General features: G+C 40.2%; 4 protein-coding genes across 4 annotated transcripts; 2 read left to right on the top strand and 2 right to left on the bottom strand.

Moving 5' to 3' along the window:
- The first annotated feature begins 2661 nt into the window (after window positions 1-2661).
- On the top strand, window positions 2662-70281 carry LOC133982085 (cGMP-inhibited 3',5'-cyclic phosphodiesterase 3A-like). The gene is made up of 14 exons (XM_062421000.1): window positions 2662-3585; window positions 38292-38342; window positions 47600-47860; window positions 50140-50297; window positions 57787-57860; window positions 58568-58719; window positions 58901-59038; window positions 59359-59470; window positions 60830-60943; window positions 61548-61747; window positions 62292-62495; window positions 64267-64428; window positions 69283-69544; window positions 69968-70281. Exons 1-14 carry the CDS (start codon window positions 2662-2664, stop codon window positions 70279-70281), a joined length of 3126 nt encoding a protein of 1041 aa, XP_062276984.1.
- A 15564-nt stretch (window positions 70282-85845) lies between these two features.
- Window positions 85846-99504, top strand: LOC133981578 (solute carrier organic anion transporter family member 1C1-like). Its single transcript, XM_062420345.1, has 14 exons — window positions 85846-85941; window positions 89720-89861; window positions 91021-91153; window positions 91367-91488; window positions 92380-92526; window positions 92919-93017; window positions 93508-93756; window positions 94461-94625; window positions 95259-95454; window positions 95717-95882; window positions 97260-97444; window positions 97745-97809; window positions 98145-98262; window positions 99279-99504. Exons 1-14 carry the CDS (start codon window positions 85846-85848, stop codon window positions 99502-99504), a joined length of 2109 nt encoding a protein of 702 aa, XP_062276329.1.
- A 673-nt stretch (window positions 99505-100177) lies between these two features.
- Window positions 100178-102876, bottom strand: LOC133982161 (B-cell receptor-associated protein 29-like). Its single transcript, XM_062421095.1, has 8 exons — window positions 102814-102876; window positions 102273-102379; window positions 101983-102083; window positions 101731-101878; window positions 101396-101531; window positions 100989-101085; window positions 100717-100817; window positions 100178-100583 (listed from the first exon to the last, which is right to left on the bottom strand). Exons 2-8 carry the CDS (start codon window positions 102362-102364, stop codon window positions 100548-100550), a joined length of 711 nt encoding a protein of 236 aa, XP_062277079.1. The 5' UTR covers window positions 102365-102379; window positions 102814-102876; the 3' UTR covers window positions 100178-100547.
- Window positions 102877-113867: 10991 nt separating this feature from the next.
- Window positions 113868-116439, bottom strand: LOC133982220 (G-protein coupled receptor 22-like). Its single transcript, XM_062421179.1, has 2 exons — window positions 116305-116439; window positions 113868-115311 (listed from the first exon to the last, which is right to left on the bottom strand). The coding sequence occupies exon 2, from the start codon at window positions 115305-115307 to the stop codon at window positions 113991-113993; it is 1317 nt and encodes a 438-aa protein (XP_062277163.1). The 5' UTR covers window positions 115308-115311; window positions 116305-116439; the 3' UTR covers window positions 113868-113990.
- Window positions 116440-121896: the final 5457 nt, after the last annotated feature.

Genomic DNA, 121896 nt, shown 5'->3' with positions numbered 1-121896 from the left:
AGCTATTTACATCCAGATTTGCCTAAGGTGTAAATCAAGTGTAAGGTTTACAGTATGTCATCAGTTCATTTTCATATTGGATATGAACAGAGCATAGGGGCTGCAGGGTGATTCAGTGGTAAACAACTCTGTACGAAACTGGACCTCAGATCTTCACACTTCCTCCGTATACATCAGATCTGTCAGCCGCAACCCCAGAGGCCAGCGTAGGTCTGAGTGAGGTCACATCAGATGACTGCCCCCCATGCAACATCCAAACCAGATGTCTGATGAATTGCTCCTCATAAAAGATTCCTCTTTTACAATGGACCGTGGCATTGCCAAATAGGGTAAGACGGTTACATGTGCATTCCCCAGTCGTTAAAATTCTTACGGGTAATTCAGAATGGCCTCTGGACATGTTTGTAGAGACAAGCAAAAGGAAATTTCGCAATGATCCCTGTTTTCTGGATAACTTCATCTTTTCTCTTTTGTCTTGCTCTTATCTTTAGTTTGCGAAGAGGTAATGTTTCTGTTTCTGTCTCTGTCATCATGAAATAAACCAGTCAGATGAAGCAGTATTGTTTCAACTCCCTCCCAAAAAATGTCAAAAAACAGGCTCTGATAAGCTGAAAAAACAGATGTTGTCGCAAAAATCTGCTCACACTTGGAGCCGGCAGCTGTCCTGTGTGATACACTGCATTGAAAGGGCGGTCTGGCACTCAGTGAATATGTGCTAAGAGGTGATGGACAGGACCTGGCCTCCTCCTGCTCCTATCGTTCCCTGTTAGCGCTTCATCTCCTCCCCTGCTCCCTGCTAATCACAACTGACAAGTGATACACAGGACTGTCGACACAGATGGGTAGAATAAGTCGTGCTGACCCATCTGGGTCTGGGAAAATGAGCACAGGTATAGAGAGGACTGAGGGTGAAAAAGCCAAAGACTTAACAGTCATGAGTTCTGCTAAATATGCTTCTTCTCCATTTTGACGGCTACAGTATTTTCCATAAATTAATAAAGAGCGTGGAGTTACAGAAACAAGAGCGTGGCATGACCGAGCGTTGTCTGTTAGAAAGCTCTGTCTTCATTTAGATGCTGCTGTGAGAGGACCAGATGTTGAAAAGCTTCAGGGTTAAATGTACAATATACAAGTGTGTGTGTGTGTGTGTGTGGGACAGAGAGAGAGAGAAAAAAGGAGAGATGTAAGGGACAGAAAGTCTGACTACACAGTATGTACGTCAGCTTCTCTGTATGTGCATCAGCAAACGTGAGTGAGACTACATGTGCTTGCTTGGCATTTGCATATGGTGCATATATTCACCTTATGTGAGAGGCTGCAATCCCCTGAGAGCGTTACATGGACATCTGAGGGAACACACGTGTGCCCCCTGAACTGTGAACACATGTACTGTACTTATGCACACAGAAGATCTGCGTGCTGAAACCTTGATGGAAACGGTCCACTGTGATGCAACACATCATCAGTGACACTTAAAGTGAGATGAATATTTCAATGACCTGGTGGAGTGGGGACATTTGGAGTCAAGCTGGAGGGCAACCACAGAACTATTCTGGGAATTTCTCAGCAAAACAGAGCTCCCATTCCTCACGTCAGCATCCACACACTTCTCCCCAATTAAAAATGAATTTATGTCAAGGCAGTTTAAAGCCCTCAGCTTGGCTTGGTAACCTTGCAAAAACATATTATACCAAAACCACAAATCAAAATGCACCCTCTGAGATCGAATATGGCCTGAAATGTTTGTTTCTCAAAACACCATCACATTTAGAGAGAAAGCCATTAAAATAGGTCAGCCCCATTTTATACAAAAACAGGTTTTTTGCCGTTTAAATTTAAAAACAAAAATTGAATATATCTTATTCCTTTTTCAGGGGAAAAAATCTAAACATAAGTTAGATCTTGTGAGGACAACGCCTGCTGGGTTGGCTGAGGAAGGATTTGGGGGTTTCTCTGCTGCTGCAGTATCTTGCTCCCAGTGTGGAGTCGGAACTCGGGGGTGTGAATGAACTGAGACTCACGGCTGGTTGGAGAGCTGGTGACAAACACTCCGGATTTGCCCCTCAAAACGCCGAGTTACACCCTTACGGACACTCACTCAATCAGCTTAAATTCCTGAGCAGCGTTTATCCTGGAAAGTATCGGGAGCCTCTACCATTTCAGGAAAGACCGGGAAGTGGCTAAACAATGAACACAGTGAGCGCGTTTTATCGCTGAATGTTCACAGGACGGGACTGATGTTATGCAGAGACTCCTGCTGCTGCTGCTGCACGGACCGGGCCGTGGAACCACAAAGCAAAGAGGATGACAGCAGAAGTCAAAGAGACGGCGCGCCACAAAGGAGGGCAAAGCAGGACGCGTGTGTGCAGAGAAGCAGTGCCCTAGATCTGTACAACATCTGAGTTACTTTGTCATTCAGGCTCCTCTCATGCTATTAGGGCAGTAGTTCCTTCACTCGCACCTGGGAAAACAAAGAGAATGCAGCCAGTGGCAGCACATCTCCATGCGTAAATGGAGACGTATCTGTGCGTATTCGCTGTACTTTTTCATTATGCGTACAGTAAATGATGTTTGTTTTGTCACTAACTTCTGTCCTGTCCCATGACCACACTGGTATAGATGCATTATAGACTTCCTCATACTTCATATCTGCCATGAGTGATGGCGATGCCTGCAGAATCTGACAGTACCAGTGCGCAGAGCAGCACTCATGAAAAAAGCCTCAGCGCACCGGATCGCAATGGTTATGTGAAAACATGTGTCATCCCACTGTGCCGTGACCGAGAGTACGAGTCGTGGGTGAGGCTGATGTTCACAAAAATATGGAGTTCCCAGAGACTCAGGAGTGCGGTGTGTGTGGGGTCGCTTTCGGTTTTTCTCGCTCTGTTGGTCAAATGTGCAGACTGGAAAGCTGAATCCAGCAGCAGCAGCAGCAGCTCTGACAACAGACTCTCACATTCATCGTCTCCCCTTCACTTCGTTTCAGGCTGCGCGGCGGAGCTGTTGCAAACTTGCTGGAATGTGGTTTCGCCATTGTTCACCCTTGTATGTGCCTTCTTTTGGGTTGGTGTGTACTTAATCCGCTGTGGGGTACTTATCCAGACCGCCCTCTCCCTCCTAACCTTGTGCCACCTGGGCGAGGCAGCGGCGTGGTCTCTCCTGGACGGGACAGATGAGCAGCTGTTTTCATTCAGTACAGCGGCCGTGGTCGTGCTCATCTGCGTGGCCACCGGCGCACTCATGGTAGCACGGCTGAATCAGGGCATATCTGTGATCGTTTTCATCAGCGTAGTCAGGACTATATCACTATTCTCGCTGCACAAAGTACGGGCTACTTGGAGACCGTACGTAGCGTACCTCGTTGGAGTGCTGGGCATCCTGCTGGCGAGGTATGCTGACAAGCTCCTTCCCAACCAAGGGAGACACAAGGAGGGCTGCACCCCCGTGACTGGAGCCAGGGAAGAGATCCCTGTATTTAAAAGGCGCAGGAGGTCCAGTTCTGCGATAGCCTCAGACATGGCACACAGTCAGTCCAACAGTAAGTCACATCGCCGGACCTCTCTGCCATGCATCCAGAGGGACCAGGTAAGACGTTTCTGTCCCATTCAAGTTTTCTATTTGTTGTTTTTCTCTTCCGCTGTCGAGTTTAGTGTTTGAGCCGCAGGGATGACAGGATGGAGCAGCTCAGTGGCAATACAAATAAGAACTATTGGCCTTTTATGACTGTGGTTAGAATTTTCAGGTATATTTTATTATTATTATGGCTGACATTAATATTAAAGGTTTTATAATTAAAATAGTCATGTATGTCATTTATAGTATAACACCCTCACAACAACAATGACAATGGCAATGACAACCATTTATTATTATTATTATTATTATTATTATTATTATTATTATTATTTATATCATCATCATTATTATTATTACGAATTATAACAATAATGACAATAATAATATGTTATATATATTTATGATATATAAAAATGGTTGTGTTTTACATTGCAGTTTGGATATTACAGTTGCTTAGATGTGCTTGATGTTCTGATCTTTGACCAGATCTTATTATTGCTCTAATCTGTTTTGGACTGATATCTTGTCATTGTAAAGAGAAGAGCTACTTGCAGATATTGGCAGGAAAACAGGCCATAGCAATTCACTTTAATTTTTCTAATTATAATGTCTCATTACAAACATATACTTTTTAGATAAAAATGACATTATTTTCTATTAAAACAGTCAATTAAATCTACATTTTCCATATTTTCCTCTGAAATGTTTCATCTTTTTGAGCAAGTTGATGCTTCTAATTTATGTACACAGGAATTGTTGGAAGTGTAGCTCTCTTCTCTTCATTGGAAAATAAAGTACCAAATTTGGTATTTTGTCGCTGAGGGGATACTACTTTTAGAAAACAGTGCTTTCAAGTGCTGATGAAAAAGTAAAGCCGAGGATACGATGTCAGTGATTCATTTCATCCCTAATTATTCATGTCAAACATTTTCCCAAGATCACCTCTGAGCCACTGCCACAAAACTGACAAATGCCTTTTTATCTTTGTGTCCTAGACATTTAAGCCACTTGCCCTTCACCACTTACTGGGGCTTTCTGTCTTTAAACCTCAGGAACGTAACAGCTTTTAAACCTCCTCTTGACACTGATACACATACATACCTGTGCAGACTCATATCAGCTCCTCAGTCCTCCTTATGGAAAATCAATGAGCATGCTGAGCATGTGAATGGGAAACAGATTTTTGGAGTGGTCAAAGCTCTCGTTGTGACCCAGGAGTGCGGTTAGGTTGGGAGATGAGAGGGTGCACTGTCAGCTCGGCCACTTGAAAGGTGCCCTCAGCTCTCAGGGCTAGTTAGCGTTGTAGTGTGCTTGTTTGTTTTTCTTTGTGGTCACACACACACACGCACACACACACACACACACACACACACACACACATAGATGCACACATACACATATACATAAATCAGATATGAAAGGACTTTTACAGATATTTTACAGATTTTACACTTTATTCTGATTGATGTTTGACGTGTCAGCCGCCTATTAGAGTGCCAATCATTGTTAATTTGAATATGCAGTAGTTGAACTGCTGTGGTAATGGAATGAGGACGTATCTTTGTTTTAGATTGACTGGTGAACTGAAAAATGGCTGCCCATATAATTTACATTTAATATTTACTGTGTGGCTATAAGCATGCATTTGTAGGCTAATTATTTTACACTCTGCTGTGTTTTAACTGGCAGCGCGGCAAATTTTTGAAAGAATACCTAAACAGTTCACTTTTATATTTATAAACATACACAGAGAAATTATGCATTTAGTGTATTGTACAATTTTTGCTTTTATTCATTTATAAAAAATAAAGTTAGAATTTCAACGCATACTCTATACACATGCATTCATACAAAATTAATTAATTTGCTGAAAGTTTTTTTTTTTTAAAGGAAATGCAAATATGATTTTTTTCCTACTTCATCCAAAGTTGTTTTTGTAACTGTGAGACTTACCGAGCTGTGATAAATTAACTTTTTTTCACTTGAAGCCATATTTGAAAGACATTAACTTTGTGCAAAACAAAAAAGGCAGGATACCATTGTGTTTGGATTCAGACTCTATTACTGTAAGGGGTTCAAGATGGAGGTACTTAGGGAACAATAAAAATAGTCCTAAAATCAAGACATTAGTCGTAAACAGGTCTCATTGATGCAACTATGGCAATGAACCCATTTTGGTCTACTTTAAAATTTTATTCTTGCAGCAATGTCCCAATAAAAGCTGAGCAGGATAAAACTGCCAGGTGAACAAAGTGGGCAATATCATGCAAAGATGCAAACATTTACAACATCCCTGACTCTCCTCTGCTCCGTCACCTCGGCCATGCTGGAGCCCTCTGCTGAGAGATGATCCATACTGCATGTTTTTGTTCTGAGACAGCATTGCTCACGCTGTCTTCATAGTGTGTTAAAGTGAAGTTAACAATACACCAGATTTTCTGTAACAAAACCTGAGTGATCCACCATTCCCTCTCATCTCTGGCGGTGGTGCTAAGCAGTTGACCAGTTGTGGCTTGCCTGTAATTGAGACACACATGGTGTACATATGCTGTCTTAACTGTGTCTTGTCTGTGTGGTCTGTAATGTGTAAACAAGCCCATGCTGACCCACACTAGTCATCACCTTGCTCACACAGGGATCTGGCCTCCCTAAGGGGGGTCAGACGCACGTTTGGGGGCTACAGTGCAACTGCCACATGGTGACGGGAAGAGGAGAGATGCCAGACGGCTAATTGACTCTGCCTGGAAGAGCAAAATATAGACTAACTGCACAGCCGCGACATGGCCATAACTTTCCAGGTAGAGTCTCTCAGTTAGATGACTTAAAGAGGCTGAATGAGGGTTTAACAGTTCTGCTCTTTTATTGTTTTCAATAGAGTTATGATGTTTAAAGGAGCAGAAATAGAGCCATGACAAGGAGTAGATCTGCACTTTATTGACCCGATGATGTTTGCATTAGTGCTATGTGTCTAAAGTGTTTGAAGAATAGTGTGGAGTTGGACGACACTTAACTCTGTTTTTCTCAGGAAGCTTCTCCCACAGACCTCAGAGTCTTATATAAAAGCCCTTCAGATTGATAGTCACTGTGTAAAAACAGTTTATTCAGAAAATAAATAGAGCAAAGAGGAATCCCTCTGTCTCTTCGTCCTCACAAGCCTTAAAGCTGCCATGTTGCCCTCCTCCGCTTTGCCAAATCCATGCTCCGAGGCCATTCTTCAATCTGCACAACTGTAGATTTAATAAACAGCCATTTTCCCTCCTTTTGATTACAAATTGGCTGCCAGCATCTATCAGCTCACTAAGTAGGTGCATTTCACAACGCTGGGGTCATCCTCCCCATCACGAGCGTAATAAAAGAAAGTCATTATCAGCTGATCTGATAGCGGTTAGCGGGTGCCTCTGCGGGATAGTTCTTCTTCTTGGGTTAATACAAAATGACAGGCCAGTCTTCTGTGTTTAAGCTGGGGATATTGAACGGGAGGAAGAGGTGTGGTGTGGATCGCTTTTCACAGCGTGTAAGGAAATTTGAGCTCAAGGTTCCCCTGCTGCAGACATCAGTGCTGTCATAGAACTTTCTCTCCTTGCGAGCAGAGGAAAGCAGTCTACCATGCTGCCAGTCTAGTACATCAAATGTTTGAGCACCCCCCCCCCCCCCCCCCAGCCTCCCACCCCTTCTTACTGTGCTCTGCTCTCTGTCCTCCCACTGACACCAACGCAAATATTATCCCAACCAGAAGAGGAAATTCTTTCTTAACTTGGATGATAAAGATATTCTTGAAATCTATGATAATGACTTCCTGTGGAATGGGATCCAAACACAATTACTGTTGCTGTTGTAAATGTTTCCTGTTACTCTATTTTTGCTGCACCGTCCATAATTGAATTGCGTTTTGGATGAGGGAGGTTGTTGATAGCCTGTAGGGCAGTGATTTACCACTGGGCCACTGCGCACTCTCATCCCAAACAGCTTGTTTGTATTCTAAACACATAGCCTCGTGGGATATGATGTTTTTTGTTTTCTTGTGTAACTTTTTTCTCTTTTTGACTGGACTAGCCTCTGGGTTAGAAACGGTCTCATTGAAAGCCTCCCCCTGCATTTGGAGAGGAAGCTGATATCAGCATGGGGTTGTGTGTCTTGTGATTGGGCAATCCACTTCACACTTTCAATCCCCATTCAGTCCCAGTGTATTAGCTGCGCTGTGCGTGTGTGAGGAGGCAAGGGGTGGAGGAATTGGGGTAGGAAAGAAAGTAGGTCATTCAAGGTTTTGTTTAGTAGCCAGGCAAAACAGCAGGCTTACTCCTACCCCCCTGAATGGTGGAAGAGTCTTGCATTTGACCGACGCAGAGTAGCAACTTTTAGCGTGCTTGTGCTTCAGATTTGTATGTGTTACCTCTGCCATGTTGGCTACCCAGCATGAAGCCACATTACACAGGGCTTTGGTCTGCAGCCATGTAAACAAAGGCTCCTTGCCCACATTTCTTTGTCTCACCAAACAGACAGGTTCTGGACAAAGTGCTGCAATGGCCAGCTCCCAGCTGTTTAAAGGATAATACTGGTTTATTACAACTTGGATCCTGTTTTTATAGTTTTGGCCATCATGTCTATCAGTTGTGATAACACTGTACTCAATAGAGAAATTGCCACGATCTGGAAACGTGCTGTACAACAAAGTCTGATGCAGCAAGAAGCAGGGCAGACAGATAATACGACAGGTTATAAACAACCGTTTAGCCAACTTATCTGAACCACTTTATGTGGAGGTAAAATGTCAGTGAGTTCAGCTGAAATCTAGGTAATAATCCCTCTTTGCACAATGAAACTACGGAAAGTATGCTAAGTCAAATATGAACCAACAAGTTGGTCTTATAAACTGTGGTGGAGGTGTACAAAGGACAGTTTGATAGTTCTCGGCTTCCAAAAACTGACTAACCTTGTCTGACATTTTGGTAAATTAACTTATTTATTTCTTGCGGAGAGTCAGATGAGAAGATTTGTAGCAATTTCTTGTCTGCTAAATAAGAAGTTAGAGTCAGCGCAGCATAAAGACTGGAATCAGGGGGAAAGAGCTTGCCTGGCTCTGTCCAAAAGTTTAAGAAAATCTTCCACTTGTTAAATAATGAGATATACCTTTGGACAGAGCCTGACTAGCTGTTTCTTCCTGCTGTAAGACCCAGTTTAGTAAACGGAATTGTCCTTTAAACTCTACATTACATGGCTGTCCCATATGTGTCCAATTCTTTCATTACCTTAATTTAGAGTAGCTCATATCCTGAATGTTGCCCCATGTCTCTGATCACCTAAGCCAACTAAACCAGAGGTCCAGGACTCAGTTGACCCGTCTTCCCTCTCGTCCCAACCCCTGGCACGACCACGATCTGGCTCCCTACTGATTACCATGGAAATTATGGAAGGACGTCTGTGTGTGCATGTAAGCGAGAGTGTGAGTGTGAGTGATGTGCGCGTGTGTGTGTGTGTGTGTGTGTGTGTGTGTGTGTGTGTGTGTGTGTGTGTGTGTGTGTGTGTGTGTGTGTGTGTGTGTGTGTGTGTGTGTGTGTGTATGTGTGTTGCCAGCAGCTTGATGGCTGCCAGCTGCTGCAGGCTGAGAGGTTGAATCGCTCAGAGAAACACGGAGGGCCTCAAACCACAGACACAACCCAACGCAGCTGGAACTGCTAGACAGGCACAGGCCTCCAGTCCTGACACACAGCACACTTATTAACACCTCAGGATCCTAATAAGTGCCTCACATTTGAATTCAATAGCCGAATTCTAAGAGAATTATGGATTTTTGTGCGTGTGTGTTGAGTGGTAGATTACATGCTGTACTTTCTCCTGCTGTCTGTTCAAGACTAAAGCAATTATGTCACTCAAGTTTTCTGTGTTACCATAAGAGACCGACTATTTCAGCGATGGAGGTGAACAGAATGTTCCTGGCACAAATGTGTGTATTCGTGCAGTACGGTTCTGTGTGTGTGTGTGTGTGTGTGTGTGTGTGTGATGCAAAAAGAGAAAGAGAGCGTATTTGCATGTTTTTGAAGAACCCGGTGCGCTTGCACTTATAGGTGTATGCATGAAAAGAGTTAGGTATTGTTTCAAGTTTTTTTCTGATATGATACCTGACACCTTACCGTTACCTCATGCTGATAATTCACTTTGAGAAATACAATATAAACATGTTTTTTACAGAAACTTCTCAAATCTTAGCTGTTTCCAGAAGACAAGCAGCCACAAAAACAGTGGCAGAGTTTTTTTTCTTACTGGGGCAAGTTGTGGGCTTAATCATTTATTAGAGAACTATGGAATTTGTTGTAAATACATGAATATACAAGGAGAAGTGCAGATGTGCGGCAGTAGTAAACCCTTTTATTAATTTTACTGTACGTTAAAAAAAAAGTTTAAAAAGGTTTTTGATTTTGATAAATTATTGATAACATTCAACACTCTGAGACAAGTGGTTGATAGGACACAAGTCAACTTTGAAAAAAACAAAAAACTGAAATTCAGAAATTGAAAAAAACAGGCAGAATAACTTCCACACATCCACATCTCACAATTCTGCAAACAAGCAACACAGAAAGGGACTGCAGTAAAATTGTGAAATGGTTGCAGGGGTTTCGTTTTCAAGGCTGGGCACTGGGGCCCTTCCTATGGCTGCCAGTCAGCTAACAGCTAACTAACAGCTCTGCCAGGAGTTAGCGGCACCAGATCAACTACTGTAGCCTGTCACAGGTGGTCTCCTCCTGCTTTTCTAACTATCTGTTATCTGTTTTATCTATCTGAAGTGTCTGATCTGATTCAACGCCATCTTTCTTGGTCAGAACCAAAAAGAACTGAGGTTTGATTCCCAGCTTTACTGTGTAAAACAAGTATTTGTGTGTGCAACGCTAAAGAAATGTTTTTGTCCCTTAAAGGACGGGCAGGTTAATAGGTGCCAGTATGCATCCGGTACGGCAGCACATCACTTTGGGGAACTGAATGCAACACGTTCGCCTTTCATCTCTATTTATCCTCCTGAAGGACCTTTTCAATCACACGAGGAGCCCACCTTTAAGACAGTGATCCCTTACATGAGGGGACATTCCTGCGCTTGCCCCGGTGCTAAATGAACTGGAATGTGCAGGTTGAGCAGGCCCTGAAGGACAGGCCTGTGGGCCCATTCACCCAACCCTCCCCTCCCTGGCCCTCCTCTCCCCACACACCCTGACCTGAGCCAACACCACCATCCTGGGCTGTCACCAGGTGTGCAGCTGGCCTCTGCCGAATGAATAGACACTCTCACATCGCCCTGGGAAGTGTGTGCTCGAGTGTGTATGTGTGCATGTTTATGAGAGGGAGGCAGAAGCAGAGAGGGGAGGTGGGTGTAGTGGTGTAGTCCTAGACGTAAATAGCTGCAGTCAGTCAGTAGAATGTGTAAAAAACAAATGGAAGAAACAACTGTTAATTTCCCCTCTCAAAATGTGCATGTGCATATTTGGGACAGCAGTGCCCCTAAAATTGATCTCATGGCCTTTGATTGGTGTGTGGGTTCAGAGAGGAAGTGCAGCTAATCCCTCAGGTCCAGTCTGGCCATTGTGTCTCCGCTGGAAACAGTGCAGGCCGCAGTCACTGCCGCTGCTGCTGCTGCTGCTGCTGCCATGATTCATTTAACAAGCAGGAACATTTTGAACCCCTCTGACTGTGGCTGTCCAATAAATCCAAACATGGTCAGCTATTAATTGATTATTTATTTCAGGAGTATGACAAGGAAGGTTGTTTTTACTGATGGATGATTGTATTTAGTTATCCATTGCCTACTTGTTTTTGTATGACTACAACTGGATAGCCTATTGCATGTTTTTTTCTATTCATATTGTTTATGCAAAATACATTTTCCCCCAAACATCACAGTCACAGGAATGTTGCTCATTATTTCCAAAGTACACACAGTTTTATTATTTCTTACACTATACTTTTAAGAGCAAATTGTCTTAGATATTTTAATATTTTGCCCCTTATGAGCTTCTCTAGATAAATTGAGTTATCATGGAGATGTAACTTGCTCAAGCTCCTACTTTGAAATGAAATCCTTTGTACCCAAGTATGACTTTCAGCTAGTAGGCTGCATGTCTGTCTAGCTCAGTGGCGTGGTGCGAGGAAATGTGTTATTGTAACCTCTGCCTGGTGAGCCCTCCCCGTCCGTCCAGCCCGCTGCCTCACTGGCTCGCCATGATCCTGTCTGTCCCTGCAGCCAACAAGGCTTCTGCTGTTCCCTGCTCAATGCTATGTTTTACTCTCTAAATATGTTAGAGAAAAAAAAAATCTGTCTGTACAGCTGTCTGTCAGTTGGGTTATTTCGCCCCATGCAGGGGCCGGAGTCTTAGGGTTTGGGTTGAGGGCTGTTTTCTCGTAGTCACTTTCAATTAGTCAGACATTAAAAGCACAATGTATAGCTGTAGTTCTGTGCTGAATTTGCATGACGTATGAAATGTCTATATGATTTAGACTTTTATGGACACGCCGTATACTTGCAAATACCGAAATAAATGCTGGTTATGATGCTCAGTTTAAAAGTGTGGAGCCGTTTGGTCACATTTCTGAATCCACTCTGCAAACAGAAACCCCTAACCGTGTGCTCAAGGAAATTTGTTATTTTTATTAATTAAAAATAGCAATATTTGTCGAGGGAAGTGACAAATAAAAAAGTATTCAGCTGATTTAAAAAAAAAAAAAGGTTTTAGAAACATTTTTACTCAGTGATTCTAGTGTTGCCTATTTGTCTGAACATCATTCCTTGTAAAGAAAAAAAAAGGCTAGTTTCTGAAGTGTGAGGAAGTTGGCACATTATTACTTATTAATGTAGGACACTAGAAGAAGTTTAGAGGAATTCTTTTTTACTTCAATGTGCTAAGTGCAATAAATATTTGATTTTGTTTTTAAAGAAAATGTCGTCTCAAGTTGACATTAACTTGTTAGGTACATTATCGGCCTCAAGTTATTCCCACATATGCAAGAGTTTAACTACACTGTATTATTCAGTTTGAAAGTGCAAGTCTCTAAGAATTGTTGAGACAAAGGGGCTGAGGCTTATCCGCAGTCGGCTCTCCCAAATCCCTGTTCAGGCTTTTCTCTTTTTGTCCGTGAGGATTATAATAAAGTGGTGACCCCCTCCAATGCTGCGTACTGCTTTAACCACCTGCAAACACACACACACACACATGCTCCAGCAGACAAGCTAGGCAATGTATCATTGATTTGTTTCTGCTATGCTCTGCCTGGAGACACTAAACGATGTCAGGGCTGACGTGTACTTTTGTTGGTGACATCCGTTTATACTCGGCCACAATCGATGGCTATGAAGAGCATGCTTTTCTGTGGGCGCATGTGTGTGTATGTGGTCAGACAAGTCCTGTGTCGTGGAGATATTGGGATGTTGGTTCCGAGCGCCCCTTCCTGCCCAAGATAGCCGAGCTCACCAGCTAAATGCTTTATGGAGCACGAGCCAACCCTGATCCACCGACACCAGTTCAGTTCACTTCTTTGCCTGGAAATACAAGAAGTGAGAAAAGAAGTGCCATGACAACATGTGAGCCTTGTTGATAAGACGCATGGCATTGTCTTAGAAAACTGCAAATGAGTCCCCACCCACAGCCCTCGCAAGCCACACAGATACCCTCATAACACATACCCTCATGCCCTGTGTGGTTCTGAAAAGTCTTCCCATGTTGTAAACAGAGGGTGAAAATTGAAAATGGGACTCACGACCATGTGATTGGGGTTGAATAGGCATGCAGGGCCTTTATTTTAATGGTTAGGTGCCCCGGGCTGCCTCAAGTTTCTCTCTCCATACTCTCTCTCTCTCCATAATGTTTTCCATTAGCTGCTGTTCCATTCATACTCTCGCTGATCCCTGCATCGTCTCCTCTGGGGCTGGACAGCTTAAATGAAATCTCCATACCTACTGTAGCAGACACCTTACCTCTCTTCTCTTCTCTTCTCTTCTCTTCTCTTCTCTTCTCTTCTCTTCTCTTCTCTTCTCTTCTCTTCTCTTCTCTTCTCTTCTCTTCTCTTCTCTTCTCTTCTCTTCTCTTCTCTTCTCTTCTCTTCTCTTCTCTTCTCTTCCCTCTTCTTTTCCCTCTTCTTTTCCCTTTGCCTTTTTTTTTGCTGTCTGATCTGTCCCCTCTTTTTTGTCAGTGGAAAGAGTTTAGAGTCAGGTCCTCAGGCTCAAGGCAGTTTAGCAGCCTCAGATCCTGGATTACAATGATGGCTCTGAGACCACATTGGAAATTCTGTCTTTTATTGAACAGTGCTACAACGTTGTATGTAATTCAGCACCTCTCTTTCATCTTTTCTTTTTTGGCTTTGTACTTGAGTCGGTGTTAGTGTGTGTGTTGACATTTTTTATCATGTTTTATCATGTTTTTTCCTCCGTGGATAATGAACCCTTCACCTTCTGTCTCGCTGTCATGGTCAGACTCACTTCAGTGTCAAGATTTAAGAATTGTGAGAGGTTTGGCAGGTGATTCATCAAGGCTTTGGAGAGAGCTTTTCCATTGTAAGGATGAGGAATGGCATGTGGTGGTTTTGGCAAAGCTCCACAAACTGGAGAGGCAGAAGGACTTTTGACGTCATCGGGAAACGTGACCCACTTCTCAAGAGGCGAGGAGCCTTGGGCTGGTTGAGCAGATGTTGCACAGATGAGCCTGCGCGTACGCACACACATACACAGAGACACACAGAACCACACACATGAGCACCTACCCTGTATGCAGACTTTCTACTCAGCCTTTTTCTTTCATTAAAATACCCACAGAAAAAAGAATCAACTGCACAGGAACTTGAGTGGGGTGGTGGAGCAGGAGGAGGAGGGAGGGGGGTTGTGGTTGTGCACAGGCGTGAACTGATGTGGTCGATCTTTTGCGCTTTCTGGCAGAAGAGGAAAAACACCACAATAGAGAGGGTGTTTGTGGGTCATTCGGGTCATATCTGGTGGGTTTTCTCTAAATTGGTCCTTGAGGGGAAGAATAAAGCCTGAAGCAGCTTCTAGGGTATGTCTTTACCCTAGAAGACATGGCTCCTGTTATGTAAGGTGGATGTTGAGAAGACAAAGTGATGTTAGGCCCAAGAGAACCACTCACTCAGTTCTCCATTGGATCCTTCTTGCTCATCAGCCAGAGGCAATGTCCTCCTCCGCCTCCTGTCTGCCATCACTCTGGCACTTTCAGATGTTACATAAAGCTTTTTCTTTCTGGTCTGTCAGTTAGTTAGAAGTGTAACAGTGCAATAGGCTCTCTTTATCTCTCTGCTATTTGCACCTTTTATTGAAAATGCAAAAGGTATAGAGCTTGGGTGGATCGTGCAGCTCTAGACTGACATGCATTCATACTGGGGCATTGCAAAGTGCAACGCAAAGCTTTCTGCCCCTTGTCTTCTTTTATTATGATTTTAAGAAATAGTTGAGAGGACCATCCTCTTTTTCTTCTCTATTTATCTGTTTGTTGTCAGGTTATTGTTTTTTCATGTGCCATCATGTTAATCTGAACTCAGTCCCCTGTGGGAGATGATAATATTTCATCTAATCTGATTTCACCCCCTAAACCTGATACACACATCAGGAGTTGTGGTGTAGTGGATCTGGTATATAATTTGTGGTAATGAGGAAAAAAAACCTCAAGCATTTTACAAATTTTAGTTGATTAAATCAAATCGTGGACACAGAACATTTGTTCACAGTGCTCGCAGCAATTCTTTGAGAACCAGAGAGGGTAGTGGGCAGAACGCTTCAGCCAGCGAACATCACAGGCTTGACTATGTAAACACCTCATCTCAGGGCATTTTTCCTGCTAACTTTCATTGTGATTATACGTGGACCTATTTTGATATATACTTTTGGATTTCATCTATGTTGCATATACATGTCTCTGTCCATAACGGGGTCAGAGAATTTCTCCATTTCAAAAATTTGCATCGCTTTGCTATCTGCCAAGCCGCAGCTGGCAGAGAGTTCTTATTTTCTGAGAAAAATCTGCAGAATATCCCAGATCTATGGAAAAGGGAAACATCAATGCTTATTGATCACAATCATAAGCTTGGCTATGTGCTATTGATACTGATATTATTGATATGTTGATATTGTTTAGTTTTAATCGTGCCCTGTTTTGGCAGCTGAGTCCCACTCTTTTGTTATTTTTTTCCCCGGGGAAGAATTAGAGGCTTTATCATTTCAGGCAGATGTTTTTTTCTGTGTGTTTAGAATGCAGGCAAAGTCCGGAAAACAAAATGGTGGCTCCTCCAGTGAGAAGCTACTCGCACTGTCTATGATGAGCTCATTATTTCTGAAATGTCAGTGGTAATGAAGATTGGTCACCTTCAAGAAGCAACTCAATTTACTGTGACTGAGGTCTTTACGTTTCTCGTCACGCCCAGTGTACTCTGTTGCTGAGGGACGGTGAGGTGAGAGCAGACCTGACAACATTATATGCTCATTCCTGCTTCGTTTCACGCGTGTCGATATTGTTGCTTGACAGGCAGGAATGCACGTGGATGTTAAAGGAACTACAAACAGGCAACATTCATGAAATGCTTGTAAATTCATACACATGCTCGCACGCACACACACACACACACACACACACACACACACACACACACCTGCGCAATGGAGGCTGGAGCTTGTGATGTTGCCACAGATGTAATAAGCACTCATTCATTTCCACGTTGGCAGAATGTTAAGACTGATTCAGGGGCCGGTGGATGAAAAGGTCAGTGGGCTTGTTTTGAGTGAGTGTAAGATTTCCATCATCACGCCGCACACTCTTCCAGGCCTGCTCCAAACTACACAAACAGTGTCTCTGAAGCCCCTGACAGCCTCAATTCTGCCATTAAGTCAATAATCTGCCCTCACTCTCCTCCTCCTCTCTCCATCCCTCACGACTGAGCTGCTGTTAGTTTACGTACTTCCCTTTTTACTTACCCTCAACAAAGCTTGTCCAAACAGCAGCATAACTTTCCCCCTATGTGTTTCCCTCTCTCCCACCGTGCCATTTTCCACCATTCTTCCACTTTTTCTCTCCCCTCCCCGCTTCTCACCCAGCACCTTTCATTGTTTCCAGACAGTGGTGAAACATATTGAGGGAAATGTGTGGAACGGTAGAGTCTGTTTGCACGGAGACAGACAGGGACATACACACATGAACACACATACACACACTCACGGGAGGATTTGTTCCAGGAAAGTGGCATCTGTGCAGCCCATTAGACGGGGATTCAATGGACCTGTGCGGGCCTTTTACATATGGTGGTCAGCTGCAGGAAAGGAACTGGAACCAGGGGTCACATTTGAGAGAAAACATTAGGGGAGATGATGCATGGTGGACACACACACACACACGCACGCACACACACACGCACACACACACACACACACACACACACACACACACACACACGCACACACACACACACACACACTCTTCAAAGTCCTGTAGTGCCCTTTCCCGCTGCCCTGGTAGCATCGCACCGGCCAACTAGTTCATATCCACAGGACCTGGCTGCTGGTTGGAGCAGCTGGCTAACCTGTGGCTGTAAATAAGCCCTCACTCTCACACATTTGGAGCCTCCACACATTCTTACACTCATTTCCTTGACATTTGTTCTTAGGAAGTCGTGCATTTAGGGAGGGATGCGTTAAGGGTGTGGCAGGGTGGACTCTGAGAAATCAACACAGTTTTATATTGCAGGAACAGTCCAACCTACTGCAATACTTGGTGAGATGAGTCTCCAGAGTGCAGGTCTACCCCCTTGACTTCAGTGAGAGAAGAGGATCAAGTGAGAAAGAAAGGAGAGAGGCGAGAGAGTGAAGGAGTGTTTTGCAAAGGTTTTTGGGAAGTAAAGATAGGAGGAGGCTGTCTGTTCGGGCCCTGCATCTGCAATTCATTAGAATATTTGTGTTTCTAGGTCTGAGTTGACTGGACCAAGTATGGACCCAGACCAGACCAGGCCAGGATACCTCCTACTGGGCCAACACTGTTCTGCCCTCATATCTTACTTTGAACTTTTTTTCACTATTTCAATGCCATTGCGCCAAAACGGCATTCCTATTACGTGTGTAATGGATAAAACACATGCAAAAACATTGTATTGTAATGTATGAATGGCTCATAAATTTTGGTTTTCACTTTTTCAAAGATATAAGAATTACTCAGGACTCCTTGTAATACTCATGAAAGAATAATCATATTTTCAATACAGCATTTATACCATTATGTTTGTGTAGTTTCATCTGTTCATTGCTTTTATTGTTAAAGGTATACTATGCAGGATTTGTTGGTTGGTGTTTGTAAACACCCACACACATGCACAGAGAGGGTGAGATAGAGAGAGAGCAGCTGTGGTAGATCAACAGATTAAATGAAGAGAGTGAAAAGGAACAAAGCCATGAATCAGATAAATAAAACGTTTTTTTTCTGATTGTGTCATAGCACTTACATTCTAAAGCACAAATAAACTCTCCCACATCCACATTGCTGGATTTGGTGTGAATGCAAGCTTCATCCTGTCCGCTGCCCTATCTGCTTTGCGTGTATGTAGCTTAGCTCGGCCCTCGGTCAAGCAGACACACAGACCTGCAACATCCATGACACAGAGCCAGAGATGAAGAGCGGAGCAGAAGAGAGAGAGACAGGGACGGTGATGTAGCCTGGTTGCTACGCTTCGAGTCCTGACTTCACACCTTGCACACTATTGGCTGGTGGCTACACACCCACTGCTCAAAGGACACCCATAAACATCCAGGACACTACAAAATAATAAGAAAATATAGGTAGAGGGCTGTGTCTGTAGATACATACACAGTCTCACATTTCTAGTAGGTCATAAGTGATAATTCAGATGGATCACTTTTGTATGAGATGAGTTTTTGGACAATCTTAAAGAAGTAATTGTCCAAAAACATTCAAAGGAGAAAGGCACTGACTGCGATTATAGTCACACATTTGACATAGAGTAACCCATATGATAGTCTGAAGTAACTTACATTACATCATTGCACTGTTGTGAAACTGGAGAAGATTGCCCATTTAACTTGATATGCTACCTTTTGTAAATGCAATTTAAAACAATATGATTACATGCAATGTGATTATAATTTTCAGAAGTTTGTCAGTAATGAATTACATCAGGAAAGTAACTCAATCATCCTACTTCAGATCATGTTCGGACAGCCTTCTATGCTTTTAAAAGTTGGTCATAGCCAGGTAATCTTATTGGAGTGAATTCTAATGAGAAAAAGGTTCCTTCTGGGTGGTATGTTGTTGGTCAGGGTGATATTACGAGAGGCCATCAGGGACCATCCCACTCATGTTGTTTGAAGATGTGTTGTGTCAGAGCACCTGGTCAGAGCTCCAGGCAGCGGATGTGACTGCACAGGAGGCTGCATGAATACGAGACTCATTAAGTTTACTGGCCTGCCAGGTTGACTGCAGCTTACTTTAGCGCATACACACACACAAGATGTACAAGCTCACACTGTGATGCATGTCTGTATACATGGTTTCTTGTTAATAGGTGCACAGATAAGACACGTTCACACACTTTGCAGGGACAGACAGAGGGAGGGAGAGCTATTGGGCTTGTAAGCCTATAATCAGATCAACTTAGATATGGTATCATTATAACCAAATTAGTGATGATGCATAGTATAGTATATCAGGTTTTGGCCAGAGCTCAGTCACATTTGTGGCAGAGAAGTGACATGGAGCACTTGTCCCAAATGCAATAACTGAACTTGCGTCATGCACATTAAGGACAGTCTAAAATGCAGATAGCAGAGTGCAAGAGCGAATGACGCCTGATGAAGCTCACACATGTAGCGTTTTGTAAGACCATAGAGAGAGATACATTTGAACATTCACTTCTGACTGGAGCTGCTGAAGTCACACAGCTGCAGTCACAGTGCGTATTTTGATCAGTGCTAATCTAGTCTCCAGTCTCACTCCTAGCACACACTTTTTCTAGAAATAGCAATCAAGATTGTTTTTTCAACAGGAGACATCAAAACACTTGCTTATAATTTCTAGTAAATACTTATTACTAATTTAAATCATCAGCAGTGTCACTCCCTATATTTTCAATTGGAAATTATGAATATCTAGCAAAATACTTAAAATACTTTTAAATGTACTCATGAAAATCAGGACTCTCACTCATGATGGTCATTAATTAAGGCTTCAATGCCAAAATACATTTTAAAATCAAATCTATATAATACCACTGATGCAGCCTGTAAGAGAAAAGAAAACACTCCTCAACCTTCAATTAGGCTTTTTTTCATATGTCTGAGATGAACAAACACGGATGTAATGAATGAATTCCACTCAGCTTACTTTGGTTTGAGGGTCCTGGTATTGTGCACACTGCCTCACTGCCATGCTGTCACGGCTTAGTGGGACACTGGCATAGAACGGAGCAACCGTTAATGTCATTGGCAACACCTCCGCTTTTTCCTACTGTGACAAGTCAAAATGCCTCCTTTTAAAAAGGCCTATTCTCCAGTAGTAACACCGCTCCCTCTCACGCACAAGGACTAAAAATACATAAATTAAACTACAGGTAGCTGAAGCCCAAAATGTTACTCCTTGTCTTACAAAGGTATTATGTGACTGTTTATCAAGATAATATATGTGTTTTATTTGTTTTCATTTTGACATTTTGTGTCAAAAAAATACAGAATTAATTGTTCGAGTGAAAACGCAGTCAGTGCTGTTGTTGAGTTGAAACTACTGGAGCCAGTCTCTGCTTTTGTTGGTTCTGGTGACTCTCGCCATCTGTCTGGACTCACCTAATGGTCTTTGTGGTGGGAATGCGCAAAGCCTCAATAATGGAGTCTGGATCACATGTTTGTCTCGGCATACTCTTCTCTGATAGGCCCGTGGTTCTTAATTACCAGAGTGACTGTTTATCCACACTGTTTGCCTGGATCCTTATCAGCCCTAACAGTGTTTTAACTCCCAGCGGAGAATGTGTGGGAGATGGTAAGAGGAAGTGTGCGTACGTGTGTGCATGTGTGTTGTGACGCACTATAGCGCAGGCCTACATGTCACCGTGCATGTTTGATGTACTTTGTCAGACATGGGTCGGAGTGTGTGGAATGCAGAACAGGCAGATTTTGCAAGTGATATCCTGGTGGTGGTTGTGCTGATGAGGCAGTGTGAGTGCTCCTCGTTGTTGGAACGGAGAGTCGTGCTTGTGCTCTGCCATCAGAGAGGGGACACTCGTGTTGAGGTTTTAGCGCTGAGTGTCAGGTTATTTCCTCATTCCTCAGCACTCAAGCAAATGTTCAATTTGCACGTTTTGCATTCCAAATCAGAAGCTCTTGTAAAATTGTGACGATTTTACAGAGTCTGGACTGTAAAAATGCTCATAAAGTGTATCATCGGTCTGCTATTTATTTAAGGCAGAGCTGAGTTGATACTTTGTGTGTATACATGATGTATGCATATGCTTTTGCTTGTGTGTGTGTGTGTGTGTGTGTGTGTGTGTGTGTGTGTGTGTGTGTGTGTGTGTGTGTGTGTGTGTGTGTGTGTGTGTGTGTGTGTGTGTGTGTGTGTGTGTGTGTGTGTGAGTAATGGTCCCTGTTTTATTGCCCCGCTCCTCAACAGAGTCTATGAGTAATCACATAATGCCTGCTCTGACGTCAGAGCTGTTTCCATGGTAACACAGTGCTCCCCACTCTGGGGAGGTGCGTTCATTTTTTTCCTTTCCCCCACATCTCTTCCTATGTGCGCTCAAAGCTCCGGCTTCAGATGGAGACATTACTCCTCAAGCTAAAATCACCTCCCCCTAATCTATAGTTTCACAATGTGCTTGTATGATTAGAGCCCCGGACTTTGCCCTCTTTTAGCTTCTGCTGCCTCTTTTTTTTTCATTTCATCACCATCTCTCTACGTCTTACTGTGAGCCTCTCCCCCCTCTTACTTCACTGTCCTCTTTTTTAGTCATCCTCTGTGTCTTGCCTCCCAGCCCTGTCTCTTTCATGATTAGCCCCCATTTTACTCTCTGTCCTCTCCCTTCCCCTCGCCTTTCTTCTCATCTCCAAACTCCGTAATGCCCGACAAACCACCTCTCCTATTTCCATGCCAGATGTATTCATTTTTCTCCCTGCCTTTCATGCGCTGTTGAATTCCACTGAACGGCCGACCCCTATTTTTTTTTCTACAGGCTCTTCCTCTTTACAGTTTTGCCTTTTCCTTTCTCTTTCCTCGCTCTGGTGAAAGGGCAGTCTCGGATGAAAAGGAAACATACTCCCTTGTGTATCCCTGCCTACGTGAGATTTATATAGCTCCAGCCATCCCCAGAGTGCCAGAAGACAATAAAGCAAGTTTACTTTCATAACTAATTTGAAAAGGGGAAATGTATCGTGAAGAATCATCCAACAAAGAAATCACCTGTCTAATTTTATGGCTGCTGGAGTGCATATGTACTGTATTAATTCATTCGTAATGAGGCTCACATTAAGCCTGATATGTTTGGTTGTATCACTCTAATAACCAGTGTATTTGTGTACACTAATTATTGAAAAGCCTTTTAAGCATGATAGCCAAAATCCATCAGTGTCCCGTAGAGTCTGACTTTTTCCAAGCCTGAAAACCATCAAAATGTCAATAATGAGGCCAGCCTCAAGCTCTAGCTAGCAGTGGCCGGACTGTCTGGCTAGCCAAACACTCACACAGTGAAGCAGTTAATGGGTCTGTGTTATGTCTGTTGTCATTGCTCAGAGAGGCCGGGGCTGAAAGCATTACACTGCCCATTTCCAACCCATTTCCTTCCTCAATTGAAAGTGGTGTATCACTGCTAGGATCAGGGGTATTACTGTGTCCCAAAAACACAGCACTGATCCACCGTCGCCTCTCTGTCATGTTGATGCTCCACTCTGTCACTCATCTAGTCAGGAGTGTGATTTGGTGGCTAACAATGAAGACTAACTGGTTGTCTGGGTGACGTGTTTCGGTCAGGAGCAGGGCAGCTGTAATAGACTCTGTGTCTCTCGCTTATCAACAGGGCTCAGCTCGCACAGGCGTCCGTCTTCATTTTCCAATCAATTAGACTTCAGTGGAAAACAGGCCATCTAACACAGGTGCATGTGTGTGTGTGTGTGTGTGTGTGTGTGTGTGTGTGTGTGTGTGTGTGTGTGTGTGTGTGTGTGTGTGTGTGTGTGTGTGTGTGTGTGTGTGTGTGTGTGTGTGTGTGTGTGTGTGTGTGATAGAGGAAAAAGAGGCAAACACAGAAAGCATGAGGGGCGTTCACGAGTGATGTTGTGTGTGACTGTGCAGTTTGCCAAACAGGCAGCCATACCAGATGATGGTCATAAAAAAGGGCTGTCTTACAGCTCAGCCCAGAGTCATGAGTGGGTTTCTGGCTTGCTTGGCCTTGTTTCAGTGGCCCGGGGACAGACAGAGCCTTACCCATTACTGCGTTCTTGCATGTGACTGGAGTTTTGACCCGAAACACCGGGGGCGTTATCGAACCATAACCCAACGAGCCATTGTTGCTTGAGGGGAGGCCCGTTCTGTCAGCACAGGTTCCCCAGTTGCCTGTAGCTTAGTGTGGCACTGCCAACTCAGCAAAGTGATCGAACCCAGTCAAGGACAGGGACAAGGTGAGGGTCAGACCCAGGCTAGATGGATTTGCATACTGCAAAGAGGATGTGCCATCTAAATACAACTTCATGCAAGAACAGAGCCAGACTAGCTATTTCCCCCTGTTTACAGTCTTTATGCTAAAATAAACTAACAGTCTCCTTGATGTAGCTTCATATTTAACAGACAAAAATGAGAGTGGTATGTGAGTGTATCCCAAAATAGCAAACTGTGCCTTTAAGTGAATCAGTCTCATGTTAATGTTACAGCCCATCAGATGTTAATCTAGCAGTTGGTATCACACTGTATAAAAGATTGGAATGAAATGTGACACATGGAAAATGCACTGGTCTACTAAAACAATCTCCCTACATCCTGACACTCTTTAGCTACTGGCTTCCAACTTTTGACAGTTCATTATTGATTCTGTGATTAATTCAGTGATGTTGTAATCACTGACAGTGAATGTTTTGGATGTGTATAGTAAAGTATGTGTATGGCTTCTTCTTCCACTCTTGTCTTCAGGAGTTTTACAGAAGGGCCTGTTCACACCTGACATTAAAATGCATCTCGGGTGACACAATCACAAGTGGACAGCTGTAAATACAGATGTGAATCAACACAAAACACATGGAGATCAGATCCGGAGTACACACGCAACACGCTGCCTGATTTCCATTTATGCCGAAGAGTTTTGATTTTGCCCATGCGCCGAGGTCTTTGCAAACTTCTTTTAATTTCCTGCAGACTAGGCACAGGCATTGCTGCCTCCCACCGGTTAAAAACAACAGTGCATTTGGTCTTTGAAAACAGGAATGATATATGTATTTATTTTCATATAAAGCAGGGAATTGAGATCCAATCACAAGTAGTCAATCGAGACTACATGTGGAGACACATTCTAAAGCCAGGTGTGAAGTGACGTACTTAGAGCTGTCCACTTGTGATTGGATCACCCAAGACGCATGTTACTGCCAGGTGTTAACATCACGGCCAGACCTGTAAGCTCTCTTTTCTCACCCGCCCCCCTCCTCTATCCCCGCAGGTTGTCTGAACCAGATCCATTTGGTTCAGGCTGGTACAGTAGTACTAATCAGATTATATGGGGAAAGCTAATTTGTTTTGGGGTCTGCTTTGCATTAGATTAATACCCACATGTAGATAATAAACATGCAGATTTTTCAGATGGGAAAAAAAAAAGACAATTTTCCCAAAATTTCCATGGTTTTTAACTCCGGGGTGGCCATTTTGTATTTACAAGTCTTACAGAGTGAACAGTACTGCCTTATCAACTGTGCAGTTGTGGCTGTTTATGGCTCAGTTTTATGATACCTCTCTTATAGTCTACCTCCTTAATTAATTGAACTACTTCCCATTATACTGGATTATCCCTTCCAATTGTTTGAGCCAGGATTGTGAAAACAATCTTCGCTGATGGTCATCATTTATCCAGAGTTGCAGCAGACGTTATTTGTTTCTGCTTTTACATGCTCTACGGAAAGTGCAATTACAGCAATTACAGATGAGAAGTCACACTAGCTTCAGGCTACAGACCCCCTATTTCAGACATATGCACATATACAGTACGTGGGATGAACTTCTCCTCGACACAAGCTTAAAACCAGGATTCATCTTCCTTGTCATTGTTTGATTAATTATTCTGCCATCATTACTGATTGGCCAATTAACAGAATAACAAATGGAGCATTGGACAGTGCAATGACTGAGTGAGGTTAAACACAGCCTCCATTCTGTTTTTATTACACTCTCCATCATGTTGTCTTCGCCTCTTCAGATGGTAGCAAGATGAGCCTGCTGTTCTGTGGTGTGTTTGGACCATGGCGTGGGGAGCAGAATGTAAAAGGCAAAGGTCTCAGCAAATTGTTTCCTCAGCTGTGCTGCAGAGCGGACTGTTTAGGACATGCTAAGAATTTAGAAGCCCTTTTAGAGTTGTGTTTTCTTAAACTTTGTCTGTTGTGAGAGTTTTTGTGGTTTTCAGCAACAGAATGCAGAAGTTTGAAGGCACCATTTTATCAAGAAGGAAAACTAGACAAGACATAAAAATATGCCTTTTTTTCCCCTAAACAAACACAAAGTGACATCACGCACACTTGTGTTCATGCTCATGATCATGTTCACAGACAGGACACATTGAAACAAATCACTTTCACAGCACCTGTGAACATAGGGTGCAATGTTAATACAATGTGCCAGAATATAAAGAGACTAAAGAAGTCTTTACATTCTGACCCTGTCTACTAGGAATTACAATTAAGTATTGAATTAAGTTGCAACAGTATGCATTTTAGAGGACATGTGATCTCGCTAAATTACACTTTGTCACCCTAATGATGAAATGTTAATTAAATCGCTAAATGATAAAATTTTCACTGACAACATATTTAATTTGTGTTCTGCCAAAATATCAGATCTTACTTTGCAGTGTCCACTCATGGCAAATACTGCATTAATAAACTTGTGTATGGTTATGTTTAAACACTTGCAGCATTCATTTAAAAATCACTGTCTTTGTTTAATAGGGAACAAGCCCACAGTGACTTCAAACACAAGACACATGTTTATTAATGTTTAATTGAAACCACATTCTTTCACTAACCTTAACCAATGTCCTTCTGTTGCCTGAAGCTAACCACACGCAAATCCCAGTCTGCAGTGAAGTCCTGCGCTTTGTATGCTCACCAGCCAACCCCCCCCCCCCCCCCCCCCCCCACGACTCCATTGCGGTACAGAAATGCAGAGCGTCATAACTCAAAAAATGTTCCCTGTCAACATAATCCAAGCAGCGATTACATTTCTCACCAGATCAAATTATCCACATCACTCATAGGCCTACATATATGCACTGAGCAATAAATATTTTTGGTTATAGCTCGTAAATATTGTAGTCTAACAGCAATTTTGGGCTGGTAACTGACCATCAACAAGAAATTATTTTCTGTAATGTTGTTGTCTGGTAGGTGGGGAGTTGGTCAGTTTTGGGACACATCATTCACTGTAAAGTTTGTATCCTATTTGCTGGACAATTCATCACAGTTGACCAGAATGAGATTATCAGTTTAAGTAAAAGTTAATATACTGCAGGTACTGTAGTAACAGCATGCTGTACTAGAAATGAGAGTGAGATAATTTAATTGCATACTTTACATTATCATACATGCATTATACTGTTAGATCCTTATTGCTCCTGTTGTCCTGTTATACAAGATAGAGAAATGCAGTAATTTAACAATAAGCTGCTGACTTAACAAGCAAAGGCACAAAGTAGTAGTTTAAAATGAAAGTATTCATGCATATTTATGTAGCGAGTTGTTTGTTCCCTGTATCCATCTCTTGACAGCAGTTTTGCGATTATTTATGGATTTCATGTTTTAAGTGGAACAGGAAGACTATTTCAGGCGATAGCTGTTCATAAGCGCAGATGGCAAACACAAAGTAGTGCTTATTTATTTTATTGGGAAAAGATAAATATAGCAAACACAGGGCCAGTGAATGATTGCTGGCTTGTATAATGTATGATCTCTGCTCCCACTGTTCCGCAGCATCTGAGACAGTATCAGTGAGAACTGAGCGTGATGAATGTGTGGAATGCAAGCTGACGTCACGGTACAAACCGTAGCTTGAGTCACATGGCTAGGTAAACACAAGTAGCCATTTGGCTTGGTGTGTGTGTGGGTGGCACCAGTGGCTCTGATCAAGAGGATCCAGGAGCAAAGTCTTCCTTCAAAAGAGTTTTGCTCCATGTTGTTGAGTGTGAAAAAAGAAACAAATGCTTTGTGTATTTTTATAAGGATTCCTTCCATGTTTAAACAGCAGACTAACAAAGATTTTAACAATGTTTCCTTGCTTGTGGTTGGCCTGATACTGCTCCAGATCCTGTGCACACATGCAGACCAGGTCATTATTACGCATCTGTACATGCAGGCGTGGAAACAGAGCCTTGTACAGTAGGGTATATACTGTATGTTTACTGCGCACTTTTACATGGATACACACATGGAAGTACAGTATAAACAAACAAAAGAACCAGTTCTTGATACATGCAGGCATTTACTGAAAAAAAACAAGCATTCATTTACACTCGCTCACGTGCTTACACCAGTGGTGGAATATAACTCAGTACATTTACTTGAGTACTTGCATTTTCACTTAATTTCAGAGACAAATATTGTACTTCTGCATGTGCAATTGTATTTGTATATTTATGTAACAGAGTAAGTAAGTACATAGTATAACTTAAAGTATGAAACCACAGAGAATCACCCAGCTCTGCATTTCCCTGCAGCTCTTTTGTTTTTCAGCTTGCTGTTTTGGGTTTATGTGCCACAGTGTAACACTATTGGTTCAGTCTCACTGTTGTAATTAACCCCATTTTGAGAAGCAGCTGTTTACAGTAAGAAAGCTCTACTACCCACTGCCCACTACCCACTTCACTACTTGAACCGAGCCAAACAGCAGACAGACACAGTTTGTGACTGTGATCTGTGGTCAACATAGTGAAGTATTTAGCAGCTAAAGAGCCACATATTTAATTCAGGAGGTAGTGGGAAGAAAAACAGAGCTAAAATTAGAAGGCATATTAGATTTACATTCATCAGGTGGACACAAACATGACTCCAAATGATGAATTCTAATAATAAGTTAATAACAGTTCACTGTTGTGTTTACAGCCTGTTGTACTCCCTCCAACTGGCAAAACAACCCCCTATAAAAGCTGGGTTTTTTAATGCAGAACTTTTACTTTGTGATATTGCTACTCAAGTAGGATCACAATACATCTTCTGCCACCGGCTTACACATATGTAAACACAAATACATCAACACACACGTTTACAGTTAGAAATAAAAGTGTCTCTGCAGTGGTCCAGTAGATGAGATACTGGGTGGTCCCGTCAGAGAGCTGTTGTCACTTTTCAGCAGCGCTCCACTAAAACCATAGATCATGATATACCTTTGCCAAAGGCGTAACTGCTGCGCGTGACATCATATTATTACTGCACAATCTTTGGTTATTATCACATCATATATCATTTAGGCAAGCGGGTCGGAGAGTTTCAAGATAATACGTTGTTTATTGCTTGCTAAGCCTCAGTGAGCCTCAGCAAAGGTGTTGTCCAAGAAGATGGCTTTCTGTCACTCGTGGAACCTGCAGGCTATTTTGCCAGAGGACAACCAGCATCTCCTTTATCTCATATGCCCCTGTTTGCTTGGTTTTAACCCAGGATTGTGAACCAACTATCAGTATGACGGCCAGTTCTTAATAGCTCTATACTCTGCCTCATAAAGAGAAGAGAAACCCACCAGAGTGTGTCAGGGAAGGCCGTCTCCTGTTCCCCTGTACCTTCATGGTCCCTACAGACCTTTGCATTCCTTCTACATGGGGGAAATAGAGCCCTATGGGAATTTCACTGACAAAGCAAGCATTTTACAAGCTAATGGTGGAAAACCTGCCCATGGGGCTGACGAGAGCCTCTTCTAGGGGAACAGGCTCGGTAATGTCAGTCCTTCCACCTGCAGAAAGAGGAAGCAGAGATTTATGCCCCCACACAGGTACACATGCTGTTTATTAGAGGCTGGCATTCACACACTTGGATGCACGTACACACACACACACACACACACACACACACACGCTTTTAGTACATCAGTCAGTGCATAGGTGCTGTTCTGAATGTACGTTTGTTTCTACATCAGTGATTTATAAAGGATGTAGGGATGTGATTTAAAGGCATATGCTTCAGCGGGCAGTCGCTGTCTGTTTGTTTACTGGAGTCCTGTGGGAATCTTGATGGGATTGTAAATGTTCTATGTGCAGCTGAAGTAGTGGGGAGATGTGTGTGTGTGTGTGTGGTCCTCTCTCTGATGAGCACAGACAAAACACAGAACACAGACCTTGCTGAGTCAGACCTGTGAATAAAAGATGAAATTATGTATGCACTGGAGGCAGCATGCATGCAAAAATTTCCATCCTGCTTTCATAACATTGCCTTCGACTAAACTCACATTCTCGTTGTGCATTCACTGAATTATCTTACAGCAAAGCTTACGTTTAGTACTCAAGCTAGAACAGCATAACATGCAAAATTTCTAATACTAATATTCAGCCAAAACCACAATTAACGCTCCAAAGTGCACTGCATTTGCTTCAGTTTTCTTGTCAAGGTCACGTCCAAATTGTTTTGTATTTCAAGTGTTCATTAACTTTGAAAACCCTTCTTGACGTAGATCGCCTCCTCCAAAAGAAATATTGCCTCCTGTCCCAGTCAGACTTATGGCTTCATAAAAAAATTTTACAATGGAATTGTAACACCCAGCCTTGTTGTCTGAGACTTGTACTGTGGACTATAATAGCCCAAATCTATCCATTTTTCATAGCTTAAATAAGACCTATGAGCAACAAAATAGAGAAAAATGTGGCATATCCTGTTTTGTCTGCCCACATTCTTAATCCTCCTGCCTTTTCATAATATAATTCATAAATGCCTACAGAAGGTCTTTAAGAAGACACATAAATCAATATTACCATTTCCATTTTATAATGAAAGCTCAGCTGGAAAATACCCAAGTGACTGAAGCAGGCTGAAGGGCAGAATCACTGAGTTGATGGATTATGGGGAAATGCACTCTTTATCTCAATGCTGTCCATCTTTTTTGATGAACATGAAATTAGGCCAGTAACACACACAAAAAACACACAAGAGAGAATTTGTTGTACTCTTGATGTTCCTGATTAGCCAGTCAATAAGCAGGTGCAGTCACCTTCGGGGTAATCTATCCACCACAGAATGAGTGACAGCGCAAGTTGTATTTCTTTGTATTTTAGGGGAAGAAAAATTGTTAGCTTAGATTTATTAAACAAATTGCAGTGTCATAACCAATTTATTCTGACATAACTCTTTGAAACATGTGTGCTATGGCCAGAGTGTCCCTCACTATTGTTGACACGCTGTACACTATTTGAATCAACTGTCAATTAAACCACACAAAGCCCACTGGCACCTTGCAGACTGTACAGAGCAGAGGCTTGTAAAACAAACAAACAAGTGAGTGCTGTGTTCCCTTCAGTAATCCTGACTGGACCATTATACACTAATGGCTTTGGCATGCTGTTTTGAGGTGGGCTGCCAGGTCTACCCAGCCAGATCCCCTCTTTTTCACCCAGCTGAATGTGCGGAGCTGGGAATCTAACTATTCGAGAAGGAGTCGGCCATAGCTCATAAGCAAGGAAAGACAGTGTGTGCACGAATTATATTACAAAAAAAAATCAATGACCATATTTGGAATCATGAAACCACATGGATAAGTTTTCAAAAATGTTTTATACTATCCAAATAGGCTTTCATATTCAGAGATTTTGGCTCCGTCAGTGACACATTTTATGTCGTTGTGTTTGACAGTTTTTGAGGTCAGAATATGCGGTACTCCCATTGAGGTTTTCTCTGGGCCATGGTATCCTTTTGGCCTGGGCTTTCACCCTTGGGAGAGTGACAGATCTATCTCTGGTAGAGACTCATACACTGGGATTCTTCTAGGATCAGTTTAAGTCTCTCTCAGGAAACGTAAAGACGATAAATCCCATTAGTCACACTTCAGAAATTAGAAGAGTCTGCGCAAGAAAGTGTGAGGAAGAGAGGAGGGGTAAACAGAAGCCAGAGTGCACATGCAGTGCTGCTCTGTGAAATATTTCATGGGATCATATTTGTGCATGTGAGCGTTATTAATGCTCGTGCAAGTGTAGTTTTATTCTTGTATGTGTGTGTGTTTTGCAGGCCGCTGTGTGCGCATGAGACGGAGAATGTGAGAGTGTGCTGATGCCAAACAGCTTTTAGATGTGCGTGCGGTAATCTTCGCATACACACAAGTGTGTTCCTCATTCACTGCACACGGCCCATCGGCTTTGGCAGCCCACCTCAATAGTTCCCTTCCCTCCAGCGATGACGCAAATGACCCACGATGACTGACCCCCACGGTAAAACCTGTAAAACATTAGCCAGCGTGAATAGGAATGGCTCTCCTCTCAGCAAGCAGGCAAGGAGGGATTTATAAGTGTCCTCCCAGTGGACGACTGCTGTGCTCGAGGTGGATGTAGCAGAGGAGGAGGTGGGGCGAGGTATTTGGAGTCACCTGGATGTTGAGCCAGACAGTTCGGGTCAGAAATTGGTGTCAGCCTGGACTCGAGCCTCTCCACATCTTTGCTGTATACACATGCCTATTCATTCTTAGGATTTTTATTTAACATCCATTTTCCTTTGCTTTGCCTTATTGCATTGTACCCGATTGAATTCAGGGCAATTTATGTAGAAATTTTCCATGGAAGTTGATAAAGTTTATTTGATGTCAATGTTAAAGAGTGACAACACACACACAGAGTGTAAGATTTACACTTCAGCTTGTCATTTGTGTCAGTGATGTTGAAAATGTACATACCCATCGTAAGCTGTTTCTGACATCCAAATGTTAAATTTAGAAATCTTTAAGGCTGACATTATAAAGAACGTAACATGAGCTAATCTAATGTACCTGAGCAGCCTGTATCTGTCAGTTCTACAAAGGGAGAAATAAAGAGCTATTATCAAAGCTTCCTACAAAACTAAAACAATGGAAATGTTTTTAATTTATGCTAAGAATTATACTGAATCATTTTTCTCCAGAATGTTTTTATTCCAGCTGGTTTATCCTTATTTTTACCATTATTTAAGAAGAGAATCCTGTAAATATACATTGTAATAATTCTTTGCAAAACTGTCATCAGACAAAGGGAAAGTTTGCCACAGAGCGTCCCTAGAGAAAACAGCTATATTATCCTAATCATGAGAACACCTCCACCTGCAGGTGGAAAGCAAGATTACACTGCATTTTCAAAGCTGTGATGAGCAATATAGAGTTTAGTGTGGTACCAACACCCATGAAAATGAGCACAAGGATCTTTGATTGGTGTCCTCGTGGCTAAGCCGCTGTCATTTCTGAAGCCTTCATATACTGAGACTTAGTAGAATCTGACCTACTTTCTTTCTGTCAGCTGAAGTGAAAGTGAGTACAGGGATGTCTGAGTCAAGCACTGCAGACGTCAGAATATCTTTGACAGAGAGCAGTGATAAAAGAACAAAGTTGGAATAAGTAAGAGAATATTCTGAGACCTTGAGGCAGTGGGTGTGAGTCTAAGTGCATGAGTGTGTCTGTGTGTGTGCATACACATAAGAAGGCATATGTGTGAATTCATGACTTTGCAGACCTTACTATAAGCAAGAGCATAGTGATTTTAATTGGACAGAGAGGTGGTGCATAAAACCCCAGGGTCAAGCTGATTGGAAATCCTGTAGACTGATCTCCTGGCTCTTCAACACCAACTTAATTAACCCAACCATACTGTAATATCAGCACTTTCTTTTTTTCTTCCTCCTTTCTCTAACCAGAAGATCTGTACTCTGCACTTCCCGTAACTGTATCTTCAACACAAACTGAATTTGGGTGCCAATAAATCCAGTGGACTAACACGCTAACACAGTTACTGAAGATCCAAGTAGACACGCATCAACTCCACTCATGTGAAGTCATGTAATGAGCGACAAAATAGGACACGGAAGGCAGAGAAAGAAAGATCCAATCGTGAATGAATGATTAAGAAACACTAGCAGTTATTTGGCGCTGAGATACATTAGGATGAGGAAGTTTCCGGCTCCCTTTCCAGATGAATTTGAAAAAACATTCTGGAGTAAGTTGATGACAGCAGGACGAGGCTTTACACTGATCAGTGTTCAAGTGGAGCTTCACCGTGGGTGCTGCTGGTGTGAAGCTCCTACCACTTCACACTCACAAGGAAGTGGTTCTCAACTGGTTATTGGCGTGAGCAAGTCAAACAACAAGCATATTCCAGTAGTTTGTTTGTGCTTTGACACCATGGTGTTTACCCAGCACCTCAGAGGCATGGCAGCTTGCTGCGGGCTGTGGCTCGGAGCCATGGTGGTGGACAGGGCATGGCTGCATACTGGCATCCGCACTGCTGCCCTCTTAACACTCTGGGTGAGAGGAAGGCTGGGAGTTGACTTGGCTGGCACTATTTTGAGTCATAAGTGTGCAGCTCATTTACAGAAGGCGGCAGGGATATTTTGGCTGGCATTTTCATATCGTCTACTTATGAGTCACCATCCCATTATGTACCTTCCTGTCTATGAATGTGTTTTAACAGAGCTAGAGTGTAAAAGACTGGACACAGAGAGGTCAACAGACACTAACTCAGGAACTTTGTTGGATAGGTTCTGATTGTTTCAGTCTATCTTAATACAGCAATCACATGCCACACATGTACACTGAAAGACATATTATCACTCCTCCTCTCTGTACTGGCCATGAAGCGATCCCTTTGGAGTGACTACACTGTAAGAAATGAGGAACAAAATCCACAGTCCTCAGTCTGTGAAAAAAGACATACTAAAGTTCAGCTGATGACTGCTGAAGACTTAGATTAGCTCCAGATGAACTGCCAGCATCACCAAATTAGCTCTCTTGCATCATGGCGTCAGATACCCTTAAAGGGTCTGTTGACCCAATTTGCTAAAACAAAGAAGAGTATAATCTCAATAGTGGTATCTAACCATGCAAAAATGTTGGTTTAAATTGTTTTGAGATATTCATCTTTGGCATTTCTGCCTCCACTCAAATACAATGGCGATTAATGGAGTTTTGTTTTTGGTGCTCACAGCACTGAAACGTCCACACTAACACCACTTTCCAGGAACACTGTCACAGTGACTGTGGAAAATCCACATACCTCACTGTAAACAGGCTTCTTAGGGATCTCTCTGGTCGCAAGCAGTTCAAATGAAAACTGTAAACTATTAGGTCTGCAGGACATCCACAGTAACCAGGACTTTGTTCCTAGAAAAGATACGTTGCTGACACATTGGGACACCACAAACCAAATTCCTTTCATATCCATTGTGTTGGGGGCACAGGCAGAAATCTCAGATCTGGAAATCTCAAAACCTCTGCAATGTTTGTTCTTTAACATAACCAAACCTTAAACATAACATTTTCACATAACAAAAGTGATTTCTCTTTTTCGGTACTAGTTTGCAAAAGTTTTGATGTCCTGACGATAAGGTTGTCAAATCAGAAAATGCTTATATGTGTTGTTCTGGAGGGCAGTTACAAACAACATATTTTGTTGTTTAATTTGGAGGATTTGATAACATGGTTGTAACTTCCAGCTTCTGTCTGTAAATTTGGCCGACTAAAAAAAACAAAAAAAACAGACAATTCCAGGATCAGTATAAGAGAAAGAAATTAACAGTGTTAATAACATCCAGTTTAATATTAGTTCAATTAAATGGTTCTTGAGTTACTTAACATTTGGGTAATAAATCCTATAAATTCATAAAGCCTCAACAGCAATAGATAGATGAGTTAGGGTTAGGATGCTGTGTTTCTTATTTAGTGGAACGATACCTTTACTTGACTGCTCTTTCTATTAACATGCAATGCAACTACACAGTTGTCACTTCTTTCTCTTGTTTGCTTCTTGAGAGTATTATTCTGGATTATGAAAGTACAATAAATCTCCAGAATGCATTCATAATGGAGCCACAGTCCCATAAAAATGCCTCAGACCTTGTTGAGTGTGTCATGTTACTCTGGTAGCTATTGCGCTGTGATTGAAAGACATACTTCCATTTTCAAAGACACAAAGCATTCTTTTCTTAAGAGGACTAGTTTCAGTCTCATATAAATCAAGAGTATTGCTATAAGTGATGGAAAGCCACTGCTAGACCTGGCTTTTTCTGTGTTATGGGGTGGCATAATGAATCTAGCAGAGGGTGAAACAAAGGGCATAACTTCTACAAAGTTGTTATTTTTCCCAGTAGGTGCACTGAAGCTTTAGGACAAAAACAAATCCATTTTGAAATGTTACTGCTTCAGCTGTGTTATGCTGCCTGGAGGGTATCCATGAAAAAACAGGAGATATCTAAGAAATCATTCATGTGTGGTTTTACCTCTTCAGACATAATATTGGCAGTGAGCCATCATATTTTTTAACTATAATCGTAGACCGTTCTCTCTACCATCCTCCTGAAGAAAACATGGCTAATAAAGCGAGAACAAGGCGTTTGTCATTATTGTTTGAAAAGGATTAACAGGCTTGACCAGAAGAGGTACAGCCTCTTCAGCATTGTCATATTTCTTTGTGTCTTCATCTATATGTAATTTTGGTCTCTGTGAGATTATTGTCAGCAATTTTATAAAAGTTTTGTCACTGTAAGTGTTGCTTTTTGTCTCTGACGCAATCATAATGGTTGTGTTAATTTCCTGTTTCTATTCCAACACCGATGGTTTGAATTTTAAAAGCAGTAAAACCAAACTTTGAAATTTGTTTACTGATTTTACATCTTTATTAAAAATTAACAAAATTGAACATAGTAGCATAATCGCTGCTCCAACTGTTTGCTGTTGTAAGCCTACATGTATTTGTTGATAAAAATTTTGAGCCAGTCTCAGAGGAAATGAACTCCGCTGTGGCCTGTAAAGTCACTCTGTGCAAGAGGCTATCTGCGCTGTTCAAATTTTATGCTCAGCTTTGATTTTGTGTGTGTTTTTTGTTTTGGCACATCAAAGGGGCGCTTGCAGACTTCTGTGTAGTCTGGGTCTGTCTCTCAGAGCACAGAGATGAAAGGTTGGGTTACATAAGACTGTAAAACCGAAAGGCTGTTTATGTATGTGTGTGTGTGTGTGTGTGTGTGTGTGTGTGTGTGTGTGTGTGTGTGTGTGTGTGTGTGTGTGTGTGTGTGTGTGTGTGTGTGTGTGTGTGTGTGTGTGTGCGCCTGGAGAGCTTCACTGATACTAGGACCTTCTAATGGAGCAGGACTCAGACACAACCATGGAGGAGCCCGCTGTCAGTTCTCATACTGTAAAAGCAGTAAAGAAGCTAATACTATCATTTACATCTCATATACAAGCATTTTACACAGCTGATTGCTTGTTGACTTCCAAGAGTTATCAAGTATGGTTATTTAAATGTTTGAGAAGGTATTGTGCACACTTGAAGGAGCTTAAAAGTGACTCACAGATATTAACGTGCTGACGATCAGAGAATCGTTGCTCTGTTTAGAAAATGGAGGATGAGAGAAAGAAGATATTTCTCGAGAAAGGGCAAACTGCTCATGGTGCATTTGTTTTTTTAAAACCTCAGCTGACTTAAATGTCAAACTGTGTAAAGCTGTTACACTTTATGAATGGGTGTGTGTTGATTTATGTGTGATTGTTATGTCGGTGACTATGTTTGCTTTCTGTCAGGGTTGCCACATTTTATGGGGAAGTACCCACTGCTGCCACAACTCTGACCAAAGGATGAGGTTTACAGTAGTTGTCCCACAAAGTAGCCAACAGACCAGGCTTTTCTATTCTGCCCAACTAAATATGTTAAGAGCGCAATTAAGTGATCGAAATGTAAATAAAGGAGACGCCACCGAAATTCAAAACAAAGGATTGAAACCTGCTACGACTCCCAACTTGATTTACAGGTCTTTAAAGGTCCCAACAACCTATTTTCTCTCTGAATGCACAACTTCCTCCAATAAGTTATGACATTTGTGGTTATTTTACATGACACACACACACACACACACACACACACACACACACACACACACACACACACACACACACACACACACACACACACACACACACACACACACACACACACACACACACACACACAGTCTGGATGAAGCAGATTGGCTGGGACTCTTCATAAATAATACTTTAGGATGTTATTCCCAAGGCTTGTTGCCAACTGGGTTTTAAATATTCAATGTCTAAGAGAAACATTTAAGATGGGAAGTTTTTAAATATGAGTAATAACACTGGACAGTAGATAAGATTTCTATTTGGTGCAGTTAAAGGTTTCTTTTCTGCAAACAGATAAGTAAAACAAGCTTATATTGTCCAGTATAGTATAGATAGATTATAATATAATAAACACATGTTGTCACCATTAAACAGTTTTTGTTGTAACTCATTTCTACTAAAGAAACAATCCCTACAAAAAGTGTTGACAGTAACTTCTCTGCAGCTTGGTTTCCATTAAGGTGCATTGCTGTTGATGTGTTTTTTTACATTTAATTCATTGCTGCAAGGAACACAAATAAAATCCCATTAACCTCCATTTAATTGGTGTGGAGGCTGACGTGTCAGATAATTTAGGTAAACCAACCCATTACAGTAAGACACATTCTTCAAACTTATATACAAATATACCCGTTATTTATTTGGTCCAAAAATGACAAATTAAAAAACTTGATGTAATGGCTAACAGGAACCATTACCCCAATATTGTGTTTGTTTAGAGCTCAGCAGCACAGTGGGAAAATACTGCACAAAACAACACTGCTGTCCAGACAGGCTCATAGCACTGGCGAATGAAACCCACTGTTTTCCTAATGTTTTCCCTCACAGCATGACACAACTCAATGACCTCCACTGACACAGTAAATTACACCTGAATTATCAATTTGGCTCTTATAGTGAGCCCCTTGCCTCGGTGTGTGCAGCAGCAATTTGTCACAGCAACATACTGGGTTTCTCAGGGCTTCTAAGTTCTGTGGCAGAAAGCCCTAACAGAGGCAGGGGGTTTAATGTTGATTTGGCACTCCTGCAACATGTTTGCCAAAAATCAGTGACAGAGCCGCAGTGATGCATTCGGTGACTCCCAAGAAAGTGGAAAACGGGTTTACGAGGCCTGTGGGAGGACACAGTGGCTGGTAATTAGACAGCGTAAAAATCCTCAGCCTACACCAGCCCCTTAGGCAGTGAATAGGAGCTAAAGTAAACCAAACCTGACTGTGCAATTGCATTAGATGTCTGCGCTTAATGGAAAGTGAAAAAAATAGACAAAACCCATTTTTGCATTTATGAGCGTTTCCATTCCCCCAAAACTTCCTCGACTCTTTGCATCACCACTCCTGCCCCTCCTCTTTTCCGCTACAGCACAGTATATCTCCATTATGGCTTTGCCTCTGTTATAGGATGCTAACTGAAACAGGATGTGCAGTGCTGTGGTTTGACCATGTTTCTGTTTCTGTTTTCTCACAGATGCTGTCCCGCTCGGATTGGGACCACAAGAGAGGCTCCCGGGGATCACAGGTTAGTATCGTCCACCGAAAAAGAGACACACTAGTAATAACAGCAATGATAAACAGCTGAAAGGAAAACACACTGGCTCCCTGTCACTCGCCTACACACACCTTATAAATGACGCAAATAGCACAAATCCTACCACTAACAGGCCTCTTCACCCGCTCATTTTAGCCGTGGTTAAACAGCATGTCCTGAGGTGTCACTTCCCACCAGAGTCCTTGTTGTACTCTGTTAGTCGAAAGGACACGGGTCTGTGATTTGGCTGTAAGGCGCTGCACAAGCCATTAAAGGCCAGGGAATTGAAACTGGAAGGATTCTGCACAGGAGACACAGCTTGTAGAGGGCACACACACACACACACACACACACACACACACACAGAGCCACATCTTTGAGATTACCTTTCCCAGAGAATGTGTGAGTGTGTGTGCTTGGGAATTGATGTAATGAGCTGCTACAGAGCCACAGGGCAGGACTCTGGAGTACATGAAGAACAAACAATGCCCTTGGTGCTGGCATGGCCATATACAGTATGTGTGCGTCCTGTCCTGCATGTGCTCCTATCAGGAGGATATCCTCCTGAAATGAATAGATGGTGCGTCAATGCTGACACTGTATGCTTAGATAGCATTAAATGCCACAAAGTTGTGGTTGCAGGGAAAATTAGGGGATTTCTCATGAATAGCGATCATAACTGTGCAGTTCTGGATATGGCTTGAAATCAAATTACACACTGTATACTTTCCTAGAGATGCTAAGATTCATATAGCAGTGTATCTGTTCCCAAAAATCAGCCTTACAGTATTATCCCACCGCCCTCAAAGCTCAGAAATGTTCAAATAGCATGTTACCCTTTTGAAATATTGTCCAAGGCTCGTATCAATTTGTTATGTGGGGTTAGTAGGCAAGCACATATTTTTTGATTGATGCATTCCCTTAAGCTGCCATTTAGACTCAGTGGTCATTTCAGTCTTTTTTTATTTGGATTGGTGCTATGTGTTCGTCAGTGGAATCCTGTAATAGTCCAGAGACTGACAAGACGTGTGAGAAGTCGAGGTTTATGTTGGCACCTCCCTCCATCTCGTGGCTATTTTCCCTCGGCTCTGGTGTCTTGGACCAGGTTGTCGGTCAGAGAGGCTGGTAGCGCTTCACTATGCCATGTCACCTCGTAGCGTGTGTAAATCACACACTCCCCTCTTTAACTGGTGACCAGAGCGCTTGATTGATTTCCACTGTGTCGTATTCGCCAACATGCACACATTAGCAGCCTCATTTTCCAAACCACATCTTTTTTTTCCCCGTCCAAAGCTTGTGGTGGATGTTTTAGCTTAGGAATTGACAGTGAAGTTATGTATGGAAAGAGCTATTTAAATATTTATATTCGACTTGAAAACACATTGGTTTTGGAACATTACCCGGGGAGATTATCAGAGAAAAGGGTGTTTGTAAGCCCAGATCTTGTGACTGTTATTCTAAATTACAGAATGGCTGGAAGAGTGGTCTGTGAGGCAGACAAGCCATGACATTGCAGTCATGTTGAAGATTTCTCAAAAATGTAAGCGCTGGAGATCAGCATTTCTAATACTGCTGGTTTGGGAGTTGAAAAAGTTCACTGCCCTTTTTCTGGTTGGTCCCGTCATAACAGTCTAGTGAAGTATATTTTCATTAAATTGAGTCCTGTGACAAGACTACATTTAAGGCCTGGGATGAAAACATTAAAGTATGGGCACTTTCTGACTGTCCTCCATTTGGGAAATAATTGGATCTTCTATAAATGATACAGAAGAATAAGCAATTATGAAGAGCCTACTTTTAATGATGTGCACAACTGAAACACTTTTGGTGAATAGAATGAGTTTTTGGTTAAATTTATAGTATGCCTACTTAGTTTGCAAGATTTTAAATAACCTGGGACTGTGCCCACTGTAGTGCTGATGATGGATATATGTTTAACCACTTGTATACATGTGGTAAATCATCGCTCACTCATCGCCTGCCATAAGCCATCTGTTCTACCTCATGCATCTCCTTTGTTTGCTCTACCCCTCATCCCAGCATTTCTTGCTTCTGCCTTCCGTATATGTGTGAGTGTCTCTCTACCACTTATTTTTTAATCATAGGTAGCGCTTTGCTGTAATCAAACACCCTGGACTTGATAGAAGGAAAACACTCTCATCTCCTTGGAGATGAGATAGCTGCAAGGGTCAATTAGCCTGACCTTTCCCAGTAAATCTTTAATGAGGCAGTTATTCTTTTTTGTTTTGTTTTGATCCCTCCCCCCCATCTCCCAGCGCACCCCCTTTTAATAAAATATGTAATAGCGTGTAATTGTATCCTGGCTGCAGCCGAGGACCTGGCTCAGCACAGCTTCGGTCTTAGCTGACGGAGGGGTTGTAAGGGGAGTTGGGTCGCGGTGGGGGTGAGGGTTGGTTGGGAATTCTGGAAGTGCAGCACTGGGCGTAGTTTTGGCTGTCAGAGTTGAGGCAGGGAGCGAGGAGTGTCTCAGTGGAGTTTTGTGTTACGGTTCTGCTGTGATTCGCACTGTATCACTGCTCTGTTATTCTAAGTGGAGAACATCACCATCTCCCAGGCTCCTCTTCAGCTAATCCATCTAGACAGATGTAATCACGGCCATTACACTAACTGCACTGCCACTGAAACAGAAAACTGCACGGTAATGATTTTTCAAACATGCTGAGAGTTCTGTGTATGAAATCAACCTAAGAAAAAGTAATGGACAGACTGAAGTATTTTTTAATATATTCCCTAGTTTCTTGCTCAGCACATTCCTACATTTATCAGAGTGTGAAGGTTTGTGTGTGGGGTTAATTGCAAAATAAGCATGCACTGTGCATATTTCTGTGCCTTATGACGAGAGCGAATTGCTTACATTATTGAAATGTGTTTACTAAGAGAATCAAATACCTTTCTCTCTCCAGTAGGCCCCTGAGGCATTTGTCCAGTCTCTGGATGCAGCTTTTAGCTCTCCTCTGGGGTACATTATATTCTCACCATTGCACAATTTTAAAAAGCCCACATATCACTGCCATTTTATCTGCAGCTTAGAGGATTGTCTGTTTAGATGAAGGAGCCGAAGAGCCATCTCAGATATATTGCAAATATGTGACCTCTCTGTCTGTGTATGCCATTAATAATCATCATAAGACAGAAAGATCAGTGTTTTGTTTGTTGCACCAAATACACTTTATCTGTCTTCTGCAGAGTTATTGGCAAAAACATGTGGACACAGCAGAAACATCAACAATTGTATCTCCATTGCTCCATCTTGTTGCAACAGTCTATAGTGTTGTTTGTTTCTGATGTTTCACATGAGAAACATACATTATGTGCACGTATATATCTTAAGCTCCTACAAGTTTAGATCATTGGGCCACATGTGTGCACACCAGCATTTAGAAAATAATTGTCAACATTATTTAGTTTATGTCTTTTTATATACTTTATATTATGCATGTGTGTGGTTTGAGATTATTTAAAAAGACTGTCAGAACACCTAAATCAAAGGTTTCTTGTCCAAACTTCACTGATCTGGCACAATTTCCAGCATGAAAAATGATTTGCAAATATTATTTGGTCCATGATTGGTGCACATTACAGCAACTACATCTACAGACACAACAGAGCAGGGCCTTGAGTACAGAGAGGCGAGTGCAGGCAAACAGCTTTTCACTCTACAGGAGTGATTGCTTTTTTTCTTTTTCTTTTTTTGACTGGTCCTCAGCTTACAGTAGTTTACATGAACTGTTGTGTGGGTGTTAATCTATGGCATGTCTATTGATGTACTGTTCCAAGCTGTGTTCACACAGGCAATTAAAGCCATTGATCACTGTTGTTATTCATAGTAAAATGTTATAACAGAATGTTCATGCACAGTTTAGTATATGACTTTTTATGAGTCATAAAAACTGTTTATAGATGCTTGTACTGTAGTTTTATCAAATGTACTGTAGCACGTCAGCAAAAGCTGGAGGCCTGTGACCAAACAGCACACAGATTTAGGTAATTTTGTGGGATTCGATTAAAATGGTCAGATTAAGAGTTTCAGTCATTGTGTCAGGGGTTGGCATCAGTCAAATCAATTCCTCGCCTGCCTTTTTAAAACAGTGCCCCTCCTACTAGTTTAATGCTAAAGATTGGCCTTCCACAAAAATACCAAATGGCTGCAAGCAGGAAAGGATCTGCATTTACCAAAAGAAATTACCTCTTGGCCGACACAAGGTCACCACAGTTATAAATAGGTACCTAAGTTTTAAAAATGGATATGTATTACTGTACTGTAAATGGCCTAAGTATTGCACACAGTATTTAACTTCCTTTAACTTGTAATCTGATCTCCTCTGAGAGCACCGGTCTGTTGGTTAAAGTGCATCATAGGTTGTTCTATGATTTATTTATTTGTCACCTCTATAGTGTTGTTGGGTAATGACAGTCGGTTGTACACACACACACACACACACACACACACACACACACACACACACACACACACACACACACCCATATATACGTACATATATATACATATACATATACATATGAACACACACATTTATTGTATTAATCTGACTAGATTATGGGTTCTTACTTTCCCAACATGCAAGCCTACTCTTACAAGCTGTCTCAATAAGCTGTATAAAATTTGATCCATTTTATTAAAAAGCAGAAAAATGATGACTCATTTTCAAACCAAGGAAGCTGTTGTTTCAATTATAAAACAGACAGCCTTTTACTTTTTGCTTTATAGTTTAAAGTAAAGTAAAGTAATTCTAATATCTCCTTCATACAACTCTCCAAGGTGTCCGATCCCTGACTCACTTTGAAGGGTGTATTTCTCAGAAAAATCTCTACAGAGAGGAGTGTGAGCCAGTGGCAGACAGTTGTTGACAGTTCCCAGATGTGAATGTGTGTTACAATGAATATCGGTGCAGTAGAAAGAACATGTATGCTTAGGGAATCATTTTTTTTTTTTTTTTAAAGGTAATTATGTTGAAATACATTGATTTTAATCACCATGTGTAATGGAATTTGTTGTATCCAAGGTAAGGACATCGTCCATGGTACTGTCAGAGAAATATTGAGAAGAATTTTGAAATGCTCCATGATAACATCTGTCCAAAAGCTCTTTTCTGTGATACTTGCAGTGCTTTTTCCCAGACAGGGGTCACTCCGTTAGGCGTGTATGAGATCTTTCATCCCAGAAAGTGAAGCCTGCTGCTACAACGGTGGCCATTGCTGATGAATGAAACCGATCATCTAACCTGACAGGAAATGCTTATATAACCTTATGATATTATGTAACATGCTGAGAATTTGATTTTTTGCAGGATGACCATCCATGATTCTTGAGTTTTAGGTTGCAAATTGTTGGAAGATTAGGAACATCAGGAGATCTCTTCCAGCCAAAACTCAGTTTTTAAGGGATATGTAAAAGTTTGAGCCAGCGATGGTTTGAACTTTACATTCTTTATCTTCCCTTGCAGTCAGATTAGTTTGAGAGCTCAAATCGCTAAATCCTTGTCTCACAAACATTCTGTAGATGGGTTCAGAGAGAGGATTTTTAAAGGTAGAAACTATATACTTTAACAGATTGTTTTTATTGCAGCAAGGTAATGGCTTGTATACTGCATGAGACAGGTTTTGCCATGTTTTAAGAGTAGTAAAAATTCAGTGGAAGCAAGATCCCCTCTCTGTCCCAAAGCTCAAAAACTCTAAAATACTGCCCATGCACCTGGAGCCTTTCACAACACTTTATTTTTCATGTCAGATTTTGGGCATTAAGTGGCTCCCGGAGCAAAATCAAACCCAAGCATTCATCATTCCCACCCCTTTTATGGCCACTCAGTTCCAGTTTTGGAGTAATTCAAGATTAGTGACGCAAAGCCCTTTTATAAAGTGTGTTTCTTTGTGTGGTATACTCATGATGAAACCTTGTGTATGTTTTTATGCGGCAGCGTCACTGTATATTTGTGCCTTTTATATATGCCAAGTTGCAGATGTATGTAAGTGTGTGTGTGTGTGTGTGTGTGTGTGTGTGTGTGTGTGTGTGTGTGTGTGTGTGTGTGTGTGTGTGTGTGTGTGTGTGTGTGTGCGTGTGCACATGTGTGTTCTGAGATGCCAAGACCCCCTAAGGGTCACTGTTGTCTTTGTCCAGCCAGATGTTCTCCAGCAGCCATATTCTCTTTTAACCCCCTGCTTTAGCAAACTCTTAAATCAGACTGTAAATTAGCTGAGAGACATGTGTTTACATCTTATCCTGACAGCATGCATTTGAGTCGAGCAAGGAAAGACATGAGGGAGAAGAAGAGGAGAAGATTAAGATGAGAGGGGGATGAGAGAGGCGCTATAGTCTTCTGCCCAAAAATGTTTCACCAGCCCTCCCACAGGACATCTTCTTATCTAAAAAAGAGATTAGTTTGCTGCCAAGACCTGTCACGTGTCAGATTTACCAATACATTTGTCATCATCATATGTGGTGGAATATCCTTACACCAGGTGAACACACACCTTTTGTATTTTTGCAGACCAATGGGAAAATTGAATAAATACAGTGGCCTATCTGATCTGTCTACGAAAATAAAATGCAAAACCTTCACTGTTCCCACAAGTGGAGACGAATGAAAGGTGTTCGCACATGTGTTGTTCAGGTCAACCTCTTGCCACCTAGCCAGTGTAAACAGAATAATTCTGGCTGCCTGGCAGCTGGTGTCAAAATGAATGGGACATTGGGGGAGTAAAATCTGATAACATTCTTTGGGGAAAAGGGGAACTCATGAACCTATTAGATAAATTTGCTGGCAGCCAGGACTGACCTGCGTTTAGTTGTGGTTGTTCAACGGCTCTCGGCACTGCAATTAAGACTGGGTTGTGAACTTTTCACTTTTCTCTGCGAAAACAAGGCCGGCTCACACTACGCTTGTACCTTCAAAGCTGCAGGGCAGACGGTCAGAAACAGATGAAGGCTGTTGGTCGTCTAAGGGGTCAGGAGTGAGGAAGTCAAAGTTCAGATTCTAGCTGAGACATTGCTAATGAGCCCATTCATTAAGCATCAAGTAATGCACAGCTGTGCCGAACATGTTCAGATGTTTAAAAGGCTGTAAGTATGTCACTCATGCTGCTGTGAAGTACCACTCCCTGCACCTCTCCATGTTTTTGCTTTCTCCGAGCTAAAAGGAACCATATAAGGCATAGAATAAAGCCTTTGATGCGTGAGTGTATGTATGTGTGCACGTGTGTGTGTGTCTGCATGTGTGTAAGTTGGTGTGGTACCTCAACAATAAAACATTGCACAAAGCTTGGCAGAATCTCAGTCCGACGCCATGATTGAATATGTCTCCCTATAATAGCAGTAGAAAAATCAATTGTCCATTGTTTTCTTTACTTTCATATTGTTGTGTTTGGGTATATGGGTATAACTTGTTTTATTTTGTGCCATGTTGGGTTTTCCCTGAAAAGTGACTTGGTTATGGCTGTATGTGCTGTTATTGTCCTCACACAGTATAATTCTATTCACATGGGACAAAGCTCCTGACGAATGTTAATTTTTGCAGCTGCACAGTTTGTTTCCCCACATTATTTTGGCATACAGACTGCAGTAGTTTTCAAATCACTCTTTGTTGTGTCAGCCATAGTTGTGCCTGCTCATGATATTTTATGATAGAAGAAACACTAGTGGTGTTGGAACTACTTATATCATCTATTTGTAAAGCGGGTATAATCAATATTTTTATAGTATAAATATATCAAATGACAATGTGTGAGAGGCATCGCTTGTAGTGATGAACCAATAGAGAATTGTCACCCAACTCAGCTTTACAGTAATTTTCAGTTCATTGTTTAAGTGTCCATTGTTAAGTGTTACTGTTTTGGTTCACTCTCACTGCTCACATAGCATTAACAAATTAAGATGTAAGCAGCATTTAAGAGTAAGTAAGTAATACTAAGCTGAAAAACAGTTTCACTGATTTTATGATGTGTGTTCAATCTTGAACCACACTCAGCATCTCAGATGGGTATTGTTAGGTGAATTCAGAAGCGTGCTCTGTTGTACGTGTAACCACACCCAGAAGTGATGTCACATTGTACTGTCGACACCCTGGAGTACACTCCTACATCAGTTCAGTATGGTGAGAAGTTAAACGACTTGAGATCCTAGAAAACAAGATTTTCAGCTATTGTGAAGTTGCACTTTACTGTTGAAGCTGATTGCATGTTATACATTTTTGGGTAGTTTGCATTTAAATCTGAAAATGTACAATCAACATACAATGTTTCGCTCTTAATCCCTTTTAGAATAAAAGTACACATTTTCCATTTTAAAATGGACAATTTGCTATTTCCTGGCTGCAAGTCCAGCTATAAAAAATGTTGTTTTTACAGTTTGATTTTTGTATGCATCGAACAAATGAGATATAGCATGTTAGTTAGTGAGCTTTAGAGGTGCTGGTAGGCAGTTTTTTTCCACTTTTGAACAATTGGACGTTTTTTATTTGTTTTCAGTCTTTATGCTAAGCTAAACTGACTACTGCTGCAGCTGGCTCCAGTTACATATTTGCCAAATGAATGTGAGAATGTAATCAATTTTCTTATCTACCCCTCTGCGTTAAAATAAATAAGTGTATATCCCAAAATGAAAAACTCTTGCTTGCATCACAAAGCTCATGAAACAATTGTAACAGTTGTTGTGGGGAATATGATTAAAGCATGATACGGCCTGATTACATATGATACACATGTTTAGTGTTGTGGCAGTGCTAGTTTGAAGTTTCATCATCTACAAAATGCAGCACATTGTATTGTTGGGTTGTTAACAGAAAGTCCTTTTTTTGACCAATTGTGGAACTTTTATAAATATTTATATAGTAGATACATTTACACACTCAGAATTAAGACACTCAAATAAAATGGCAGAGGCTAAATATAGTGGACAATACAGTGATTATAGAGAGTCACTTTCCAGCATTGAAAAAGACCAAGATATCTTTCTTCATTCAAGGACATAAACTATCACTGTGTATTCTGATTGCCAGTTCTGTAGGATAAGTGATGTCAATGTCACCGTTAACCACATTATGTCCTCACTAGGGAGCTGCTGACATAGTTTATGCACCTACTCTTCACACCTTCCACTAAGAAGCGGTACACAACTGCTTTCAGATCCAGCCCTTAATTAGCATCAACCCACAACAGCCACCACAGCAATGATGGTTATTTCTCCTCTCTCTGTTTCCCTGTCACCCCCACAGTCATCAGGCACCACTGTCATGGTAGACATAGCAGTGATGGGAGAAGCCCACGGACTAATCACAGACCTGCTGGCTGACCCTTCTCTGCCCCCCAACACCTGCACCTCACTGCGGGCCGTCAGCAACCTGCTAACCACCCAGCTTACCTTCCAGCCACTGCACCGGCCACGCCCTGCTCCCCTACTTAACCCCAGTGATGCCTACACCTGCTCCGACTCAGAGGACGGACCTGAGAAGGGAGAGAAGACATCTATCCACAAGGTAAGACAAAGTGTCCTGATTTACACTTCACTGGAAATATATACAGCACCAGGAAGTACAGTAGAGGTGAATGTGAGGATATTTCACTCACATGTCAAAATTTACAATTGTTCCTCACAAGTTGTCATGGTGCAGACACAAAACAATTTTTTGTGAAGTAGCTGAAATAATCCTTAGATGGAAATGTAGTCCACCTTATTAAGGCCAAATGATTTATATACCACACAGCGCTCCACACACATGTTAATCTTTTAGCCCATGTTTCGGCTAATGAGTGCTTCCTGCTCTCAGAGCTTTTAGCATCAAATGAAGGAGTGTATTTTCATAGAGTTGAGTGAAAAAATAGAGCGCGTCTACTGCTCGGAGCACTGTTCTCCCTTTCATAGCCACAGCTGTGTCAACATGACAGATGTGCAGAGCCAGACAGTGTGTGTATATGAGTTGAGTAGAAGAGGAGAGGCAACATGAAGGTGAATGCATCTCTCAAAAGGTTACAAAGAGGGACGAGTGTGTGCCCACATACCTGGACGACCACCACGATTCAATTATGGATCCAGTTATATATCTGAGTTATTTTTCTGAGGGAGATACCTGTCCTGGCTGTCTTGGAAGCTGGTGTGTGGTTGATGGCTGCCATTTTATCATGCCAATCACTAGACTGACAGGTGTATTTTTACATTGTCTGAACTTTGTAAAAGTAGCTAAGACAAACTGCACCTGTGGAGTGGCCAGTGAGGCTGCACTCATTAGGACTCTCCTCTCCAGAGACGCTGCGCCCGGCTGTAACTGCCTGGGAGGAGAATAGAAGGACGAGTAAAGGGGGTAAGTGGAGGGGTGGAAAACCCTGTGCTTGCTTTTCTGCCTCCTGGCTAAGAATTTGATGTCCATCGTGGTGCATACTGCTGCCTTTCAAGCACTTTTCCAAAACTATTTTATGTCCAACACAAGCCTGCAGCAGTGCATTAGTGGCACATTTACAAAACATAAAAAACATGAAAGTCAAAACACAAAATTGTATGTAAAATGTGGGGGGAAAAACATTACATTCATTACACATACACAGTAATAAAGTTTCAGAGAGTTATAGAATTGAGTCAACACTGACAGCAGTAGGGATCAGCTGTATTTTTTTTCCTTTTTTGTAAGGATGGCCTGGTTTTTACCATGCTGTTGCCGATAGTGATGAGTGTGTGTGTTTCTGTGTCGTGTGTTTCTCTTTTTTGGTGTGTCTGTGTATGTCTGCAGGGCTTTTAATAAAGAACAGAACTCTAGTGCTACACAATTATAGTGTAGCACAACCTCTCTACTTTCAGAGTTAAAATGCATGTTTCTACCCAACATTAGAATACATTGTAAAAATACATTTTGTTGAAAATAATGCCACATGGTATCTGAAGTGAGCTTTGGTGTGTTAAATGAATGCAGCACTAAAAATACACTAAAATTGAAATAGTATTTTGTTTATGTAATTTATTATTTATGTGTATAGTTAAAGTAAGTGAATGTAAGTCAGTGAAACAGTCCCTAACTTGACCTAAACCAGCATGTGTGAAAGTGTGCTTGCACTCAGTATATGACGCCTTGCTGTGAATGGGCTCATTCAGGATTCTGAGCTGATCTTTACTAGGTCACCCTGCAGAAGAGAGTGCCTGCCATGTTTAGCGCTACGCTACCAAGCTGCTGCATGGCACCGAACAGATGGAGGCATCACAAGGGCACAGACCAATGGGAATCCCAGAGAAAGAGCATAGAGAAGACAGATAAAGAAAAAGAGAGATAGAACGAGACAAAAGAGACTTACAGAGAGATAGAGGAGCAGAGAGGCAGAATCCCTAAGATGAAATGTGTCTGTGCAGTGCAATACTGACACTGTATCTATTAATAAATCATGAGGAGCATTATTGGCACAGCTGCCATGCCAATATCCTCCATTCAATGATGACCATCTCTTTGGATCCAGCAAAGAAAAGAATTGAAACGCTTCCAATCATGAATTAAAAATTCTAGGTTATACTGTATTGCCTGCATAATTTGTTTCATCTCGGGCAGATGCAGGAAAAACAAATGTCTCATCTAGATGATCCATTTGTCTGGAGACAAAGTGAACAAGCATTAACTTATCTTATCTTATAGGTGGGAGTACTTTTACACACGGTTACAGCCATGTTTTTCTGACTCCTGCAGTTAGTCATGGGTGAAGATCATATTCATTTATTTAAAAGACGTTTTTTTCCAGCAGTTTTAACTTTGCGTGTGTTCCTGTGATTGTATGCATGCAGCGTCTGAGGCGGAGTCTCCACCCTGGCCTTCTGAGGAGGATCTCTTCCACGTGGACCACCACCACATCCGCCACAGGCCTACCCACTATTGAGCCTGGGCCCGTCCAAAGGGGCCGCAGCGCCAGCATCAAACCGTACCATGAAACTCTCACATGCAGGTACCTGAGCCACAGCTGACTGACTGATGTCTCATTCTTATTTTATTCTTTCTCTCAGCGTACATTTCTCCTATCCTCAGAGGTTTTCTTTTACTGTTGCTAAGGCTGTAAATTTAGCTAATGCAGTCCCATTTTACATGTCATGTTTTGCTTGCTGTATTTTTTCTTCCCCCCAAAAGGAATTATATGAAAAAAGTTTACTATGTTTGAACCAAACCTCTAATACTCCCTTTTTTAAAATGTAATGTTTCATTACTAATTAGGTCCTACTGTGCAACATTGTGCTACAGGTAGATATGACTGTGGTGCTAATGCTTAAGGAGGACTCCAACAGTATAATGGAATGAATGAATGACACATAACTCTGAATATTATGGGGTTTATTCCCAGCAGTGTGGCTGTAGTTATACTGGAGGCATCAGCGTGAGTAACCAGTAATGGTGCAGCAGTTCAGAAAAGGGATGTGTGAGCAATGGGAGCCAGAATGGAAATATGCCCCACAGGCGAACGCTTTAACCTGAATAACTAAGACACACATCAACTCTCAGCACATTAGTGCTGAAGATAGCACAAGACTCAGTCTACACTGGAGTATTCAGAATTCAGTGGTTCAGCATGTGTAGGTGTTTTAAAAGGTTTTGTGCTTTTTTGGGGCGGACATTTTGTTGGATGGAGAGAGTTGCAGGTTCATGTGAGTGCTGATAAGTACCTGTGTGCATCCGTGGGTGTCTGTGTGCATTAAAGCACGTGTATGTGTGGTGGGGTTTGTGCTTGAATGAATTTTATTTTGCAGAAGCTCTTGAGAAATGTGACCTGATGGTTGCATTGTGTTGAGACAGAACTTATACAGATGGAGTAAATCAGTAGAAATGTCATGACACAATTATCCCATATTGTTGGTAATAAAACATGTTTCTACTGTTTCTATTTTGCTAGTAAATCACATTGATGCATTAAGTCTAGAATAAACATAAAATCTTAATTTATTAGAGTAGTTATGATTACTAAGTGAACTATTTCAGAGTAATTTACAGTGAACTATTTCAGCCTAATTTACAGTGATCAGTGCAGAGATTGCATTCCTCACAATTATTTTGTGATTACTGTGACGTTATGTTTGGATTATCTTAGAACAGCTCAGGGGAAATAACGTTTTTTATGAATTTCAAAGGGGTAGAAAATTGAGATTCAGTTTGAATGATTTCAGCTGTGTATGCGTGTGTGTGTACATGAATATGAGTGATTGTGCACGCAGTGTTTTTATATAGTTGGTACACAAGCAGTACTCGACAGCACATGCTCCCTGTCTTTTTAAATATTAACTATGCCCCAACAAGAAAGAGTCTCTGATTTGTCTCTCGTATTTGATCTACCATGTTCAGTTTCTCCCCTGTCGAGTTTGTGTCACGGGCACAAAAACCTTCTGATTGAGGCCAGCGTTTGTCTGTAAATACATAAATAAAATACTTCTGAGCAACTGTTAGCTGCAAAACATCAACACAAACGCCTGTGATGCGCCAAAAAGGGGCAGGGACAGTTAGTACACATGGTAGGTTTGTGTATATGTGTTTAGTTGTTGTTCAGAGTTGATTTTAAAATGTTACATAAGAGCATTTGTCATTCATTAATTATTCATGTGTAGAAGAACTTCAGAAAGCAATGTCTGACTCATAGTCACACTGAAGACAGTCTGCATGGACTCAAACAATACTGGTTTGAAATGATGAATACCTTTGTGTTGCTCAGTCTCATTTGTGTGCACGTGTATGACCATGCTCTAGGTTGAAAAAATAGATGGATCTTGTTTCTTCCCTTCTTTATTTAATACTGGCATTAAGACAAGACGCATTTTGTTAATTTCCTTGAACCTCGTAGAGACAGGGTAGATCTCATGAGCTTTAGTTTTCACTACGAGCTGAGAGTCTGCGTGTTGAATCAGCTTGTTCGCTTTTGTACCTGACCACTCAGTGAACTTTAAGATAAACTCTACAAAAATGATTGTTATGGGTTGTACATGTAAAATGAGGCATGGCTCTGCAACTACATGGCCTATTTTCGTGGATGGTTCTGGAAAATTTCACACTTCCAGAGCAGATGCCAAGCTTGTTTAGTATTGATGACTAAGTGGCAAGACTACTGTCTTACTGATCTGAGTACAGCTGGTATACACTTGTACAGCCTACTTGAAGTGCTGTCTCTTGAGTTAATTCATCCATGTTGCTGCCAGTGAAATAAGCCAGTCTGTCTTGAGTTGTGCATTGTAAAGTAATTTTTTTCCATGAAGCTATTAATTTATTATCGCTCTACTGTTAAAATAAGCTGTTACCATATGTGGCTCTTGTTTTCCAAGGTAATGGTTTAAGCCAAACTGCCTGAAGAAAGTACTGGTTGAGTATAAAACTAGCCATCCAGTCAATGCCTCCAGCTAGTGGTAGGTACACACACCTACAATATTTGCATGGTTTGAGGCCATTTCCTGATACCCAAGTGGTTTTAGATTCAAATATCAGGTGCAGTAATATTTCCATGTTGTACCTTGCTGAAAAATAGAAAGGCTTCTTTCTAAACATTTATTGAACAGGGCAGATCAGTCTGCTGCTGCATCCATCAGAATGGATCATGTGACATATGAGCATGTATAAATGTGAGCTGCTGTAAAAAATATATGAAAATATGTAGAAATTTAAACTTTACCCACAACTAATGTAACAGATAGTACTAGTATAGTGCTACTACACTAAAATGCCAAAGAACTGTAGAATAATTATTAAGTATAATATTTGCTTCCACCTTTGTCCAGTTTGTTTAAACCATAGACAAAAAAAAAAAGTAGTCAACCATTGGTTTGTGGCCTGCTGTTTTGAAGCCTTGTGTTAAGCGATTTGGCCATCGCCTTCTTGGATGAGAGGGTATAAGGGTTGAGCTAAATGCTATTTTGGTTAGCACAGTGCATTTACAGTGATGATGCTAATGCTATTGCTAATTTTCACTAGTGAAAAGCAAGCCTAAAACCATTCTAACAAAATAGATCAAATAATTTCTTTGTTCGTCTGTTTCTGCATATATCATCTGAGCTGAACATAATCATATGTACGGTTGTGTAGTCCACTGATGAATTTTTTTGCATAGCAGAATACAAAATTGTGTGTGTAAATTTTCCTACACAATTTGCACATATCACTGCACGTGCACTGAATACATTTATGTGCGCTAAGTAAGCACTTCACTTGCAGATTCTGAGGGTGCAGGTAAAATGGCTGGCCCACTAATGTAACAGCAGTCTTTAGGCAGCCTTCCAGTCACATGTACCAGCTTCTATGTCCAGTGTTTCCACAATCGTTTTTTTGGTTGTTTTTTTTGCTTGTTTCATGAGGAAAATACTACTAAAACAACTTTGTGTGACATCTGCACTCAAACTTTCAGCACCCATTCAGCTGTAGGGCAAATTCTGGGATAAAATTAGGTTTGTAAATATTTACTAAAATCTGTTTCTTCAGAGTTAAAGAAGAAGTAAAAGAAAAGATGATATAAAAATAATCTGCATCATACAATATGTGCAGTGTGTGTGTGTGTAGAAAACATGGCCATTACATTACGAATCTTCCAGTTTATAAAAAGTAACAGTGACATTATATACTGTAAAACTGATACAATAGTCAACAACTGGTGACTATATTTTGAAGTTTAACGTCTAAATTGTATTGTTTACTGCACTGAGTGAGCGGTGCTGAAATGATTTCCTGCACACTGTTATGTTTTTGTCTCAAGCGCTCCAAAGAACTGTGTGGGCTGCATCTGTCAGTGGCTTGTTTGGATCTGTTTGCACAATGACAGTGTGATACTTGAACAAGTTCTGTAAATGTAAGCACACTGAGCAGCTTCTGTACACAAAGGCCCCGTCGCCTGGTCTTAGAGCTCAGCCCAGCCCAGCAGCAGGCCCCAGCTATGGCCACTTATGGTGGTGTGAGTATAAACAAACACCTGGGCCTCTCCCCAGTCACCAGAACCCCACAATTAACACACACAGACACACACACTTAGACACACTGTCACAGCTGCTTCTTCTGGCAGAGGATACACAGACACAATTGGAGAGTACAGAGAGTCTCTGGTTTTAGTTTACTGCAGCTGACAGGGCTCTCTTCTGGGTAACACTTCATTTAAATTTTTTTTAGGCATCTGGCTTTAATCCAGATGCTTAAAATGAAAATGTGAGCTGGTAAGGCTTCAGTATAACTAAAATATACTTAAACAGAGTTCATGCCTACTGACAACGACTTGTAAAGATCTCTCAGCAGTAGGCAACCTGCCAGCATATCATCTCTCAAGTGGGCTTTAACACAAGTTTTTGGGGAGTAGAAGGGAGTGTTTTTGTAGTTTAGTTAATCTTTATTTGTCAGTGTTATCACAATTGAGAGCTGGCCAAGGGAGTAGTAACATATGAATTTATTTACAGATCAAACTAAACACCAATAACCATTGCTGATATGTAAGAGTCATCTCAGAAAAGTGAGAGCAAGAAATGTTTGGGGAAGAGGGAATAAGAGAGAGAACACATGGAGGGGAAAAAAACGAACACATGGCTTCAATTGCCTTCTCTTCGCTCCATCATCAAATCTGTACAATCTTAATTAGGACATTAGGCTTCTTTTTTTTTCTCCCCACCTTTTCCATCATGTCAGCTTTCAGTGACGTACAGTGTTAAGAAGGAATAACACCAACTTCAAAGCTACAATATCGGCTTTTTTATCAGACAGACATGGCAAAAAGGGGGCGATTGAATACCTTCCATTTCCCTCTGCCCCAGCCACTGTGCTGTTATCTTCTTCACGTCATCTGGCTCGAGAGTAGGTAGATTACTGGAAGCAGAAATAATGGCTGCTGTGTTTATCGTGGCTTGGACACTGTCCGCTTAGGCTCCAAACCAAAGGTAATCTGTCAACCTGCTGTGAGTGGTTGAGTATAAAATCTGGGAGTAAACTGCAGCGGAGAGGGGAGCGGGCAGAGGCCAGTCAGAGCTTATTGCATGCTTTGAAACATTAAGATAAGCAACGTGAGAGGAGGAGAGGCTGTTCTCAGAAAACGTAGACAATGTCCCAATTTATACAGTATTTCCTATTGCAGGATAATTAACCTAATTAAGGTTCATACTTAAGAATGCCAATGAGCTTTTGTTTGAGAATGTGTGAGAGCAGGAGTAATTTTCTACTCCAGTAACAGACTCACAATTGACTGTTGTTCAGCACTTTGGCTCTATCTAAGCATCTGAAAATTCAATGTAAAGCTCGAAACCAAATTTAACCTTTGACCTTTGCATTTTAGCTAGTTTGGTAGTATTTATGTCCATGCCAAACATTTGACCTACCAGTCATAGGAGTACAGGACAACATTACTATCAAACATCAAAAAAATCTTCCAGTAACGCATAAAAAAGACAGCTACATTATACTGCTTGTGTTTTTATTTATACATATGTATATATATATAGTTTTTTGTTTTTTTGTTTTTTCCAAATTACATACTGTATACTTACCAATGTGGAAAAATCTAATAAATTGTACGCTGAATTGTGGAAGAAAGAAGTGAAATGCTACAAGCCTGAAGTTTATTCTCAAAAAAAGGGGGAAAAATAGAGCATCTTTCATCTCTCGAGCTTTCTATAAGGAACTGGTCGAGTGAATTGCTCCACATTCCATATTTACAAAAATCAATTTCTTTTTTTTTATCTTGCTAAAAAGAAAATTGTGTATAGTTCCCAGTAAAAAGAACTATAAGAAACAAATGAAACCCACTTTCTATAACATCTCCAGACTGAAATAATGTCCAGTTTCAACATTGATCTTTACTTTTTCAGATAAATAAACAAAAGGAAAATGTGTGATTAGTCTTTGAAAAAAGCAAACAAAAACATACTGGAATGTGTATTTTGTCTTCGTACTGTAGGTTAAGCCCACTGAGACAGTTAAATGACTATAACTAGAGTTCAAACTATCGTAGCTACCGTTAAGAAGTTTTTGTGATAAAAGCAGAGTCACATGATACGTGACTGACAGAACCCTCAAGTGAAAATGGCCGGCCTTTTTATTTACATTCTGCACCGAGGGCTCAATGTCAGTAGCTGAGGTTATTCTGCTGCATTAGCAGAATAGGAAGAGTGGCTGCCAGTTCTTCAACTTTCATTAAAAGTAAACCTTTTAAGCCAAGCGCTGCTGCCTGCCCAGACCCCCCTGACAATAATGTACTAACTGTTCGCCCGCCAAACTATCAAACTATTTTATATTCCACACCTGCTAGGCATTACACACAGTGGTCCGACCTGGCCGTGCAAACACAACAGAACTCTCTTTGTTTGGGGCCTCAGGACCATTAGACTGGGTGGGTACAGCTCAAAAGTGTTCAAGAAACAATTTATCAGAAGGAGATAGACACACTACAGGCCTTTGTGCTCCCTGTGACACCATGCTCTAATGGCAGGCATTTCCTGCTCTGAGAAGGCAGGTTTTACAACATTTAGGGAGAGGTATTTTAATTGGAACCACCTACAGTCTGACAGTGGCCTCAGTGGAGAAACATGGAAAAGCTGTTGAGAGCAGATCGGGAGGCTCCCCATGGTGTCACACAGCTAACTAACCAGCAAAGGCCAGCTCAAGGCTCTTTGCGTAAAATATCATATTTGTTGTTTGATTTATAAGCCAGTCAGTAAATGTGAATATTTTCATCTGTCTTTGAGCGTGTGGCTAGAAGTATGCTGTTCCTGTGGCTGACACTGGTCTATCAGTTTCTAATGAGTTATTTATAACAGCGCCAATACCGGCAACTGTTTTGAATTTGTTGTTTTGCTTATTTTCATTGCATTGTGTTAATCTGTGCATCCATTAAGTTCAATAATGAGTGTGTTTTTGAAGCATCTGCACAACGTCTGTTTAATCTGGGGACAACACAGTAGGAATCCCATTAAGGTTTTTCTTTCTTGACAACTTCTGCTGACTGGTTAGACATCAAACACAGATGTAGTGAATGGCATTATTCCCAATTCTCTGGCTCAGCTACAGACAGAAAAGGCTTGCACATTTTGCTTTCTACAAGCAAAGACAAGTACTATTCTTTGTTTGCCCCCCGGTACATACTCTGTTGATTTCTTGATCTGGGCAATTTGTTCTGCTGACAAAAAACACCTATGTAGACTTCTCAACATTAGAAAACACACACTTTTATTAGAGGAATAATTAGATTTTAACATTAGCATAAGCAATACACGTTGGATGTAAATCTCTGAGCAGAGGATATCATTTACCCTGAGCACATGTTGTTTTTATGTTTTGACATTTCGCCATACAGCCTCTGGAGTTTGATCCTTTCCTTCCTTAAAAATCATTAAAAGTGATTGATTCTGACACATATATATGCAGCATTACAACAGGGAATGCCATATACTATTGAGTTAAATTAAACATATCCTATTTTTCCTCTCTGACTTTCTTGACTACAGTTGTGGGAGACCATACATCAGACTGAGCCATGGGGAAGGCTCCATAGACAAGGGAGACAGGATACCACGGTCAGGTATGCTCTCACTGTTCTTTTTCCATCCCCTACCTTCAAGCAGCTATTTAGAGTGCTTGTGGGCATACATAATCTGTCATAGTGTTTCTCCTCCCTTTAGTAAATGGGAATACTGAAAAACACAGAAAAAATAAACATGTATGCGCCATAATATGATAAATAACTATTCAGACAAAACAATATTGCCAATTTATCTTGGATGTCAGGATTGTTGTATTTACTATACGTTTTTTGTTTGTTTTGGAATATTTGCCTAGTGCTCATTGTTTTACATAAATAATTTGACAAATGTTGATGACATTGTGTCATATCAAGATGTAGTTCCAAGAAGAGCTAACCATAAACAGCAGATTTTGGTGTCATCCCATCATAATCACCGAGGATTTTTTTTTCTTAGATTTAACATTTGTACCTTTATTCAGCAGCCAATCAGTAAGAAAATGCAGACATACTAAATAGCCCACTATTTTAAAGTCGCACTGCACTGTAAGACACTTTTTGAAGGGTTGTGGCAGCTATGAAGGAGATGCACTCACTACCTCTGGGATTTTTATTCTGAGAATTGCCTAAAATAACTAATAACTATAACAAACTAGTACAAAGGAAAGTGGGTAAACTGGCAATGTTAAATTATCCACAAAAAAAAGATTAACTGTATTTTTCCCTGAAGTCCGAGCATGACGTGTGTTTCTGACTTCTTTTAATAGCGGAGGACCAACCAATTGTGTCATCAGACTACGACAGCACCCATGAAGCCAACCACAGTGACAGCAGTGATGTAGCACATACAGAGGAGGACACAGAGGAAGGAAAAAACTCCTCCCAGAATGTCATCCTCCACCAACTAATACCTCCGGAGGTAAGATGAGGCAGAATGAGTGCCTCAAATAGCCTCCAGTCACATTAGCAGCCTCTGATACAGTATAACTTTGTGAATGAAACACAACACAACAAATGTTGTTACAATCATGTATACTGTATGCACATTCTATCTATTTTTCGTACCACTTTCTTACTTTCATCATGTGTCATTTGTGCAGGACAAACCCATTCTGGCTCCAGAGCCGCTAATGATGGAGGACTTAGAGCCTTTGATGAGTCAACTAAACAATTGGAACTTCCCCATTTTCAGCTTGATGGAGAAGACCAATGGTAAATGTGGACGCATCCTCAGTCAGGTATGCACATCTAAGAGCATCAATGATTAAACTCAAAGGTCAGCCAGAGTGTCAATAAAACAACTGGCTGTTTACTTGTACACGCATGGATAGGATTTTGACAAAATGTCAGCAATAAAATGCTTGACAGTAATACAAACTGCTGAGATACATTTCTCTCCTTTCAGGAATGAATAGATAAACCTATAATCGCATAATATTATATGCAATACTACAATCTTAGTATCTGTTGATTGCAGTTCCCTGTCTATCTTACTTGTAATGTGTTAATTTCCTGAACCAGGTGATGTTCACAGACACTATGACAATTTTGGCTTCAGGTCTCCTACAGGCTCTTTGAAGACACTGGCCTGTTTGCGACCTTCAAGATCCCTGTCAATGAATTCATGAACTACTTCCATGCCCTTGAGGGTGGTTACAGAGACATACCATGTAAGCTTAAACATATCACTCCCTCTTATTTTTCTCAGTTTGCTTTAGTTTACATGCAGTGTGACTGTAACATTAATATCAGCCACTAGAGGGAAATGTTATACAGTGTTTCCTGTGTTAGTCACACATATAGATGGGTGACAAATTAATAGATGGATGACAAAGGAAATTGATAAATGAATAGCAAAACATAACAAATGCAGATGCTCCAACACAGGTGCAATGCATGGTACAATTAAGAAATTAGCATCCAATCATGCTCTGTGACATATATAAAAATGGTGAGCAGGCTCAGTTGATTCTGTTTTTCCATCAAGATGGCAAGAGGAAAAGGTCCAAGTGACTTAGAAAGAGGGTTCAAGGGAGGCAGGAGCTTCAGTCACAAAGACTGCTCAACTGGCTGGTGTTTCAACAGGAACACTCACTGAGGTGACTTCTGCATTTAGATCTAAGGAAAGACGTGTAAATAGGGTGAACAGTGCACATGTAAATTGTGTACATGTAATGCTTGTGCATTAGCATGATATGGAAGAACAAACAGAAGATACCTCTTTCTCAGGTGACTGAGAATGTCAATGCAGGACGTGATCAGACTGTCTGCAAGAGTAGTCTGTCGACAATTACATAGAGAGGGATGTTATAATAGGGTTGCAGTGCATAAAGCCCTCATTACAAAGATGGATGCACATTTGAGAGTTCAGTAGTGCAAAAACCACATCTAGAGAGATGTGGAAAAAAGTGATATGGTCAGATGAGTCATCCTTCACCATATTCTCGACAAGTCGGTATGTGCATGTGTGGCGTTCACCAAGAGAACAAGTCTGAATGCTTGACCCTTACAGTGAGGGGACCAGGCGCTCTGTTATGCTGTGGGAGACATTTTGCTGATGGCTCATGGTTTGATTCTACTCGTCCCTTTAAACATTTCTATCCCGATGGGAGTGCTCTCCTCCAGGATAACCCCCACCTTCCATCCACAGGGCATTATGGGTCACTGAATGGTTTGATGAGTATGAAAATGATGTGAATCATATGCTATGGCCTTCAAAGTCACCACATCTCGACACAATTTAACACCTTTTGACCAACATGTCAGATAGTGCTCTCCACCACCATCATCAAAACACCAAATGAGGGAAGAATGGTGTTTATCCCTCCAGTAGAGTTCAGAGACTTGTAGAATCAATACCAAGACTAAGGCACTAAGACAGTTTATGTTGGGTTTTCCTTTAATTTGTCGCCCAGCTGTATATGACTGTATGAAGTCTTTATGATGATACAAGAAACATGAGCAACCCAACAGTGTACCCTGGTGGAGAATTTTAGAACCACTGAACAGTGTTTTATTTCCTGACCCAGATCACAACAGGGTCCACGCCACAGATGTGCTCCATGCAGTCTGGTACCTCACCACACAGGCTGTGCCTGGTCTGCCCAGCCTCATTACTGACCACGGTTCTGCTAGTGACTCAGGTGTGTTCTTTAGTACTCGCATACGTATTGTGTGTGAATCTGCCATTCCATAAAAGTGTGTTTTGAAGTTGATACTGTCAAGTCAAGTTGAACAAATGACTTTAAAAAAAGCTTTATTTCTGACTTTTATTAAGCAATTTATGGCTTAACAAAGATTTTCTATATGTGGGTCAGATTTCATTTCGTTTAGATTTTTCCATCGGCCTTCAGCCTCACTGTGAGCCATTACATTAATGTCAGAGTATCAAACCTGAAGGAGTGTGTGTTCTTATCCTACTCACAGTTTGTCTTATCTTACTCAGGCTTTCGGCACTTGCTTTTACGTACCAAACACTATTTGAAGTCTAGAACAGCATGAAATTGCAGGCAGATTAGAGCTCCCTCTCACCCATATTTCCATAACCTCATTTGTATGCCTTACTAGGGCCATCCCTTTGATCCACATATAAGTGGATCTGAATGTTCAAATGTGTGTTTCTGTGCGTGTGTGCTCCAGAGTACGTGTGTTTAAGCATATGCACATGAAAGTACAGTATGTGTGTTTGTGTAAATTGTGCCACCCTGTTCTTCACCCTCTTCCCTTTGTCTGTTCCCCTACGGCTAGACTCTGACAGTGGAATAACACACAGTCATATGGGCTTCCTGGTTTCAAAGACCTACACTGTGTCAGAAGATGGCTATGGCTGCCTGTCAGGTCTCATACCTGCTCTGGAGCTCATGGCTCTTTATGTGGCTGCCGCAATGCATGACTACGACCACCCAGGACGGACTAATGCGTTCCTTGTGGCCTCCAGCGCCCCACAGGTACTAAAGATATTCAGGCATAGTATTTTATTAAAGTCAAAGATAGACACAGTTTTACTTTACTTTCTACTATATAGTCAGAGCCCTTCTTTGCAATCCTCCAAATGATCATCGGTTTAGAAATGTTATCTCGTTGCTCCAATTTATATGCATGTTTTACTTCAACTGTTTCATTGCCAAACTGTACTGGCAAAGCCTTTGACAGCAGAATCAGCCACCAATCACCAGTTAGAGTAACTCCTCCTTGCTTGTCAGAAATTGACAGGTCATAAGTTTGGGAAAGTAAGGTTTTGTCTGGATGGATACTGTTATTTATGTCTTGGAATATCTCCTGAAGTTTGCGAAACAAGGTGTCATGAGATTGAAAGGCTTTTTTCTACAGGAGTACCAGTGAAGTGCAGCGCAAATGTTTGGTGGTCTGGTTTTCCCATTTCTTCCAGGAATATAGTATCGTCCTTTAGCAACAGCATCTACTTTGTATGGGCATAGTTTTTGGATTCATATATTTTGTATTTAATATACATTTTTGTACTTGTCTCTGCAGGCAGTGCTCTACAATGACCGTTCAGTTCTGGAAAACCACCACGCTGCCTCAGCCTGGAACCTCTTCATGTCGCAGCCAGAGTACAACTTCCTTGTCAATCTGGACCACGTGGAGTTCAAGCGTTTCCGTTTCCTGGTCATTGAGGCCATACTGGCCACTGATCTGAAAAAGCACTTTGATTTCCTAGCTGAGTTCAATGCCAAGGTAGTTTAAAAAACATGCTTATTTTGCATCAAATCTTGAAAATATTGAAAGAGTTTTTGGATATGCCTGGAAAATTGACAATATTGTGACATTTTTGGATTTTTTATGAACTTTAACTTCAGTATTTGGTTTTGGATTTTAGGTCAGTGTCAATACTGAGTTATGCATTTCTATTATCAGATACAGTGTAAAGTGAAGAGTTCATGTTTGGATAGATTTATTTGGTTGTCCTTGGAAACTATATGCCTGAATAATGAATTGTCGGGTACAGATTGAAATGGTTGTAGTATTATTTAGTTTGTGTGTGTATTCTGGAGAGGTGCTTTCTCAAATATTAGTGTCACAGCTCTTTTAATATTGAAAAAATGTATTAATTGAAAGGGAAATGTCCAGTGGTTTTCGAGGAACAGGTCTGTTTGTGCAAAACATTGCAGCACTTGCAATATGTATAGCTTAACAACACAAAGCTCCCTGTCGCTTTTCAAGAACTCGTTTAGGTGCAGACAGAATGTTGGCCTTGGATTTAAGGGTCTTGGGTTTTTCCATTGTGAGTATTAATATAGTGGTGATACTCCATGGCCAGAGCTTGACGGCTAGCATTGAATTTGCTGGCTTGACAGCAAAAGTAACAGCCGTGCTCTGCTTTTCCTAGAAGCAAATGAGTTTTCTGCGAAGTACCCATCAGGTTTTTGCACTTGATCTGCTCAGCTTCATGGGTTATTAGGTTAAAATTATAGGACTAAGTGGTCCCCCCTTTCTAGAGCTGAAGCTCATTAAGCATGACTGCAAATAATGAATTCATTCACAGAACATTGGAATTAATGCACACTTTAACTTCATATGTTTGATTGCCACCAAGTCCCTTGAAATAAATTGATAATAATATAATAATAAAAAGTTGAAAAAGTACCATTGATACAATGCAGAGAACTGCATAACTACTTCTATCTTACAGAAAGATAAGTGGTCATAACTTATTTAAGCATGGTGATTGTAAATTCTACATTTCATCACAGGAAAAAGTCTGTCTCATTCACATTGCATTCAAGTATTACTGTATGTTAGGAATTTTCCATATCTAGGGTCACAGTAAAGGCTGCACTATCATCTTGGCAGAGAGACATACTGTTTCTCTTCCTGAGACAGTGAGGACAACTGTCTGTGGTGTTTTGGTGAATGCAGGAGTCACTTTGATAACGGTGGCGCAGCATTGCTGTGGCACCCAAGGTCAGAGGATATGACTGTCTGACTTCCTAAACCCACAGATGAGTAACTGTGTTTCCTTGTTTGTAGAATAATGAACCAATAGACAAATCCATTGCTGTAGATGCATTGAGTGTAACCACTTATGGCCATAAAGTATTTGTGGTACTATCTGTGAAGGCTTAAAGACTATCCATGGAGGACAGTTTCCTCTGGTGGTATCATGCATCAGACGGGTGTATTGATAATACTTTGATTCTCCTTGGCCAAGCTTCAATAAACATTTTTAGCAAAAGACATCCTGGGCTCCTGGGCACGTTCTCCACTGTTGAGTTTAACCATTGACAAACAAATTCTCCATAATACTGTATGTCTTCTCACTGATTAGTAAATCCTAAATCCATCCTAAATATGAGGACATAAATATGACACAATCTTTAAATATACACAATCTTTGAACAGAAGATCAATGGCATCACATTCACACAATATCTACATATCACACGCTGTGTCTACCAACATGTTTGAATATGTTAAATGTCCTCATGTCTGTTTGTTGATCCCGTAGGTGGGAGACGATCCATCTACAGGTATTGATTGGTCCAACGAGAATGACAGGTTGCTGGTCTGTCAGATGTGCATTAAACTGGCTGACATCAATGGACCTCTGAAGTGCAAGGACCTGCATCTGCAGTGGACAGAGGGCATTGTCAACGAGTTCTATGAACAGGTGTGGGAACAGTCTTTGATTGGAATTAAGCCCTCGTCCCTATTCATTAAACTTAAGATCAATGTACTGTCATGTTTGCATGCCGGAAGGAAACACAATAACGCAAACACCTGCACTGTATAGTATGCAACAATCCAATGCATTGCAATATTATATAATACATTGGTGGGGGGTTTGGTTGAGGTTTGTTTAGAATGTTAAAGTGTTAGTTTTATGGTAATGTTTAAAGCCATAATTTTATAGTTTTTATTTATTTTATTATAAACCCCACCACTGAAGCTATGGCAAGAAGAGTGTGTTTACATCTCTTTTCTTGACGGAAATGGTCTGAAAAAAAAGGAATATACACTATAGGAAGTCCTGACAGCTTCAGTATAAACTTATAACATGATCTGAAATTTAAGCATAGATTTAAAAAAAAAAAAAAAAAAAAAAAAAAAAAAGACAATACAAGAAATGATGTAAAATTTTAAAAACATTAAAGTTCTCAAAACATGTATGCATATTTACAAACACACAGGTCCATGTTTGTATTAGTATACTTTTGCGAAACCTACTTTATGTAATATATCAACTATCACCAAAAACTAACTTTAACCACCATACTGTAGCTACATGCTAGTCAACATGATTTGTACATGCATTTCTCAATGATAATCTTAACATAACCTTAACCTTTCCTGAACCTTAAATCCAAAACGTAAACCTTGTCCATGATCAAATCCCGCCAGAATGCCCTTACTGTGCAGAAATGTCACCACTCTGAGGATTTAATACTCAAACTGGTGACACAAATACACACACAGCAAAGCATAGCAATACTTTATTTATGTACCACATATCATTCCAAGTGGAAACACAATGTGCTTCACAGAACGTGAGCTATCTTGGAAGTTGCAGCCACCAAAACTGTGTACAGAATAAAACATCTGACTTCAACAAACACAGTTAAAACAGACACATAAATAATCAGATGATGTAAAAACCATTAAAAAAGTAAGAATAAAGTAAAATAGAATAATAATTAAGACCAGCAACCTAGACTACTTAAAAGTGCAGTTAAGAAGGAATATTTTTAGTTTAGTTTTAAAAGACAAAAGTATTGGAGCACACCTGACAAGATCGGGTAAGATGTTTCATCAGCTGGGAGCATAACAACTAAAAGCATCTTCACTAGTTTTCTAGGACACTCTGGAAATAACAAAGATTTATTTGTTCAGTTATGTATTCTACTTTTCCATTACAGTTATATAGTATAACAAAACTTAGTACATCCCTGTGCAGTATCACTAAAAATGCACACAGATTCAAAATTGCATCATCTTACAATAATTGTAGTATTTTTAGGGTGAAGTGTAGGGTGTTTGGTTTTATGTGTAATAAAAAAACAAACAAGTCAGATACTGTATTAAAAGATAGAGAGATAGAGATAGAGATCTTGTAGTTTTTAGCTCTAATAATAGGGTTAAGATGGATTTATTGTCTGTAATGAGATAATGTGGCCTCTTTTTGTATACAGTGCTGCTATGGCAAACAAAATCAAGTCATGCTTTCAACATAATGGCAACATAACTCTAACAAAGGTTACAGTATGTAATGAAGGCTTCTAATCTCTGCTAATTGCCTCTGGGTTAAGCACAACATGCTCAGGCCCTTGAATGTTCAGCTACTTCAACTAGGTGACACAACCAGATTATTACAAACCACTCTGAGGGCTATGGAGAAACACAGGAGCCTTGCAGGAGAAATGCTCTTCAGTGACAATAGTTTTAGTGCTGCTAGATGTGGTGACGTAAGCAGGGTGCCCAGGCAACTGTCATTCAGGTGGAGCTGCCTCCACTGATTACATTGACAGCCTTGAGAGTCCAACGACCTTGAAAAAAAAAGTACAGTACAATTCTTCCTCCTCCTCGATACAAAACATGTTCAGGCATGTATACAAAGCATATACACTGTCATATGCACATACACATAAACACCAGAAAACATGTTGACAGAGCCTTGAGGATGAGATTTGGTCACAATTCTTAGAAGCATTCTGAAGTAATTATGATGAGTGAATCTGTATTGTAATGCAGGATAAATCTCATGGCTTACAGGGGCTATCAATCAATAAATAACTGCAATTATACTGTATGTATACTCTATAGCAGACATCTCAATATCTCAGTTAATATAAAGTTGGACAATGTATTCATAACTGTTTCTTAATCCTATAACAAAGACATGAGATATTCATTTTCTTAAGTTAACCTTGCGATACTTCTGTTCCCCGCACATCTGTTCAGGATGTAGTCATGGGGATAGCTGGATCTCAGAGCTCTTACTCCCCTTCTTCCCCGTTCTTCCCCCTAATACACGTCGGTTCACCTGTCAAGAAATTTCATCAAATTGCAAATCCACCTGAGATCCTGTCTTTTAATGACTCTCATTTTGCTTTACATTAGCAGCTTGCTGATATGTTGGAACAGAGGCATTCTAGCATGAAGTGTATGGGATGACACTTGGGGTCAGTTACCAAGGTAACCAGAAAACCTTGCAGTTGTTCATTCCCATTCACGCAGACGTCATAGATATCACACATGCTACCCCTCAACCTCTTCAAGTGTATGCTCACTCAAAGTGGATGGACATCTACCTAATGAAGGCATCCACATCATGGGCTACTATAGAGACACTGCGTCAGAGCTTCAGTGTTTTTGGTCTACTGAAAACGCGGGTGTCAGACAATGGAGCCTTGTATCACAAGTGCTGAATTTGAGTCGTTCATGAAGCAGAATGGCATCTGTCAAGGTTCGGACAGCACCATTCCAACCATCCTTAACGGGTTGGTAGAGGGCAGTCCTAACTTTCAAGGAGGGGATGAAACCGATGAAAAATGATGCCTTACATGCAGGTTGTCATGATTCCTGTGTCACCTTAAAACTTTAAAGTTATTTCCTCAACTGCATCAGGTTGGTATCTTGGTGACTTGATGTTCACCGCAGTGGGAGGAGAAATGCAGCAGAGGGTGAGGCAATGCTAATCCAGCAGTGCACTGCAATCTTGAACCCAAGAATAAGTGTGTCTCTCGCCATCCACCACTCGCCTGCTCAAAGCTCAGAAATCACACAAGCCGCCTTTTTTTGTTTTGCTCATCTCAACATTTTCCAGACATTTTTGTCTTGTAATGTAATAAATCTCCCCAAGACTATATAAAATTAATGAGTGATTATTTCCACCATCTGTCATCCACAACAACTAGCATCCTATATGGACAGCCTTTTTTCCACTCTGATGACTGTCTGTAAATTCATTTGAAGGCAGCAGGAAGCTGTTACGTCTGCAGTCTCTAATTGGAAAGATGTTTCGCACTGTCAAGGCAAAATTATGCACGCCAGCTCCTGTTGTTAAACTGTTTGCAATCAGCAGCAGACTTTTGCAAAATAACCACAGAAATCTCAGACTTATTGGTTTTGGTGAATTATTCTGTACAGTTTTTAATGAAAATCAAAAGGTCTGACCAGAGTGTAGCTGGGGCTCTGCATTTTTTATTTACAATACAGATAGATGTGTGATGAGCAACATGTGATATTGTTTGGGTTACATTTTACACAAAAGCAAACAATCATTACTATGATCACGTGTGTTGTAATATGAGAATTAAACTCGCAACTCATTCCCTCCCAAACTGTCAGCAGTGAATTTGCATGTAAAACTGTCAAAATGTAATAATTTCAATTTAATTTAAAAATACACCATGGTAAATACTAAACCATGTTTTATATTATACTTTCATTTTATGTCACTACAGAGGTATTATCTCCAGATGATCATTGTATAGATTGTTGTGATGCGGATCTAAATTACAAACTTTCGCACAGAAAATATGGTGATTACCAAATCACCAAGGTGTCCAGAGAAGTGAATTCAACTTGAGTCTTCATCTCTTGGCAGTATACTTTAGCTGCTGTATTCACATTTGAAACTTTTTACATCCCAGTCAGCAACAAGTTTCCTTTGAGGAAAACTCTGAGATTCCAAAACTGTCAGTGTTTCATGAAGGGAAAAGCCCTGTTTGAAACTAGCAAATGTGATTGGCTGTGATTGTTACAGCCTCTGAGACGCCCACCTATAATATAGGATAATGAATTCATTCTGAGCCCACCCTGTAAGTGCTCCACAGATGTGTATGGCAAAAATACCAAGTGACAACCTGGGCACACCTCCAGCATGCTTCACAGGGTGCACTTGACTGTGATCTGTGCAATGTGTTTATCTAGTATAAAGTACTTCTTAATATCAAGTGCTTTCACCCTGCTTTCGTTTACTTATCATTTATTACATCTACAACTGTGTTACCAGATAGAATGCAAGTGTGGCTGTTGGGGACTTGAAGCATTGGGTTCTGGGCTCAGCAGTTAAGTCTGTACTAAGAATTCCTCATCCTGATCTTCTGGACCCATAGTGATATTGGTTGAATTGCATTCACTTGGCATGTGAGGCATGAAATAATCATTGATTAGCTGGCTGGAATGTAAATATGGTTTAAGGACCAGTATGGGAATCACTGAACTGTACCCAATTCTAAGCTTCTCTCTTTTGTTCCATCTGATGTGTTTGTGAAATGTTTTGAATACTGACTTGGCCTCAACTGATTTTCTTGGGTTTGCACCAAAATTCAAAATGTTACCCTATCATGACTCAAAACAATCCCTTACTGGCTTGATAAACATGGACATCAATCCTGTGTATTCACAATGGCCTGAATGACACTGTTCTTTTGTAATAAATGTGTGGTGAAATATGAAACTTGTTACTGCATATCCCAGTATTCATGCAGTCAGTGATGACTGTGGGTCATGCTTTTTATAGGGTGATGAGGAGTCCAGCATGGGCCTTCCTATCAGCCCTTTCATGGACCGAGCGGCACCACAGTTGGCCAAACTCCAGGAATCGTTCATCACACACATCGTGGGACCACTGTGCAACTCGTATGACTCGGCCTGCCTCATGCCTGGACGATGGGTGGAACCCAACCCAGAGGAAGAGGAGCCAGAGATCACAGAGAATGAGGAGGAGGAGGATGAGGAGGATACTGCAGAGGAGGACACGTCCACCAGCTCGGAAGCATCACGTAAGCATTGCATTGTAGTAAACAAAACTATAGACCTGAAGGACTGGCATAAGAACGAGAAGCAATCAGAAATGTGTAGAATAAAATAACTGGGTTATGTATGAGTTACATTTATTCCCTATATTTGGTTTTCATTATACAATTTAATGTATTGCAAGACATTTTCAATTTTAATATGAACATTAAACAGTTGTTTCTCTTCTGAAAGCTGGAAAATAAATTGGTTTAGCAGATTGTGTTAGAAAAAAACCCATTGCAGTTCACTGGTCGATTACAAAGTCTCTGGTTAGAACAAAGTATAAATGCTATGGACAACTCATGGGAAAGTCAAAGGGAAGAGCCAGTGAGCTTTTCAGTTAATTTTCAGTTCCTGTGTAAAATCTGTCATCAAGGTGTTTTTAATTAAGTTATTGTTTCTTTCAGAGACAGGAGGCCTCAAGAAGAGGAGGAAAGTCTTTTGTCAGATCACCCATCACCTCATGGAGAACCACGAAATGTGGAAGAAGGTAATTGCAGAGGAGGCCCAGAAGCAGGGCCAAGGATCAGAGTCTGTCCATTTAAACAATGTAGCTGAGCCAATTCTGGCTATTCATGAGGAGGAAGAGGAGCCAGGCAGCAGAGAGGAGCTGGTAGAAGGGGAGGATCCAGAGGAAGGAGTGGAGGAACCAGAGTGGGCCGTCTCTCCGCAGGAAGACTCTAAACCAACAGAGGAACTAGAGGAGGGGGACTCACAGTGAAAGAACCCATGGGAAATATGGTGTCAGTCAGGACTTGGACGTGAAGAAGTACTTCTTTTTTCTTATCCTATCAACTGACTCCTGTTTTTGCCAGCACATCACTTAGACACAACACTGTAGATGTTTGGGAAATGTGTGCCTATAAAGAAAAAAAACAGGGTGGGAAAATTTGTGCTTTACACATTTTATCTGAATATTTGGTTTCACCAAACATTTAAAGGAGCTTTCCATATTGCAATACGGGATTATTGATGTTCTTTGGGATACAGACTCTTTTGCTACTGTCAAGAGAAGAGGATGACTGGTTGCACAGACCTCAACCCCAATGTGGTAACACAGGACTGCAGAAATTTGCTGCCAATTTATACATAATTATTTTCTGAATGCAATTATATATAGACATCACAGTTACTTGTACTTGTGTTTCAATTTTAGCAAGAGTTTTTGAGGTCTCACATGGGTCATTATATATATATATATATATATATATATATACACATATACACATATACATATATATGTGGATTATAAAGGGAGTTAATCAAATGAGGAACATTGGCATATCTTTCTTCCTTTTAACTTCTGCCAAAATTAATTACTCACCCATGGGCTTTAGTATACAATCAAATATTTATAAATTTTATGTTTCACATTTGTTGCCAAATTAACTACTTTATACCATTATGTGTAGCTGTATAAGTTTAAGAAAGAGACTTAAGGCTCCTCACACTCTGTATGTGTGTGTGTGTGTGTGTGTGTGTGTGTTTGTGTGTGTGTGTGTGTGTGTGTGTGTGTGTGTGCGCGTGTGTGCGCGTGCGTGCTTGTGTGCGTGTTTGTGTGCGTGTGTTTAAATTAGTGTGCTCATAAGCATAATTCTTCAGCAGAAAACATGGATAAACTCAGCAGATTTTCTGCTATCTGTGCCATCTCTGTTTTCCAGGCCTGAGGTAAAAACATAATCAGGCACCACTCCCCCAAAATATTGTGGTCCAGAGGCATGCACTGACGAGGCAAAAGTGTTTTATTTTAATTAACAGGCCCACATTAATCCGTGTTGAATATGAGACCAAAAAGGGAATAAACAAAACATACTGTGCATAAACACTAGAGAGGTTTTAGGAAAATATGAGAGAAAGAAAACAACAAAACAGGTTATGTGAGAGCTATAGGTAGACTAACTAATACAATGCCCTGTTTCTGTCTTTCCATTTTTGACTCCCTGACTATGGATTTGTGCTCTGCATGCTATATAATACTCTGTATTTACTGGTCCTCATTATGTGAGCACCTTCAAATGATGCTGACCTTTTATCCTCAGGAAACCCTGTTAAGATGAAAAGTAAACATCTTTATCACCTGTGTAGGCATCAAGTTAAAAACATGCAGGGATAGTATGTTAAGTTAGACCATGTGTATAAAAGGTTTAGAACAAAGCTCAAATTTATCCTGCAACTCCCACACTTTCCTGCTTTTCTAACATCTTTGCACATGAACACAGTTAATCTGAACTCCTCTCCTGCACCTCAGGGAGACATTCATCATTTCAGAGTTAAGAGCAGATAGTACATGTGGGACTCCACAGTACACCTTCTTCTACAAGTGAAAGTCCACCCTGATAATCACATCTGTTACAGTGATGATACACAGGGACATTTTTCAGGCAAACTTAGCTAGAAAGATTTTCCACATAAGAAGAATATATACTGAAATCTAGTCAAGGCTGATAATAGAGGGAGCTATATTGGCATCAACCAGTCATATCCAGTCAGATGACCTGTCCTCGGCTTGAAATATTCTCACAACAGTGGTGATGTATGACGATAAGAGCTTAAAAAATCTCTGAGGCTATCAAGCTGCCCAATGTGTTTAGAAAAGATTGTTCTTTCTGCAAGGACATGGATATGCACTGAATGACCCAGATTAAGTATTAATGACTTTTTCAGTAGTGGCCAGTGCAACAGACATCATGCAATATGTGTTATTTTATCAGTTTTGCTCCTCCAAATGTCAAGTTTATCATTTCGTATCCCAGTGATCTGTCACTCATACTTAGTCCACTTGACATTTGCCCCAAATTGTCCCTAAATATTTGTGTGCCATCACTTTTTTTCTGGTGGAAAATAATTAATTACTAGCACAGTGTGACAAATTAGAAAACAAGGTAGAACAATGTCTAACTATGATTCATATAATTGGTTTTAAAAAATAGTTTTTAAGCTATTAGCACTTCCTTCCCCGGGCTAATAACCATTTAAATCAAGAATACACTTCTTTCTTCTTCTTTTTTTTACAGTTTCAAGAATTCCTAAAATATGACTTGTTCATGTGATGAAAGAAAACAGCTCTTAACATAATAGCATTACAGTAAATAACATGATATTGGTGTAAAGTTCCTGACTAGATGCGTGAGGTTGAACAAAACGTAAAAGAATGTTGCAGTGTACTGTATGACTCAAAGTCACATGATGGCTTTCCGCTTTCAACTAGAAAAAGCCACGGGATAAAGCAATTACATATCTGACTCTGCAGTAGCTCTTTTAGAATGCAAAAATGTCCCTGATGGATATCCCACTTTTAATTATTCACATTTATATAGACAAAGTGTTTGAAAGACCATAAGCAGATCTTGAGTTGAATAAGAAAGGTGCTCTACGCTGAGCTGGAGGGTCTGTTTACTGTCACGTTCGAGTGCAGGAGGCAACATGTAATGAATTATCCACTGCTAACTTTGTCGAGTTCTCATGACCTACATGCACATCTGAATCTCTTATGCAAGGGTATCTCAACTTAGACTCCTCCATATTCTCATTTCTTTAAACTGATCTTCAAGGAGCTTAGCAGCGTGCATGTCAACCTGCAGACAGGATATGATAGAGCTTTCCTGTAATTGGTGATTTCATAGTAATACACAGATGAGGAACATCATGTCCTTGTATCCTTGCAGATTCTATATTAACATACTCTATTACCACACAATGTTCATGGATGAGGTGAATAGTGCACTACATCCATAATGGGCTGTTTACTGCTGCCGTGTCTTTGTCACTGTGTGTGCCGGAGGTGGAGGGAGGAACTCAGTCCACTGCAGCAGTGGCCACAGGAGTTGACCCACTGATTAGAAATGAATTGGTTATAGTTACCCGTATTAGACTGAATAGTTTGAATCCAGTGAATCAGAACAACTTCCGTTTTCTTTAGCCTCCAGTGAGCTTATATTAGCTCACGCATTGTATCTCATATACAACATGCCTGCCAATTAATCCGTAATGAGCTACAATCATCATTACAGGCACAATGGAGATTTTTTATTCAGCTTTTAATTTAAAAAAAAAAAAAAAAAGAATAAAATGAGCTATCACCAGTGTTTTATAGGGAAGCTATCAATGCAATACATCCATTTTAACAGAAGAGGTCCAGTATAAGAAAAAAGGCTTTGTTTCTGACATTCATTCAACTACTAGTTTCTATTTCAAGCTTCCAGATTGCAAAATGGCTTCAACTCAAACTCCACTGATCCTGCTTTGTGAATGTAAATACTGTATGCAGTGTCCAGTGTGTGTGAGAGAGTATGGGAGTGTGTTTATGTCTATTTGAAATCTTCCATAGGCCTCTCTAATGTGACTCTTTGAACATTTGTTAGATTTTACTGTTGAAAGAGGGGGATCATATCTTTATTCACAAGTAACTGAGGGTGAAGTGATGCAGTAAATCATTGTTCAATTCTTCTCAGATACTGATGATGAAATTGATGAAATTGTTATTCGCAGAAGGTCCTACAGCATATTTCTCCTTGCGCTTCCTCTTTGATCTGTAAAGTGCTTAGCCTGTGGATTGGAGATCCTCACTGGCAACAGGAGTTGAACATTCATCAGAAGACATCTCTCATCTTTAAAGGATGAAAGGATCCTGTCCACAGTGTTAATTCTTTGGTGATCACATTATTATTTAGAGTGGACGATGTATGCATTTCGCCCCCAGTCACATCAGTTTACTCAGTTTTACTCAGTACTTGCATTTGAGCTGATACGGTATATCAGTTTTGTATTTTTTATGTCTTAATTGGTTTTACTTGATTGTCATACTTATTCACACATGTAGCATAATTGTAATCATGGGAACCAAACAAGCTTTACAATTATGTAAACAAAAAATGAGATGAGTATTTTTATATAGTTGACACATGATTAAATAATTAATTGCTTTCTTCTCACTAGTACCTTGCACTTACCACATGTACTAATACTTACATAAGGAAGAATACGTCCAAATACACAGTATTTGTGAAAGTAAAATAATTTCTTTGCAGGTTGATGCTCCATTTTGTACAATATACATATATGCTGTACAGTAAAGAAATTTTAAAACTACAAAAACTCTTTTAGATATACATTATTTATTTTTACCATTTTGTAATTTAGACACTATACTGTAGCTTCAATATTGCCAGACTTACTGGAAGTGCCTATTGGTATTATGTATCATACAATGAATATATTTGAAGATCATTAGAAGTCGTCACAAACTGAAACATGTGGATGTTGTAATGTGAATACATTGAATTACAAGACTATAATTTCTGTGGTATCTCTGTGTCTGTGTTTTTTCCTCTTTCGGTCAATAATGCTGATGCAGACTAGGTATAAATGTTATGTTCACCATCTTGGTTCAGTGTGTTAGCATGCTTACATTTGTAAATTAGCACTCAACAACTACAAAACAACAAACAAAAAGTACTGCTTAGGATGATGCAAATGTTGTTGGTTTTGCAGGCATTTGGACAAAAACTAGAGTATTGAAGTTTGAATTTTGACCAGATAATGAAATGAAAAGTTTAGGGATCACTATCCTAACATGAATGTGTGTACCACTAATTTTGTTTTATACTTTATTGAGACATTATTTGAGTTCAGTGACAATATCCATACTGGGTTCATAGCCCCAAATTACTCATATTTCAACTGTTTTATCTGCAATGGGTATAGCAAATCATCAAAAATATGACAATTGTGCTTCACAATGGAAAAAGTAAATAAATAAATATTATTAATATTACTACTACTACTACTACTACTAATAATAATAATAATAATAATAATAATAATAATAATAATAATAATAATATAGAAGTGAGCTTATGACCAGAGGGTGTCTGGTTCAATTCCCCGGACCGGCAGGATGAATCTGGGAGAAGCATCACTTCCCCCTCCCTCATTACCACCACTGAGGTGACCTTGAGCAAGGCCCTTCACCCCACCTGCTCCAGTGGAGCTGCTTAGTGCCCGACACTGTGTGAATGTGATCAGGGCATTCCTGCAAAAGAGAGCATTGCTCTCAGTGAATTTCCCCTGAATAAATAAAAGGTTTTTAAAAAAAAAAGAAGAGCATTTTAATCGCTTATCAATACACTGGAGTCAGACAATATCTATGAATCAGAAAAAGACAGGTGAGATATGCTATGTGTTTTCAGATATACATATTTATTTGCAAGCACACACAACTCAGTGTAAGCATGCATACCTACAACGTATCATCACATTAATACCCATCTAATAATAATCATAATAATAATAATAATAATGATAATACATTTAATTTATAAAGCACTTTACTTTTGTAAAGCGACAACACAACACACACCTATCTCTATTCATTTACCAAATTTCATGGCAGTCCATCAATAGTTATCAGTCTAGACCAAAGTCATGTATTGACTGACCAACCAACATACCAATATTGCCAAAACAGAAGAGGTTCCCAGGATGCAAAATAAACCCTTTATTTCAAGTGCAAAAAGAAACAGAGACTACATGAGTTAATACAGAGACAACACATACATATGTCCGCACATACATGTGCTGCATACATGAGTCTCAACCTTATGTACACTAAAGTATACTTAAACAAATAAACAGCAAAAAGGCTTTATGGGAAACAATTCCTCATTTTGACCTTGTGGATTCAAAGGAACGTCGGTGCGTGCGATGGTCGCAGGGCTGTCAAAACTGGCATGTAGATGTCTTTGCTCCTGTGCCTTTAATTGAACATTGTGTGCAGCGGTTAATGTCTCCACTAGATGGCAGTCTAAGACCACAAATGAGTCTGAGTGACTTCTAAGCATAAAGGAATGTGGGTGAAGGGCCAAAAAAGCATCAAGATTGAGCATTTTTGCCTGGATGGCCGACTTCCTGTTGGACTTAGGATATGGGTCCAAGAGGCTTTTTTGTGCGTCTGGACATGATACATGTGTTTACCGAATTATGTTTGTCTACGTCAATCTGAGTCGAGGGGCTTGATTTTTTTAATTTTCTAGGGGGCGCTATTAATCAATTTTTGCGTCGGTCATTTCCACGCTCCTTAAAATATCAAAGTTTTCTCCGGATTGGACATGATTGCAAGTTTTGGGGCATGTTTAGGCTGTCAAAAAAGCGTACAACTATAATAATAATAAAAATCATCCAGATTGAACATTTTAGACTGGATGGCCGACTTCCTGTTGGATTTAGGGTATGGGTCCAAGAGGCTTTTTTGTGCGTCTGGACATGATACATAGGCCTTTTCGATTTCATTTCTCTATGTCAATGTGGAAGGCGGGGCTTAAACTTTGAAATCTTCCAGGGGGCGCTGTGGAGTCATCTTCTCACTTAAAAATCCCAAACTTTGTCAGTAGTCAATATGTATGACTGTTGAGGTATGTGTACAATTTGGTGAGTGTAGGAGTTTGTGAAAATGTACAAAATGGATAAAGGCATTAGGGGGCGCTATTGAGCTGTTGTGCCACGCCCAGGGGAAGTTATGGTCTCATATTAAAGTGCTCCTCAGTGTGAACCTATGTGGCCAGTTTGGTGATTCTGTGAAGACGGGAAAGTCCTCTAAACGCAGTTGGAAAAACGGAAAATTGAAGCAGGAAATGCACAATAACCAACTTCCTGTTAGAGAGAAAAATTTGAAAAAATAATTTGGGGGTTTACCCATGAGTGCTATGAGTCCTGTAAATTTCACGAAGATCAGACAAAGTTTGTGGTCACTTGCTGTTAGGGGGCGCTATGGAGACCCCTTGCCACACCCACCCCCAATGATGTTAAAATTGAAACGGCTTCAACAGGTGTGACATTTTACGCAGTGCATGTATAAACATCCGACAATGTATGGAGCAGTTATAAGGAGTTGTTTGTTTATACAAACAAACGACTGCCACGCCCACCTGGTATAACGTAGGTAAAATCTGTCGTCAAGTTTACATCATCAAGGTCTGAGGATGATACAGTTCCAATCTGAAGTCTGTGGAGTCAAAACTGCAGGAGGAGTGCGTTAAAGTACGAGGGCTGAAAAAATGCACCTGTGGCGGAAAAAATGCACCTGTGATCCAAGATGGCCGACTTCCTGTTGGACTTAGGGTATGGGTCCAAGAGGCTTTTTTGTGCGTCTGGTCATGATATATATGAATCCTTAAAAGGTTGCGGTTATACCAAAAAATAATATTTGTGCGTCTTGATGAGTGTGTCCAATTTGGTGAGTTTTAGAGCTTGTCAGTACATGCTAAGTGGGAAAAGGCATTAGGGGGCGCTACTGAGCTGTTGGGGCAAAATATTGGGCAAATGTGGTATCAGATGAAAGAGCTCATGATTTTAAACCTACGTGGCAGGTTTAATGATTCTGTGAACATCATAGAGTCCTCAAAGCGTTGTTCGAAAAATGAAAATCGGTGCACGCCACGCCGCGTGGTCAACTTCCTGTTTGGTGAAAAAATTCCACAAAATTATTTCCCAATGATCCGATGAGAGCTGTAACATATTTAAATTTCATGCCGATCCGAGAGGATTTGTGGTCACATGACCTGACGTTAGGGGGCGCTAGCGAGTCCCCTTACCACGCTTGTGTCCAATCACATTAAATTAAATAAATTTTCACCAGCTGTGACGTGTGTGCAGAATTTCATGAGTTTTCATGTATGTTCAAGCCGCCAAAAATGCGATTCATTTGGCGGCATAAGAACGTGAAAAATAGGAATAATAAGAATCCTGGCAAAAGCAATAGGTCCCTCACTGACTTGTCAGTGCTTGGGCCCTAATTAAAGCCGCAAGCGGCGATGGTGGGCCCTCGCTCACCCATGCCACCGCGGGGCCTGAGGCATGGCGGGGCTGTGGCGTGAAGCAGAAAGTGAGAAAAAACCTGGAAGGAGGCCAAAAATGCAATGTTTCGTTCATCCAGTAGGGGGCTGTCACAGGTAGTTACACATATGGTCTGGTGTGGTCTGGTGTGTTCAGGGCGGCCACTCATCAGTCATGTGAAGTTTGGAGTGAATTGGACAAAGCATGAAGGAGTTATGAGAGGTTGATGGTTCATCCACCAGGGGGCAGTAATGGGATGCATGCAGGTGTGTTCAGGGTCAGTCCCTCATCACACATGTGAAGTTTCGTGGAAATCGGACAATGTTGATGCAAAAAATGGCACTTCCTGTTTCCACTAGGGGGAGACATGAGCCACACCCCTATCAGATGGAAGAGGTCTCCACCCTGGACCTGTGTATCAATTTTCATGATGATACGTGTTCAATAAAGCCATCAAAAAGCCAAACGTATTTTCATGGCGAGGAATTGATGGTAGCCACGCCCCCACAGGGACGCCATTACTCGTAGCTTCACAGTGTTCATAATGTAGCTTCACCAACTGGTTCTGCATGTTTTAGAAGTGGAATGAAGTTGATGGGGTCAACTATGTATTTTTCATGAATTTAAGTTCACTTCCTGTTACCACCGGGGGGGCGCTATGAGTTACGTGGGAAGTTAATATATCGGGACGTTCAGGGCGGAGCCATCATCATGTCCAGCAAGTTTGAAGCTGATTGGATGAAGTATGTGGGCGTGAGAGCCACTCGTATGTACATGGCGAGCACGCCAAAGTTAGTTGAGCCCTGGCAGACACGCCCTTTGACCTACGGATGCGCAGAGCACAACTTAAGCTCAGCTAGGTCTGGAGATGTTGCGTACCTAATTTGAACTTGATCGGGGGGAACGCTGTGGGAGGAGTTAATTTTAGGCGGGAAAAATCAAAACCAAAATGGCCGACTTCCTGTTGGGTTGAGGTCATGAGGTCAAGAGGCTTTTTTGCATATGTGGGTATAATACATATGTGTACCGAATTTTGTGAGCATAGGACAAAGTTAGCAAAATTCCCTAATGGCATTTTTGGACTTTGTAGGGGGCGCTATTCCGCCATTCTGCGTCGACCATGTGCGACCACCCAAAAATATCGAATTTCGGATGAGGCCGGACGTCCGTGCAAAAGTATAAGCATTTTCGCATTTGGGAAAGGGGCGAAATTGGGGCACGAAATGTCGGAAGAATAATAATAATAATAATAATAAACATTACAATTTCAATAGGGCTTTCACCAGGCGACTTGCAGTCGCCGCTCGGGCCCTAATAATAATAATAATAAACATTACAATTTCAATAGGGCTTTCACCAGGCGACTTGCAGTCGCCGCTCGGGCCCTAATAATAATAATAATTCTGGCAAAAGCAATAGGTTCCTCACTGACTTGTCAGTGCTCGGGCCCTAATAATAATAATAATTCTGGCAAAAGCAATAGGTTCCTCACTGACTTGTCAGTGCTCGGGCCCTAATAAAATACACTTCAGAAACCATTAGCATAACTCTTGTTTTTAGCTTGGTTATGAATATTGTGGGCAAAAAGAAGGACCATTTGGTGTAAATATTGGATTTTTGGATATGATTTTTGCATGATATACAGTAGAGAAGTAGCTTGATGGATTGACATTTAGGGTTGTTAATTTTTTTCCATAAACAGAATCCAACAAAATATTTTTTCTAGAAAAAATACTATACACAATATATAAAGATATTGCAATCTATATATTCACAGTATAAGAATTTAAATTTCATCTCTACAGCTTTGACAGTACTTCAATGGCTCCAGCTCTCATCGGTTTGGACTGAGATTACATGAATTTATCTTTATTGAATCTGTTAGAATGATGTATTGCTTGAATTTTCTAAAAGCACAGTGATATATTCTCATTTATCCAAAAATACAGATAAAACCCTCCAAAATAATGTTTAATTTTTTTAAAAGACAGAAACCCCTATAAGAATATAAATTGTCTGGTTGAGGTTGCCAGAAGACTTGTTTAAAAGAGGTGCTGGACTATGACTGTCTGTGATAGCTGCTGCTTGACTCGCAGGTCTCCAGCCTATCAAGAACTCAACAACCTTTTGTCATCGTTTTTTTTAGCCTGAGACCTGCGAGATTCAGTATGTCAACCAGTCTATTTGTTGGTTTTTAGACTTTTAGGTGTAGCAACTGACCTGACTATTTAACTCTTGTTAACGCTTGTAATAATTCATCTTCTGCATACTTAAAAAAAAATCTTATTAAGCACAAAGCACAGAAGTGTCACCTGTACCTGCCAGCAGCTTTAGGGGTTAAACACACACACACCGGACACACAAACACACACACACAAACAGAACACACACACACACACACACACACACACACCGGACACACACACACACACACACACACACACACACACACACACACACACACACACACATACACACACAAAATCAGAAACTAAAGAATATAGAGCATTTTAGCACCTTATCCAATTCTGCATCTCACTTTGGGTACTTAATAGGTTATGTTAAACTACCCCTTGAGCCATACAGAGAGGTGTGCACATGTTCATAACAAGTGGATCTGCTGTATATAGACCAGTTATCCCCATGGCAACAGAGAAACTTGAAAAATGATGTCTGACCACCTGGCGTGTCAGTAGACTCAACAGGGGAATTATGACCTTAACTAAAAATGCATTTTTATTAGGAGGCCAAGCAATGAAGGTGCTTAAACACCCTTTTGATTTTAGACTTCTTTCTTTCATTCAGCTTCATGAGAACTGCCACTTTTGGGTTAGGTGAGCAGAACGTGTGCATACATTTTGACACCAATACAACAATCCCTTCTCGACAGCAGCCTCGGTCTGAAGTTGAACGCACACTTTGTCCCGTAATGTACCATTTCATTTGGGTCGAGACATGTTCAGTAAATCGTCTAATTCATTTGCAAGCAGTGAACTGACTTCCATTTTGAAACCTGACTAAATTACTCATCTCACCCTCAACCTCACAATTAATGGATCTTTTGTGTGCCTTCATAATCAGTTTTAATGAACTTCACAATAGTTTGAATATATTTGTTCACTTATCCATGGCACTACTGGCACTACTGGAGAAGACAGCGAACACATTTCAAATTCTACTTTTTTTCACCAAATTTTTTTCAGGATTTGGAAAAAAAGAAGAAGCAAAAAGCAAATAAAGGAGGACATCTTGTTATCCTTTTATTTTTTTATGAAAATTAAGACATTATAAGTGAGTATGCAAAACATGGAACTCACTTTTGTTGAGGAGCCATGGATGAATGAGCAAGAATATGCTGCATTTTATCTGCATTGTTTACAATAATTGACATGCTCATGATTAACAATGCAAACCAGTTTTATATGTGTATCTATCCAATTCAGTTTCACAGAGAGAGAATCATTTAAAGTCCTCTTTATGCACTGTGATGTAATGCAACAGTGAAGACACAAACATGAGGTGGTCCACATTTTCCCAGTAGCCTAATGATAATATTTTCTTAGTGTACACATTTCCGCATGTGAGATATCTGTTTGATCCGCTTTGGCTTGGCATATTTTCTATTATTGGATTAATGGGGCCGCAATTGAAAGCTGTAAACTCTCCATGAAGGAAGCAGAGGGGCTTATTATCATTATATCATCATATAATTTATCATGCATGTAGTTAAAGCAAAATAATGGGGAAAGTGATCTATCTCACTTATGGCAATTTAGTGCCACACCATGTTACAAGTCTAATCGATTAGTTATTAATTGTGGAAATCAAAAATCACCGCTTTGTTTGATTTTACCCACACACTGCAGGTGTTTGCACATGTTCACGCGTTCTACAGCTTATTGGAGCGCAGGGAAGAGGGTGGCATGGTATGGCAAGGAGTTTTCGCAGCTCTCTTTAGCGCATCACGTGTGCTTCACAGTGAACACAGTGCTCTGTATCCACCCCGTCGTTTCCACTGAAAACAGTTTCATCCCCATCTTTTCCACCGCGGACGAGAGTGTGCAGTATGATAAGGTGACTTGATGGAAAGAGGGTCATGTTAAATGACTGAAGCCGCTCTACAGAACGGTGAAGTGTTCCCTGCGTCTCTTTTTCCTCTAAATTATTGTAAATAAGAAAGAAGAAGTAAGAGGAGCCGCCGTGAAGGGGAACAGGTTGAACCTCCGAGTTGGGTAAGTATTTTCATGTTCTGTTTTGGAGAAGAATTACAAAAAAACATGCGCATATTAATTTCTTGACATTTTATGTGGAGCCGAGGCGCGCAGCAGTGAAATGATCTCAGATAATTGCAGAATCAAGTGATAGACCAAAAATATCCCAGTGTCAGTGAAGCATCAACTCTGCATCAGCAAACACTTCACCGGTGCAGTGCACACACTGCTGTCCGTGGAAACAGCAGGGGATTCGTAGAATCCAGTGGAAGCTGATCTCACTATTCAATATGCATTGATTAATTAACCTGAGTGCATGTGGTATCACCAATAATTCATCAAAGATCACATGATTGTTCCTATACGTTTATCCCTAGTTCACTGAATATTAGCCTACTTAAAATTCTCAATGAATTTTGTTAAAAATCAGCCAGTTGGTTTTAAAGTCTTTTAAACCCTTTCTGTTTTCCCCCTAATTTGCACATCTGTGATTTTATGTGTAAAGGCCATTTGGCTTTGCAGCAGTCTAACACTTGTGGATTATTGTCAAGAATCCTGATCAGGCAGCTAGACCATGCTCATGAATGTATCATGATGTGAAGAAACAGGAGGTTGTAGTTGAAACGACAGGTGCATCTCAGTGATATTTATTGATGTATGCATTATATTTAGATTTAACACCATGCCTCACATCACACAGATGCATAAGGGGACTTTTTATGAGATGAATGGGATTTGGACTCATAAAAGAGTAACAACTTAGATTTCCTTCTCACCTTAAGACAAGTCCTCCCTCTCTGCTGTCTGGACATGAATGGGCAGTCTTGTCTGAATCCCACAGTGACTCTGGAGAGAAGGCAGAGTAATTGTGCAGAGGGAATGAGGCCCATTAACCGCCTCTCTTGGAGCAAAAACCTCACTTAGACACAAGCTTCTGAACATACAGATGAAATATTTTTGACTGTGAGAAATACTTTGCTCACAGTCGCATGTGGGACGCAGTTTAAAAGGTTTGTTAACAAAAGGAAAGCCATTGTTGTCATCGTGTCATCATGTCATCATTACATAAATAGCCTCCTCCATCCACATGCAGCCTCATAAGGTGGTAGAGTTAATTAGTAGGTTAGTACTACAGAAAATAAACACTTCCTCCTTGCATATACCAGGAATATAGGTCAGTATATTTGACAGTCTTGCTGTGCTGTTAGTATCTGTAAAGGTTAGAGCGTGAAATCCTTTGTATGTATGTCATCAGCTGCAGCTACATTTATTTTCTTGCAGAGTTCAAAGCCACACTGTGGTTTGGTGCAGGGAGGAAGGATCCATAGGGAGTTGTCATGTCACTGATTAAGCAGTCTGGATTTTAAACAGTGTCACAGCTCTGCTACGCTCTCTGTGTCTATCTCTCTCTGTTTCTCATCATGTCACCATTAATAAGTCACCGCCACTAAACATGCAAATATCAGTAATTGCATTAATCACTGATATCTGATGGTTATATCTTTTTTCTCACATGCTCCAGCTGGCACCTTACTGATTTTCTTCTGAGATGACTTACCGTTTTATTCAAGATTAGTACTTAACACATCATGTTTTGGAGTATGTTTATGTTTTTCCTGAAGCCTTTTTGTTGTCACATTATTTCTAAGATCCCCTTTGCAAATTTTCTTTTTGGGTCCTAAATGACATAAGCATTTCATTGCAAAAGCAGCACCGGCCAAGTTCAACAGAAATCAAACCTGGTTGTTTCCAAATTTCTCCCAAAACCCAGTAATTTACAGCCTAAACATGCAACTGTATCCATTACTGAATACTGAACTGAGTTTTATAATACCTCTTGAAGTTAACCTTTGCCTTTTCTAAAAAGTTCATAATGAGCATCATCAGATCCTCATCAGAAATCATTCTAACAATCAGATACAAAAACATTATATAAAAATACATCTCCCTTCAGAAAGATAATGATGCCTGTAGGACTTTTGTGTTTTTGACCTAAAGTAAAGAGAAAGGATCATGTGGCCACAACAGATTGTTGATGGTGATGACAGATGATCAACAGAAGAGTTAAGGCATATAGTAGGAGTAGTTGGTAACTTGGTTTAGTTTATCTATAAACTGTAATCTTAGAGGAGCTTCATCAAACCATGATACACTTTGTCTTTCTGATTGTTTTGTTACTCACAAGTTTACAAAATCTGTTTTGTTTTTTTCACTGTTAACATGTTTTAACTGCAATCAACAAATAGTGCCCTGCCTGTTCTTCCTTTGTGTGTTCTTTATATCACTAAGTTATTGTGACTTGGATTCAACAAGATAAGTTTTAATCAGTTTCCACTCCAGTATGGAATAGCCCATGTATTTACTAAGCTTGTTATGGCTGCTTATGCCGTGTTTGTTTCCCTAATTCTAACACCTATTTTAACAACACACACAAACACTCACATATATACACATGATGACTGTAAAGGGCTGATATACACAAGATATATATAAACATGACATCTACTTAACCTCTAGTGGAACACTGCACATTTTTCACATCATAGGATCATCATCTGCAATTATGTCACCAATGTTTGTTGTTCTGCTTGACCTTGTGATAAATTATGTTTGCATTTTATTTCTAGGTCCTTCTTGAAGCCACTGAACCCCAAATTGCTCCTGATAGTTAGACCAGCACCTTACATAGTAGCTTGCTGCTGTCAGTGTCAGTGTGTGTGTATTGGTGAATGAAAGGCAAATTGCAAAGCACTTTGGTTAAAAGCGCTGTATACATGCAGCCATTTACTTTGAATTAGGTCAAATGTATAATGCATGAGTCAATCATGACTCATTGATTCAGTTTTTCATTTATTGTCTTAACTCACTTCTTATCAGGGCTACAGGGGTTTTCGTGCAGGAAAACATATTATTTTTGATAATAAAATTAAATAAATAAAGGAATATTTAATGTCAAGCTTACAGTAAAAACAAGGCACAACAATACACACACACATAATATATATATACTGTAAATTACAGTACCAATGAACTCAATCCAGCCAATTTATGGTATGAAAGTATCCCAAATTACACCTTTACATTCTGTAATTTACCAACATCTAGTTTGTTGTAGCAAAATGATCTTGACAGATCTGTTTTTATCTCTGAATGCCAATTCTTTCAAACAGGTTTGAGTGAAGACAACCACAATAACTCATCTAAAGACACATTGCAACCCAGGCGAGGCACAGTAGGAGGCTCCTATGAGGAAAATGGACAACACAGCCACAGGCAGCTGGACTGCTGACACTAACCCTCCCTCCTCAACAGTGAAGAACTCCTGCCACCCCAATCTGAAGGTACTGTACCCCTGACAAGCCCTTTATTTGAACTGAACCGAAGCTGATAGAAACATGTGTAACAGTTTCTTAGACGTGTGCTTAGATGCATGTGTTGAACAATGTCACTCTCAGTGTCAGAAGTGTTATACAGAATGTCAAACTATATCTTTATCTACGCGTGTTCCTCAAGACTTGGAGGACATTGTTTGACCATACAAAGATCCAGTGTTGAAAGCTGCAGAGAGGGGAAGAAAACCACATAATACTGTACAATTGCACAGCCCAGGAGGGACAGTGTTATCCACCAGTCATAAGAACATGCATGAAGGGTTTCAGCCTGAAAGGACAGAGGGTCCACATGTCTTTCATTTTCAAAGTCATCTGACTGGCCTAGAGGAGACACACAAATAACTCTCCTACAACTGGGATCACATGTGTGTAAGAAAGAGAGGCACTGAGTGCATGTGTTGGTGAATGCACCCTCTTGTGAGTGTGTTTCATGTGTGTGGAGAATATGTAAAAGCTCTAGTTCAAGTCAACTCTGCTGTACTGCTTTAGACATGTTTATGTTGTTGTTTATGTTTATTTTGATGTAAATCCATGAATGTTTGAACACTGACTCAAAGCTTGTGTTGAGCCTGCTGCATGTTACTGGTAGGTTGAGTTAAAGACCATGCAAGGTGTTAGGTGCAGCAGCTCTTTGTGCCCTTTGGACTGGATATTTAGTCGCCTTAAACAAAGTCAGGATGGAGGGTCTTTACCTCTTTATTGGATTAAGAAGCACATTGGACAATAATTAAAAAGCTGCTTAGTGAAATACTTGTGCAGCTGCAAGCAACAATAATAAGGAATTCTAGTCATGCTGCCTTTTTCTCCATGTGTTTTCCCTCTGTGTGTGGTAATCCTACAATGAAGGTCTCAGCATGGTGCTTTTGATACATTCATCAAATTCGTTCAGTCTATGTAGAAAAAGGGGTTTTGTCTGCCTGTAGCACACGTGTTGATAATATCCACAGCAGCACTCTGCATCTTTATTTAGTGTAGATTAGGATTGTACTGTATTGTACTGTACCACACATGCAAATATTGTAAAATACAGGTAGTTGTCAAGCAGTTACTATACTATTTTAGATTAGTTAAAATGCATCTCATTTTTTGGGTTCCTTTTCAGTGCATAAACCCCATGGATCATTATACCCAGTTTTTAGTTTTTCAAATAGTTAAATAAAATGTGCCTCACAGAACATTAAGATTCAGCCAGATTGCAAAAAAGATTAGTAATGATAATATAAATACACAATAAATCTGGATGGATGGATGCATGGAGAGCTACAAAACAATAGTAAATGTTTTAAGGAGATTTTAAAATGGTTTAATAATGTTCCTCATTCCAAGGTGCAAAAAGTGATGAAGGTTTCTCTAAGTTATGGCATTTGGCGGCACAATGATGTTGGAATAAGGTTGCAAATCCCCAAATCAACATTATTAATGCAGGCATATGGGAACCTCATCGTGTCTCAGCATTCCTGCTGAAGAATTATATCCGGTTATATTCTGCGGTATGAATGGTAATTATGCACTTGACATTAGATCGAAGACCATGCCTACACTGAGAGATATATTAATCAGCTGCAGACCACCCAGGTGGTTGCCATAGTTCCTCACAGAATTTCTCTGATTTACCATGATTGACAGAGGTTGGAACAAAGTATTTCTCCATTCTGGCCTGTATCTTTGTTCTCATCTCTCACTCTGCGTCCCTGTGCTAATTGAGACTACAGCTGCAGAAAAACATTGATGGAGAGAGAGAGAGAAAATGAAGATAATTGTTTATTGAATTTGGCAGTTGTTTGATGAAATGTCTCACCTGCTTTCTTATGCTGTATGCACATGACAGGCATTCACACAATACAGAAAGCTTAACCCATAGTCACAAAGCTTTCAAGTTCAGTATTCATGTTGCTCAGGATTGACTTCTGAATAGTTTTCTCTGTTTCTTTGGGACACCAGTATCAAAGAGCGGATATATGCAGTATCCTCCAGGGCTTAATACCTAACCTTTATTACTTAACTTATGTTTACACTTGGAGCCATGATCTGAACAAATAACACCAGTTTTCAATAGTATGTGACGCCATGACCAACTATTTACTGCATCGGATTATTTCACCCAGTTTCTATCACCAGACCGTACTGAATACTAATAGAAATGTTTTTTGTTTTTTTAAATAGTTGGACCATTTTTAAAGTAAACATGTAAAATTAAAAAATGTACATTGTTTAAAAGAAAATGTTGTTAGTATATCTGATGAAGGCTGCAAGACCAAAACACCAAGCTTCTGTACTTCAAATAAATGTTTCATTTTTGGCCATGATATAGTGTTGCACGATTATCATATCTATCTATGAATATAAAAATAGATTTTTCAGGTTATAATATTCGGTTTTAGAAATATCGATTAATTTGCACTTGAGTTTGTTCGCTTTTAGTTCACTTTCACTTAATTCTGATTCTTTGGTCCTCTAAACCAAAACACAAATTGAGATAATTGTTTATTGTGTAAATTTAATAGCATTGCAATATACATACTATGCTACATACAGTATATTGTATATGTATTACATGACATGAATTATCAATGATATTTATCATTTATTATGATATGGAAAATAATTTTTGTAGATTGTGTATTTAAAGTTGAATGTTTAGAAACTCATCTGTGAATTAAAAACATTTTTAAAAAAAAGTATAGCAATTTTTGGAGAGCTACCAAAATGTATCCACGTTAAGCAGAACAACATATGAACCTTTCACTTATTTATTTGGCTCTCATCACATATGAGATGTGGTGAGCCAAATAAACAAATGAAATGTTTGTATTTTGTCCTCCTTGATGTGGAAATTTGGGATGTGCTACCTTTTCATATTTTTTGGAACATTCTCTCTGGATTTTGGATTTAGCACTCCACTGAGAACCCCATTGTTGAAATGCAACCCTCTCTTCCAATCCATGATAATAATATCATTGTGTCAAAAACCAATCATATGTGAATTTAGTTTACTTGCTTTCAAATGGCATCAGAAGGATTTAAGCTGAATACTGAAACACGAATGGCCATCTAGAATATGCATTTATATGGTGATAGATGGTGCGTGTGTCTCTTCTGAGCCCAGGCTATTTTCCATTCCTAAGAGTGCAGGCTATGGTTACCTCTCACCTGTTTCCAATTATGCTGCATGTCGGTCGGTCTGTCAGCTCATAGTGCCATGGATGTTTCTGTGTCCTAGTGGGATTGGCTTGTCTAATCCTTCCTTTGTTATAGACTGTCAGTGTCCACAGGTGGCTGAGCAAAAGGAGAAGGGAGCTCAAAACACCCTCTGGCCAAAGCTTTAACAGCAAATTGTAAGCTTATATTTTCCACAGGTGTATCTGTACACTATACATATGCATACACTCACTCAGAGAAATACATGCACTAAATGACAACCTAGTGCTGAAATAAATCAGTGTACTTTCTTGTTTTGTTTGTGCTATTTTTTTTGTTTTTTTGTTGCTTTCCAGTCAAACCTCTAGAGTTTGATTAGATGACTTTCCATGTTTCCTTTCAACTGTGGCTGCTTTGAGTTTGATTTGTAAAACTGGAGACAAATAGTGAGATGTTTGAACTACAGCATCTAAAACATATTAGCCTATATATATATATTTATGATTTTGAAATACAAGAAGCACTTTGTGTGTGGGTTGTGCCACCTTGTTTATGCAGTTTTCTGTCTTTTCTCTCTGTATCTTTGTAGATGTTCCTTGCTGCCTTGTCCTTTGCCTACTTTGCCAAGGCTTTGTCTGGCAGCTATATGAAGAGCACAATTACACAACTAGAAAGGAGATTTGATATCCCCAGCTATATGATCGGCATCATAGACGGGAGCTTTGAAATAGGTGAGTTTTTTCTGGTTCCTTTCTGTCCGTGTGTCTCTCTATTTACTGGCTATTCATGCACATGTTTTGAGGCATAGATGCTAATGCAAGTAAGCCAAGAAAATGTCCTTAGCATGTCAGCAGGTTCGACACTATAGCCTATATGCATCCCCTTTGAACCTAGAATAGTCACTGGTCGCATACCTAATTGACTCTTAATGAGCGGGAAATCCTTTGAAGCTACATATGAAAGCTTGAAATAGAGAGATTTTGTAATGATTTGTGTAGTTGCACAACAAACTGGGGACACTGAATGAAATATATGTAATGTTGCGCTTGTATAACTGAAATAAATGTGAATGCACACACTGACTTTGATCACGATGCTCTCTGATAAGGCTGGTAATGCTGTAGATGATATACACACAGTGGAGCTATGAGAAACCACAGCCCTACATTTCTTTGTGAAAACCCAGTAGGCAGTGAATGAGATGCTCTGTATGGCAAGCAGATGCAAAAACAAACGTTATAATTATATTAAAAAATAATGATATAGCTTTTTTTATGAAGCACCTTTCAAAAACAAAGTAACACATGATTTATAGTAAAATAAGAAATAAAAAAGTATTTTATATTATTTAAAATCCTAATCCTAATAAATAAAATCTTAAAGATAAAGTATAAAATGACAATGAAAAAAATATGTTAAACGTTGTAGCCCATCTTAGTCTATAGTCAGGGTAATTGTCAAAATAAGGATGCCAAAGCAATGCCATATAGGAGACCAAAAGGACCAGTTTCATGATAAGTAAGATATATTTTATGAAAAAGTGTTTTTCAGTATGTCCTTGCTTAATGTAAGGCATATACATGGTATAGCTGTATGAATGTAAAGCCTTATTTCCCCTGTATGAATACCTCTTCTGGGTAATGACTCTAATGCTTGTCAGCCTGCTCAGTTTAATACAGCACAACTCACGATTGCCTCCATGTTGTATTCCCATTCAGAGACAGATCAGAATCAGGCTTTATAAGAGATTATAGATGTCAGTATATATTTTAGATGACTGATTTAGATGTTTTCAGATGACTAATATTCTGAAACTGTATAGAATACTAAAATAGGTCTCATATCTAATGCCTTCTCCATGTCTTTTTTCTGATCATCTTAACCCTGTAGGAAACTTGTTGGTGATTGCCTTTGTGAGTTATTTTGGTGCCAAGCTTCACCGACCCAAGATCATAGCAATTGGATGTATCTTGATGTCTTTTGGGACCTTCTTGATCGCCATGCCTCATTTCATCATTGGCCGGTAGGCAAAATGCCATGTCTGTATGCTTGTGTCGTATTTCACAAATTCTTTTTTGATCTAAGTCTTCTAAACATAATGTAATGACAGTATTTGTCACAATTTGTAATTTTAGTCTCTGATGTATGTTTTGTGCTTTACATTGTGAATATCTAACAATACCTGATGCTTTCTCCCTTCCCTTGTTTAACAGTCACATTGGTATTTTGTACGCAGCTATAAGATCGAAACATCAGTTAGATCTTCAGTGAATTCAACAAATAACCTCTCTCCATGTCCAACAAGCTCACCTGAGTCCTCCAGGACAGGTGACAGACCCTCTATACTACCCTCTAGAGGTAAGACCAGGAGCTGAAGAATCCTCACTGTCATCTATCAAGAAAACTATTTCTCTGAATTTTGGGACCCACAGAGGACATTTTCAGACCATGTAGACATTCACAATAAATGTACCACTGTATCTGCAACATATCCTCATAACTAAACAATAGTACAGGTCTAAAATTCAGCTGGTAAAAACCAACCTATAGTTATTTTTACACCATTTGATGGCCATAGAAATGCACTCCAGAATGACCTATAGGAGCGTAATATGCCATTAAAAATCACTGTTAAAAAAATAACAATGTTTTATGGTGTGGTTAAGTTCTGCTTAGGTTTAGGGAAAGATCGTGGTTTGGATTAAAATGATCATTTGAATCATGGTTTATATTTCCTTTAAGTTAGGCAGCCTTCATTGTCATGGCAACAGTAAACACCACAACGTTACAGTTTTTAAAATAATGTCCCAACTCACCTTTGGAGAAAAAAAAGAACAATGGTCTCCTGCAGCTATCGAGCTATCCGCCCAGTGTGCCTCCTCCCAATAAGGCAAAATTCTTATCAAATCTTATTGATTTCATCTAAACTGCGTCACTTCCTCGGGTCATTATTATTACGGCTGCTAGATGGCATAAATATAACTATAGGTTATTATATTTTTCTGCCCCTACTGTAGTTTTTCTTGTGAGGACAGGGTGGCTGTCCAGCTGTGTTACACCAGACCAACTGTCTCAGGATGGTTCAAATCAATGATGAGAATTTAGTGCATGAATTCAGATACAAGATTCCAGTGAATCCCTGATTTGAGGATTTATTGATCATAACAGGCCAAAGTGGATTTGATGTTTTGTCAGTCTTGTAACTGTAAATTCTCAGCTCATTTGTCTTATTTCATTTTTGAAATGCAGGCTGTGAGCGAGAGTCCAGTGTTTCTATGTGGATCTACGTGTTTCTGGGAAATGTTCTGCGTGGGATTGGAGAGACTCCTGTACAACCTTTGGGAATCTCCTATATTGATGATTATGCACAGTCTGAGAATGCTGCCCTGTATATCGGTAATACATCTGACTTACTGTCTATGTTAGTGGGTGACTTTATTTTGAATCCAGCTGTTAATTATTAATATCAGAATGAAAGGATGGTATATTCAGGCAACCAGGAAATAATTCATTTTGTGTTATTTGAGACCACAGTGCTATTACTGAGATAATGTCTGTTGTGCTTAACATATTGTGTAATAAATTGAACACCATGCTTTGTGAAATATTATAAATAACACATATGAAGATAGTGTTTGTACATAATAGAGTGATACTTGACTACACATCCTCAACACATTCACCCCTCCTTTCAAGACAGAATAATTCAAGTCAGATCAGATTAATTGTCAATCCATGCTGCACAAGTACACAATAAAAAAAAGGTTTTTCTTTATTGTTTATTACAGGTTGTGTCCAAACCATATCAATTATTGGTCCTGTCTTTGGGTACCTGCTGGGGTCGCTGTGTGCTAAGATCTATGTTGACATTGGTTATGTGGACATGGGTGAGTGAACTCAGGAGACTAAAGCTGACTGATAAACTATGTTGAACTTATTCGGTTGTTACTGTAGATTTATCATGCATTCAAGCTTCAGACATTCACTCACGATCCTCTGGGAAGAGTTAAATTTGGAAACCGGCTGTTGTACAAAACAACATTAAAGCTGCACATACAACACACCTGCCAAGAGGAACTGAATTCGAACAGGGTAAATCCTGTGATACAGTGCAATCTGACTGGGAAGCAAACACTTTGAAGCTGTTGTAAACCTCTCTGTTCAACAATACAAGTTGGAAGATGTCTCCTTAAGTTATGAAATGTTTCCTTTGAACATTTACCACAGCCCTGAAGTTTAAGTGTATGTAATGCAGGTTGAAACTGCCTCGGCATATGAAATGTTATTTAAATAACTATTCCTTGCCTTTGAAATGAATGTGCTCTAAAACTAAATGAATCCACAGACTGTGCTGATAGGGTCCTTATCACTTCACAGAGACTGTGACTATTACCCCTTCTGATGCCCGCTGGGTGGGAGCGTGGTGGCTGGGCTACCTCATTGCTGGTGCTATCACCCTGATGTCAGCAGTTCCTTTCTGGTTTCTGCCCAAATCGCTGCCCATGCCAGTTGATAAACACGATACCAGCTGCACTCCAGAGCAGACCAGGTTTATCAAGGATTCCCCAACCATGGAGCACAAATTCAGACCTGAGGAGCCGGCTAATTTACATCAGATGGCCAAAGGTGTGATTACAAACACATCAAGTTATAATTTTGGGAAAATGTTAATACCTGCAATAAATATTGAGTGTTGTATGCAGTCAGTGGAACCTTTAGTAATGTAATACATTTCTCTTTTACTGCCATCACGAGATAAATAGCTAGAGTGGAGTGGGCCAGTAAATAACTAGATGTATTTATTGGCCCACATTTCTGCCTGAACTACAGAACTTCAGAATTTTTATGAATATTAATTGTCTTCAGAATCATGTAAAACCTTTTCTGCAAGCAATCCTGTCATGGAAAGGTTGTACCATTTTAATTATGTCTGTGGGCCTAGTTGTGAACATCATATGTTTTTTTATAAATGCAATAGTAATCTGTACATTATAAAATGTTTTTGGTAATGGCGCAGATTTCATGTAATATGTTCAGCTTTTCCTGCTAGCCCCTGATTGGTTGACACCGCACATTGAAAATAACTGGATTTGGGAAAAAAATGTTACGCCCAAGAAATGTTGCCAAATGTTGCCGTTTTCCGGCCAATTGCTGCTTCTTTATTAGATAGGAAACTCTTTAGTTAGGAACTTTTAGTGCCACTTAGGACTTCTAAGGGGAAGATAACATACTTTGTGAATACCGTCCCAAATGTGTGAAAAAGGCATAGTCATAGGCTTTAGTCAAATCATAGTCAAGTGCTATTCATAATGTTAATTTCCCCCACACAGAATTTGTGCCCACATTGAAGAGTCTCCTTGGGAATCCTGTGTACGTCATCTACTTGTGCGTCACCATCATTCAGTTCAACTCTCTCATTGGCATGGTCACCTACAAGCCCAAATACATTGAGCAACACTATGGTCAGTCAGCATCAAAAGCCAATTTTCTCATGGGTAAGCAGACTTTTTTTATATATAATTCATATAGTATATGTTTACTCTGGGAGACTTTTGTCTGGTCATTTAATCGTTGTCGACGAGTTACAAGCTTGTTCAAAACCTGTGTTGCTCCATTGAAAGGAAAATGTTTAAGAATGCAAAGTGATGTGAGCTGGATGGTCATCATAAGTCATTCATGAGCCAGCTTTTGATGAATCTTTTATGTTCCAACTCCCACATCCCTCTTAAGTAAATGCAGCAGCTTCAAAATGACAACCAGGTTTACTGTAATCGTTGGACATTGTGGAATGACAGTTAGGCCTTCATTTAAAATAAACACAGATTAATGAGACCTACTATTAAGTCAATCTAATGGAATTGGAGACAGTGTAATAACAGATCTTTCTATCCTCAGAAGTGAATAGGATGTTGGATGATGAGAAATTCCCTATCCCCTCAACCATCAAAAGTCATTTTCATCTTTCACGACATGACTTCAGTTCACTTTACATGAAAAATAAATGAAACTACTTTGATATGAATGAGTGTTCTGACTTTGATCCCTTTTGGGAAAAGATGTTGCTCGTTCAAGTCGTTCCCTGATCCTCTATCCCTGTAAGAATCTGTTGTATTCTGTGGTTTGGTTAGGAATGATCAACATCCCGGCTGTGGCCCTTGGGATGTTCTCTGGAGGAGTTGTCATGAAGAAGTACAAGCTAGGTGTCATGGGAGCAGCTAAATTTGCCTTTGGGACCTCTCTGCTGGGCTACTTCCTGTCGCTCTTTTTCTTAGCCATGAGCTGTGACAATGCCACGGTGGCAGGCATCACAGTTTCATATACTGGGTATGTAACACCTGCATACATTTCCCTCATATCCTAGTTTAATATGTAATGTTTAAACCAAGAAGCTAAGCTTGGAGTAATGACAATTTTGCAATTAATCATCATAGCTAGCACACTTCCTTGGGTTCTCTTTGTGTTGTGTTGTATTTCTGTGTCACTATTTCATATCCCATGCACAGTAATGGTTGTGGCTTCTTATTTAATTAATCTTTCATATAAGCTGTCAATAATATATGCATTTTCTTCATGTTATCACATGCAGAGTGGAAGGCTTGTCTTACCAGGAGCAATCCCTCTTCTCCGACTGTAATTCAGGTTGCCTGTGCTCAAGGAGGGAGTGGGATCCAGTGTGTGGAGAGAACGGGATAACCTACGTGTCCCCATGCTTGGCTGGATGCACCTCCTCCACTGGCTCTGGCAGAAACACGGTCAGACATGCACCACTGCCCATTGATTGATAATATGCAGGAACACAGTATAAATTCAAGGGATGCTGACCGATCTTATTCTGTATAAAAAGAGAATAATATTATTTGCATTTTTATTATTATTATTATTATTACTTTATTACATTAGTATGTTTAAAATACATTTGACTCCAGCTCTTAATGTACTCATAACAATACAAACTCACAATAGTGTACAAATAGTGCAAAGAAGTAGATGGTGCAAGGAGTAATGAGATAAAAAATTAAATGGTTAAAAAAAGTTACTTTACATACTGTATAATAGGCAGTTGTTTATAGTATATACAGCCTGCTCATATATTCAGTAGTGAGTGAAATGTATTGTAAATTTGGTATTTTAGACTAAAATAAATATATTTAATTTGTAGGTACACTGGGTATTATAGTGTTCCAGGGTTATTGCACAGTGCCACAGTGAGTTAACTGTTCGTATGACAGCAAAGGGGAAGAAACTGTACCTGTGTGTGGTTATTTTGTGTACATGGTTTTGAAGCACCTACCAGAGGGTAGAAGTTTGATCAGGTTATGGTCAGGTCTGAAGTGATTTTCTCTTCCCGTTTCATGATGTCTGGATGTGTACAGATCCTGGATGGTGGGCAGGTTGGCACAAATAATCATTTCTGCAGTCCTGACTATGTGTTGTAGTCTATTCTTGTCCTGTTTGTGGTTCATCCTAATCAGACAGTGACAGAAGTGCAGAACAGACTCAGTGACTGCAGTGTAAAACTGGATAAGCAGCTCCTGAGGCAGGTTGTATTTCAGAGTATTAGTAAGTTCATTCAGATCTATAGATGCAGCATCAAAAACACTGCAGTCAAAGCAGGACTGTAACTCCAGTTTTGGCTCTCTGGTCCATCTCCTCACAGTTTTTACCACAGGCTAACCCTAACCCATCATTTTTAGTCTCTGTCTGTCTTGGAAGATGAACCAGACAGTAATCAGAGAGTCCCAAAGCTGCACGGGGAACTTGGCCATATACGTCTTTTAATATTGTGAGCAGCAGTCCAGTGTGTTCTTATCTGTGATGGACACTTAATATGCTGTCTGTATTTTGGCAGTTCGTGGCTGAGGTTTGTTCAATTAAACTCTCCAAGGATAACAACAAGGGAGTTTGGATGTTTTCACTTCATGCTGGTTATCTGTTCAGCCAGGTGTTGTAGGCCTCACTAATGCATACCTCAGGTGGGATGTAAACACTAGCCAGAATAAAGGAGGAAAAATGAACAAAAACAGAAAAAAATACTAGAGAGTGCAACACCTTGATACGCACTTTTGTACACACATTACACATTACATTTTCTTTCTTCAAACCTAACCCTCTGATTCCTCTTTTGTCAGGTGTTTGATAATTGCAGGTGTGTAGCGATGGCTGATACCCAACCAGGCAACCTAACAGCCACACTGGGCCAGTGTCAACACAGGGACAGCTGTGACAAAATCTTTCCATATTTTCTGGCTCTGTCTGTCCTCAGTTCCTTCATCATCTCACTTGGGGGTACACCTGGCTTTGTACTGCTCATCAGGTGCGTCAACAGCCCCCTTGAAAAATAGTGAAATCACTAGACTCATTTCACATACAGCATATTGTTAAAGCAACACATAATCTTGTAATAATTATATTTCATAAATATGATTTCATACATGCGATGCAATATTATCAATAATATAACTTAAAATGTCAGAAATGAGAAGTGTGCACATTTTTAACACTTGCACTCTTAAAGCATTGTATTAATGGAATGCCTGTTTATAGATATGGATATGTTTTCCAGTTCAAATGTATCAAATATCAGTTTTTTAACACCACAGCCATGTTTTTATAGGTGCATCAAGCCTGAGCTGAAATCCCTTGCTCTTGGAATCCACACGTTGGCCACTCGCACTCTGGGTGAGAACCATCTTTAGTATTCTGTACGTTACTGTCTTGTTAGTTTAAATGCAGACGGATCTCTAAAGACGTGACATTCAGCATACTATATGTTGAAGTGAGCAGAGTTACCGGAATAATGTGCATGTGGTTGTGTCATTATATCATTGTGATTGAAGCCCATCATTAAGTGTTTCTAAAAATGTAAACCTTCATTATAATTATCATATTATATTACATTTAATATTTTGCCGTTTGTTAAATGTAAATCCCATCTTTTTCAAATGATGGATGTCTCATCTTGAAGCAACCCTGTCTTTATTTTTATGCTATTATTTCTTTAAATTGTACACCAGCTGGGATACCGGCCCCGATATACTTTGGAGCTATAATTGACACAACATGCCTCAAATGGGGATACAAGATGTGTGGAGGAAGAGGAGCATGCAGAATATACAACACCTCAGCTTACAGGTAATTTCATTTTTGAAGCTTTAGTTATTTTTTTTAGAGTTTAGTTTATTTGAATTCAGGTCACATTTACAGTATGCCAAGGAAAACACCATAAAGTACAAGACTTATTGCCATTGTGGTCTTTGAGTTTCACTGTGAAACTTTGTATCTAATTTTCATCAGTATTAAATACCTTTTAAACCCTAGTGTTCAGTTTGTAGCAAGACCAAAAATTTGTAACCTCAGTAGCGTAACTGTGAGACTGTACAAACTTGTTATATGGATGAAAAATAGAGAAACAACACAGCTATTCTTAGATACTCGCCACTACTGGGGCAGAACATACAGTAATAAGTTTGGCACAAGCGTGATAGCATTGCAAAGGCTGTATGTGTTATCTACAACCTTTTTCATAAGCTGCCACTTAAGAAGGACACAGCTCATGAAAGGACCTGAAGGCTAGACTAAACCTTCAGTTGCAGCAAATAATATACATTTTCCACAGCTTTCTTCAACAGCTGGTATTTCTGACTGCTGTGAACCTTGAAAACTAGTGTGCCTGAAAGTGTATTGCATTACTGTCAGATGTTGTCACCAATCTTAGCTGCAGCATAACTTCATATATAATATTTTTTCTTCTGTTTTGATACGTTTGAAAAGGTTTTACAAAGATATGGCAAAAGTAAATGCCACCTTGTTTTTTTGATGTACTAAAACGTTATTGAAAATGTACCAAAAAAGTAAAGTAGGAGTAAAAAAAAAGTAGAGATCTTGCAGCACCCTTGGCCTGTCCTTAAGGCAAAAAAAAAATGTTTATTGCTGAGTTTACTACTACTACACAATGTTTTTGGACTGAATTGTTGTGTTGCTAATAAGCTCAAGGCTTAAAATGTGCAGGATATCAACTTCTTTCTTCATATTGAGGTCTGAGTCATCTGTGGGTCAATGGTGTGGAGATAGTTGTGGAGCAACAAGTGTGTGTTGCATATACTTGTTTCTATTACTCCATAAGTGTTGCTTGCTTATGTTTTTTGCAGGATAGTGTACCTGGGCCTGACACTGGGCCTGAGGACAGTCTCTTTCTTTCTGTGTATTTTGGGATTTCCTCTACTCAAAAGACATATTAAGAGGGAGGAGAAAGCTGCCATGACCAATGGGAGTGCAGATCTGGAGTCACTAAGGAAAGAGGAGCACAGCTCTATACACTGTGAGCAGTTTATACTGGCCTTGGATTGCAATCCTAACAGAGAGACGCGCTTGTGAGTCTCAGCACAGCCTCTCCTCTTCTGATTCTTCTGGCTCTGTGGAGCACCTCAGACGTAATGAGGAAAACACACTGTGGACACTTTTCATAGCACACAGAGTATATATTTGTACAGGATTTGTGTAGACGTACAATATCTGAAATACGAGTCATTTTATAAACGAAATATGCTATTTCTGGACTGTATAGAAATATGTGTTTGCGTTTTTCATGAATGGAAGACTTTTGTAGAAAAATAATGTAATTGTGCGGTATTTTCTATGTTAGTCTTTGTTTTTATGATTAAACTTGATAAAATCGGATTTTTTTTACTGGTCTGTGGAAGGTTTTACACTGTGATTGGTGTAGGATCTGTGAACGTGGCTACATCACTGAGTATGAGACAAAGTAAGTGTTTCAGCGTCTAGATAAAGTCATCTGTCAGATCAAAGCTACAGGCAACATAGGAACAGGAGCCCTGTGAAAGATTATACTGATGGCATACAGAGCAGAAACTGTCACTTACTGTCTAGATGTAACAAAGCATTTCTTCAGTAAGATCACTTCATCATTAAATCTCTGTCTCTTCTCTCAATCTTAGCTATGAATGTCATACATTATGAGTTGTGCAGCATTAGCTTAATAGTCATAACTTACAAACAGCACATCAATGAAAGGACACAATATCCGGGGTTTCATTTGTTTATTTTTAATGCTCATTTCTTTATCATCGATATCATACATGTCAGTCAGGGGAAAAAAATGAATGAAACATTTTTTGTCTAGTTTAGTACCTGTCAGTTATAAACCTAACCTAACCCTCATTATTAAACGTTAGCATAAGGTAGAAATAAGCATGAGCCCCTGTTCATGATACAGAGTTTAGAAAGAAGATGTTTTATTCATTGAAAACCTGTAGCCTATCATGTGTTTAATCCCATCAATTAAAATATACATCTCAGTTCAAACTTCAAAGAAAAATGAAAGTTGTAAAAGACAAATATGGCCTCTGGTGGCTTACTGCATGTAACACACAATCCTGTTGAAATGATATTCCTGTTGGTTACTGATCCTTTTTGTCTTCAGCACTGGGAAGATTCTGTGGAGCAAGTAAAGGATTAAAAATATAATCACTCCAGTATTAGTAGAGTCAGTGAATAGTAAGTATTTATGACTGTATTTGTATACACATATATACTGCATCTGTGTGTGCATTTGTGTTTCTTTGTTACCTGGAGTTGATGGTGTTCGCTCAGTAGTCTGTCATATTCTTGTGCAAGCCCCTTGGCCTGTCTCCGCATGGCTTCCACTTCAGCATTAGACTTGCGTACAGCTACACACACACACACACACACACACACACACACACACACACACACACACACACACACAATACAGCATCTATACATTGCTTCATCTTTTTCCATTCATAATCAATCACCTTTCATAATATCACAGCTAACATTTGTATGCAAGTCTTGTTTTTATGAGTATGATTACTCACCTTCCTCTGCAGCCTTCAGTTGACCTTCCAGCCTCCCAACCTCTAGCTTCAGTTGCTGGTTTTTTGCTGACAGTGATTTTTCTTCATCTAGAATAGCCTGAGAACAAAGGATTCTCTTTAACTGTGGAGCTTAAATCATTTATTTTAAAAGCAGACAGCAGAGCATGTACAAAAAATACAAGCACAGAGGCACAGAAGCAATACTAAGAATACAGGATGTTTCAAAATCTATATACTTTAAAATATGGACATGAGCTGAATACACTTAAAAAAAGACAAAATTACACTATTGGTATACGATACAGAATGTTACAGTATGTGTTGGGGAGGCAAGTGAATTGGCTTTATGAAACCAAAGATAAACTTTAATTCTGTTATCAGTCTATGATTAAGTCTCTACTTCTCACATGTTTCAGTTTCAGGTTGTCCTCCTGACTCCGCTTGGCTGCTTTGACAGCACTGTCCACCTGTGCCTGAAGACCTGCACTGTTCGCCAAGGTGTCAGCAACCTGGTTTAGCAGGGTGACAACTCGACGCATGATACTGTGTGTTCACAGGACAGGAGAAGGAAAGAACGGAATGGAAGAAATAGCTTAGGACAGGTCAGGCAAAGTGACCTCACAAAATGAATGATAAACAAAGATAGCCTAAGCAAATAAGTTGTGTTGACTGTTTCTACTAGAGCAATTTACCAAACAATCATTTTAAAGTTACTCTACATGAACTGTTGGTAGACACTGACAGCCAGAGGAAGATAGAGAAGCCAGATATGTAGAGGTTCCTCTGAGCTCTGAACAGCTTCATGTGGACGTGGTCAAACACATTAGGGTTCACCTTGGCATCTTCCATGGGCTGAGGAGCTGAGTACTTCTGCACCTCACGGACAGCATCTGAGAGTGGACAGGTTGACACAAAACACTAATGACAGACAGTCTACTCAATATTATGAAATGTATCATTTACAGCGGACTATTGCTCACAGCAGATTGCTCACCAAGGAAAAGAACAATAAGGACTACGACCATAGTTATGAAGCATTTATTCCAGTATGGAGATAACCAGTTCCATATTCTCCAGTTGAAAACCGAACGCCATCTACAAAGTAGGTAAAAAAGAGACATGATAAACAATCAAAACAATAATCTACTCAAAAAGACTGTAGAAACACTGCTGGTGAATTACATCTTTCAACTCTCTTCTTTACAAACACTTGGAATGTATTCAATCAGAAACTTGTCCTCCGGACAGCCAGCTGACCGTGTGTTTATTTAAATGAAATACTACCTCTTTGCTGATATGAAGGGTATGCACAAGATGATGTTGACAGCTATCTCTGCATAAAGGAAGAAAGCCACTGCTGTCCACTGGAGAGTCATCCTGACAGTGATTTCCTGTGGAGATTAACAGGTTAAAATGATCTCTATTTATAGTATGACTAACAAGCATGAAATTATATATTACAGACCTTTCCACTTGGAGACACATCCTTTCATGTTTATTAATTAAAAAAAAAAAGATAATTACTACGAGTTCACTCACATTTTGATTTAATCTTTGCCTATTATATAGCCTACAGTATATACTATTATACATTAATGTTTCTTTTATACATACTATAAAAACCTTTTGTGCACATATAAACAGAAGCAAATTCTGTAGGCCTACTAGCAGCAAGCCATCTGTAGAAGATATTCATAGCCTTTTTCTATTTATAGGCTTCCACCTATAGACGCTCCTCAGCATAGTATCGGGTAGTGTTTTAGTTGTATTTAAAAGTGGCGTGCAGACGATCTATGCCAAGTAATATAGAGAGTTGTTAGCTTACCAGAAAATGTTGTACGATCTTAAGAAATCTAGAAAAGTCCAGTCACCCGCGATCGAGCTCTCGCGCACACACGACAGCTGCTGGTGAGAAGCAGAGGACCCAGTCCTAAATAAAACTCTGCTTGACTCAGTGGGCAGTCCCTTTATGGCCTTAAAGCTGATCAAAAATCTTTGCAAAGTATTACTTTCTTTATGTTCTTCTTTGGGACTCCCCAGCTACTTTTTCACAAGTATATACAGTGCGTCTGAGTTTGTGCCTCCCCACTCATGTTTCATACCGTGGTACAAAAATAGCAATCTGAGGAGGGACACCCTGTTTAAAAAAAAAAAAAAAAAGTACACTATAAAATGCAATATTTGTTATTTATTACTAAAAGAGACAAGCTGTAATTTCAATATTTTTATTTTCCAATTCATACTCAAAATGAAACCAAGCAAAAGTCCACAAGAGGGCGATATTATCTCATAATATAATATAATGTCTGCACATGAGCAGGAAGTAGGATGTGTTCTGCATTTAATTAATCAAATTCAAGAGTTCACATATACCTCATGTGCCAAAGAGATGTACAGGCAACTAATAGTGGGTAATGGCTTCAGTTTACACACCAGCTGAATATAAATAGTTGTCACTGAAATAGCAGATGGCACTTTCCAAATGCTCATTCATTACAAGAAGACTTGAAAAGATTGCTCTCTTTGTGTCTTTGTGTGATTTTTAAAAAAGGAATACAAACAGCGATTGACTTTTTCATAAACACATAACTGCATATGCATTGCACCTCAACAAAACAAAAAAAGAAGAGGGGATTCTTGAGCATAGCCTTCAGGATCACTCTTTTGAGTAATGGGGTTTTTAGACCGAATTCAGCTCCTAGGACTGTTCTCTATATTTTGCCCTCTTTGCTAGCAAAGTAAATTCATACAGGCTTCCTCTGTGAAAGAGACTGATAGCTGCTATCCTCTTCGACTGCATGTCTCATAAGTGTTGAGGAGCAAAATGTTTACAGCTGCACCCTGTGATAGCTTTTCGAGAGCGGGCAAATGACTTTGGCAGAACTGAATGTGCTTTGATTGCTCTCCTCTCCGCACCATCTCAGAGGTCGCCGCTCGGGAGACTAGAGAGTCATCACAGTAAAATGCCTCCAATAAGCAGATGGTCAGGTCTATGATGATAGCGAGCTTGGTGGAGTGTTGTAACCTGACAGCTCCATCCGTTTTATTTATTATCTGTCAATATATATTCCTGTCAGAACTGGAGGTCACGATGCATGCAGACTTCATACACGCTATCTCACAAGTAATATAAGATGGTTTTGGCGAAATATTTATTTTTCCTTATTTTTGTTGACCCAATAACATTTAGCCATGGACAAACCTATGAAGTGCAGCAACATACATCTGATTCTGGCCACTTGACAGTTAGATGCATTATTTGCATATACCAAGTACATATGAGTCATTTTATCTTCTTGTCCTTGTGGCATTATAGCAGAAAGCCAACAAGATGACCTCAGATAATTTATTGTTCCTGGTCCTGCTGTTCCTGGGGATAGGTGTTCCCAGACTAGTCACGATATAGAGGCCCTCTTGATTATTGTGGATGCAACATGCGGTGTAGATTCAGCTATTTGAACCCATCTTGACAGAGTAGTGTCCATATTTCAGATCCACATGTATATCTGAGCCCCTCATCATGTCCCTGAGGGGTAGCACAGATACCCTGTAATGGAGGCTTATAATAGCTGCTTGTATTCAAGAAATCATATTTTCAGTTGCTGCCTAAACTCATGACCAGCTGACAGTTGGAATATAAATTGAACAGTAAAATGAGATCTTTGCCTTCAGGGTGAGGTGCATTTTTACTATAATGGTCCAGTATACTGCGCTGACACCAACATGCAGTTAGTGCACCTGTGCGTGTCTCCTGATCCATCTCACCCTCATTTCTGAGAAACACAGTCAACATGTCCATGTGAACCCCTCCATGGTTTAGCTCAACCATCAGCTCCATTTACATTATTTGCATCTGCCCATGTGGATAAGTGATGGTTACAAGAGTGGGCTTCGTGTAGGGTAGCACATGAGCAGGTACGTGAGGCCTTGAACAGCAAAATTGGGCCAGAAATAACATATGAGGTGGTGATCATGTGTATTAAACGTGATTCTGTCTTGGATGTCCTGATCGTCATTTCATTTAATTTTCACAGAGCTTCAGATTGCCTCACTGGATGCTTGAGGTCAACACTACAGTCAGTACTTAAACATTGTCCTTGACATAAATTCAGCATTGAAGAGGTTTGTAAGCCACAACAGTCTGACATTGACAACAACCAATGCACTGAATATTTAACTCCTCTGCCCTTGCATAAGGGAGTCAGCTGCATGCAGTTTCCTTAAAAGTGGTCCTGCCTGACTAAATAGCCAGCTGTGGTCAGTATTTCCTCACACTTATTGAAAAATGCCTGAGCAAAACATTTTATCTCCTCCCTGACTAATTTGAAGGATTTACCAGAACTTTTTAAAGTAACTCAAAAGGCTTTCTGTAACTGCAAAGTCCTTCTGCCATGTGGCATGTGCCTGGACAAACGACAGTCAAACTCCTAACCTCCTTCTTTAACCTTCAGGCTCCCCTCATCCCTCAACATCCACCAGCATGCAGAAAACTCTTCTGGAGATAAAAGTTGAAAGTCCAACAACAAAGCATCACTGGGATTCAGATCACATGGGTTAATCTTTCAGTTATCGTTCCTTAAAGCCTTTCCATCTGCCAATGTCAGTGTCTCCAGTGATGCCTGATAGTTACAAGAGAATCCACATTAAAAGTGAGATATGAGTCACACTCTAGAGGGGATTATTACATTTTATATAAAAGAAACATATACATATCTATTCCGTGAGACATTTCCCAGTTCTCAGCAAAGGCTGAATACTTACTTTTTGGTGCACATACAGAGGTCAGATCCTTTCTGTCCACAACATGTTTGTTTTCTTTCTCTCTGCTCTAGAAAGGTCTCTCTAAAAAGAGATCTTTATCTCAATTAGATTACTTTATTGGCCTAGATACAGTCCCTCTTGTTCACTGGGACTAAATCCACGTCATTAGCACTCAGTTGGGGGTTTGTGAGTAGGCGATTGCTATGTGAGTATTCCCACATCTCCATTATCTAGTTCTCCTTCCAAGGCCTAAACCGTCAGGGAAGGGTTAGGTTCTGTTATATAAAAAAGACTCACCTCAAAATCACTCATCAAGCAAACGTAATTGCAATTACACAATACTATTAATATAATATAATATTTTTCTCACAACTTCAAAAGGCAGTACCTGTAAATCTACAGCACATCTTGGCCGAACATGTATAAAACTACTGCGGCTGTAATTCCTCTCCTTGCCTATTGGTGGCGCCATGTCTAAAAGTGCAGTTCAGAAGTCAGTCAGGTGATATTGGCCCCACAGGTGTGTGCTAAGATCATGGTTAAGATGGATTCACATATAACCACGGTGCTCCGATTGCAATAGTTGTTTCCACTTCCATCCATACTGTAACTGGAGCCTGTGGATGAAGAACTTCAAAAACATCCGACTAAACTAGGGTTCCTGAGGACACATCCTCACAGGTCAGTGGTGTAACTGGCTGTTTGGCCTGCTGTAATATTTGTTGGTTTGTTGTTGAATGAGTTCGTGGCATCGCAAAGTTCAACTTTTGACGTTACGTGAGCTGAATTGTGAGAGATGTGGCTAGGAACCTGTTATTCCTATCTAGCTACACATAATTTAAGTTAACTGTTTATCAACTAAGATGTAGTAATCAGCGTGGTTATTTGTTTGTATTGTAACAAAAAACACTGTTCTGTCTTCCAAATTAATGCAATGCAGTTCAGGTCTATTAAATTCAGAGGAGCTTTATTGGCTCTTTATAAGTTTAAAATTGCCAAAGCAAGTGGGAAATAAAAACCAAAACAATGGAGACGCTAACATTCACAAAGTTACCAGAATAAAGAAGTGTGTAAACAGAATGTCACATTGAAACATAATATTACAAACGAGTTGTGATTTTGCTGAATAAATAGTTATAGATAAGGAAAGATAACAAAGATTTTGCAGAACTGTGTAACACTGCAAAAATGTATTTTTTTTTTTTTTTTAGAGAAATGTATTCAAAGATATCAGCTCTGTATGTATGAACAGTAGGCCTATGTATGTCTATGTAAATTACAATGACTAAGTAACGTTGACCATATTCAGTGCTTGGAAACACTTTGCTGCACAGTAGCAACTGAATTTTCCCAAAAATTGACCCAAAAACGGATAATAATCTGTACACCGTATGACAACCGCTATTCTTAGACCAAAAGGATAACAAATATCAGCCAGGTGCTCTTACACAGAGACTCACCCTGGGTGTTGTAATTAAGTTCTTTCCCAGTATGTACCTTTTCAACTCTCAGATTTTGTCTGTTTTATGTCCACCTAAACCTCGGAATTGCTGCAACTGCCAGGCAACTCATACTGTAAATGGACAACTTGATTGGGAAGTTACTTCAGAAGCCTAAATGCTTAAATTTGAGTTGAGTTGAGTCAATTTAAACTGTAATAGTCTGTTTTGTTGTTATTGAACACCTACTGTATACTACTCAGCAGTGTGCGACTCAAGCTGCCAATCTGTGTTAGTGAGCTCTGTTATGGTGGTCCCATTCATACCTCTCCGTGTGAAAAGAAGAGTGGCAGCTTCACCAGACTGTAGTCATCGCTGTGAGAAGAGCTGGAGGGCAGCAATCTTCTCTCAGCTGTCTCCCTGATCACACACAGTGGTTGACACTCTGTCACTGCCTGATAAAACAATTGGGCTGACACATGGCTGTGTGCACATACTCTATGAGCATAGCTGCACATGCAGGAGTATGCATACACACAATACACACAGACTTGCAGGTGCACACATGCAGGAACTGGGCTTGCAGCCATGTAGGCACAAAATTGACTGACTTCTTTTTGTCCTTCACATTTTTGGTTTAGTGAGATAAGAAATATGCTACTTGCTCCCTTTGTCTCAGCCACATTTCCTGGAGGATAATGATTGACAGTATTTTTCCAATTTACATCAAATGTAACATTCTAAAATATTTTATAACCATGCTTGATGACATAAGCTTGTCATATGGCCTACTTCTTCTCATATAAAACCATGATAATACTCTTTTTTTGTATTATAATACCACACTATGCTATTTGCCTACATTAGCATGGATGTAGAAGTTGCTGATCCCTGTTAACACTCCATTCCTCATTCTCATTCTCATACTCATTCCTTTATACCCTGATGTAGGGCTGAACAATTAATCAGAATAACTATCAAAATCGCAATATGGCCTTCTGAAATTTTCAAATCATAGGTGGTGAAATATTAGTTAAATGTTTGTGCAATTGTCCTTTAATTAAATATTGTGGTGCTGCAGAGGCGTCCGGGTTCAGAAACCATCTTTGTTTGGTTCAGAAAAATCACACTATAATCATTTAAATATGTTTTTCAATCTAAATGAGAATAATGAAGTAAAAATGATCATTCCCTCTAACATAGCAAATCACATCGCAATCGCAGTATCAGACACAATCATCGCAATTAGATGTCTAGAGCCATACTCTGATGTAAAGTGGATGATAAAGTAGAGCACTCAATGTGTCGTTAAACATCTGTCCTTCGCTGATAATGACAGAGAACAGTAATCTACACAGCATTGATTTTAAAGACAGACTGGTGTGTTATTTCCTCCAAGACCGCACAGTGATGCTGTTAAGGTCATGGCAGGTAGAGGTCATGCTCCATTGTGTCTGTCCTCTTTTGATTCCTGCTTTCTGTCTCAGCCATAGATTTTCCTGTACAAAGATTATAGGTTGTATATCAGAGTCATGTATCTTCCAACTCTATAAAACGTCCTTCCATCTCTCTAAATGTGGCTTGGTGAGAGTAACATTTGGAAAATGACCACAAGCAACAATTTGTCAAGCTGTACTGGCTGGTGTGCTCAATTCACTTTCTTCTTCTCTACGATAGCAGAATTAGAGTTGAGCGTTCGCTGACCTAATGCAGTAGAGGATCCATACGGGCGGAGTAATGTGATTTCCCAGGCTTTTATTCTGTGTCTGTGGCTGGATAGAGAGGGGCCCTGAAGAGATGGCATCTGAATTGGGGATGGTTGCTTAAGAGAGGCAGCCATTGAGCGAGAGAGGGAGAGACATAATGCTTGTGACACAGACCGCAGCAAGTAGCAGTCCTGATGTGGGGTATTGCAGAGAAGGATAAGGACACACCACGGTCAAGTGATTGAAATAATTTTCACAGTGAAGCCTCATTGAAGCTCTGCAATTGACTATGGCAGTGTATTGACCTATTTTCTGCCCTGCAGGTCACCTCAGGTTAGAGGTGATGTAGTGCTGGCCTGTTGACTTATCAGTATGCTAACCAACAATGCTGACCTTGGGATTTGTAGCCATGGCAGCAGTTTGTAAATGTCAACGTCAATGAAAGTGGTCCCAGATGGGCCAAAAACATGGAACTACATACAGTACAGTCATTACATTGTTAAATGCCTACCTGTCAACACATTGCTGAGTAACTTGGAGGAGATCTGCATGTTGCAAAAGGAATTTTTAATATTTTAAACTAAAAGCCCAGTGTAGCTGTACAATCTTCCCACTGGCTGACATTTTGGTGATAACTTTGGTGTAAGTTATTAATCACATGCTAAACAGAGTATGTTTATTGTTGGTTTTAAGCTCCATTAAGTGCTGCGTTTTATTAGTGAAACATTTAAGTCCCTGTAATGAATTTGACTCTGTTGCTCTTTTTTTTCCACCTTGGGTGGTCAAAATTATGCAAAGCAGCTTTCAAGTTGAATTATATTTGAATATAAAGATGACATTGAGACAAAATTGAGGTCACACATAATCACCTAATGTCCACCAGAATATTACAATATACCCTTGAGCTCTGCTTTGGAAAGATATTTTGGTACCGATCTAGGCAGTGTATTTAAGTATTTCAAGAGCATACTAGAGCACATTTTGCACCTCTTTGACAGGAATATGTTATTACAGATAAAAGTGCATCCACTCTTATCTTAAATCAGTGTTAGTTATGGCCTGGCTCCAGGCCTCTGAATCGCTGCCCACATTTTAAAATTTTGCTGAGTCTTCCATAGCTCTGGTTTTGCTGTTGTGTATGGCTTTTCTTCCAGTTGGAGAAACTACTGAGCTATTCAGCATCTTTTTATAGGTGGGGCCAAGGTTAGGAACATCACCTAACTGTGTCGGAGCCAGAATCCAAACAAATATAGAAACAAGCATGGTTAAAAATCAGTGTAGCTTTCGAGGCTGTAAATGAAACTGATTTAAATGACAGCTCTCATGTCAGAGAAACACCTTGCATTAAACTAATTCCCTTTTAATTTTTAGACTTACATGTACACCTGTAAATATCAAGTTTATTTTATAAATTGGCCCTCTGGTATTTGTGGAAATACAGCAAAAGGAACGATTCAATGGGCCTCATGCAAGAGTCACTTGTACAAACAGATTTGTGGAGAGAATTTGTGGCATTTTCAAATTTTTCGCACTTAATATCATAATACCACACTATGCTACTTGTTTACATTAGCATGGATTTAGTTGTTGCTGATGTTGCATTTGTAGCTATAGAAGTTGCTGACTCCTGTTTACACTCCAGGATTAATTTGCTGTGATGTAGGGCTGAGCAGTTATTCAAAATAATTATCGAAATCGTAATATGACTTTTGGGTATGAACAAAATTTACAAGTGGTCCAGACCTGTCGTAGGGGTCGTGAACAGACAGTGTGCCTTTCTTCACAAGGGGAGAAACTTTGTTTGATTTAGAAACATAACAATATAATCTGAATGAATTAGGAGTTTAAATCAACTAAAATAAAATGTGTGACTAAAACAAATAAATAGAAAATTAATATGCTGTTCACCATATTATAATCATCATGGCTGCCAATTTACTTTTACATTTTTTTTTTTTTTTATCAGTATATTTTGGTGCAGCAACTTTTACATTTCAGTTGCTAGGAAACTTCTCTCACTCTGACAGCTGCTTTTATGTCTCTCTGCAGGTCTGTGTCCATGATCATCTTCTGTTGCAGCTGACAGTGTAACAGCAGCTACTGTAGGCTATAATATTCTCTCCTCTAATATGTCTGTGTCTATCACATGACTGCCTCTCACATGGACCGCTTTGCTTTGGAAAGATGCGTGTTTACCATCTAACGTCATGTCAAAGCATTCCCTCTTTAGTACAACGCTGCTCTGATGAATCGTTGTATTAATATTTTCTAGTTGTTTCGGGTCCCTGACTACTGACTCCCAAACTTATTACGAATGGAACAAATCACCCCATATGGACATTTTAGGGGTGCTGAATGTGCTAATGATCAGATCTTATAAATCCCACCTCATCATAAACAGGTGACATTCATCAGGCTGAAAGGAGTGATTTATGACGAATTAAAAGAGTTTGTTAAATCTAACGTTGAATCTTAAGATCAAACCTCAGAGAGACAATTTTTGGATAAAAATAGTAAAATGTTCTTGTATGAAGCCCAGTGTGTATTGTTTCTCCCTTGATTGTAATAATGAAGGATTAAGTAAAAGGAAGTAAGAGGCCTCTGTGATTCAGTGATAAGTGAGTGAAATACCCCCTTACAAACAAAATGTTAACAAAATGGCAATTCAGTCAGAGCATCATGCTCTGTTGCTTGTGCTTAAAAAGGCTTTTTGGCTTAGATCTGTGAGGCTGCACCTCAGAATGGAAAACAAATTGAGGCCTCAAAGGCTGGTTAGTGTAAATAGTATTGGTCTTTTAGAGGTAATTTTAGAAGGTAATCAATTTAAATGATTTTTTTCTGTAGCACAGATGAAGTTTGTTTTAGTGCCTGACATTTGAGCAGAGATCTAATTTATAGTATGTGTTCACCGGGAATGGAATATGAGCAGGTAGTTGTGTTATAATGCAAACAAAAATAAGTCTATATTCTTATATTATATTTGTATACTTGTAAAGTCTGCCTTTTAAAGATTTGGACTGATTCATGAATGTGTTAAATTTGTCCTCTGGCATAATGTTTCATCTCATAGGTCATTTTCCATCCCCTGTTGGCTAATCTGTCGCTGGCTATGATCCCATCTCCACTCTCAATCACAGACGTGCCCTCAAGGCACCATGACATCCACACTGCCTGTTTACAGCAGGGTCATAAAGAACCCTGCCTGCATCAATATTCCCATATCAGCCCCCTCTGTTGCACTACAAACCACACACTCAAAGCCAGAGAAGCATCTGATCAAGGTTGTGTAATCGTCACGGTAGCCAACAGCTCAGTGCTGTATGGCTCTTAAGGACTCTTCAGTTTTCTACTGTACCTGAGACAGCAAAGGCATAATAAGCTCATTACTGAGATAAATGCTATAGAGTATAGTGTGCATAATGTCCGTGTCTGTAATTTTATGCATGCATTAGAATGCATTGTATATATCCACATCAGAGAGAATGTAATCCTTGACCCAGGGATTGTAATGAAGTGAACCGCAAGGCTAGCTGAACATGGCTTTATATGCTAATAGATATTGTAACTACATTTAGATTTGGTATTAGTCCATAGACTGAATGTAACAAGACATTTTTAAAAATTGTAAATCCATATTACTTAAAATTGTCTGCACTTGTGTGAATAAATTATTCCTACTTATTTAGGGCAAACTTGCTTCATAGACATGTTAAGCAAAAAACAGAAGGCTGGCTGCATTTTAATCTATCACCAGCAGCCAATTTCACAGTCTTATTCCTTGACAAACAAAGGAGGACACACACTACTGGTAGACATACACTGGCAGGGAAGAAGAACTTCATTATCTGTTATTGTGTTTTGTTAATAGAACCTTTGCAGTAGTTTTAGTCCTTATTGCAGTTATGGATTTGCGTATTTGGAGAGCATTGTTGTTGACTTGTGTCATTAAAAATAATATGATTTATTGATAATACAAACATTTTCCTTATTTTCATTAAATAACTTCCAGCAGAAAACATGTCATCTGAGGATACTATTCTTTTTAAATTGAAGCAATATTGTTTTTTGTTTTTCACTCTGCTCAGTATGTGCTCTTCCAGTCACAGTCCCTGTCCTACCATGAGGTCATAGTTAATTCATCACATCAAAATAAGGCAAATGTAGATTTTCCATTTGGCTCAAGTGACTGCTAAGCGAAACAGACTTGGTTTTGATTATATCTGGTTTATGTCAAACGAGTTGATGAGGACCATGGTGTTCCTTTGTGTACGAGGAATGCGAGTGTTCCTCTTTTACCCTAAAAGCAGTGATTGTTAACAGCAACCCCATAGATTCTGAGCTATCGCAACATAACATATACACTACTTTACTACTTCCTTTACTTTCCTACCACTCCATGTCTGGCCTGTCTTTGTTGCATCCTCGTACCCAAAGTCTCATTTCAGTCTGCGGGTCTTTCCCTCAGTGGGCTATCAGGCAATAAGGTCAGTGTTCACAGGGGAATGCAGGGTCTGGTGTCAGAGCAAGTGGCATGGTGATGAATGGGAGTAATCTCACAGCTGTTACAGAATCATAAACACTTTGCTTGGGGGAGGGGGAATAGGAAACCTTTTGCTGTGTTAGGTGAGTGAACACAAAATTTATTATAAATATACATATACATAACAATTCCTACTTCTCTCTTTATATATATATATATATATATATATATATATATATATATATATATATATATATATATATATATATATATATATATATATATATATATATATATATATATATATATATATATATATATATATATATCTTGTTTCCCCTATACTGTACATGTATTTATTATGTACACAGTGTACTGTATGTTGCTACCGTTACAAAAAGCCATGCAATATCTACAGTACAGTATATGGTATATCTATGAAACCTACTTTTGTTTTCAATAAATAGTAATAAATTATCCACCTCTTATTTTTTGTACATTCTATTTCACATAGTATTTACATAACTGCTTTGGATTAACATTTTCCCTTTTTTCATCATGACCTGATGTCAGTTTTAGCTGCTTTTATTGACTTATCCTAAAGATATGAGTTCCTTCACTCCACATCCTCAGAAGACAGACATTTCTGTCGGGCATCTTTGTCCTCAAATGTCACCTTTTTGTTCCTCTTTGGGTCGATCCAAGAGTTGTGGATAATGGCGTTATTAGGAGTAGGATCTGCCTCAATGATTGACACCACCCTCTTCTTCATCTTGCTTTTCAGGACTTTCTGGAACTTCTGCCTCGTGAAGGCATAGAGTAGAGGGTGAAAGATAGTGGTCCCATATGCCATGACCAAGAAGCCTAGTCTCAACTTGACCATCAGGTCACTGGGGCCCACACTGAGGATGACTGTGTTGAGTATTGTAATGGGTGTCCAGCACAACAGGAAGGTAGACACAATCAGGAGGGACATCCTGAAAACCCTCTTTTGGCGCTCTCGCCTCTCCCGATGGCGCTTAACTGCTCTGCGCAAGGCGATGATGACAGAGACAGAGGTGCGCATGCCCAGTGTGGGGTTGCGGCTGCCGCTGCTCTGGGATCCATCTGTGGCCTCTTGCTGTGTTGTCATGGCCGTCATGGACGGACGCTTTTTTCTCCGAGCCTTTTTCTTCTGTGAAGCATGGAAACGTGTGCCAATGCGAATATTGAGTGCCTGCAGGATCTTCGAGTAGGTAATGAGCATGACAACAGCAGTGAAGAAGAAAATGGGAATCTGAGCCAGCAAGTGGTAATAGAGTCCAAGTTCTGTGTAGTACTGGTTAGTGTGGACCACATTCTCCACCACTGTCTGGTTGAGCTCAGCATGGCCCTGGGCAAAGAAGCCCACCTCAATAAAGGGAACCAGAAAACTAACAAAGGATAGCACCCAAATGGCAGCCAGCAGGGCAAGAGCACGACCCATGGTCAGAACCCGGTTGGCTGGTTTCACTGAGATGTCATAGCGATCGAGGGTGATGGCGAGCACATTAGCAGCAGTGGCAACACTAGCAAAGGAGACACAGGCCTCATGAAAGCAGCAAACGAGGGCAGTGTCTCCCTCCAGGGAGAGCAGCACCACCACAATGGTGAGTGGGATACAGCACACACAGACCAGCACATCCAACACATGGAGGTTCATAGTGACAATGTTACTGACGGAACTAATGAGGTTCGACTTCATACAGTAAAGGGCAAGCACAGTGAGGTTGGAGCTCAGGCCCAGGAGGATTTCCAGCATGAGAAAACCAGTTAAGGAGACCTGGAAACTAACAGGATAGGGATACGGACTGGGTGTTGCAGGACTCATGGTGCGGGTGATGGGTTCAGTGTTGTCGGTGACTGTGACGTTGCTCATGGTGGCTTCTTCTTTAGAGCTGGGAAGGATATGCATTATCCTACATGTAGAGAGAAGAGAGAAAGATAATTTATGAGTAGGAAAAGGAAAGAAAAGAGGTGTGACTGAGTGAGTGTGTGTGTGTGTATCTAAAATGTTGCAATTAACATACATCTGAGAAATGTTGTCACAGATGTACTGCTGCCAGATATCAAATGATAAGAAAGCATTTTGAATTTGAATGAGAAATGCTGAGAGACGACACTTTAATTGAGCTGGAACTTTTTTCCTGCCATGCCTTGCCGATAGATTGTTTCACTACACACTTGGCATGACTAACTAGTAAATGTCTGCCCCTGTCATATTCTGCTTTTGTTGTAACCATCCTTGATCAGGAAGTTGCATCTATAGTGGAGGCACACATAAAATTCATGGTATGTTTTGGCTTAGTTGTGGCTTCATGTACTTTTTGAGCCTTTACTAAATGATGCATCCAAACTGACATAGTTTTAATGTATTAGCATTTATGCATAATGAATATGGACCCAAGGTCATGATGAGGAAAGCAGATTTTAGCCCCATTCAGACACAATTAATAGTCCAGGGGGAAGGCAGGAAATGAAGTACTTGCTATGTCCTCTCTAACAAAACTTGTCATTTCTTCATTTTAGTCATCGCCAAGTTTCAGAAGACGGTTCATAGCTGACAAGAATATTCTGCAAAAAAAATTGTTTACTTCATCCCCAGCAGGCCTCCAACTCTCACAGATGAACTTTAAAAAACAACCAACAGCTAAATAATTGAACTAACGAGCGCACTGAGAAACAGTAGGTATTTGGGACTGTAATTAATATCAGGTGGGGGGAGGGTGGGGGGAGGGTGGGGGGGGGGGGGGGTGCGACGTTTGAATACTCATGCACTCCAGACTGAATTAAACTAACTGATTAGCACATGCAATATTAAAATCATCCAACCTCCCCTAGAGAAATAAATCCAATCTGAATGAGGCTCTAGATGACATGGAGAAAAACAAATGGTTTCCAGTAGTATTTACCCTTCCCTCCAGCACTATCTGAGTACCAGGGCTGTGTAATCAGGCCATAGAGTCCATGTTAGATCCACAGAGACGAGCATCACATCCAAACATAGCCAGTGGAAAAGTGTTTCCGCTCCAACAGAGCCACCCCAGCGAGGCTTTTCCTTTCACTGCTAGTCCCTCCCAGAGAGGCTGACAGACAGAAATGCACCTGTCCGTCTCACCAGAGACTGTGTATGGGCTGCCAGCTTTGTCTTCCTAAACTCAGTGACAAGAAAGCCAGGCAATCAGCCACCTGCATCCAGCCGAGGTGAGAGAATATAGGCTAATGTCCTTTACAGACTTTTTCTCAGACTGGTCCGTTTGCTTTGGTTATGGTGGGAGCATTGACGGATGAGTGGAACAGGGATAAAATGTCGGAGCCACCTCCTGTTTATAATCTCATGATATTCCCAGGCATGAGAGACACCGCCAACCAAGAAAACAAAGAAACACAGTCTCTTTCCTTTGCACAAGGCTGGAATGCACTACTCATAGTACGATCCAAAATCCTTGCTTTTTGCTTTTTTTTGTCCCCAGTGAGAAGAGAGTAGTCAGTTCTGTAAATATAAAAAAAATGTTACATCCATTAGCGTGTATTCCAAGAAGCAGAGTTTGTCACTTAGCCATATATTCCCCAGCACACACCATAGTAATGTCCAGAATCTGTCCAGGAGAGGTCAGCGCGTCCAGGAAGCGTCCGGGCCCATGCCTCCCCTGGGAGCACTAATGGAACAGGCCTTCACTGTCCACCTTTCTCATCAGTCTCTGTACGCCTGGCTCCAGCCGCCATTGACTTGTAAATTGAGCACAGGTCTCCGGATTGCCCCCCGACATGTTGAACCCTCAGTCACTGGCGATTGCGTGAGTGAAGCAGATTATTGCAGAGCATGTGTATCCAATCACCATAATGTGTGATCACCATGACATTTGTGACCACCAGTATTTATACATGCATGGGAGGGGGGTTGACACAGTGATTCAGTAGAAGGTCATCCTCATGAGGAAGTGGAAGTGAGTTTATCAGACAGAGAGCCTGCCATGTAGATTTGTACAAAGATGCTGCAGAAGACTCACACTTTTAGGCGTACACTACATCATCCGTCTGTCCTTTGATCCCACATCTTTCTTACGCGGTGACCTGAGGAGAGAGAGAGAGAGAGAGAGAGAGATGATAGGGTAATGGATGATAGAGACAGGGAGAGAGTAGGAGGAGTAGAAGGAAGTGTGGGGGATGTGTTAGTGAAAATAAACATATCCTAAGTAGAGAGGCGACAAGGAAAGTCTCATTAGCATAGCAACCAGCCTCTGATGTCTTATCATGTTCCTGTGCATTGCCTCATGCACTTTACATCTCTGCTATTGCATTAACATAACAGTAGCAATATTAAGGAGCTGCACGAAAGCAACTAGTATTTTACATCTCAGCCATCCATTTTCAGATTGAAGATTAACTGTGGTTATATTTTGCTATTACTGTCGCGGGAAAATGCCTATTGTAAATCATTCTGTGTTTCTTATACAGCCACAGTGGTGATGAAATGGTCATACAATTTTCATGATAGGGCAGACTTGCTTAGAGCATTAGCGCAGTGTGATCCTTGGGGAACTTGTCATAAAGACAGGGATGCCTCCTCGTGTGTCAGTATATGTGATACATGTAATCTCTTCAGAGGAACATGTCGGTCATTCTTCAAGGTTGTTTCAGAGAGGGATGCTATAATTTAGTGTGCCACAATGTCAGCATATATGAGCAATAAGTACCATGCTTTTATTCCATGCAAAAGATATTTAGCATGCAGGCTAAATTCTGCATGAATATAAGTGCATTATGGCATATCACTCTTTTGATTATAATTTTAAAAATGTAATCCCTGGACAGTTTACAGTGATTACAGTTGCATCTACTAGGAATTGCAAGTTTAAGGCTGAGCATACAGTATTTATATCAGTTATGTATTATAGTTATAGTTATGTTATATAAATTAGTAGGTTTTCACTGAAATTACAACCATTGGTTTCTATATTAAAGTCTTTCAACATAAACTGAAGTTATTCAGGAAATGACCGTGCTAATGGTGTGTAATCCCGTGCATTTGTTTATTTTTGTTTGAAGGACATGTTCGTCATTGAGTTTTCTTTGCTGTCACATACTCACTGCTCAGTTGAGTGCTGTAAATCAAACCAATAAGTAGAGTGCCCCATCAAAACACAGCAGAGCTCACCATGCAGGGTAAACAGAGACGCTCCGGAGCTGGTCCATACACCACGCTGTCCCCTCTCATCTCTCCGGTTCTGCAACAATCTAGGTCGACTGATGCCAACTGCTGGTTTATCTTCTGCTGCTTTCAGCAGTAATCCAAGAATTAGGAATGAATAATGATGAAGATACACAGGTCACACAACTGACAGATGTTCCTTTCTTCCTGAGTCTCGCACAGAGAAAAAACAAGTCCATAGAGATTAGTCCTAACAGGGATGTTGGTGGGATTCTTCTTTTCCTCCTTTTGTCCCCCCTTTTTTTTCTCTCATCCATCCATATGGAAGGGTGTGTGAATACTCCTCATCTCATCAACTCTCTGTTGCGCTCCCTCCCTGCCTGCCTAACTGTCTGGATAGGAGTGCAAACCATCACACTCCTGGTATCTCTCTATCTCCCGCTCTGCTCTCCTCTCTCCTCTCTCGTTCTCCCCCCCTCCCCCCCACCCCTTTCTCTTACTGCGGAGGTTTGCAGTGCTCCCCCATTCCTGATTGGTCTTCTGTAATAGGCTTAACCCTTTCCTCTCCAGCTAGGGGAGGTATTTCCTATTGTTCTGACTATCCCCTCTTCCCTGCCAGTGATTGTGACATCCCGTGTGAGGCTGTAGTGATTTGGAAAAAAAGCTTCTACTACGCTTTTGCTCGGGGACTGTAGGTGCCACTGCGCTAAACACACAACCTGCTGCAGAGTTTGATAGGCAAGACTGTTGAAGGCAAATCAAAAAATGTTGGCATAATGTATGAATTAGCTTTGTCAAAACGTAATGAACAAGTAATGTGTTTGTGCACCATAGGGGGAATGATGAGGATGGAAAGCCAGCAGAGAGAAGCATTATTTTTCATATTGATTCTGTGCACATACATAGGTCTTAATATGCATGTGCAAGTGAGCATGAGAGGCAGCGAGACTGACAGAGAGAAGATAAATTCTTGCAGCTGTAAGTGGGAGAAATGGATTATGCAGGAAAGAATGAAAAGTCAGAAAAGAAGAGATAGAGGATGCTGGCTCAGATTGATAGTTTCAATTAAGTTGCTCTGTCAGATCAGTAAGAGGTTGACCACCCTTGATTCCTTTGTCAAGGCTCATTTGTCAAGTGCAATTATTGCCAGAGGGCATCCTGGTACCTGACAGCCTCCAGTAAAGAAGAGGGGGGCATCTGTCGCTCTGGCATGGCTACCTTGTAAACTAGTGATTAAAATCCACACAAAATACATCAGGTGTTGTTATTCAGATGGTGACACTACTTTGTCACATTGATGTTTCAGTTTTTGTTTTTTCAAGAGATTTAAAGTTGACTTCCTGCTGTTTGAAACAGATCAAAGGTCTAAAGTTCTCAATTAAGCAATCAACAGAAAATTAAGGGAAAAATGTGGTTATCAATATAATTAAATTATTCATTGAATTCCTTTCAAGTGAAAATGTCAAACACACATTAGTTCCAGCTTCTCAAATATTAGAATTTGCTGCAGTTTTATATTGTTGTAAATTAAATATCTTTGAGTTTTGGTCTATTTGCTGGACAAAACAAACAATGGCAAGAGATCAAAAGGCTGACAAATTGTAACATGTTTTCTGTTTTCTCACATTTTGACTAAATTGATAAAGATAATAATCATTGCACCTTTTAGATGTTGACAATGTAATGTCTCCGCATTACATGGCCCACGTATTGTTTAATTTGGAAATTCTTGAAGGAATCTCTTCCTCCACAGCAAAGCCAACCCTTTAATGCAGAACAAATTGGAGGTCAAGATGAAGACCTCAATTATAATCGAGGGCATTGGATACCCCTCATCATAGACCACTACTTATTTGAGCAAACACATGTTTTTAAAGTTGTCATCAAGTCTAATTCTCACTAGATCATGTGATGTGGAACTTGGTGTGTGTGTGTGTGTGTGTGTGTGTGTGTGTGTGTGTGTGTGTGTGTGTGTGTGTGTGTGTGTGTGTGTGTGTGTGTGTGTGTGTGTGTGTGTGTGTGTGTGTGTGTGTGTGTGTGTGTGTGTGTGTGTGTGTGTGTGTGTGTGTGTGTGTGTGTGTGTGTGTGTGTGTGTGTGTGTGTGTGTGTGTGTGTGTGTTCTTTTGCATATGTGCAATCAGTGAGTTTGCGAGCATATCTGTCAGAAGGTTTGTATGTGGACATGTTTGTGCTCTATGACAGATGCACCCTGTGTCAAGAACCTGCTTCTTACACAAGATCCATCCACAAGCCTCTGGCTGTCATACTAAAATTACACAGTGCATCAGTGAAAAACAGACTCCATGTCAATGCATGCTACTCAAAGCACTCTATGTTTCATAACTAACATCCTGAAGAGAGTGTGTATGAAAAGACTGGACCGACAACTTGACAGCCTTCTCACTGCTCTTAGAGATCTTCCTAAGAGTGGTAAACAGTGCTGCTGCAGAACCACTGCATTCACAAAACTTTAGAGTTCAATAGAAGAATGACGTTAATATTTCATTCCAATTAATATTTTATCCAGCTTTTTCTCTCTGTCCCCAGTCTCCTCTGTCTGATATTCGCAACAGTTTTTCCTCCCATTTCAGTCTGAGTGCCTGCAGACATCCACGAATATGCTGTATGCCCATATGTGCCTGACGATGTGCAAGCGTGAGCATTTCTTTGCTCATACCATACATAAAGTGTGTTCCCACCCTCCTTGGCAGAGTGTGGTGCGTCTGTGACGAGGACCCTCTCTAGCCTGGGCTCATCAGATAAAGGGGATGCAGATGTGCTGTCAGAGTCCGTCTCATTTCAAGTCCGCGCTTTGCATGCCAATCATCAGCAGGCAATCATGCAATAGTGGGATGGAAGCTGGCAGGCCCAGAGGACCCAGCGCACAGACTTTTATCTCCTCCCTGCAGCAGGCATCCTTGCACTTCCATTTGGAGCCACTGTGATTTGCTCCAGATTGCTCCAGAACAGAGCAAGCCCAGCTCTAATGGAGTGGCTGGTTTCAAATGTTGTCGTAGTCTCTTGTCATCTAATCTATTAAAATTGCCATATTGCAGGTCCGTTGAGCTGGGCCGAAATATGGAAATGTGAAAGACAACTGACATCACCTTGCTGCCCCTGCTTTGTTGGAAATCTATTTTTCTTCTTCTAGTATTTGGTAATTCCCTCTCTTTAACTGTCCATGGAGCTTCACAGTTAATGTTATTACTTATGTGAAGGATTTTGGAGGAGAGGGAGCCAGAGTAAGGTGTTTTTGACTTGGGTTTGACCACAGGGCAGTTGGCCTTGGCCTCGCTCCCAGTGTCCCTTTTGGATTCATGCTCAGTTGGTGAGAGATGAAAGTGCCTGGATC

The sequence above is a fragment of the Scomber scombrus genome, chromosome 6 (assembly GCF_963691925.1).
Source record: "Scomber scombrus chromosome 6, fScoSco1.1, whole genome shotgun sequence".
Lineage (NCBI taxonomy): Eukaryota > Metazoa > Chordata > Actinopteri > Scombriformes > Scombridae > Scomber > Scomber scombrus.
The sequence above is the reverse complement of the archived record's forward strand: the minus strand, read 5'-3'. Positions and strand labels throughout refer to the sequence as shown.

Coding starts and splice junctions, on each gene's coding strand:
- LOC133982085 (XM_062421000.1), top strand. CDS start 2,662: ATGGCGATGCCTGCAGAATCTGACAGTACCAGTGCGCAGAGCAGCACT. Junction 38,343..47,599: donor GAGGCTCCCGGGGATCACAG/GTTAGTATCGTC, acceptor TCACCCCCACAG/TCATCAGGCACCACTGTCAT. Junction 69,545..69,967: donor CACCAGCTCGGAAGCATCAC/GTAAGCATTGCA, acceptor TGTTTCTTTCAG/AGACAGGAGGCCTCAAGAAG.
- LOC133981578 (XM_062420345.1), top strand. CDS start 85,846: ATGAGGAAAATGGACAACACAGCCACAGGCAGCTGGACTGCTGACACT. Junction 89,862..91,020: donor AGACGGGAGCTTTGAAATAG/GTGAGTTTTTTC, acceptor TTAACCCTGTAG/GAAACTTGTTGGTGATTGCC. Junction 93,757..94,460: donor TTTACATCAGATGGCCAAAG/GTGTGATTACAA, acceptor TCCCCCACACAG/AATTTGTGCCCACATTGAAG.
- LOC133982161 (XM_062421095.1), bottom strand. CDS start 102,364: ATGACTCTCCAGTGGACAGCAGTGGCTTTCTTCCTTTATGCAGAGATA. Junction 102,084..102,272: donor CCCTTCATATCAGCAAAGAG/GTAGTATTTCAT, acceptor CCTACTTTGTAG/ATGGCGTTCGGTTTTCAACT. Junction 101,879..101,982: donor CCTTATTGTTCTTTTCCTTG/GTGAGCAATCTG, acceptor GTCCACTCTCAG/ATGCTGTCCGTGAGGTGCAG.
- LOC133982220 (XM_062421179.1), bottom strand. CDS start 115,307: ATGCATATCCTTCCCAGCTCTAAAGAAGAAGCCACCATGAGCAACGTC.